This window comes from Gopherus flavomarginatus, chromosome 3, assembly GCF_025201925.1.
Source record: "Gopherus flavomarginatus isolate rGopFla2 chromosome 3, rGopFla2.mat.asm, whole genome shotgun sequence".
Classification (NCBI taxonomy): domain Eukaryota; kingdom Metazoa; phylum Chordata; order Testudines; family Testudinidae; genus Gopherus; species Gopherus flavomarginatus.
The window spans coordinates 80,687,681-80,831,859 of record NC_066619.1 but is presented as its reverse complement, the minus strand read 5'-3'; the positions used below and the strand labels follow the sequence as shown (position 1 = coordinate 80,831,859).

General features: G+C 42.7%; 4 protein-coding genes and 1 pseudogene across 5 annotated transcripts in view; 1 reads left to right on the top strand and 4 right to left on the bottom strand.

The window, feature by feature from the left end:
• Positions 1–31,791, bottom strand: part of LMNB1 (lamin B1) — a 38,252-nt gene extending 6,461 nt beyond the window's left edge. The window contains exons 1-5 of the mRNA XM_050945819.1: positions 30,962–31,791; positions 17,778–17,934; positions 15,785–15,910; positions 14,672–14,842; positions 6,997–7,122 (exon numbers count right to left, since the gene is read on the bottom strand). Coding sequence (XP_050801776.1) covers positions 6,997–7,122; positions 14,672–14,842; positions 15,785–15,910; positions 17,778–17,934; positions 30,962–31,314 — 933 coding nt within the window. The 5' untranslated portion in view covers positions 31,315–31,791. The remainder of the gene's footprint in view (positions 1–6,996; positions 7,123–14,671; positions 14,843–15,784; positions 15,911–17,777; positions 17,935–30,961) is intronic.
• A 21,068-nt stretch (positions 31,792–52,859) lies between these two features.
• LOC127047297 (craniofacial development protein 2-like) lies at positions 52,860–55,011 on the bottom strand (annotated as a pseudogene).
• Positions 55,012–75,252: 20,241 nt separating this feature from the next.
• TEX43 (testis expressed 43) lies at positions 75,253–82,648 on the bottom strand. Its single transcript, XM_050946053.1, has 3 exons — positions 82,565–82,648; positions 81,486–81,594; positions 75,253–77,407 (listed from the first exon to the last, which is right to left on the bottom strand). The coding sequence occupies exons 1-3, from the start codon at positions 82,597–82,599 to the stop codon at positions 77,201–77,203; spliced, it is 351 nt and encodes a 116-aa protein (XP_050802010.1). The 5' UTR covers positions 82,600–82,648; the 3' UTR covers positions 75,253–77,200.
• Positions 82,649–83,722: 1,074 nt separating this feature from the next.
• On the bottom strand, positions 83,723–104,049 carry PHAX (phosphorylated adaptor for RNA export). Its single transcript, XM_050945903.1, has 5 exons — positions 103,904–104,049; positions 101,699–102,315; positions 98,796–98,916; positions 89,886–89,969; positions 83,723–85,819 (listed from the first exon to the last, which is right to left on the bottom strand). The coding sequence occupies exons 1-5, from the start codon at positions 104,006–104,008 to the stop codon at positions 85,550–85,552; spliced, it is 1,197 nt and encodes a 398-aa protein (XP_050801860.1). The 5' UTR covers positions 104,009–104,049; the 3' UTR covers positions 83,723–85,549.
• A 12,133-nt stretch (positions 104,050–116,182) lies between these two features.
• On the top strand, positions 116,183–142,489 carry ALDH7A1 (aldehyde dehydrogenase 7 family member A1). 2 transcript variants are annotated; one of them, XM_050945831.1, is made up of 18 exons: positions 116,183–116,312; positions 117,211–117,264; positions 118,861–118,926; positions 121,495–121,575; positions 124,362–124,485; positions 125,581–125,713; positions 126,347–126,391; positions 127,475–127,552; positions 128,843–128,940; positions 129,940–129,981; positions 132,226–132,320; positions 133,869–133,953; positions 134,216–134,322; positions 135,576–135,692; positions 136,232–136,329; positions 136,506–136,579; positions 140,328–140,403; positions 141,994–142,489. In XM_050945831.1, exons 1-18 carry the CDS (start codon positions 116,259–116,261, stop codon positions 142,046–142,048), a joined length of 1,482 nt encoding a protein of 493 aa, XP_050801788.1. In that variant the 5' UTR covers positions 116,183–116,258; the 3' UTR covers positions 142,049–142,489. The 2 variants fall into 2 exon arrangements, with proteins under 2 accessions (XP_050801788.1, XP_050801787.1); XM_050945830.1 differs by lacking the exon at positions 116,183–116,312 and adding an exon at positions 116,319–116,541.
• Positions 142,490–144,179: the final 1,690 nt, after the last annotated feature.

The window sequence follows — 144,179 nt, the reverse complement described above, 5'->3', positions numbered from 1 at the left end:
GGGTTGGCTACCTTTCAGAAGTGGTGTACCGAGTCTTCATGTACTCACTCTAATTTAAGGTTTTGCGTGCCAGTAACGCATTTTAACATTTTTAGAAGGTCTCTTTCTATGTCTATAGTATATAACTAAACTATTGTTATATGTAAAGTAAATAAGGTTTTTAAACTGTTTAAGAAGCTTAATTTAAAATTAAATTAAAATGCAGAGCCCCCCGGACCGGTGACCAGGACCCAGGCAGTGTGAGTGCCACTGAAAAAAAATCAGCTCGCATGCAGCCTTCAGCACGCATGCCATAGGTTACCTACCCCTGGGTTAGACAGTGTTTTACCCTCACTGAACCCCAACCCATTCCTCTCCAATTTCCTGTCCTACAAAAACTTTTGAAGAGTACACATTTGCACCTGCTGTACACATGCAATTGTCTATACAATACTTTGGCATGCAAGTGATGAAAAAATCAAGAGCAGATTTCTAAGAAGTGAAATTAAATTGCAGCTTTTTAAATCATTCAGAGATTAAAGTTGAACTTTGCGAGCTGGAAGACATCTGAACCACACATGTACCCAGCATCAAATGCTCACTTCATTCTTACAAGTTGAGTAATGAAGGTTCAAGAAGATGAAGAGTCACTGTGAAAAAGACTGGGACTTTAAAGTTATGCTTAGGACTCCAGAAGCCATTTTAAATAAGATTTAGAGCCAGTATTGTATTCCTAATATTCTGTACAAGTGTCAAGTTAGTAACATCTGAGGCTACTCTTCAAAGAGTTGCTAAACTAACCTTTATGTTTCATCCCACCCCCAGCTCCTCCTCAACCCCATCCCTCAAAGCCACAAATATCATTTGCAAGCACAAGTTTGAATGTTCAGGGGTCCTAGGAACTGGTAACACAGACTAGACTTTGGCCATAAAAGGAGAACTATTGCTTCTTATTCCACAGAATTTACATTTGAGAGTGAGCAAAGGCCAACGGCATGGGAAGAATGCCTACCACAATTTTCTTTCGTATTACATGTTAAGAACTTCATGCACATATCAAACTTTCCAACATGTTCCCAGAATTCCAACAATATTGCTATAAAAACAACTATGAGCTAGAAAAGCAGTCTGGTTATTGCCACATGAAATATCCAACAGGCTTTATAATGTATCCTTCTGGGATGAAATCTGAAGTGTTTCCTAGAAAAAGATTCTTTCACTAACAGCCTGGCAATAATAAATAGTAAGAGCATTGTTATCCAGCATCTCATCAGTTTGTTTAAATAATCCAAAAAAGGGACAATTCTACTCTGAATAGTGACTAAGTGGTATCATGGAATTTCTTCTATGTACCTTAATATCTTCCAAATTAAGTTTGTTCCATTTACAGGTATTAAAAACCTAGCTGCCATCCCTGACCAGTCACCCTGGAATCAGACACGAAACTGGATTTTTTCCGGCTCACGCATCCCTAGTGATAAAAACTCAAGAATTCTGTTGATGCACAAGCCAGAAAAGAATCCAGATTACTCTCTGAAATCACGTCGACATTAAGCGTTCAATCTCCTGTTGTAATTGCATGGATTCAGCTGCACTAATACTAGCAGTTAAGGGAACAGTAGTGTAGCCCAGCTGCTGGCAATACGCCACTATCAGGTCTAGATCTGCTCTGAGCAGCATTATACAATATAGCAAAAACACACCATTGGGCAGTCCATGAGTAGGCTCATCACTTCTTGAAGCGACTGAACTGCATTGATACCAATGTAATGTTGGGATACTGAAAAAACAAAACACGTAAGCGTAGTCACTATCCCAAAATCTGTATTTGGCTCTGCAGGAAGACAGGGTGGGAAAAAAGTATTAAAGACTTGTTTTAGTGAGTGTAGTCAGCAGATATAATTATACATATTCAATTGATCTGCTCTTTGTTTAAAAAAAAAAAGTCTTATTTCTTTTCAGAGCAGCTTCTCCCTTTAAAGAATGCTGAAATACTTGTGGGTTTTTTGGGGAATTAATTGCATTATTGCACCAATGCAAAGTTAGGCAATGTCACTACACGGTGGGCGGGAGAAGGGAGAGAAAAGGCTCATCCTGTATTGAAGTTTGATTTCAGGTAGTCCTCGTGGCTCATCAGTTCCAGGCAGCTACAACAGCATGCCTGTAGGTTTCCCTATTACATCAGCAGCCTCACACAATATGAAGACACACAACCAAATCTTTAAACATGGAAAGATGGCGTGGTGCTTAAGACACAGGACTAGGAGTTTAAAGTTTTGTGGCAAAGCCTAGAATAAGTTTCCTGTGCCAGTAAATTAACTTCTGTACTTCAATGTCATCCCATCTACTTAACATGAAAAGTTGTAAAGCTATATTCATTAGTGTTTGTAAAGCTCGTTGAGTGCCTCAAAAAGACAAGAGCAAATCAGTTTTATAGACTACACATTTTCTGACTCTGCAGGAATAAATCCAGTGAATCACCAAGGAAGCAATCCCTGTGTCCTACCCCACACTACACACACACACACACACACACCCCACTCAATCCCCCCACCCCCAAGAGGATGGATACTCAGTATCTCTCCCCTCCACACCTGCCAGACTGTCCAAGAGTCACATAAGACCAATGCCACACCAAGAGGATGCCAATACAAAGGAATCTCCGAATAATGCTGAGATACACATGGCCCCAAGAGTCCCAGACTTCTCTAACAAAAAAAAAAAAAAGGAGATCCATAAGATAGAATTAGAATGAAGTGACAGGTGTGGCCAAGCATACACCATGTCCTAAAGATATCTACTTTTTGCTCACCTACCTTGCATGGGCATTCCTTTTGATGGAAATCTGGATGGTTCAGCAGAACTCTAATGCATTTGCCATAGTTTTAAACTACATTAATACAAAGAAGTCTATCCTACCCAAACCACCATTGTTAGGGTGTTCATTACAGATAATTCGCTAAACATCTCAATCAAAAACCTTCAAAGGGATCTTTAAAATGAAGTAGAATTTCCACTGAGTGGTGTAGCTAAAGCCACTGCTAGTAGTCTACTACTGCAAGAAGCGTGCTGCCATGGGTGCTACCTTCCGGAGGACACAAATACTGACCACTTTTGTATATGAAGGAGTTCCATGAAATTTTTAATACAACAGTAAGCACGATCATCAGCTTTATGGTTAAACTGAATTTCCTCAAAATAGAATTTATCTGTTGCAAATTCCCATTCCTCTCCACTTCCATTGTTTATTACAGAAAGTATTTTAACTTGTCCTATCCTATAGTGTGATGCATGTGGGTAACAAGGGTCTCTTGTGAGTTCTATACTCAAACCTTGTCACCAACTCCAGCTGAAGTCTACAGGAGTTTTGCAGATGGAATGGAGCATAGATTACACAAGCAATTACAGTAAGAAGCCACGTGATGTTTGTGAAATGCTGTACAATTCTTCCAAGTAAAAGGCACTGGTGAGATATGGACACTGCTTACTTCCCATACTTTAACAAGGCACACAATTTGGAGGTCTTGACAGATTCTCAATTACTTCTGCATTAAGTCAACAATAGTGATACTGGACATGGATAGAGACCTCTTTAATTAAATAAATACTACTGGGAACTGTTTGATTATGGGAGATTAAACTTTCCAGATACAGATTGGAGGACAAGCGCTACTAATAGTAGGGCCCAAATTTTCCTGGATGTGATAGATGAGAGATTTCTTCACCAAATAGTCACTGAATCAATAAGAAATGATGCCATTTTAGATTTGGTATTGGTGAGTAGTAAGGACCTCATAGAGCCAGTTGCAGGAGACACCCCTGGTTTAAGTGATCATGAGCTAATTCAGTTTAAAACTAAATGGAAGAATAAACAAAAAATAGATCTGCAACGAGGGTCCTTGATTTCAAAAGGGAGAACTTAAAAACAATTAGTGAATTAATTAGGGAAGTGGACTGAACTGAACTCAAGAATGTGAATGTGGGGGCACCAAAGTAATTCTAAGTCAAAGTTGAAGAAATTATCCTAAACCTGAATCCCAAGCAAGGGGAAAAAATTCATAGGGAAGGGTTGCAGACCACGCTGGATGAGCAAACATCTCAAACAGGTGATTAAGAGAAAGCAGAAAGCCTACAAGGAATAGAATGTGGGATGGATAAGCAACGAAAGCTAACTTTTGAAGGTCAGAAAGTCTAGGGATAAAAAAAAGCCAAGCAGAGTTGGACCCTGCAAAGGGCATTTAAAAAAAAAAGAAAAAACAAAAAAACAAACACACACACACACACACACTCCACCAAGATTATATAGCCATATAAAAAAGAAAACAAGAACAGAAGAAGTGTGACCATTAAGCACTGATGATGGGGTGGAGATTAAAGATAAGCTAGCCAGGGATCAACACCTAAACAAATACTTTGCCTCTTGTTTTTAATAAGGCAAATGAAGATCTTATGAGAAGTGGCAAGGTGACTAGCGGGAACAAGGCAGGAGAAATTACCACATTCAAGGTAAAAGTGAAACAAACAACTTCATTGGACTAAATCGTGGGCCTGGATAACCTCCATCCAAGAATATTAAAGCAACTGGCACATTAAATTGCAAGTCCAATAACAAGGATTTTTAATGAATCTGTAAACTCAGGGGTCACACTCTATGATGGGAGTATTGCTAATATGGTTCCTATTTCTAAAAAAGGGTGATCTGGGAAACTACGGGCCTGTTAAATTTGACTTCAATTGTATGCAAGGTCTTGGAACAAATTTTGAAAGACAAAACAGTTCAGGACACAGAGGTAAATGGTCACTGGGATTGCAGATTCTGTGCAATCCCCCTGCAAGAGGTCAGACTATATGATAACCATGATCCCTTCTGGCCTTAAAGTTTATGAATAGCCACAAATGCTTTCTTCCATCTTTGGCAAAGTTAAACTTTCCTTTCAGAAGCAAACTCTGCTTGTTATTAGTGCCCCAATAGTTTCAATCTGGATTACGTAACCAAGTAGATGAGGCTCTCCTGGGAGGACCAGCCCTCAGCTAATGCAAAACGTGTAGTTTCCTCTGTGGTGTCTGTCACATACAACCCCTCTTCTCAGTAGGCTACTCTGATTTCCAATATATTTGATTCAAGATTCTGCACCATTAAACTCATGAATTCTGGTTATTTTAGGGTCTGCTTATAGTCTCACATTTCATCCCAACAGACAAGATTATCAACAGCTTCTAGAATTCTAGATATGCACAGGATGTTCTTGATGGACGGAACTCAAATAATGAACTCTTTCCCTGCTGGTTCAAGAGAAGTTGACAATTTGAAGGCCTGTTACATACTCAAGCTTTTGCTTTAAATGGTACTTCAAGGTATATACTGGTAGGAGAGCCAGGTGAATTTTTCTAGGGAGTTGGCAATTCTTTTTAGTTGAAGATATAATATTTAATGTAGTGTAAATACTACAGATTTACCAAGCAAGACCTGAAATCCTCTATATATAGAATAACTATTTGCTTAATATTATTGTTTGCTTAATACTGTTTCACCTACCCTGAAAACAGAAACTTAATAAATGTTTTTGTTCTGTGTTTGTAGACGGCCTGGCACAAAGGGGTCCTTGTTCATGACCAAGGATCCTAGGCTCTACAGTAATAAAAGCTCTTTTGGTTTCATTGGGGCTTACTTAAGAACCTCACCTCAAATGTTATTTTGTAGTTTCTCACAGTAATACACCATAATATATGCACCTCTCCTGACTATTAAATCGAGTTTGATGTCTCAGTCCTTATCTTCAAAAGATTTAAAGGCCTGGGCCCAAGGTATCTAAAAGTTCCATTAAAGTACTGGAATGAAAACCTGGATCAAACAACTTTGTTTCTCTGGCACAAAAGATCTGCACAACATAAAGGTAAAGCTCATCTATCAGAACACCGAACTTTCTTAGGGGCCAGTCAAAGACGATGAAATGAATTCTGACAGGAACTAAGAAACATCAGAACCATCTTCTGCTCCAAGTCCAAGATGCATTTATTTGACCTTGCTTTTTTCTAACAAGCATATCACAATGTGTGTGGATTTAAAATAAAGTTTACAGAACATACTCTGAATGCACTTGGAAGAGAATGAGAGAACAAATGTGACAAATATCACATTGCTTAATGCCCACCCGCTCAAATACTACAGTGCAGAAGAACCCATACAGCACAGAGAACAAACAGTACAACGCGGTAGAGACATGAGATGAAAATAAAAAACATTGTAATTCTTGAAGCTGAACACTATCTACACCAGGGCCCCGGCCATTTTTAAGTCAATACCACAGAACCTGCATTTATTAAAACCTGTTCAGTTTTTTGCTTGTAATGATCGAAACTGCAGACTGAGCAGAACAGAAGCTACTTCACAAGTCATTAACAGAATGATTTGATGGAGAAATAGATCAACTGAAGTTAGATAGCTACCAGGGGAACAAGAGAAATGGAAAGAGATCAGAACAAAACTAATTCAGTATATTTTTAATATACAATTCACTGGAGAATGAGAAAAGGGGAAAGAGGTGTCTTAAAGATATCAGTGTAAACACTTAATTACTTACAAAAAGATTGAAGGGAGTATTTGAAAAAAATACCCTTTTAAAAAAATATTTCTTTTCCCATTTGATAAACAAAGACTGAATATGCAAGGGAAACAGTGTAAAAGACCTTAAATGGCTGTTAAATATATGAAGTAAACAAATGGGAAAAAAAAGTATTTTGTTCCAATCTTTCAGTTATAATAATCTTTGGTATTACTTGTAACAGTGAAGCATTTTCAGGCAGGAGTTTAAATTTAGGTAATGTTTCTCAAATACATACTGTAGAAAGGATCAACTTTATTTTCAGAAGTTATGGAATTTAGAAAGAGTCATTAAGATGAAAACAGAAAGAGTAACAAAATCCATGTAACATGCAATTAAAAAGAGAGAAAAAGGTATAAACTTTTAATCAAATTCTATTACAGGGATTAAGTCTAAATCCCAAGTGATTTGTTACCTCTTTTTGTAGGCTTGAAAGCTGGGAGGAGAGACTTTCAATCCGCATGCGACTTTCTGTCAGTTCTTCTCTTATTGTGTTCGCTGCAGAACTACTCATCTCCGAGGAGAGTCTGGCGTTCTCAAGCTACAACAAAACAAACTGCACATCAGTCTCAAAAGACTTGCTACTAAATAAGTAAGCAAGCATGGGTCACCTAAAGAAATTTCATTTAGTATTACTAATAAACCACAAAGTTCTTGTCTGTAATACAGGAAAAGCAACATGCTGCCTCTTTTGTAATCATAATTGAGCAAGTGCAGTGCTCAACTACAAGGCTGGATTCACTTTTCTGGAAGTCAAAATCTGGTGCAGTGCTAGGAACAAACAGTAGTACAAGCTTTCCCCACTCACCCCATCAACATGTCCCAAACTGGAACTGTAAAAAAATGTGTTCATCCAGAGGCAAATTCAGTTTTCAAGGCCTTCATTCTTTGGACCTGAGACTGCCAAACAAGGGCTCCTATTGTGGTGCTGCCTGTGCAAGCATTTGACCAAGATCACCAACTGATTTCACACAAGCTATCTAGTGTTACTTTTTCAATCAGCATATTGGGATGTCCCAAACCAGAAGACTTCATACCACATTACCAGTCCCTTGAGCCATCACATTCCTTCTCTTTACAACCACCACCTTCCTTAAGTAATCTGATATTTAAAAAATATATTAGCAACTGTAGAAATTATTTTTTTCAAAAGAGGTGAAACAACAGTGCCGCAGATAGTTTAGGCGGCATCACAAATTCAACTTTAAAAAAAAATTGTCACATCAAATATGGTTAAAGGTACTGACTAAAATAGAACAGCACATACATAGGAGTTTGAGGGAAAAAAACAGTTCATTAAGCCATTTTAGGCTAGTAAAAATAGATCTAGTCCTTAAATTTTGGGCTAGACTTTAAAGGAGGAAACCATTCCAAAATTCAATTGAAGTTTTTCAAGGAAGATTAATCTGAGCATAACTATCAGTAGCAATTTATTATAGCTACACTATACAACTTATTCTTTATTATGAGTTTTATCCACTATGAAATCCATGCACATGAACATGGAAAAGCAAGCTGAAAAGAGTTTAAACTGAGAAGAGTCTGTTTACAAAAATGCTGAATCATCAAGGCAGAGGAAGGAACAAAAAGAACAAAAAGTACCTACCTTTTCGTAACTCTTGTTCTTTGAGATGCATTGCTCGTGTCCATTCCATTCTAGGTGTGTGCGCGCCACCACGTGCAAAGTTGGAGATTTTTGCCTTATCAGCAACTGTCGGGTTGACTGTGCTGCCACCTTGAGTGCGACGCTCATGCGCTGGTATATTAGGCACTACAGGCCCTACGCCCTCAACTCCAGCAGAGGGATAGGAGGGCAGGTAATGGAATGGACATGAGCAACACATCTTGAACACTTAAAAAATCTTAGATAACCGTTTTTTCTTCTTTGAGTGCTTGCTCAGAGTTCACGGTCTAGCAGTTTGCTGGCTTCAGTAGAGCAGTACTGCATTGGCCCAGGCCTGCTGGATAAGTGCATAATGGGACATGAACGTGTGGACAGACAAGCAGGTGGCTGCCCTACAGATGTCCTGGATAGGTATTTGGGCTAGAAAAGCTGTCAAAGAGGCTTGCGCCCTGGTTGAGTGGGTGGTTATAACTGACAAAGGTAAAATTGCCTTTCATTCTGTAGGCCAACGTGGCGAACAATTGCATTGACTTGCGGAATGGCTGGTCCTCTCAATGTAGAAGGCTAGCGCTCTCCTGACGTCTAGGAAATGCAACCTATGCTCCTCCTCCGACTTATGCAGCTTTTGGAAAATAGACAGGCAAGTAAATGTCCTGGCCTGTATGAAACAGAGACCGCCTTGGGCAGGAAAGCAGGATGTGGTCGCAGCTGCACTTTGTAAGAGACCGTATAGGGCAGTTCCAAGGTAAGTGCCCTAATCTCAGAGACCCAGCGGGCAGATGTTATTGCAACCAAGAACCGTGACCTTCCAGGAAATGAGGAGAGAGCAGAAAACCAGAAACTCGAAGTGGGGGAGGGGTCCTGTGAGAAGTGACAACACAAGATTCAGGTCACACAGAGAAACGAGATCCCTGTCATGCGAGTAGAGACGCTCAAGGCCCTTGAGAAACTTAGCAGCCATGCCCTGGGCGAAAAAGAGACCTAGCCTTGAGCGGTGGATGGAAGTCTGAGAAAGCAGCCAAGTGGACCTTGATAGATGAAATGGACAGGCCTTGGAGCTTGAGATGCAGAAGGTAGCCCAGGATTAACTGCAGCGAAGCCCGCTTGGGTTGAATGCTTTTATCTGAGGTCCAACAAGTGAAGTGCTTCCATTTGGCCAGGTAGGTCGCTCTGGTGGAGGGCTTTCTGCTGCTCACTAGGACCTGCTGGACACCAGCCGACCACTCCTGCTCCTCTGCATTTAACCATTTAATCAAGTGCAGTGCCACCAGATTTGGATGCAGAAGATTGCCATGGTTTTGGGACAGCAGGTCCAACCTGAGCGGTAGCTGTAACGGAGCAGCCACCAAGAGGACTAGAAGCGTGCTCAACCAGTGCTGGCGCAGCCAAGTCGGCAGTATGAGGATCACCTTTGCCCTATTCTGCTTGATCTTCATGAGGACCCTGTGAATTAATGACACTAGGGGGGAAGGCACACAACAAAGCCGCCATCTACGGGGGCTGAAAAGGGTCTGAAAGGGAGCCTCTATCGATCTCCAAATTGAGTAGGAAACATGGCAATTCCTGTTCTGCCTATACATGAACAGGTCCACCTGGGGAGGCCCCCACTTCTGGAAGATGATGCTGACCACTTCTGAATGAAGCGACCACTCATGGCAAGACTAGAAGGTCTTGCTGAGGCAATCTGCCAAAGTGTTCCTGTCCCTGGGAGGTGTGCCACTATGAGATGGGTGTCATGCTGTACCCAAGCCCCAGAGCCTGACTGCATCTTGGCAAAAGGCAGACAGACAATCTGGCTCCACCTTGCTTGTTGATATAGAACATAACCGCTGCATCGTCCATCAGGACCTGGACCACCCTGCTTCTTATAGATTCATAGACTCTAGGACTGGAAGGGACCTTGAGAGGTCATTGAGTCCAGTCCCCTGCCCTCATGGCAGGACCAAATACTGTCTAGACCATCTCTGATAGACATTTACCTAACCTACTCTTAAGGTAGGAAGGCTTGTGAGGTAGGAAGGCTTGACAGGCCAAGAAAACCACTCTGAGCTCCCTGACATTGATGTGTAGGGAGCAATTGTGACTTGACCAACAATTGTGTGCTGAGATTGCCCAGGTGGACTCCCCACCCCTGGTTTGAGGTATCTGAGATTAGGGTCACTGATGGGGATGGAGCCGCGATGGGAACTCTCTCCAAGAATTCAGGATTCTGCCACAGGTGAGTGACAACAGTACATGGTCCAGGACCCTGACCACACAGTCCATACTGTGTCTGTTGGGTATGTAGACGCCAGCCATGACTGCAGGGGCCTGAGGTGGAGCCACATGTGCCGAACCACGTACGTGCAGGTCGTCATCTGGCCCAACAATCGCAGGCACGAGTGAGCAGTGGTGAGAGAGTGGACTTGCACGCACAAGACGAGGTCTGCCATGGCTTGGAACCAAGCCTTGGGGAAGGAAGGCAGGCTCTGGCCTGAGTCGAGGACCGCTCCAATAAATCATATGCATCACACTGGAATTAAGATAGACTTTTCCTCGTTTATTAACAGCCTCAGGTCACGACAGGTGGAGCAAATCAGATCGAGATGCTGAACCTAATCCCAGGACCAGCCCTTTATTAGCCAGTCATCAAGGTACGGGTAAATACAGCATCTCAGGTAAATGGCCACTGGTGCTATGCACTTTCTGAATACTCTTGAGGCAGACGAGACACCGAAGGGCAGTGCCATGAATTGGAAATGGCGCTGGACCAGCACAAAACAGAGGAAGCACCTGTGCCCTTGGAAAACGGAAATATGGAAATACACGTCCTTCAAGTCAAGGGTGGCGTACCAGTCTCCCGGATCCAGGGAGGGGATGATGGAGGCTAGGGAGACCATGAGAAACTTCAACTTCTTGACAGACTTGTTAAGGCGACGCAGGCCCATGTTTGCTTTTGGGTTTAGAAAGCAGTGAGAGAACCCTTTTCCCTTCATGTCCCGAGGCACCTCCTCCACCACCCCCAGATGCAGGAGGTTCTCAACCTCTTGGACAAGAAGTTGCTTGTGAGATGGGTCCCTGAAGAGGGGTGGGTGGCAGAGTCGGACACAAACTGCAGAGTGTAACCTAGATATTATATATCGAGCACCCAATGGTCTGACATCAGCCACGACCAGGCTGACTAGAAGGGGCACAGGCAATTGAGGAAGGAGTGGGAGGGTGGATCCTGGGAAGTTACTGGGGCACTATCCTCGAACGCGTTCTCAAAATGCCCTTTTCTGGCTTTCTTGGTTCCTGGAAAGGCCAGGCTGAGCAGATGAACGGAAAGACTACAAGTGTCGCTGCTCAGACCCCTTGTCTCTATCCTTTCTACTGTAGGTACTCCGCCGGGGAATCCCACAAGACCTAGACTGAGAAGGCAGAGGATCGAATAGCTTCCCGGCCTGCTATGGGGCATTAAGGCCCTAGGAACAGAGGGTGGCATGGGAGTCTTTAAGGCTCTAGAGCTTTCCGTGCGCGAGCTCGGAGAAGAGCCCTGCCCCCTCAAACACGAGGTCCTGAATGGCGGCCTGCATCTCCTGGGATAACCCAGAGGACTGCACCAGGAGCTGCGCCTCATGACCACCGCAGAGGCAACAACCATGGCTGTCGAGTCCGTAGTGTCCCAGACTATCTGGAGGGCCCTTGTCAGCCATTGCTGTGCCTTCTTCCACTAAAGTAGCCAACTCCTGGACTCAGTGCTCTGGGACTTCAAGGAGGCCCTCCCTCAGGTTAAAAAAATTGTACCTGTCTAACAGAGCCTGGTGGTTATACACCCAAAACTGCTGGCCATCAAATAAACTTTTCTGCCAAACGAATCCAGTCTCTCTGGGTCTTTTTTTTTTTTGGCATGCCATTGACTTGGCCCTGCCTGTCCCTTACATTAACAGCGGACACAACCAGTGACCCCGCTGGAGGCTCTGTGTGCTAATATTCTAACCCTTTTGCAGGGACATATTACTTCTTTTCTGCCTTCTTAGAAGTAGGCGGAACGTAAGAGGGGGTCTGCCACAGCTATTTGGCAATCCTAAGGCCCTCTGGGTGGACAAACAGCACAAACCAGACCAGGGTGGATGCGGATATAACATTAAAGAGGTTGTCAGACTCCTCCACATACTCAATTTTTAAGTTCAAATTGGTAGCCAACATTTTAAGGAGGGCTTTATGCTCCTTGAAGTCACTGGAGATACTGCCCATTTGGGAAGGACCCGCCACCAGTTCGTCTGGAGACAACGATTGCACTGCCAGGGAAAAGGTAGGATCCCCTTCCCTTTCCGGGATGGCTCCTTTAGATGTTGGAGCCCGATGCATTGCCCCAGCACCTGATTCAGTACCGTGTTCCGACCCCGGTGCCGGATATGCTTTGTCCAATGCAGCAAGGGAGGACTGGTGAGAATATAGGACCAGCATTACGGACATGCCCCACTGGTTCCAGTATGGCCATTACGTGGGCCACTGTCCCTTCTGCCGCTGCAGATGCTGTACTCATAGACTCATTGACTTGTACTGATCTCATGGGTTGGTGGCAAATCAACCCTCCTTGGCAAGGGGCTGAAGTCCCAGTCTGATGGTGGCCATTGCCCTTCCAGAGACCAGGGTGGAGCCATGGAAGCCTGAGTCTGCCAACTGACACTAGTCCGCAACCAGTGAGATGAGGGCAACGATCAGTGCCCACCCGCCGAGCAGTACTGGAGAGGTGGAGACCAGTGCCGTCATAGGGACCGATCCTGCCCCGATGGGGACCAACATCTGGGATACTGTCTATGTGAAGGTGACCTACACCATGGCAATCCTTGGCAGGAAGTTTGCAGGTACCAGAGACTGGTGGCCCGACTCCAGTATCCCATGCCTTGCCAGGGATAGCGCAGCCTCAGGGAGCTGGGGCCTTCTGATCAGAGACCAAGGGTGCGGTGGTTGGGGTCCTAGACCACAGAGATGGGGATCTATGCCTGTGATCCGGGGACCAAAAGGTATTTCACTGCCCTATGGAGTGGGTCCCATCACCAGCTTGCCCTTAGGTGTTAGCGTCTTAGCTAAGTCTGGTGCAGCATCTGTGGTGCTGGCTGTCCTGCTTGTTTTTTAGCCCCCAGGGCTGCTTCGGCAACAAAGGCCCTAAGAGAACCTGGAGTCCCTTTGTAACTCCTGAGAGTCGGATCCCTGGCTGGGCTGCAGGGGGGGGTCAGAGGTAAGCAGTATCCCCATGAAGCCCCGGGGCAGGAACTTGGCCTGACATAGGTCTTTTGCCCAAAGCCCCTTCTCCCCTTTAGTGCTGGGATGCTGCTCTTCTTTTGTCGTTTCTTAGGCACTGGCAAGGGGGAATGGTGCCAGCTGGAGCCAGGTGTCAGCGGTGCACTCTGCATCTGTGCTGAGGTGCTCAGTGTGGCATCCAAGCGGGAGGCCACCAACACAGGATGAAGTGCAACCTCCATGAGGAGGGCCCCCAGGCAGATATCCCGCTCTTTTTGGGTACTAGGGCAAAAGTTCTTACAGATCTTGCACTTGTCTTTTCTAAGGGACTCCCCAAAGCACTTCAAACAGTTGTCATGGGGGTCACTAATAGGCATTGCCCTGTTGCATCACTAGCATGGTTTGAAGCCGGGGGAACAGAGCATGCCCCGCTCCGGGACAAAGTCCCAGCCAGGACTAACTACTAAACTAACCTAATATTTAACTTAATGGCTAACAAAGTACCCACAAACTATATAAAAAGAAGATGGAACTTGTAAAGAACTGCTAACTCTCTTGCAATGCAAGATGAGACGCTCTGACCAATCATCATGAAGGAACTGAGAGGACATAGAGTCAGCAGCACTTAATATACCAGCGCATGAGCATGGAACTCCAGGGGGCAGCACAGCTGACCTACAGATACCACTAAGGCAAAAATCTCTGATGACTGTGCATGTAGGCGTGCACACACCTACAATGAAATGTACCTGAGTAAGCACTTGAACTACATAAAGTGATATATTTCTGTACAAGTAAGTTCCACTCTGTTCCTCCTCTAGAGAAAAGGGTGGGTGTGGTAGAGTTGCTGCTTAACCATGTTTTGTGTGTTGTCACAAGGGACGTTAACCTTTCAGCAAGACCTATTAGAGCTAGTTTTATAAAAAAAATATGGGAAATCCTGCCCACCAATATTCATATAAATCTACATGTAAAACATTTTCTGGAATCCACTGTACTAGTCATATTCCCCATTTTTTACACATCACAAGTGCAGTCCAAGACACTACATTCTGGTACTTCCTGATAATTATTTCCAGTGGAAATCAGATTTTACATGTGTCTAGAAATTTAAATTCACACCCAGAAACATGAAACTTTAAATCCAGCCCAAGGCTCTCGATACACCTTGAAGTTTAAATAGTTTTACAGTTATTTGGAATGACTATAATCCCCCCAGAGAAAATCTGTCAAGCATCAGTATAAACAGAGACGCTCTCACTTTGGCATGATAAGTCTGTTCCAACTCTTCTTTATACAGTTTCACTTGTGCATCATGCTGCTCTCTCATTTCATGAAGTGCTTGAGCCAGTTTGTGTTCATACTCAATTTGGCGCCCAGAATCCACCTCAACCAGGCGAGTTTCATGTTTCCTTCTTGTCTCGTTGATTTCCTAAGAAAAACAGAAATAGCAAAATTTTCAGTAAAACGTGGGAACAACATTAACAATATTCTGGTGATTTCAGCCAAGATGAGCTTTAGACCAACAGCCAAGAGAGTCTAATTTTAAGCTGTTATAATTAGAATGTGAAGTAATATCGTTTTCAGCTAGTGTTCTGAATAAATGTTGGGATATTTCACAAGAATATTTCCAGCAGCATATTCACTGCACATCGTTATAAATTATACTATGGTAAACACCTAAAAATTTCACAGAGATTCCATATCTGACACCATAAACTGAATTTTACATCCTATGAGAATAACTAGTCACAAGAGTGTTAGAGGGGCACCTTCAACTTGAAATATCACATTTCGGAGGACTGTATACTTTTGTTACAAGTAAGCTTTGGGATTTAAAGTTTAGAGGGGAAAATGTATGCATCTCTCACCATTTATTTTGTGCATTTGACATCACTTGACAAATTTTCACTAATCACTGTTTGGGAGGAGAGGCAGCACACTTGCACACTCTTCCTTAAACTCTGCAAAAGGGTGTTCACTAGTAACAGTAGCAAAGCTGAAAACGAAACTGGAAAGGAAATAGATGCATACACAGAGAAAGGGATGCTGTGCTCAAGCATATTTTTTGTTGCTCTCATGCTCCTCCTGAACACTCATACATAACCGGGAATTGAAAAGTCCTTACCTTAAGGAGAATACGTAAACAAGTTTCAGATTATACTATTTAAAATGGTACAGTGTAAAAATAATTAAGCTATTCCACATATTAAAAACAGCTATTTCAGTCATGTCACATTCCAGGTTAAGTTCTTATGGTTCCATAATATACAAATAAAAACATACCAGGATTCGCAATAAGCAAGCTGAATTGGTTCAGAATGTTTAAAATTTGCTTCCTCTAGAACTAAAACTTAGTATTAAAGAGAATTACCTCTTCATACATATTTTTACGGAACTCCAAGTCTTCAGTCAGGCTCTGACAACGATTTTCGAGATCCACCTTCATTAAAGTTTCATCTACCAGCTGTTTCTTGGCAGCAGCTAAGGAGGCTTCCAACTAAAAAATATCAGTACAGTTAGGCTTAAGTAGATCTCTCACACATCACTTATTGACATTTTTAAGCAGCAGTTGAGAATGAACTATGCATTGAAATAAAAATCGTATTAAATTTACCATTTACATCAAGAAAGTCTGTTTTACCCATCATCTGATACAATTCTTGTAGTTCATTACAGATACAGTCTGGGTACTTCAGCTTAATAAGGACTATCATTTACAAATATAGCAATTAATTTCCTTTAATCCACTCAGAAGTTAGAAAATCTTGACTGCAGTCTCTCAACTATTTGGTAAAGACTAATTGGGGTAGCTTCAGCAACCAATATCACTACAGCTCTAGGAAAACATATATTAACTGCTGTTGCAGAGCCTATAGTTCGTTTGTAAGGTCTGCAACTAGTGCACAGCTTTTCTTCCGCCTTTGTCAGACAGTGGGCAAACAACTAAGGTAGGTCAATTAAGAGTTTGAGCCATTAGATGTCAACACAGTAAAACTGTTTGTGGTCTAAATAAACTTACTGTGTTCTAAACTAAGCTTGCAAGAGTCTACTCACCTCCAGAATTTTGTCAATCAATATTTATCATGGGAAAGTAGATTTGGGGCTTGAGAATAAGAATAATTTGTGGTAAATGGGAAAGTGGGAAAAGAAAAAAAAAAAAAAGATGCAAGTGAACAGCCTGACTGTGGTTCTTAAATATTTGTAGAGAAGGTCACATACACATCATGCTGGGAGTCTTGATTTTCACCTCTTTAGAGCAATCTTAAGGGAGCACAGATGCATCTCAAGAGCACCTGGAAAGAAGTTTGTTTGGCACTACTGCTGGTTGTCTAGATTTCGACCCCGTGAAGTGTTGTTTTTGTTTATGGTTTGTTTGGGGTTCTTTTGAAGGAGGCAGGGAGAAGGAAGTAGATAAGATGTGATTTAACTGGACAAGAGCATCAATAAATTTAAAGGGAGGACAAGAAAAGTCACAAGATATTCTGTGACTGGCATCTCCTCTGGTCATTTAACGGATGTGGATCATCTATCAGTGTGATGTACTATTGTTATTAGAACTTCATGCTATACCAACGACTGCTTTGCCGTGACTTCAGAAAAGGACAAGCACTATTACATGCATTTGTGGAAAATTACCAGCAGTAAGTGAAAGTGTATAAATATTGGCACAGTTTACTAAAAGGATTAGACCACCACAATCATCCAAAAATTGAACAGATTTGGTGGTGCTGAGGTGTCAGGACAGGAGGAAAGGTATAGAGGACACCTCTGATGCTGAAGAAATCCCTATCAAATGCTGAACTTAATTCCGAAAAGTAGAATTTCATTAGCAGTTCAAAATATAGAAGAGAGGAGGACGGAGCCAGGAGATGCTAGGGCTTTCTTGGGATATTGGGACCAGGTGGAGCAATCAACTGATGGCCATGGGGGGAGGGGAGGAGAGGGCAGGGAGGATCCACAAGGGGGTGTCAAACTCAACCATTCCCCCCGGCCCCAAACTATGGGGGGATAAACAGGAAACTCATTTCCTTCAAGGAAAATGACCCTTTATTAAAAAAAAAAAAAAAAAAAAAAACCAACAACTCTCTCAGACCAGAATCTACTGTCCCCTCATGGAGGGAAAGACTGGGGAGAACATGGTCAGCTTAGCAAATGTGCCAGAAAGTGTTTTCAGTTTAAAAATAAGAACACTAGAACTTGGCTTTCATTCAGTTGGAGAGGAATAACTGATTTACAACTTCTGTTCGCAGCACTGAGCGTTTCAATTTTGGTTAGGGTAAAATTTAGCTCTTTTACAAGGAGTGGTTTGCTGGCTAAAGAGCCAATCTGTTCAGCAGACTGGATTGTGAATCACTTCATCTCACCTGTGCAATCTGATCTCTCAAATCCTCAAGCTCCCCTTCCAGACTTTTCTTATCACCAAGTGCTGTAGCCAGGGCAGCTTCTTTGGAATTTAGGGCTGCTTCAAACTCCCGAAGCTTGACTTGGGCTGCATTATGATCAGTTTCTTTTTTTGCATAGCTGGAACAAACCAGAGAAGTTGGTGAGACAAATGTCTAGAAACAGCTGACAAATTAAAAAATTAAATAAAAGGCTGTCTTAGTAGCCATTAAAATATGTTGATTTGCAACTAAATACAATTTTTACACTAAATGTGGTCTTTTGAGCTAATTAGGAGAATACACTTTTAATCAATTACATAGCTCAATTTAAGTTTATTCAGAGTCTTAATTTTTACATTAATAGCTTAGAAAATGGTAAATGATTTTTTCTTTGTAGTTTGTGATGAGCTCTATTTGGATGAAAATAGAAATTCAATTTAAAACAAAAAAGTAGCATTTTAGGTTTTTTTACTAACTAAAAAAACCTTAAACATACTGGATACAGAAGAAAAAAAGTTTGATATTACCAAAACATGTTTTGCATATAAAGCTGGTATAGAGAAATGAAGTACTTTCTTTAATTAGTAAATTGAGCTGACTAAAATCTGGAAGAACATGACAACTAGAAACAACTAGTAGATCTCATCCTCTAACCTAGTTTTATTCAGATTGTTTTCCTCTTCCAAGCTTTTCTGCCTTTTCAACTCCCAATTAGTTGCTTAACTTTGAATTAATGAGTCTTTGAACTGAACCAGTCAATTAAAATGAAGTGAAGAAAATATTTTCTGTATCTACAAAAAAGGCTACTAGTGTCAAAAGCTTGTTTAGCACTTTAACTAAACCTAGTTCCAGAAGTTCAGCTCATGACTTCCATCAGGTCATCGTTTCAATTTCCTTAAAATGCTGCAGCAAATAGACCCTGCTTAATTGTTTTTGTATTTAATGTAAATTACAAGTGTCACAAGTTTAGGCTTTAAACATAAGTTTTCAATTTCAAAATTAAAAAAAAAAAAAAACTCTCATCCATAAGACACCTGAGAGAGAGCAGCTTTCTGGAAGGATGGGAGTGAATTAACTCTGCCAGTTTCCCTTGTCGGAAATAGTGACAAGAGAGGCTAGCCCAGGACCATTACCTCAAACCTGCTCAGAAGCAACTTCTCTGCTCCAAAGAAGCCCAAGCCAGCTCCTTACCTGGAGCAGCTTTAGAGAAATAATTGGTCCAGTGGCTCTTTCCCAAACACACTAGCCTCTCCATTTTGCAATGGCAGAATTTGGGGCAGTTCCCTGTCCCACTGTACTGACTTTAACAAACTAGACCCATCCAAATTAAGAGACTGAATTGCTGATGAGATTTCTTTTAATAACTATCCACATCCAAAGTATCCACCAACAGAGGTGGCAGCGGAGACAGAACTAGCTTTGCCACTATGCTGCCTAAACACATCTGAGCAGACAAAATGGGGATAAAGATATCCAGCTCCCATCTATGGTATGATCTTAATGTTACTACCACAAATGGAACTGAACTGGTGAAGAACTATGGGTCTCCCCATTTTCTTAGGACAGACACAGCCAGTCATGCTTTCTGAAACAGTAATGGAGATAGCATCTATTGGACAAAACTGGCATGTAAACAATATTCCAATTCTGCTTCAGGGGAATGACTAAAGAAAAAGAAATCATACAATCTTCTGTCATACACACACAGTAAAAAGATTCTTTCAGTTTATGTTTAATCTTTCAGTTAAAAATATTGCTACAGATTATGTAAGGTACTTAAGTGTTTCAGACAAGTGTGATTTAAATTGACTCTTTTTAAATTTGTCTGCTGCATTCAACAGAAGCTTTTTTAAAAAACAGTTTAGTAGCACATCACCTTTGTCCTATGGGTGCCCAAGAGCAGAGGGAAGCAAGTAACAAACCACTGGCTACAATAGCTGCACACAGAAGGCAGGTTTAAATTGCTATAATAAAAATTGAGTGGTACCATCAGAAAAGATATTCAGACTTCAAAAAAAAAAAAATAGTTGGGGAGGCTTCTGATTTAGTTTTGTTTTACATTAGTCTTTCAGAGTGGACAAGACCTGAATTTCTAAACAGTGAACACAGAACTCATAAAATGACATCAAAAGAGACTGAAAGGTGGACAACAGAGAGGAAATGCCATGTTTCTGTAGTCACGTAGTCCCAAGATATTAGAGACAAAACGAGTGAGATAACTCGAAAGCTTGTCTCGCTCACCAAAAGAAGTTGGTCCAGTAAAACAGGGGTTCTCAATCTTTTTCTCTCTGAGGCCTCCCTTGACATAAAAACCTCCAAGTCCCAGCGGGGGCGTCTCGGAGCAGGGGCCTTGGACATAGGCGTAGTATGGCGGGGGGAGGTGGAGCAACGTTTTCCATGTCCCCAACTCTGCCCATGGACCAGGGAGCCACAGACTCCTAGTTGAGAACTGCTGCAATAAAAAAATATTGCTTCATCCACCTTGTCTCTAAGAGAGAGGAAGGTAATTTTAGTCATCCTTTTTGAAAGCGTAACTAATTATTTTTCATATCTTGAACAAAGGACATCTGTGCTGAAGATTCATAACTCCTACTCCTTTTAATTAAGATGTCTGAGCTCCCAAAAGCACGCAAAAAAAAAAAAAGTTTCCCAGCAAAACCAGAAAAGCACATTTGACATTCCTGAATTACTTTTAAAGTAAAAAAAACCTAGACCTGTTCTTTATATAGTATAAAAAGGCCATATCCAATTAAAAAATCTTTTGAAGATCATAATAAGCAGTATTTGTCAGCAGCAAAAACAAATACAGAAATTAGGTTTATTTAGTAATAAGAACACACATTCTTGCGAGAATAAGAGAAAGATGATCTGGCACCAATGAGAGAGAGCACATTTAGTTGTAGCCCAGTTTGCTGCCATCAAATAGCTAAAAGATTTGTGTCAATCACAGAGCAAGCTCAAAAACACATTTTCACTAAAACCACAAGATGGCAGGCTTTAATTTAAGAGATTTAGCAATCAAAGTCACTATCTGTGCAAGCAGAACTTTGATCTCAGCTATCTTAGGTATACACAGAGTGAACCACTGCAGTTTATTATCAGCCTAATATTAACACTGTAAGAATGTAGCACACCTGCAGAGATTTCAGACTCTCTCTAAACTTAAAAAAGAACACCCCACAGTTGTCCATCACTGCAACCACTACAACACATCCATCAGTAGGGGTAAATATAGTAGTCTGCCACAGCATTTTAATATATATTTAAATACATATATTTAAACATGCTTTAAGCAGAGTTAGGGCCGGTGTACACAGTAACTGGAACCAGAATATTTATTACCAGCTATAACTCAGTTTTAATTATTTCAGTGCAAATCCACATGTGCTGATACACCTTTTGTTGAGAATAAACAAATGATGGTAAGTTACAGGGAGATCATTTAAATTAGAGCTCCCACTGTTGCCATAACAGTGGAAAGAAAAAATGTAATATAGATTCAGCCACAGGACAACAACATGACCAGAACCCAAAGTTCAGTTGCAAAATATCCATATTTATTTTTCAACTGATACTACTGATGGTATCAATCCATGTGTGCACCTCATACACCTCTACTCCAATATACCACGGGTTTGCGTATAGCGTGGTAGACCCGGGGCTCCAGCAGCGGAGCTCGGGTGGCGCTTTAAAGGGCCCGGGACTCCGGCTGCTGCAGGGAGCCCTGCCACTGCTACACCAGGAGTGGTGCTCTGGCCACTGTGGGGAGCACCAGGCTCTGTAAGTCATCACTGGAGCCCTGCCACCGCTACCCTGATATAAAGGGGTTTCACCTATAATGCGGTAGGGTTTTTTGGCTCCCAAGGACCACGTAATATTGGGGTAGAGGTGTATTTCAGAAGAGTGACTTTAAGAATTCACATTTCTAATGAGATTGGTTAAATTTAAAATCAGAAGGAAAAAAGTATAATTAATTTTAAAAAGTCTAATTATATGTCGATTTGTATTTGGATAGCTAATACCTATATTTAAAAAAAAAAAAAGCTGCAGACTTCCTGGTTGCTGTGCTAGAGTGACACCACAACATACTGCAAAAGAGCCATTCCAGTGGAAATCTTTGTAACCATTAAAAATGTGTCATTCACCCCAGCTCTAAATGAACCTGAGAGTTTGTTTCAACAAGATCAGTAAAACTGTTTGAGTTTTGCAGGCACAAGAAAAACTACTATATATAACAAGCCAATACACAGTATGCATATTTATAGTTCTTATTTAACAGCAAAAGCTCTTCTTGTTTGTCAACACTATCTAGCTTTTCCTCCATAAAGAGGGAAAGTACATATTTAAGTAAATACCCATTTGCTAATATGTTCATAGACTAGCTCAAAACTGTGTTCCTTCACGTACTTTGGCTTTCAAGTGTCTAATTCCTTTTCAAATAAGATGATGCTAAACTGCCATGAATGGCATCTATCCATTAATAGGGCTGTAAAACAATTTTAAAAAATAATTAATTGTTCTGTTAAACAATAGGATACCAAAGCCCTATCTGAACTAATTCTCCCAACTTTGCTACATACCGTGGAACTGCACAGAAGGTATATTTTAAGGATGTAACTGGAGTAGACACAGCTGCACGGGTGTACCATCATAAAGTGATGGGATCAGTCCATATTTCACCAGCATTCTCACACTACATTGGCATAATGTCAATAGTAGTAAGTGATCTGAACTGCCACTTTTGACCAATCACTTGGCCATTCACTGCTTTGGTACAGTGATTAACAGAATGTTTTGGCAAACTTTTTCCATTGCAATGATATAAGATCATGGCAATGAAGTAAATGAGTCATCACGTTCACCTAAGTAGAAATATGTAATATCTGTTTTCCAGATTTTGTCTTCTAGAGTAGTAAGACTGTAAAGCCAACTTTTAATAGGGAAACATTTATATCTAACGTAATGATCAGATGAGAGGTTCTCATAAAAAAGCATTAGTGTTTGTAGGAGCAACTTTACTGCTGTTTTGACATGTAAACCAATTCCTTCCTCACCATAAACTTTTCCTGTAGCTTTCATATGGTAATTTGTTTCTGGTTCTCACTCACACAACTTATATTTTTATTAGATCAAACTACCAAATCAAAGCTAACAACTTATATTAGAATTAAGTGATGAGCCCTCATTCAAATCCTAAATTACCAACGGCCCACCAAACATCTCATAGGGCCCGCAGCCTGCTTCAACACAATATACTAACGAATGGCTGATTCATTAGCATTTTGTCATCATATTTACATAATTTTAGTTTACACACGCTACTGTACAGAGGTTGTTTCTATCTAAATAGATGCAAAACAAGCTGAATGTAAAATATAAATCAATACAGGTGACTTTAAATCTTAACATGTAGAATCTGTTTGGCCCACACAAGATTGTGCTTATGTGGAGCTCCTGGGTAATGAGGTTGGGCCCCACTGACCTAGGCTAAGATGGGTCTCATTTGTTAAACTACTCAAAAATAAAAGTGCTTGAATCCATCTTATTCAGAGGCCTATTCAGCACTCCTTACTCAAGCAAAGCTCCTCTGAACCACTAAGTTTGGATTGGGGTTGGCAACCTTTCAGAAGGGGTGTGCCGAGTCTTCATTTATTCACTCTAATTAAAGGTTTTGCGTGCCAGTAATACATTTTAACATTTTTAGACTGTCTCTTTCTATAAGTCTATAATATAAAACTAAACTATTGTTGTATGTAAAGTAAATAAGGTTTTTTAAATGTTTAAGAAGCTTCATTTAAAATTAAATTAAAATGCAGAGCCCCCTGGACCGGTGGCCAGAACCCGGGCAGTGTGAGTGCCACTGAAAATCAGCTTGTGTGCCATAGGTTGCCTACCCCTGTGCTAGCTAGACAAATGTTGGATATACCTGTATCCTATGAGTGTCTATGCAAGCCCAGAACTTGAGAAGTTTATGCACCAAAAGTAGAAAACTTCTGCTAGAGAGTAATGCCAAGCAATATATTTTTGAAGAAACTTTTTCATTAAAAAGAAGTTAAGTTTGAACTGCTTATGGAAGACACTTGTAAAATGCTAGCTGACTGTTATCATCCTGACATCTCAGATAGATCCAGTATCTCTGCTGCTTTTCATAGCTTTACCAAACAGCAACAGTGTGACTTAACAAGATTCAGATCAGTTTCACTGCTGCTATTCAGAACCCCATGAAACCACAGGGAAACTTTTAGCAGCAAATTGGCATGATTATTGGGAACACTATTGCTACAGAGGTAGGCACTCATGTGAGGAAGATGGAAGTCCTAGTTCCCAAACTTAAGATCAAATCAAGGCCTTCCCCTATTTCCCACATACATGCAAAGTAACAGCAGTAGAAATGTCACTGTAATGACTAAATAAAAATTTGATGAGAGCCTGTTCAAAGCACTCATTGCTCCAAATGTCTTTTATCGAGCTGTTTTCTATTTAGTCAGCCACCGTAGGCTGAATAGCTCCTTGCACTGTTACATCTGATTGAGAACAATTAATCTGTTTTGCCTGCAATATGTTTCCAGTTTTTTCAATATTATTTTTAAAGCATATTAAGACAACTTCCCTAACCAGGCCCTCCAATCCATAACATACCACCTGTGCAACTCAAGAAATGCTGGAACAGCTGTTTCAACTTTGCGTGCCTTGAGACAGCAGGGTTCTTCTGAGCAGTTGCCCTGTACACCAGCTGTACTGTGCTTAACACATGCCTAGTCACTCAAGCTCCATCTATCAAACCCATACTGAATCTATTTCATTGTCTAATCCCAGCTCAGAAATTCCTCCCTTTAAAACAAAGAATCTGGATGGAAATCTGGTTTAAGATACGAAGGAAAAAAAAGGTACTGTTATTGCATGGTAAGGTTTAGTAAAAAAAAAAAAACAACAACAACAACAAAAAAAACCACCACTCACAATCAAAGCACAAGACTATAGTAGTTCCTCTGGATAATTACCACTGTTACTAGTATCTTCATTCAGTTATGTCGTTTGCTTAAAAGCTGCTTTCACTATATAAACTCCCATGAGGAGAAAGCAGATGTGACTAGCCACTGGACAACTGCCATAGTGAAATCTCAGCCTGTTATGAAAACAAATGCTAGTCCATTTATGAAATCCCATGTTTATTTTATTCCAGCTCACTCTTCCTAGAGAGAATGCTTAAACTGAGCAATGAATATCTTAAACGTAGACAGGACAGGGCCCTTGCGGATGAGCTCAAGGTGGTCATATCATACATAGAGGACTAAACAAAGGCAATTGGGTGAAAAATCTGATAAACAGGTGGATGAAGTTGTGAGCACTGATGGATGCTAGGAGGCATAAAACTAAGCTTGACAAGGGAGGATATATAGGCAAGAGCTGACCTATACAGTACTTTCAAAGTGACAAAAAGCTTGAATTTGACACAATCCATTGGAAAGCCAAATGGAAGAATTCAAAAAGAGAGTAGTTATACAATGAAATAGGAGGCAAGGAAGAAAAGTTTAGTGGCAGCTCTTTATATGGACTAAAGGAGGAAGTGATGTCTGTGGTAAGAGCAGAGGATGTAATAACATGTAGAAGAGCTCAAAGAAGGTAGGAAACCTGCACCTTATGACCAGTAAGCGCACTCTGGACCAGTGTATAAAATGTAGTACTCGATAACTAGGATACCTCATCTAATGGATACATCGAACTTTCAGTGAGAACCACAATTTGAGATCTTGTGGGACCACCAGTCCTCCCATTCATTACTATTCAGACCATTTTAAGAAAGTATTTTAACCATCTTTTAATATTAGAATTAACAGCCAGAAGGGAACATCAGAACACCCAGCCTGACCGCCTGCACATCACAGGCACTGAACCTCACATTATCCTGTATGATGCCCAATAACCTGGGTTAGACTAAAGCATCACAGCTATAACATAACAGCTGAAAAGAAGCCAGGAACACATGGTCAGCCAACTCTCTAGAGACCACCAGAAAGTGCTCTCCAGACCAGAGCCTCTACTTTAGTTTAAGATTTTGGGAACAGAAACACATCTGAGCTTGAACAGATGCCTGTATTTTAAAATATCTAATGAGGCTCTAGGGAACTATACACTTGCTAGAAGGACTTCAGTCATAAGAAAAAATACACACTTTAGATCAGAAACAACTAAGGGAACCTTTTCTGAGGTATATACAACTCCTAAGTGAATACAGCACATGGGACTTGAAAAGTTCAGTATGCTCCTAACTAGCTGGAGGACTAAGGCCTGAAGAAGATGAGGATGGACAGCTTGAGCACATCTCCCGAAGGTCCAGAAGTATGCTTTGATAAGAAGCCCAGTACCAGTGGCGCCCTCAGCAAATGAGGAAGGAGGTATGGCATTTGCTAAGCAGCTTCTATCCCTGAGCCCTACAACTTTTGTATCAGCCTCTAAAAAAAAAAAAAAGTACTCTTACCCACCAAACTGCAAGTAAAGAAAGCTTCCTTGGCTTGTCTTTGCCCTTCCAGACTGCCAGCAGCAGGGAAACTGTGAAAGTCTTCATTGCTCTACGCTCCATCATCTTTTTTTTTTTTTTTTTGGGGGGGGGGGGGGAAGCCCTCCTATCCAGGAGTTACTTCACTGTAGGGCTCCTTGATTTCCCAGCAAATGAATGCCAATAATCGTGACAGTTTAACTATTTCACAGCTTGTCCATAGGACTAGCAGTTACATTGACTAGCCTTATTAATTACACACTGCTGCTATTTGACAAAGCTGTCAGCAGTGGAGGCTCTGGAGCTGTCTGCAGTCAAAGGAAGACATAAGTATAGCAGTTTACACATGAAAATATTTTCACAAAGACTAAACGTAGTTTTTAAGTGAAATCCCAAATTGAGCAGAAAGACTTCCTTGCAATGAAAGTGAGCTGATGCTAAGATGATGTGATCATGCTATAGCAGAAAGAAATGGAGATATTCACTCAAAAAGTTCATAAACTAACTGTTTCAGGCCAAACCAAATGAAAGGCAACTGACAGCAAAAATGTTTAAAATTAAATTAGATTCTCTCTTTCAGGTAACAGAAGACAGATAAGTAAGTTAGGAGTCAAACACTTAAGTGAAAGATTCGTATTGAAGAGAACAAAAAATATACAGAAGAGAAAGTTGCACAAATCAATTATCTACAAGAGGACATGGCATGATTTGTCCTATGAGATTCATAAGGGAAAAAGGTTGCGTAGGATTTTTAGTCTTTAAGCATCCCCTTAAAACTAGATTTCACCATGGAAATCACCTACCATAATGCCTCATTCTAAAGATTTTTCTATAAGTGGATTTTTCTTTTTCTAATAAGCCATATGTACAAAGTTATTAAAAAAAAAACAAACTATCCATCACTCCTGAGTGAATGATCAGCACCCTGGGGAAAAAAAAACCCATCTTGAACCAAGGGGCTACATGACTTAAGTCCAATTTGACATTTATTTTCCTTGAACCCACTATTAAAAAAATGACAATTGTAATAGAAAAACATACATCCTTCATCACCAAAAATGCACAATTAAAGCTCTAATTTAAGTTTTACAACCAGAAGAGCAAGGAAGAATCCTAGACACTTCTCTCTCCCAAAACTTTAATTTTAACATTAAGTTTACTATTTGAACTATATACCTCCCCCAACTAAAATACAATTGGCAATATACTTTTTTTTTTAAATTCCTGATTTAACACAGAGCCCTCCCCACACTCCACAGGCCTAGCTAATGGCAATCCTCGCTATGTGAATTCTTAAGCCTAGGAACCTTCCTTTTCTCCTCTAAAAAAGTGACTATACTGCTTACTGACACCATGTATTAGGATTGACTCAAATGCTTCATGATACTATGTATTAAGGACATTAAACAACATATACATTGTAAAGCAGACAGTTGTAGTGTAAAGAAAAGTCTGTAGTGCGTTTTTGAGTACCACAAGTAGCTAGGAAGGTTATACAAGCACTGAATGGCTATGTTCAGGGCCGCTCGGGGGCGGGGGGGCAAGTGGGGCACTTTGCCCCATGCTCCGGGCTCCGCAGGGGCCACCAAGAGAACGGGCGAGGCTCCCGCCCTAGCCCGACCCTGCCTCTGCCCCTCACCCGGAGCCTCAACGGATCCAGCAGTGTCCCTGAACAGCAGTGCACTGTGGCTCCGGCAGGACTCCTGAGCTCCCAGCCCTGCCCCCTTACCATGTGGTTCTGAGCGGGGCGGAGCTCAGGAGCCCCGCCGGAGCCATGCCGCACCGCTGTTCAGGGACACTGCTGGATACAACGCGCTAAGGTTCCGGGTTAGCGGGGCGCCAGGAGTAAGGGGCCGGGGCCAGGAAGGGTTAGCTAAGGGGCAGGAAGTCCTGGGGACAGTCAGGGCACAGGGAGGGGGCAGAGATGGGGGGGGGGCAGTCAGGGGACAGGGAATGGGGGGGTTGGATTGTGGGTGTTCCGGGGGTTTGTCAAGACTCAGTGGGGGGGTGGATAGGGGTCGGGGCAGTCAGGGGACAGGGGTGGGGTCCCGGGGTGGTGGTGGTGGGTCTCTTGGGGATGGTGAGGGGGCAAGGAACAGAATAGGTCGGGGATTCTGAGGGGGGTGGGCAGTTGGGGGAGAGGAAGTAGGGGGGTCAGATGGGGGCAGGGCCAGGCTGTTTGGGAGGCACAGCCTTCCCCACTCTAAAGCTCATTCAGCAGTTTGAGGCTTGCAGAAGAGCCAAGCTGTTAGCTTTTCCATTAGGGCTACCATCCATTTTACTTCTCAAATGCCAAATTATAATCTATATTTAATTTCAGTGCCATAGGGAGATTCATGTCAGGGGAGAGTAGCGTCATTTAAAATTAGCCACTGGGGGAGGGATCACATGAGAAAAGCAATATCCTACACCACCTACCTCCTTCCTGACCCTACCAAGGGAGACACCTTCCCCCCCGGGGCATTCCCTGAGGTTTCAGAGGATTTAATTCAATGGTTCTCAAACTTTTTTGTCCTGGTGACCCCATTCACATAGCAAACCTCTGAGTGCGACACCCCCCACCATACATTGAAAATACTTTTTTGTATATTTAACACTATTATAAATGCTGGAGGCAAAGCGAGGTCTGAGGTGGAGGTTGACAGCTCGCGACCCCCCAATAATAACCTTGTGACCCCCTGAAGTCCCGACCCCCAGTTTGAGAACCCCTGGGTTAATTTAATTTAGCACCCTGTGTCCATTCACATGCATTTGCTATTTTGAGCATGTCAGTTTTCACAACATAGGCCCATCCCAGATTCTGGAACAAGCTCAAATGCTCAGTTCGTGGAGTATGTACATAAGCTATACTAAAGACAAACCCACAGTAACCGTCTCCAGTTTGTGAGGGACCCCATGGAGCCAGTCTCTAGGAAACAGATAAATGCATGGAGGCTAAGTCCATTAATGGCTATTAGCCAGGATGGGTAACGAATGGTGTCCCTAGCCTCTGTTTGTCAGAGGGTGGAGATGGATAGCAGGAGAGAGATCACTTGATCATTACCTGTAGGTTCACTCCCTCTGGGGCACTTGGCATTGGCCATTGTCGGTAGACAGGATACTGGGCTGGATGGACCTTTGGTTTGACCCAGTATGGCTGTTCTGGGTTCATTTAGGTTAGAACATAAAAGTTATGGAGACAGATATGAGTCAAGAAAGCCAGCAGAGTATGAGAAACCTGGAAAAATCTCTGACTGGATGGGCTCAGGCGTTTGGTCACAAGCTGAGGTGGTTCAAAAGTTTTGGATCTTTTCAAGCAGAATTTTTTTAGTGTTTCTTTAAATAATCAAACACAGCAAGCAGCAAACATTTGGCTGCACACTTCTGAAACCCCAAACCATATTCAGGTTTTGGTAGACTAATTTCAACTTTTTACTTAAAAAAAACCACAACAAATTTTGAAGGAAAGCAGACATTATCCGTGATTTTTTTTTGCTTTTTAAAAACCCCTAGCTTTCGATCCAAAAAAAGTTTTGACAGAAAATATTTGTCCAGCCCTTTTAATGAGCTTTAGTGCCTTTTAGCACTAGCTGATGCTGAGAACCAGCGATACCTTGTAAAGAAGTTTTCTCAAAGCTGGACTTGTGCCGAGATGCGGAAGGTTTATTTTTCCCAGGGCTGCCTCTGACAGGAAGCAAGTGGGGCAATTTGCCTGGGCCCCGCAGGGGCCCCCACGAAAATATAGTATTGCAATTTTTTTTATGGAAGGGGCCCCCAAAATTGCTTTGCCCCAGGCCCCCTGAATCCTCTGGGCGGCCCTGGCTATGTTTAGCACTGCTGAACCCACTTCCCTCCCTGTTCCAGGAAGGTTCATACTCCATACAATATTCCTCCTCCCCACGAGAGCTAGAGGCTCATCAACAGACGTGAATGCAGGGCTGCCAGAGGAAAGTGCAGGGACCTCTCCATTCATTCATATACAGTCATTAGCTACAACACATGACAGCAGCTGGAGCAGACGGGCTACTGTATTCACAACTAGAGAGAATGAATGGGAAGAAAGAATACAATCCCCTCAAAGCAGGCATATTTTTATGCACTGTTAGTCTGCTGGAGATCAAGCCCCCGAAGTGGGAGAGGAGGCAGAGCTTCCTTATGACGTGGCCAACATCTCCCCACAGTAACGTAGGCCAGAAGTAATGCTAATAGAGGAGTGAAAGATTTAGGAGGGTCTGGCAGCATGGCAATAACAGGACAACTCCCTCGCAAAGCACTACTATGGAGGCATAGCCCAGCAAGAGACCGGTCAGCCCTTCCAGTGGCACAAGAGCCCGGAGTGCTACGGGGAGCGATATCTGCGGGCTCATCCCGAGGCCCCCAGCCAGGACTGAAACAGCCGGGGCAGGCAGTGCTCTCCGGGATGGTGCAAGCCCCTCCACAGAGCTGCGCCCCGCCCCGCCCCGCCTCCCTCTCGCTGTATGGGGGGAGGGGCAGCTTCCCTGCTACACGATGCAGGCAGGACTCAAGGCACAGAGGAAGGCCAGATTCATTCATTTCCGTTCAAACTCTCCCACCTCAGGCTGCGCTACATCTCCCGCCCGAGCTACCGCACGGCAACAGATATGGGGGCTTCCCCTCAACGGAGGCACCAGCCTGGGGCCTCCCTCCCGCCCTCCGTGGGGTCACTCACCTGCCCAGCAGATGCTCGTGCTCCGTGCGGATCTTGCCCAGCTCGATCTGCAGCTTTGCCCGCTCCCGAGCCGTATCGTCCAGCGCCCGGCGAGCATCGGCGAGCTCGGCCTCGTAGAGCCCCTTGAGGCCGGTGAGCTCTCGGCCGCGCACCTCCTCTCGCTCGGTCACCTGCAGCTGCAGCACGCTGTTCTCGGTCTCCAGGCTCCGCACCTTGTCGATGTAGACGGCGAGCCGGTCATTGAGGTGCTGCAGCTCCTCCTTCTCCTGCAGCCGGGAGATGCGTGTCGGGCTGAGCGGGGTGCTGGCCGCGCTGCCCCGGGAGCGCTGCCCCACCGGCGTGGAAGCCGCCATGGCGAAGAGCGGGCGATGCGGCGGGGGCCGAGGTTGCGGAGCTGCGAGGCCGGAGCCTGGCGGGGGGGCGGGAGACGGTGCGAGGGGGCGCGAGAGGAGATGCGGGGGCTGATCTAAGCGCCCCAGAGCCGTTCAGAGGGGTAAGAAGCAGCTGCAGCGCTAGCAGCGGACAGTGCAAAGGCGGCGGGGGGGGGGGCGCAGAGAGGCTGGAACAAGGGAAAAAAGGAGGGAAAATAAAAGGGCCCCGGCCGCTCCCGGGTTAAACGAGCGCAGAGCGGGAACAGGGGAGCAGAAGCCGCCCGAGCAAGGCGCCGAGGGAAAAAACCGGCGCCTGGAGCTGCAAGGACAGATCCCGCCCGCGCGCGCGCCGCTGCCTTCCTCTCGGGTCGGGCTCAGAATGAAACACAAAACCGGCGGGCTTCGCTCCCTTCCAATATGGCCGGCGCCGCTCAGCCGGGCCCTCCCAGCTGCCGCTCACAACTACGGCCCCCACGTGACCCGTCCTTGCCCAATGAGGCAGCGAGACGGGCCGGGCTCTGCTCTTTTTCGCAGAGTGGAAACTAAATTCAAAAGCCGCCAGAGCCTGCAACTGTCAGCAGGCGTGCGAATGGCTGGCGCGCGCCCCGCGCCTCCTGGCTCCGCCTCTGCGCGCGCTAGCTGAGACAGCCTCTCTCTCTTACTGTCCCTCCTCCCCTCGGGGGGCCCTTACCCCGAACGGAGCAGGGGCGGCCTCGGCCGCTGCAGCCTGGCCGTGTCTTTGTTTCCTCTCTTGTCTCCACCCCGAGAGAGGCTGTTGTACAAACTGACGTGCTAGGGGCTGTGACGGGAGGTGGGTGCCCCGGCGTGAGGGGGTCCGGCTGCATCCCTGCACTTCTCACTCCGCTCGAGCTACAAACCCAAGCACGGCCCCCGCCGCACGCCTCCAGGGGGTTTGGGTGGGAGGCGCGTGACGTCAGGGGGTAGTTTCCCCGCTATTTATACCGCCAATCCCGGTTTGAGTCAGCTGCGTTCCGCGCGGGGGAGGAGAGGGGTTTGCTTGAACCTGGAAAAAAAGTGAGCCATGTCCCACAGGCGCCTTGTCAAGCGTCCCACCCTGCCATGCAGACATCGCCCCCGCCTGCACAGCTCCGCAACACTCACACCTGCACGCTCCCTGGCTGCTGCACATTCCCATACCCCGTCGTGCTTTCCTCTGCGCGCCCACCGCTCCACAGGGCCCCATCCTGTCATGCATCCTGCAACCCCCACAATCTTCTGCGTACACACAGACACAACCCATCGCCCCTCCCGCGACCCTCCCCGCACACACAGCCACATCCCATCACTTCACGAGCCACACAATCTGTCCCTTCCACGCACGCCTCCTCCCCCCCACATATATATTCCATGACTAGCCCCGCAGACCTGTCAAGATTCACTCATTCAGAAATTGTCTCTTGTGAAACAAAGGTTTTTGCAATATGTATCTCAGGGAGACACCATTCAATATTTGTTTTTCCAGTTTGTAGGCTGTGCATAAATTTAGAAACACAAAGCTCTGCTCCTGAAAACACTTATCTTTACTCAAGTGAGTACACTCACTGAAATAAACCTTGCTTTTTCAGACAAACAAAAACCAACTCATTCAATCTGTTTTAGCACAAGCTATCTCTTAGCAGTGACATTTGAAAGCTCTCTGTTAAATAGTATAGAATTGTAAGACTGGAAGGGACCTCGAGAGGTCTTCTACTCCAGTTCCCTGCACTCAAGGAAGGACCAAGTATTATCTAGACCAGTGGTCCCCAACGTGGTGCCCGTGGGTGCCATGGCGCCCTCCGGGGCATTTATGTGTGCCCATCTAGTGCCTAGCAGGGGAGAGAAGCCAGGGCCCCGCGCCTGCCAGGGACAGAGAATTCCGGGGCTGCAGGCTGCAGGCACCGGTGTTCTCTGTCCCTGGCAGGCACTGGGCCACAGCTTTTCTCTGGCTTTGAAGCCGGAGAGAAGCCGCAGCCCTACCCCTGCCGGGGACAGAGATCTCCAGGGCTGCAGGTGCCATGTTCTCGGTCCCTGGCAGGTGCGGGGCCATGGCTTAAGCCAGAGAGAAGCTGGGACCCCGTGCCTACCGGGGACAGAGAACTCCGGAGCTGCAGGCTTCATTCTATGTTAAAGTAAGAATAATGAATATATTTGGACAACCAGTTCAACAATGTTTTACTTTTTTAAAATAAATAAGATGAAAACTGTTTATGATATTTATTTTGTAAAAACTCCTGAATTTTTCTTACAGGTAGATAAAAAAGAGCAAATTCACATGGTAAGGTGAAAGAGTAATTGCCGAATAATTTAATTAATACCGTTTACATGTAAAATTACCCTTTTAATCTTATGGATTCATATATTATGTAATATTAAATATTTTTTTTGTATTATTTAATGTACAAATACAAAATAAGCCTTGAAAAAGTGTTGGCACCCGCCACACTCTTCTGAAAACATGAATGTGCTACTGGCCACAGAAAGGTTGGGGACCACTGATCTAGACCATCCCTGGCAGGTGTTTGGAAATTTTAAAGAGCAGGTTAAACAATGACAACAATTCCACAATCTCCCTAGGCAATTTACTCCAGTGCTTAACCACCCTGGTTCCCTAATGTTCAACCTAAACCTCCCTTGCTACATTTAAGACCATTGCTTCTTGTTCTATCCTCAGAAGTTAAAGAGAACAATTTTTATCTCTCCTCCTTGTAATAAGCTTTGATATACATGAAAATTATCATGTCCCCGCTCAGTCTTCTCTTGTCCAGACTAAATAAAGCCATTTTTTCAATCTTCCCATATAAGTCATGTTTTCTAGACCCTTAATAATTTTTGTTGCTCTTCTCTGGACTTTCTCCAGTTTGTCCACATCTTTCCTGAAATGTGTCACCCATAACTGGACACAATACTCCAGCTGAGTCTTAATCAGCACAGAGTAAAATGAAAGAATTACTTCTTGTGTCTTGCTTACAACATTCCCGCTAATACATCCCAGAATGATGTTTGCTTTTCTCCCCAACAGTGTTACACTGTTGACTCATATTTAGCTTGTGATCCACTATGACCTACTGATCCCTTTTCCGCAGTACTCCTTCCTAGGCAGTCATTTCCCATTTTGTGTGTGTGCAACTGATTGTTCCTTCCTAAGTGGAATACTTTGCATTTGTCCTTGTTTAATTTCATCCTGCTTACTTCAGACCATTTCTGCAGTTTGTCCAGATCATTTTGAATGTTAATTAGGGTTGCCAGGTATCCAGTTTTCAACTGAACACCCAGTTGAAAAGGAATCCACCCCAGTCCGGTGAAAATGAGCAAATGAGTGAGAGTGAGAGCAAACAACGGGGGGTGGGGGAAGATAGAGTGAGCGGTAGGGGGCCTTGGAGAAAGGGTGGGGCAAGGGTGTTTGGTTTTATTCAGTCAGAAAGTTGGCAACCTTAATTTTAATCCTACTCTCCAAATATATTTGGACAACCAGTTCAACAATGTTTTACTTTTTTAAAATAAATAAGATGAAAACTCCAAAGCACTTACAACCCCTCCCAGCTTGGTATTATCCACAAACTTTATAAGTGTACTCTATGCCATTATCTAAATAATTGATTAAGATATTGAACAGAACTGGACTCAGAACTGATTCTTATGGGACCCCACTCGATATGCCCTTCCAGCTTGACTGTGAACCACTGATAACTACTTTCTGGGAATGGTTTTCCAACCAGTTTTGCACCCACCTTATTGTAGGTCCATATAGGTTGGTTTTCCCTAGTTTGTTTATGAGAAGGTCATGGAAGACAGTATCAAAAGTCTTTCTAAAGTCAAGATATACCACATCTACCACTTCCCTCCCTTAGCCACAAGGCTTGTTATCCTATCAAAGAAAGCTTTAAGGTTCGTTTGAGATGATTTGTTCTTGACAAATCCATGCTGAATGTTACTTACCACCTTATCTTCCAAGGTGAGTATCCGACGAAGTGGGTATTCACCCAAGAAAGCTCATGCTCCAATACATCTGTTAGTCTATAAGGTGCCACAGGGCTCTTTGCTGCTTTTACTTATCTTCCAAGTGTCTGCAAATTGATTGCTTAATTATTTGCTCCTTTGAAGTGACTAGTTTGTAATTTCCCAGCTTGTCTTTATTCCCTTTTTTTATGTATGAGCACTATATTTTCCCTTTTCCAGTTCTCTGAAATAGCACAGCATCTGGCCACTGAAGGATTATGATGGGTAAAATGTGTACTGTATGGCAAAGGGCATGGATTCCACAGCACTGTGAGTGTATGAGATGAGAAATTCTGTGGCAGCTGAATTCAGCTGTGTTGATTAAAACAAGCTGAGGATTTTCCCCATGATTGAGTTGACACTGTTCCCTCAAGGAAGTTTAAATACACCTCTACCCCAATATAACATGACCTGATATAACATTAATTTGGATATAACGTGGTAAAGCAGTGCTCGGAGGAGGGCGGGGCTGCGCGCTCTGGCGGATCAAAGCAAGTTTGATATAATGCTGTTTCACCTATAATGTAAGATTTTTTGGCTCCTGAGGACAGCGTTATATCGGGGTAGAGGTGTACATATATTATTTAGATCTGTCTATACTAGAAAAAAAGTCACTGATTAATATGCCTGCAGCATTTGTAATACACTCCCTGTCCATGAAAAGAAAAAAAAAAGTACTCCCAACAATGCAGAAGTATTGCCAGCACCATGATAGTACCTCCTCTAGGCAAGTCTTAATTCCTCTACCTAGACTGAATCAAATTACTTCAGTGCAGTGGGAAGTGGGGAAGGATGGGGACTACAGGTGTTGCAGCTAAATCAGTGCAGCCAGCACTCTCATCTCCTTCCCACAGTGTTTTTTTTTGTTTGTTTGTTTTGCCCACATTGTGCTCTGTTCACCTCTATCTTTTTAGCCACCAGGCCTAAGAGTAGCAGCAATTCCAATTCTTACTGTTTTCACCTCCCACCAGCAACAGAACACAAATTCAAGCAATATACTGTATAGACCTAATGAAAAATATTCCTAACAAAGCAATTTGGTATTTTTGTAATAATAAAAGATTTAATTACAAAATGGTTTTAAAAACACTCTTAAAAATATTTTCTCTCTTGACCCCTGTTAAAAAATAGGTGAGGAAGAGAAAGTAAAAGGGAACAACCTTTAAAATCGAAAGGCCTGATTCCAACCCAGATTACCTCTTCGCATGGAAATACCTGTGGGAGGGGTTTGGTGAGAGAAAAACTCCAGTCACTGGAGTTTCCCTAATAATTTCACAGGTTTACCCCACTTTAGTATGAGCCATGGTTCTGCCTGGGAATTCCAGTGATTTTTGCCAGGAGATTGGTCACCCGTATGGAGTCTGGTTGTTACTGTGCCAGTCCCAGGACTCTGGTACCTCATTCCACTTCCATACATCTGCACCAGAAGGCTGTTCCCTACTTTAAGAGAGATTTCCCATTCCCAGGGGGCCTCATTGATTAAAAGGGTAATATAGTTCCCAAGGACAATCACAAACAAGTTCTCCAGTAGTTAGCACCTTCGTTGTTTAATTCCTCTCTCTCAAACTTTATTCTATTTTTTCTATCTTTTCCAGTGTTTTGAGATCAGCAGTGCTGCTGTAAAAAGTGAAAACACCAGAAAAAAACCCAAAACATGGTTGCGTCTCTGCAGCGCACTCTGCAACATAAAATTGACAGCAAAGTAGGATTACAGCATTATGTAGTTTTACACTGCAGTTGACACTATAGTGAAAGGGACAGTGTGCACAGGCAACCTCAGATCCAAATGAAAATTGGGATATTTATAGGAGGACAAGCTGAGGCCCCTGAAGGTGTTTAATGTTGGCTCTGATTCAATGTTTCTAATTTTTTTTTAATCCTTTAGTCTTCATTTAAGAATGGAGGTACTTTTTCCCCACAAAATTTTGTGGTTCTGCTTTGGTCTTGGTATTTCTGGAGCAGAGAATAGCTAGTTTGCCAGGGGAGCTCTGCGTTGGTATGTTTCCTTTTACCTCCTAATTATATAGGTCAGATTTGAGATCTGATATATTTTTCTTCAGGGTATCCTTCTTAACCCTTAAGGAGTCCCAATGATGCTCAATTTGTTTCCAGTTGTAATCTTTAACTTGTCATTGAGACCATCACATTTTAGCTCCCCATCTGTCCACCTGAGGAGAACTATATGGGTACTGTGTGAAATATCAGGTTAGCTGGTTTCAAAAAAACTATTGTGGTGGTAAGTGGGGCTGGTCAGATCAGTTTATATATTGTGAGAACACCACATAGTAAAAGAACAAAGATTTTTCACACCAAATCTACCAGCTTTCATTTCCAAGGTTAAGACTCAGCCTAATAAAAAACAAATAGCACAAAAGGAGGTGATGTTTCCTCCATATGTAGTCAAAGACAATGGACTTTTGCTAAAAGAAACCCTGCAACCACCACCCCCATTGTTTTAAAAGTTGTTCCATGTATGTGGGTTAGAACACCAGGTAGCTCTTCAAATTAGCACATCATCAGTTATATTTTTACATGTTACTTGCATAGGTCTGAGACTTCTTGCTTGTCCCGTTAGTGAAATCTGGTTCACCACCTTCTGTCAGAATGGAGAAACAGGAAACTCATTTACAGACTTTTAAGCTGTGCCTCAGGCTACTAATAGATCATTATTAGACACGTTACATATTTTTCTGCAAAGCTGAACATTGTACTGTACCTCTTTGTTCTGGACATTGTACTGTACCTCTTTGTTCCTGATACGGGGCACATCAATTCTACTATAGACTACTTTTGGAGCCTATCAGTGGCACTCCTAAGTCAACAAGAGTGACTTCACAAGGCATAAAGGGGCTGAGGACACTGACACCTCAGAACTTCTAGACTCCTCTGGTCAAGGGAACCACCAAGTCCCCCCCCCTACCCTTAACTAGTAGAGAAAAGCCAAGGAATACTGTGCTTATCCTGTTGGTTTACAACTTTTTTTTCTATTTCAATCTATTATAAGTAATTGAGTTCTTTGGCATGCTTTACAACTCTTATAATTAATTTGTTATACATTATATACTCAAATAGCATTCTAATTGCATCCATAGTTGAATATATTTATGGTTATCATAAACTGTAGAGACCATTGCATACTTGCCAGATATTTCCTAAACACATTCTTGTGTACTAGTTAAACCATACTATATTAATACTCTTCTATTCTAAACTTACAAAATTTCCTTCTAAACTCTGTGCTGTTTGTTCCGTTTAATCTTTAACTGGAAACCTAAGCTTTGCATTCATGCAGCTGTTTATAACTAAATTATTAGTTTGTAAGCTGCCATAAATAAATTAAATTTCTAGAATCAGGCTAAGTCTGAAAATTTTGTAAGATTAATAGTAGTCATAATCTACAGTAAATAAACAACACTTGTTTTGCCAGTTTTCTCTGTGAGTTATTTAATTAAAATGGGAAAAAATATTTTCCTATCTACCTTTTAAGAAGTTAAAAGAACCAAATAGCTCACTTGATCTGAAAATGGGTTGTGCGTTTGTTAAATATTTAGGAAAGAATGCTCAAAAGAAGATAAGCAGTGTGTTTGTGCAGATGTTTTAAATGCTATGTTATACAATCCAATGTTAGTATCAATTTTATCAGGGAGTATTTTATTAATTTCCATTGGAAAAAACTACAGATGATGCTGGAGGAGAAAGTGCTGCAATCAGTGCTTTAAATGAGCAGAAGATCACAGGAACAGAATGCCAGAACTTTTTTGTAACAACACTAGCTAGTAAATACCGGTCAGGACCAATGCTCCTCCCAATTACATCAGTTTTGAACTAGTGTAATTTCACTGATTTCAACAGAGCTACTCTCAATTTATACTGAGGTCAGTGAGAAGAGAATCAGGCTCTCAGTTCCTACTTTATACTATTGCTTCACAGCAAAAGGGGAAGTATGGGATAAAGAGTACTTTCCAAAAAAACACACCATAACAAAACATTGAACAAAATTCTGAGCACAGGAAAAACTTGTACATGTTCAGCACTGCTCTCATTGACCTTATTATGGGGCTAATCCAAAATCCAATGAAGTCCAAAGTCTGATGCTGAGAAAGGTAATAGGAAAGGTTTCTTGTGCAGAATATAATGGTTTAGCTGCTGCTTCTGATTAATGTAGGAAATGTTTATTTTGCACATTTGTATCCAGGCTCTATAAAGGTGTTAAATTATGAGATGCAGACTGACCTTCCTCTGTTTGTCAAATCTCTGTGACTCTGCACAATTTCTTGGTCAATTACTTTTAAATTGGTATTGCTCTTTTCCAACAGATATGATGTTCCTGTTGTACTGATGGGTGGTTTTATAACACAGTGATGCATAAACTTTTCTAGTCGCACCCTCTCTTTACCATTCATGGAATTTGCCATCACCCTCCCGCAAATCTGAAACTGTTTTTTTTCATTACTTGTAATCTGAAACTGTTTTTGACAACGGAAGGTGGAGGGGAAACACAGAGATGAGACTATTCATTTGGTTTAGCGTTAGTTAGAGCATCTGACTCACTCAAGAGGTTCCGGGCTCTCAACTATTATTATATATGTTACCAGTTTATGTCTTTCAATATCAATTATTAATCATTACATGACTTTTAAAAATGAGAATCAAAATTAATTTTAAAGGCATAGTAGGCCTTCTGTAGTTATGAAACTTACCAAATTGTTGACAATCAGCCAGCCTGTGCTTTTATTTGTATGTTTGTTTTGTAAAAGGGAAAAAGGTTGAAGTTTCTTTGTGCCCTCTAGAACAAGGGTTCTCAAACTGGGGGTCAGGACCCCTTGGGGGTCATGAGGTTATTACATGGGGGGGGTCGCAAGCTGTCAACCTCCACCCCAAACCCCACTTTGTCTCCAGCATGTATAATGGTGTTAAATATATAAAAAGTTATTTTCATTTATAAGGGGGGGGGATCGCACTCAGAGGCTTCCTGTGTGAAAGGGGTCACCAGTACAAAAGTTTGAGAGCCACTGCTCTAGAGAAACTTTTGTGCCCCCCCCAGTGGAGGGTGCACCCCCAGTTTGTGAACCACTGCTATAAAATGTTCACTCAGTAGTTAATATATATGTTGTCAAGGTTTTTTCCCCACTTTGAACTTTAGAGTTCAAGAAGTGAGGACCTGCATGATCACTTTTAAGCTTAATTACTAGCTTAAATTTGGTATGCTGCCACCAGCCAGAAGTCTCTGTCTGGCACACTTTCTGTTCCCCCCAAACCTTCCCTGGGGAACCCAAGACCCAAACCCCTTGGGTCTTAAAAACAAGGAGAAATTAACCATCCCCCTCCTTTTCCCCCCAGACTCTCCCCTTCCTGGGTTGCCTTGAGAGGCTTACACAGATCCAAACTCCTTGGATCTTAAAGAGGAATTAACCATCCCCCTCCTTTTCCCCCTCAATCCCTTGGATTCTAAAACAAGGAAAAATCAATCAGGTTCTTAAAAAGAAAAGCTTTTAATTAAAGAAAGAAAAGGTAAAAATTCTCTCTGTAAAATCAGGATGGAAAATGCTTTACAGGGTACTCAGATTCATATAGACTAGAGGGACCACCTCACCTAGCCTGAGATTCAAAGTTACAGCAAACAGAGGTAAAAATCCTTCCAGCAAAAAGACACATTTACAAGTTAAGAAAACAATTACTTAACTAGTCTGAAACATGAAAGACTTATTCACTAAGATTGGGAAAGCCTGGGTGTACATCTCATCCCTCTCAGTCCCGAGAGCGAACAACGAACCAAACAAAAAGCACAAACAAAGACTTCCCTCCACCAAGATTTGAAAATATCTTGTCCCCTATTGGTCCTCTGGTCAGGTGTCAGCCAGGTTTACTGAGCTTCTTAACCCTTTACACGTAAAAGAGACATTAACCCTTAACCATCTGTTTATGACATATGTGTTAATATCTCTTTTCTTGCTCTAGATGATGCAAGTCTTGTGAGTAGTGTCTGCATAGTACGTGCCTAAAAAGCACTAATGGAGCAGAGTTGCTATGAAGTAGAACCATGTTTTTTGGGTTTTTTTTTTTCTGGGATAGGAAGCAAGGAAAAGAATGTCTGAAGTTGTTTGCAAAAAATAGAGTGGTTTGAAGAATCTTCACTTCAGCACATGGTACAGTGACCATGTTCTTCTCTGTTATTTGAACTCAATCAAGCAGAAATGTATCTGTTAGATAACTGACTGTGTAAATGCTGCACTGTCTCTCTGTTTCTAATTTCTGCTCTCTATATTTGATAATTCCTGTGTACAAGGTCACTGTCAACACACAGCTAATTACTACTTCTCAGACACAAGAACTAGGGGTCACCAAATGAAATTAATAGGCAGCAGGTTTAAAAACAAATAAAAGGAAGCATTTCTGCACACAGTCAACCTGTGGAACTCCTTGCCAAAGGATGTTGTGAAGGCCAAGACCATAACAGGGTTCAAAAAACTAGATAAATTCATGGAGGATAAGTCCATCAATAGCTATTAGCCAGGATGGGCAGAATAATGACCCTAGCCTCTGTTTGTCAGAAGCTGGGAATGGGTGACAGGCAGGGCCGGCTTTAGGCTGATTCGCCCGATTCCTGGGAATCGGGCCCCGTGCTTTAGGCGCCTTTAAAATTTTTTTTACTTACCTCGGCTGCTGCGGTCTGCTTCGGGGTCTTCCATGGCCCTGCTCCCCTAACCAAAGCGCCGGCGGGAGCACGGCTGCCCCACAGCCCCGCTCTCTCGGAGCTCTGACCAGAGCGCCGCAAGCCCCGTGGCCCTGCTCTCCTGGCTGGAGCTCTGGTCGGAGCACGACAAGCCCCACGGCCCCGGCTGGAGCTTCGGCTGGAGCTCGACAAGCCCCGCGGCCCCGTCTGGTGCTCTGGCTGGAGCGCGACAAGCCCCGCGGCCCCAGCTGGAGCTCTGGCCCGAGCGCGACTAGCCCCGTGGCCCTGGCTGGAGCTCTGGCCGGAGCGCGACAAGCCCCGTGGCCCCGGCTGGAGCTCCGGCTGGAGCGCCACAAGCCCCATGCCCCTGGCTGGAGCTCCGGGCTCTTTAAATAGCCCCTAGAGCCCTGGGGTAGCAGGGGGCTTTGGGGCCTATTTAAAGGGCCGGGGCTCCAGCTGCCTCTGCCACCCAGTCCTTTAAATAGCCGCCAGAGCCCCGGCGCCCCTATCCATTCCCCAGGGCTCCCATGGCGATTTAAAAGGTCCGGGGTGGGATAGAAGCAGGGGAGTCCCAGGCCCTTTAAATAGCCCCCAGAACCCTGGGATAGCAGGGGGCTTGGGGCTATTTAAAGGGCCAGGGCTCCAGCTGCCTCTGCTGCACCCCCTTCCCTGCCTGCACCAGCCCCGCCCCCGCTGCCTGCAGCCAGCTCTGCACCCCCTGCCCACAGCCAGGCCCTACCAAACCCCCTGCCCTGTCTCCAGCCAACCCCTGCTGCACCCCCCTGCCTGAAGCCAGCCAATCCCATACTCCTGTCTCCAGCCCTGCCAACCCCTGCTGCACCCCCCTGTGGCCCTGCCTGAAGCCAGCCCGCACCACACTCCCCTGTCTCCAGCCAGCCCCGCACCCCTTGCCCTGCCATGCCCACTGCTACCCTGCAGTTCCCAGGCCAGTAACCTGCACACCTGCTTCAATGAGGGGGGCAGGAAGCAGTGGGGACCCACACATGTGCATACCCCCAGGGAGTGGCGTGGACCTACACATGTGAAACGGCAGTCATTAATAACCAATTAACAGCATATATGATGCAATGTACATAATATACAATTTTATTATTTATATAGTAATGGAAAGTAAATAATACATGGACGAAATGGAAGGCTTTTTTTACACTTTTTTCTTTTTTAAGTCATCCCTGCCAGGGCCCCGCTGAAAGTGTTCGAATTGGGCCCCGCACTTCCTAAAGCTGGCCCTGGTGACAGGGGATAGATCACTTGATGATTCCTGTTCTGTTCATTCTCTTTGGGGCACCTGGCACTGGCCACTGTCGGAAGACAGTATACTGGGATAGAAGGACCTTTGGTCTGACCCAGTAGGGCCATTCTTATGTTCTTATTGCTTGTGCATGTGTATACTTGGTTCCTTGTGTCAGCACTGTGCATGCTCAACAGGAATGCTTGTATCATTGTGCAGTGCAATGCACTGTGGGTAGGTATCCCAGTGTGCAACTCACCATTGTCCTGCACACTGTTTTGGGGAAGTTTTAGCATGATCTAAACTGAGGATTTTTCTTGGTTACAAATGCAGTAACTCCTCGCTTAACGTTGTAGATGTTCCTGAAAAATGTGACTTTAAGTGAAATGATGTTAAATGAACTTCCCCATAATAATTAATCTAAATGGGGAAGGGGTTAGGCTCCAGGGAATTTTTTTTTCACCAGACAGAACCCACTATATATACACACACATACACATATATACAGACACAGTATACGTTTTAAACAAACAATTTAATACTGTACACAGCAATGATGATTGTGAGGCTTGGTTGTGGAAGTGAAGTCAGAGGGTGGAAGCGGGTGGGATATTTCCTGGGGAATGCCCTGTTGCCAAATAATGAACTAGCACTCAGCTGAGCCCTCAAGGGTTAACCCATTGTTATTAATGTAGCCTCACACTCTACAAGGTAGCACGAATACAGGGAGGAGAAACAGCATGTCAGAGACACACACCCTGCGTGCAGGGGCGGCTCTAGGCATTTTGCCGCCCCAAGCACGGCAGGCAGGCTGCCTTCTGCGGCTTGCCTGCGAAGGGTCCGCTGGTCCCGCAGCTTCAGTGAACCTTCCACAGGCGTGCCTGCAGGAGGTCCGCCGAAGCCGCGGGACCAGCGGACCCTCCGCAGTCATGCCTGCAGGAGGTCCGCCAAAGCCACGGGACCAGTGGACCCTCCGCAGGCATGCCTGTGGGAGGTCCGCCAAAGCCGCGGGACCAGAAGGCAGCCTGCCTGCAGCCCTCGTGGCACCGGCAGAGCGCCACCTGCAGCTTGCTGCCCCAAGCACGCGCTTGATATGCTGGGGCCTGGAGCCGCCCCTGACTGTAAGAAAGAGAGATTGCCCCTTTAAGTATGCTGATTCCAGTCTAAGTATACTGCCTTGTTAAGTAGAACTGCAAGCTGAGACAGCAGCTGCTCCCAGGAAGCTCCCTCTGTCCTGAGCATTGCTGTGTCGTCGTCCCCCCACCCCACCATGGAGTTGGGGTAAGTGGGGTGCAGAAGCAGGGGGGAGGGAGACACTCTGACATTACCTCCCCCCCTCCCGTCCCCTGCACAGCATGCAGGAGCATGCTCCTGGGAGCAGCTGGGAGCAGCTCCAGGCAGAGGGCAGGAGCAGCACATGGCAGTGGGGGGAGGGATAGCTGAACTGCTGGCAATTGATAGCCTGCTGGGCGGCTGCTGCACCGGGAACTTAGGGGAGCGGGGAGCTGATAGGCGGGCTGCTGGTAGCAGGTGGCTGCCAAACGACCTTATAAGGGAGCATTGCACAACTGTATACAAGCATGTTCCCTAATTGATCAGCAACATAACAACCAAACAACACTAACCCAGACTACTAAATGGGCAGGTCCAGACTAGAGCTTTAAATCGATTTAAGAGCTCTAAATCGATTTAAAGCTGTAACCGTCCACACTACAGAGTGCATAAAATCGATTTTAAGGGTCCCTAAAATCGATTTTGGAACTCCATCTAAACGAGAGGAGTAACCCCAAAATCGATTTTTTAAAATCGATTTTATGATAGTGTGGACGGATATCAAAGTTAATGGCCTCCGGGACGTATCCCACAGTGCTCTAGTGGCCGCTCTACACAGGTAAAGTAACTTTACTGCTGGCCAGGTAAACAGGAAAAGCCCCGGGAACTTTGAAATTCCATTTCCTGCTTGCACAGCGTGGAGCTCTCAGCAGCAGAGAGTAGAATGCAGTCTCCTGAAAATAGGAAAAGAGCTCCAGCATGGAGCACACAGGAGTTACTCGATCTGATAGCTGTATGGGGAGAAGAGTCAGTGCTTTCAGAACTGCGCTCGAGCAGACGAAATGAGAAAACCTTTGAAAAAATTTCTAATGCCATGCGGGAGAGGGGACATACCAGGGACTCGTTACAGTGCCGAGTGAAAGTGAAAGAGCTCAGACAGGCGTATCAGAAGACCAAAGCAGCAAAGGGCAGGTCAGGCTCTGCCCCCAAAACATGCCGGTTCTACAACGAGCTTAACGCAATATTGGGGAACAGCGCAACGACGAACCCCCCCTTGTCTGTGGATTCAGAGGTGGGCGTCGTGATTCCTGCCACTACGGAAGATTTATTTGACGGCGATGATCAGTATGATGAGGACCAAGAGGAGGATGCTCCAGCAGAGAGCACAGAGCATTTTATCCCCCCAAACAGCCAGGATCTTTTCCTCACCCTTACTGAGGTTCCCTGCCAGCCATCTCAAGGCAGTACTCCAGAAAATGAAGCTGAGGGGACCGTCCCTCTGGTGAGTGTAATTTTCTTTTAATAAAAGCTTCGGTTTAATGTAAGCCTTTTTTACTGGGTGCTTCAAATCACTACCTGTACTTAGAGTCACTGGAACAGCCTGTTACATTCTGGGGATGGAGCGAAAATCCTCCAGGGACATCTCTATGAAGCACTCCTGGAGGTATCCAAAAAGCCTTTGCAGAAGGTTTCTGGGTAGGGCGGCCTTGTTCCGTCCGCCATAAAAGGAAACTTTACCACGCCATGCCTGCAGCACATACTTAGGAATCATCGCATGACAAATTCTAGCTGCGAATTGCCCTGGTGACTGCTGACATTCAAGAAGCATGATTTCTCTTTCTCTGTCTGTTATCATCAGGAGAGTGATATCCTCCAGGGTCACCTGTTAGACATTAACGTACTTTTAGTAAAAGGGAGCAGAGATGTGCATACAGTCGGTCCTTCTGTGCTGACCAAGTAGATTAAAAACCTTTCCTAAAACAGTGACCCATGAGGTGGTTTTTAGAGAAGTCTCCATCGTAACAGGGTGGATTCCTCCTGCACTTGGCCATCATGACTCACGGCAATTTGTTGCCATGGTAGAGGGGGGATGGGGTGAGGTACATGGATTTCATGCGTGCTGTGAAGTGCAGCACAAGTGGGAGGGAAGTGGTAGCATGTCCCTGTCCATGGCTTAAGAAAAGAAAGCAATGTTGTTCCTTAAGGCACTTTGCTCCGTTCATGCTACCTGACAGTACAATCGACTACAGGGATTACTAGCCATTAACTTACCATTTTCTCCGGACACGGTCTGTGTGCTCCCCTGACCTGCGTCTGAGCAGAAATCTCTGTCGTCAGCCACAAGCAATAAGTATTAAAGGAATCCTAAGGCGACCTTGTGGTAAAGTAACATGTTCAAGGTTCGGTAACAGGCACAGGTCAGTGAGGAGAAAGACTGTATGCATTGTTGTGTGAAATGTGTCTCTTATGATTCTTTTATCACTCTTTCCTATCCCCACCCCCCCACACACAGCTGCACATTTCTCCAGCCTCCCTCTCCCTTCTCCTCTGCGTGGGGGGGGTATCATAAGAAGACTGAGGAAAAGGAGGACGCGTGAGGACATGTTCACCGAAATTATGGCAGTAACCCGTACAGAGAGAGCTCAGCAGGGGGACTGGAAACAATAGGTCGCAAAGTACAGGGAGGCTGCCAGTCAACGCGAAGACAGGAGGGACCAACGCGAAGACAGGAGGGACACCAAAAATGATGTCAGGTGGCAGGAAGATCAGCGCTGGCGAGCAGCAACGGTGGATCTTCTTCGTGATCAGACTGACATCCTCCGCGATATGCTGCAAGAGCTCCGTGGTTTCAGAATGCCCCTACAGCCTGTGTATAACCTCCCTCAGTACTCACCCTGTCCCACACCCTCCAGAACCAGGCGTGTAAGAACGCGTGGGGGAAGGCTCTCTGCACCAGCCCCCTCCACCGCTGCGGACACTCCAACCAGAAGGCTTTCATTAAATTGAAAAGCCCTTTGTGTCCTGTTTTTTTCCCTCCTCTAATGATCCAAACTTCTCCCATGGCACCTTTGCCTATTTTTACTCTCAGGTCATGCTATTAATGCAGTGTGACTGTAGTTTGGTAATGAAGTAAAGCAAGCAGCTTTGGAAAGCTGCACGGAAGCTAGTTATCAGCATCAGGATTTGACAATTGGGGATATGGGTAATAAAGGGAAAACAAAGAAAGCAGCCATACCGTACCCTGGTCCATGAGAATTCTTGTTCTGTCTTCTCTGATGCACTTTCTTCTTTCCAACCTCCCTCCCCCTTCCTCCAAACCTCCCTCGCTCCGTCCCCCATAGAACGCTGAGTTATGAAATTTCATGCACAGTATTGTAACAACAAGCATGATGCTTGATTGCTGAAAGGGTCTGATTTTAAATAAAGAACACAATTCTTTTAACAAATAATAGTAACTTTATTTTCAATAAAACAGCAGTTAAGGAAGGTTGCAGGTACGGTGCCTTGCAGCAGACGGAAGCAGCTAATGGTGGAGGTAGGTAATAATTGGGAAATACAGAATTATATGTTTTTCAATGGACAGCTCTAGCAAGTAACCTAAGCAAGCAGTTGAGGAATGCTGCAGGGAAAGTATCTTGCAGCAGCAAGACTGCATAGACAGGGAGGGCAGCAATCAATTGAAAGGAAAATCAGCATTCAAAATGTACCCTGGCCCATGAGGAAGCTACTTTTCAGTGCTTCTCTGATGCGCACAGCATCCTGGTGTGATCTTCTAATTGCCCTGGTGTCTGGCTGCGCATAATCAGCGGCCAGGTGGTTTACCTCAGTCTCCCACCCCGCTATAAAGGCCTCCCCCTTGCTCTCACAGAGATTGTGGAGCGCACAGCAAGCAGCAAAGACAAAGGGGATATTGGTTTGGCTAAGATCTGAGCGAGTAAGAAGCGTTCGCCATCTCGCCTTAAGCCTGCCAAATGCACATTCTACCACCATTCTGCACTTGCTCAGCCTGTAATTAAACAACTCCTGAGCACTGTCAAGGCTGCCTGTGTATGGCTTCATTAGCCAGGGCATCAAGGGGTAGGCTGGGTCCCCAAGGATAACTATAGGCATTTGGACATCTCCAACTGTTATTCTCTGGTCAGGGAAGTAGGTCCCTTGCTGCAGCCGTTTAAACAGTGTAGTGCTCCTGAAGACATGTGCGTCGTGAATCTTTCCTGGCCATCCCACGTGGATGTTGGTGAAACGTCCCTTGTGATCCACCAGGGCTTGCAGAACCATCGAAAAGTACCCCTTGCGGTTTATGTACTGGGCACCCTGGTGTTCCGGTGCCAAAATAGGGATATGGGTTCCATCTATGGCCCCCCCACAGTTAGGGAATCCCATTGCAGCAAAGCCATCCACAATGGCCTGCACGTTTCCCAGAGTCACAACCTTTCGAAGCAGCAGCTTAATGATTGCTTTGGATACTTCCAGCACAGCAGCCCCCACAGTAGATTTGCCCACTCCAAATTGATTACCGACTGACCGGTAGCTGTCTGGCGTTGCAAGCTTCCATATGGCTATTGCCACTCGCTTTTCCACTGTGAGGGCTGGTCTCATCCTGGTATTATGCCGCTTCAGGACAGGAGAAAGCGAGTCACAAAGTTCAAAGAAAGTGCTCTTACGCATGCGAAAGTTCCGCAGCCACTGCGAATCGTCCCACACCTGCAGGACTATGCGGTCCCACCAGTCAGTGCTTGTTTCCCGTGCCCAAAAGCGGCGCAGAACGGGTAGAACCTCACCCATAACCGTCAGGAGCTCCAACGTGCAGGGGCCCGGGGTGTCAGAAAACTCGTTCTCCAGTTCGTCATCGCTGTCGTCCCTGCATTCAAGCATTCTCTCTTGCATTTCTGCATCATGGGTCAGCATTGATAGAACGAGAATGCGTGAAGTATTTACAGCATTCGCGATCAAGGACAAGAGAAGACCTGGATCCATGCTTGCTGCAAAATGGCGTTTCCCTCACTGCAGCCAGTACAAACAGCGCGAACTGACTGTGTGCCGTTTACAGGAAGGGGGGGGGTGAAGCTGTACCCAGAACCACCCACGATGGGGACTTTGATCCCATCATGCACTGGGCTAGTAACCCATAATTCCTAAGGGCAGGGACCCGTGCAGGAACTGTGGGATAGGTACCCAGAGTGCAACGCTCAAGCAAAAGATGGACGCCAGGGAAAATGGACGCTCAACATCGATGTAAGTACCTCTAGTGTGGATGTACAAAATCGATTTTATAAAACCTGCTTTATAAAATCGATTTTAAGCACATCGATTTTAGGCTGTAGTCTGGATGTGGGCTAAGTGAGGCATTACTGTATTGGTGGTCAGCCATCAGTTTAACTATACTAATGTGAATACCTAATATAGACATACAAAGCACCTATAACACCTGATTTTCATCAGTACAATTTACCTCAGGCTTGGTCTATACTTAAAATTTAGATTGATTTTCTTAAGCACCATATTTAAGCTGATCTCATCCCTGGTATAGATGCAGCTAGGTTGGGAAGATGCATTACCTACATAAATGGAAAAACCCCTCATTTTCAGGCTGGGGTGAGCTGAACTGGTACAAACACCCTAGGGATTTGCATGGATTGAGCTATACCATTTGCTGGCTACCAATGGCTGAAACCTCCATATAGGCAAGATATTATATTGTATATCACCTCTCTCGTGTACTTGGGTAGATAAGGAATGTCAGTGTTTGTTCTCACGGTGTGACAACTTCAAAGCACTGTAAGCATTTGCAAGCTGAAAATTATGTTAAAGAAATTTAAAATTGGCTTTTTACTGAGTCATTTTATACAAGATGAAAACTTGATTTTAGTTGAAAAGAAGATCAGGAGGATCATGCCCCAGTCACTTCCTTCTCTCTTAGGTCCCAATTCTGCTCCATTTGAAGCCAAGGAGATTTTTGCAACTGACTTCTAGGAGCAAGATCAGGCCAATCAACATAATAATAAAGAGCAATTTGTTCCACCCTAATCTTATTATTGACACATTTATTGAGAAGCATTTATGTCATTGCAGTCTCAATCTGAACAATTAAATGGACAATAATATTTAAATTTGGGTCATAAAAATGAGGCTGCTTAATGATATTGTGGTCATAGTTAATCTTTTTAGTGTCTTCATTATATCAATTAATCTGGAAAATGTGGTTTCCTAAGCATTATATACTCTTTAATTTAGCAGCACATAAATATAATACAGCTTCTCAATATTCCTTGTGCATAAACAGGCAATTCTAACAAAAGCAATAAAATCCATCTGTAATCAATAGCGTCTTGCATTTTTGGTGCCACGGTAGCTGGCAGGATTCAGAACAAATCTCACTTTGCAAGGATATGGCTTCCTAAAGTAGTATATTCCCTTTGGTGGAAATGTGCTATGGGCTGATTGCTGCTTTTTCTCTGCCATTCGGTTTAACGTTAAGAAGAACTAAAGTAAATGGAGGTTTGCTTGAGACAAAAGTCTTCAGACATATCCAGTTCAGACTATAAATCTGTTCCAGTACTTTACATAGCCTCAGCTACATCTGTGGAATCAACTGTTTCCACCTGTTCTTCAGTCTAGAGCACTCTACCATGTCAGAAAATGTAGTAATCTTTTCTCACAGTTCAGTTACTATGGTAGTGAATTATGAGACAGAAAGGATTATGGATGTTTCTGGCAAGTGATATCACCACTCATGCAAGCATTTTTAAAATACTTTGAGAGCAAAAAAAGATCCTCAAATGTAATTGTCTATTAAACATTACATGAGAACTTCTCTCTATCAACTACACTTCTAATCCTTGGATTAGTGTATATAAATACCACAATGTAACTAAAACAAGCTACTATGGTCAATTTTACAGTTTTGAAAACAAAATGCAAAAGATACATTTGGCATGTTGCTGTATAGTCCCCATACTGCCTTTATTTTCTCTTAGCTATAACAGTAAAATTATATCTCGCTCTTGTACACCTCTGCCCCAAGATATCTGAATTCACTTCAGATTAAAAACACTAGAACTTCCTTCATCTGACTTCTGTAAAATAAAGAATAAAGAATAAAATCATCTTAATAGTTTTATCTACGGAGTGCACTGTGCCAGGTGCCTGGAGTACAGTTTAATTTAATAATGAAATCAATGTAAAAAGCAGTCTAATAAAAAGCTCAGAAGCTGTATGCAGGATGTTAACTCTTAGAGTGTGGGACAACAGAAGAGCTGTGCATCTATATGCAGTGTCATATGTCTTGCAACACTGCTATAGTCTCTCAGCCAGTCAGAGTGTAGAGATCTGGACATTGAATGGCTATGATATATAAGCAGAGAGTTATTATGTAAATCAGTTGGAAAGCAGAAACCTATATAAATGGGAAATTAGGGCCTAATTTTTAGATATGCGGAGAACCTCCAGTTCCATTTGATTTTGGCTAAAATTGTGGGTGCTCAGCATCTCTGAAAACAGAGAACGTTAATGAGGTAGTGATGTTCATCCATCGTTGTTGATGAAGACCTCAACAACTCATTCGTTCGATGACCGGGCTCTGTGCATCCAAAGATGACTGATCAGTCCGATTCAGATGTGGAATGTCCTGTCACACGTCTAGCAGACATGTGATGGCACTGTCGATGATGTGCAGGCAGCCCTGGACTTGCGTAACTCACGGTTTCTTTCAGCCTCAGCAGTACGCCTCGCCTGAGAAATATTACTGCCTGCGTGAATGAGGCTGCACCATGCTGGACAGTTCAGTGCGAGGGTCTTCCATGTGGCGGTGTTGATCTCGAGGGACTTCAGAGAGGTCTTCAGCATGTCCTTGAACCGCTTCTTTTGTCCTTCATGGGAGCGCTTTCCCTGGGTGAGTTCTCCGTAGAAGAGCTGTTTTGGAATGTGCTCGTCTGACATTCTCACGACATGTCCGGCCCATCTGGTCTGGGCTCCCATCAGCAGTGTGTGAACTGACGGCAGACTGGCTCTGGTAAGGACTTCAGTATCGGGCACTTTGTCCTGCCATCTGATTTTTAGAAACTTTCGCAGACAGGAAATGTGGAAGTGATTGAGCCTTCGTGCATGACTCCGATAGACAGTCCACGTCTCGCAGGCGTACAGCAGAGTTGGAAGCATTGCTGCTCGGTAGACCTTCAGCTTTGTTGGTAGGCTGATCCCTTGACATTCCCAGACGTTGGAGTGCAATCGGCCAAATGCAGAGCTGGCTTTAGCAATTCGGCAGTTTACTTCATCATCGAATGACACTGCTTGGGAAAGGGTACTGCCCAGGTACGTGAAGTGGTCCACTGCCTGAAGTCTCTGTCCATTTACAGTGATGGACAGTTCTGAGTACGGAGCATGGGGAGCTGGCTGGTGCATGACCTCAGTCTTCTTGATGTAAATGGTGAGACAGAAGTTGTTGCATGCAGATGAAAACTTGTCCATACTGGCTCGCATTTCTGACTCTGTACTAGCATTCAGAGCACAATCATTGGCAAAGAGAAAGTCTCGAAGTACAGTTTCCTTCACCTTGGTGATGGCACGCAGTTGCCTCAGATTGAATAGTTTCCTGTCAGTTCTGCACTTCAGGCCTACTCCTTCAGTGCAGTGTTGAAAGGCATCGGTCAGAGTGGCAGAGAATATCATGCTGAACAAAGTGGGTGCTAAAACACACCCTTGCTTGACACCGTTGGTGACTGGGAAGGCCTCAGATGTTTTACCGTCATCCAGGACATGAGCCATCATACCGTGATGAAATTGACATACCATTTGTATGAATCTGTCTGGAGAGCCGAATTTCAACATGATCCTCCACAGGCCCTGGCAACTGACAGAGTCAAACGCTTTCGTCAAGTCCACAAAAGTTATGTAGAGTTCACGATTTTGTTCTTGACACTTCTCCTGTAGCTGAGGCGCAGCGAAGATCATGTCAATAGTCCCACATCCCTTGCGAAAGCCGTACTGTGATTCTGGCAGTAAGCCCTGCTCCAGGTGAGTGATCAGTCGGTTCAACAGAACCTGTGCAAGAACTTTCCCCGCTGTAGAGAGCAGCGAGATTCCACGGTGATTGTCGCATACCTGGCGATTGCCCTTCCTCTTATAGAGGTGCACAATGGACGTGTCTCTAAATTCCCATGGAATGGATCCCTGCTTCCAGAAGGACTGAAACAGCTCAGTGAGTTTCCATAGCAGCACGGGTCCACCGACTTTGTACACCTCTGCTGGTATGGCATCTGACCCTGGGGTTTTGCCACTTGACAGCTGGTTGATGGCTTTCTTCACTTCGTTCTCTTCTGGTGAAGCACCCATGGAGTCATTGACTGCAACCTGAGGCATCTTGTCAATGGCCTCATCATTGATGACTGAGGGGCAGTTGAGAACTGCTTCAAAATGTTCAGCCCATCTCTGGAGAATCTGCGTCTTCTCTGTAAGAAGCACAGTGCCATCAGAGTTCAGGAGCGGAAAGCTCCCAGAAGACTGGGAGTGTGTTGAGCGCTTTCATAGAACTGCTTATAGTCGTTCCTGTCCGCATACGTCTGTATTTCATCTGCTTTGGCGCTCAGCCACAAGTCCCGCATTTTGCACAGTTGGTTCTGTACCATTCTGCGAGCGTTGATAAAGGCGGTCTTCTTTGCCGCTGAGGATGGATCGTTTTGATACGCACGATGCAGGCAGTGCTTCTCAGCAAGTAAGGCCTGGATTTCTGCATCATTTTCGTCAAACTAGTCTTGCCGCCTGTGTGTGGAGGGCCCTAATACCTTCGATGCAGCTATATGGACAGTGTTGCGGAATCGCTCCCAGTCTTTCTCAGCGTCATCCTAATATGAAGATCAGCAAGCTCATTCTCTAGGTCTTCCGCTAGATTTTCAGCGATGCGGCTGTTCTTCAGCTTCGACACGTTGATCCTTTTGAGAGTCTTACAGCCTTGTGGTCGTCTCTTCGGCATGATACGGAGCTTCATTTTGGATACTATGAGCCTGTGATCTGTCCAACAGTCAGCGCCGCACATAGCTTTTGTAACCCTGACATCTTGTCTGTCCCTTTTATTGATAATGACATAGTCGATCAGATGCCAGTGCTTGGAATGGGGATGCATCCACGAAGTCCTGTTACGGGTAGGGAGGCGGAAGACGGGTATTGGTGATCAGAAGGTCATGTGCTGCACAAGTTTTCAGCAGTAACAGGCCATTGCTGTTACTTTCCCACTCCATTTTTCCCGATGACTCCTTCCCAGGCTGCGGCATCGCATCCTACTCTTGCGTTAAAATCGCCAAGCAAAATCAGCTTGTCTGTGCGGTGCACTGATGATAGCAGAGCATCTAGTTCTTCATAGAATTTATCCTTCACATCCTCTCGGTTGGTCATTGTGGGAGCGTATGCGCTGATCAAAGTAGCTTGTTTTCCTTTTTGAAGCGGAAGCTGCATTGTCATGAGTCGGTCATTCACACCCTTGGGGGGGACTGGCAAGTTTCCGAACAAGATGATTCTTGATGGCGAAGCCAACTCCAGATTCGCGACGCTCATCACTGCTGCGGCCACTCCAAAAGAATATATAGCCTCCGCCTGACTCGGACAGCCGTCCTTCATTAGCAAGGCGAGTTTTGCTAAGAGCTGCAATGTCAATGTTGTAGTGTGCGAGCTGTCTGGCGACAAGTGCTGTTCTTCTCTCCGGTCTGTCTGCCATGATGTTGTCCAGTAGCGTGTGTACATTCCATGTGCCAATGGTGATTGGTGTCACTCTTTGTTTTTGTTTGACTGCTTTTGTGGGATCCCCGCCAGCCACGGTATGCTGGCCAGGGTAAGGTGAAGCAGGCAATGTTTAGGGCACCTTTTCTAGCCCCCTCCTCATTCTACGGAGGGGAGCAGTGTAATCCTGAATAGGGCTGCTCAGTCGCTCAGGAAGATGCTGAGCTCCACTGCTGCTTCAGTCAGTGAGGAACGACCATTATACCTGAGCTGCCTGTGTGCAGGTCCGCAGCTACAGCTCCCAGTGTATCCACACCTGCTGCTTCGTTGCTCGCCTATCGTCGCAGGACTTGATATAATATGATATGATGTCGAGACTTGTGCGTGAATTGGATTAAAGTGAGGGAGAGTTGCGCGATATCAACCTCACTCTCTCTTCCCGGTTCCTATCTGTATCCAGTGGCAGGACAAGAGTCGAGACGGCTGGAGATAGGGCAGGGGTAGTACCTCTGATGGGGGAGCAGTCGTACTCCTAGGAGTAGCTCATCCACTTTGGTCCCCACTTGACACCCAGCTCTCACCTGCGGCTCCAAGTAGCTGTCAGCATGCGACAGCGGCCACACCCCGGAAACCGTCTCGACTGGCGGGCTAAACCAGGTGAGGGTAGCCGATGAGTCTGAGACCCTTGGTGAGTTAGGGCCTGTCTACCCATTGCATGCGAAGGCTGGATCCGGCTGACTGAGGAAACCCGTTCAACGGTCAGGAAGGCAGTGACAGCAACCGTTGTGGAACGCTTAAAAGCACGACAAGACACGTAGGCGTCCTGGTCATCCACTGCGCCCTGCCCTAATGAGGTAGTAATTGTGCTCTGACTGACAACTTTAAGTACAGTGAATAAAATATAACATGATCTCCACTGTGGGTCATCAGCAGGCACTGAACCCACGACCTCTTGTGCTAAAAGTATAAGCTTACTAAACAATTCTTAAATCTGCTATTGGAATCCACAGCAGACTTTTATGCAGACAACCACTTTATGGCAAAATGGGTTATAATAATAAGGATTTATTAAATTTTTGTAGTAAAGAATGTCTAGTTTTATTGATTCAGGAGGTGAATATGTGCAGAGCTTAATATTTAACTCAAGGGATCCTAGATCTTGTTATTCACCAAAACAAGAAATCATTATGCAATAAACATTGTTATAAGCATTATATGCATGTGAGAATCTAGACTTAGAATTTGATCTAATTGAATAAACTCTCATCAGATTTTATCCTTTTAAATGAATATTACAAAAACAAAATCCTTCTCTGTTTTATGATGCTACTTTGGACACCAGGCACAGGTAGCCTCTGATGCACCCTAGCTTCCCAACAGCCTCAAAGAAGCCAGGCCGTATTTTTTCCTGTTACTGTTATGCATTTAGCAAAGTATTCAGTAGAAATGACTTCCACACCCCCAGGTTGCAAGAACTCTTCCGCAGATTCTTTGAGGTGCTATAAAAATGACCTGACCCTTGCCATTTTTAGTAATTGCTGCCTTTCATAGAGTGACAGAAAAGGGTAATAATGCTCACAGCAAATAATGAATGCCACGTTCATTGCATTAGAACACATACAAAATTAAGTTGGAGTTTGTACCATTAACTGAAAGTAAAGGAAGAATTGTTCTCTCTTCGACTATTTGCAAAACGTACTTGGCACCACTGATTGCAGTCATGTGTATGTTCTAACCTCTAGTATCCAGTGAGTAAGTTTTCTCAAAACAGACAGCACATTACGTCAGCTTGAATGGGCAATTAATAAGCCATACCAACAGCAGCAACCCAAATGTGATCTCTGTGCGACTAGTTGGATTCTTTTCACAGTGTCTATGTATAAAAATCTCTGCATTAAGCATCTTCACATAACTTTCATATTACTTTGTATTATGCCTCTATTTTCATACAATTTTATATCAGATCCTTATATAAAAAACTTTGTATTAACCTTGGTTTGTTAAAAAAAATAAAGTATTTTTGCTAGTAGAATAAAATCTCCACACACACCCCTTTTTAATCAATTGCCCTCTTGAATGAACGAGGTGTGAATGAGCAAGGCGTGGAAAGCAAGCACCTCCAGACAGAGAGGGGATGAAAGCCAGATCCAAAAACAATAAAATTAGTCAGGTGGGCTCACTAAAGAAGAGCAGACCTATTGACAACCTTGGGGTTTAGAAGCAAGCACCTTCTTTTGAAAACATCTTCTTTGAACAGCATTGGGACAACACCCAGAAAAAAGAAGTACAAAGGACCAATGGACACAGATATAGATTTTGAATCTGATACAGATTTGCAGGGGGGAAAGCTGCTATAAATATGAGGTGTCTTGCAAACGATCCCGGGTCTCGTCTTGTCAACACGGGAGCATTGATCCAGATCGGCAGAAGCCCAGCTCCACCCCTCCCCCATCTAACTCATCTGGCCAGTGAAGTTAAGAGGATCAACTAATTGGTAACTACAAGACGGAGTGTGTATGTTTGCATGAGTGTAATATAGATCATATGCATATGACACAGTGTTGATTGATGCATTTATTACCAATAAATGTGGCCCTTGCCTTATTCCCCCTGAAAAGATCCTGTGCAGTACTTTAAGTACAACATCTACATCAGGAGTTGGCACCTTTCAGAAGTGCCGAGTCTTCATTTATTCACTCTGATTTAAGGTTTTGCGTGCCAGTAATACATTTTAACATTTTTAGAAGGTCTCTTTCTATAAGTCTATAATGTATAACTAAACTATTGTTGTATGTAAAGTAAATAAGGTTTTTAAAATGTTTAAGAAGCTTCATTTAAAATTAAATGAAAATGCAGAGCCCCCTGGACTGGTGGCAGGACCCGAGCATGTGAGTGCCACTGAAAATCAGCTCTCGTGCCGCCTTTGGCACATGTGCCATAGGTTGCCTACCCTGATCTACATCCTGCAGAGTCTGATGCTTGCCCATATGCGTAGCAATTTCCCTACAATGAAAAAAGGTTAAGTGCTCTGTGTTTCTGATTGCAATTTCTTTGCATTACTGAAATTGCATTCAAGTTATGTCTGTTTTCTCCTGGGAAATAGCATTACCTGTCTACTTATTAAATTTTACACTCACCAATTTACCAGCTAGCACAAGAAGAATTTTTGGAATCCTGAAGATTAGCTCCTCATAGTTTAATGGATCTGGGTATTAATTTCAAATGGTATCTAACAAAGGGCCAAATTCCGTCTTGGGAGGCATGAAGCTTGGTTCTTACTGGCTTCCATAAGATCTTCACTTGTTCAGCAGAGGGCAGAATTTGCCTTTAATGTTTCTTATAAAAGGCTCTTGGTGCATATACATGCATTTGCAAAAGCAAACACTGTGTATTCCTCTTGAGGGTATTGTAACAGCAAGTAATGTCAAGAATCACAACGAACGAAGAAAGTAAAGCATAACAACTTGGGTTAACAATTTCTCTGCTTGCAAAAGCATTTTATATTTAGTAAGCAGAAACTTCATCTTATGACCAAATGAGATGTGCTTTTTTATAGTCCACATATGAAAAAATGGAAACAGTTTCCACTCACAAATTATTTATTTAAATAATTCTCTTCTGCAGAGGATGGTATAAAGAAGCTGTGTAGTAAATGAGGTAACTGTTAAGGTGATGGTAGGATGTTGCAAGAGGAATCTCTTGTTACACTATATAAATACATTTAAATGCTTTTGAAGGATCTAATTCCAGCTTCCTTTAAAACTGTTAAATAGTTGCACAACTGATTCACCAAATGAATTCAAAGACATCTGTAATAATTATTTTGCCTTTGGGTCATCGTTTCCTTAACATTTTACACTAATGAATCAACATTTTGAAAATACACAATATAATAGTGCAATAATTGACCTGAAAGATGTCTATTCCATAGATCTACATCCCAAAAAATCCAGAACAAGAGCTGTTGCTCACTCTCATCCATTCTTCCTTTCTCTTCATTTAGCTTAGTTTTCCTGTCCAAACATGGTAAGGTTTCTTACTGCTCTTGCTGTGCCAAAGCACCTCCAATCCCTCTGTAATTACTAATTGCTAGCAACACAGAGCAGTGGAGATACTGTGTGATATTCATTCTCCTTTCTTCCTGTCAGAGAGAAATTCAGCCTTGTGTAGAGGACCAGTTCAAGTCTTATGCCCTACCTAACCAGCATTGCCAGGTCAAGCATTCAAAAATCATGGGTCAGGCCCCTGAAAACAAGAGATTTAAAAAATATAATACATTGTACGTGTTTTTAAATTTGTCTTCTGTTTTTTGAGCCTTGTGGAGTCTCATCTTCAAAACTTCCTCTGCAATAATGAGAGCTAGACACTTTTAAAAAAAAAATCAGAATTTCTCACATAATCACTTCACTGCAGAACCTAGCACTTTAAGAAAAAACACAAAACATCACAAGAGTCATGGTAAAATCATGAATGCTAGCAACACTGCTTAAGTCCCGCTTATAACCTCAAAATAGAGGTTAAGTGGGACTCAGATGGGACAGTGGCCTAATTCTGGTCTTTGCAAATGCAAGAATTTCATCCTCAGTGAGTAATAGCTTGGTAAGAAAGTGTTGCATATTGGCACAACTTAATCAAAATAAATTTAGGAACACATTCAGAGCAGCAGCACAAACATTACATTTATTTTTTTAAAAATAGCATGAAAAACATTTTATTTGCAACACAGCATTCCTCCTGAGTCAAAGATGAGAGGAAGAAAGAAGCTTAGAATGTCAGGATCTCCAATACGTAATTAGAGATCAGGGAGCAAGAGAAATGAGCCAGTCACTTTCATCCTAATTTTTAAGTATGCTTACATTTTTGTTAGGACCTGAGTTGCTCATACAGTTTGCAATAACTTGCACACACAACCCTGATTTGAGTAATGTAATTCACAATGTATATGTTCAGAAGTACACTGCATACAGGTACACACACACACACACACACACACACACACAAATGGAAACATTAAGTGATAACATAAGGTAATAATCCTGTTCCCAACACAGATTGTGGTCAGGGTTTCCACCTATCTTAGTGGAATCTTTCAGGGCCTCTCACAGTCCTCTGCTACTATGACAAGCCTGTTCTCCCAGCCCTCTCCTGGTCCCTGGATCCTGCATCTATATACTATAGCTGGTAATCATCAGACCTAATCACCTGATGCTGCTCAGATGGCCAAATGATTCCTAGTACCTGCCAGCCAGGCTCCTCTCCATAACAGAACTGGCTACTACCCAGCTTCTCTGACCTTTGAGGAGGCAGACCACCTTGTTACAGGTTTCTTCCACCTCTTTTTGAGGGAGGAGCATCATACTTGTTATTATACCAAGAAAAAACTGTTTAGACTAGTTAGAATCTGTGGATCAGATGCTACTCTTAGTATATGCCACTGTAAAGATGGAGTAACCCATGGACTTCAGTAGAGTTATGTTTTCTGCATGCAGACTTTTTTCTGTGTCCCTCATTATGGATCTTTGTCACACATTGTATCGCACACTTGGGCCTTGGCAGGAGTTTGAGTTGTTATTCTCAGCTGATATTAACAGAAATAAAATTAAATGCAGTCTCTTTTTATCAAAAGAAGGAAATGAAATGGGGGAAATCAACACAGCACTCATATTGCTAAACACAGCTTCAAGTGCCATCTATGGATTTACTATGGAAATTCATGCTCAAACTGCATAAGAAAAACAAATTAGTTTCTCACTAAGAAATCCACATTACCTCTCACTCATGTAAGTCAATCATCAATTGATCAGTTTTTAAAACCAAAGCCATCTGAGTGTGACCTTTTAGTTGGTGAATGGCACATCCAGCTTAATTCAGTAAGAAAACATTGCTTTAAATGGAAGAGAAAATAATTTTATAATAATGATTGCAATGACTGGGTCTGCTAGAAGGTACCCTCTAAAACACATCCAACGGAGAGCCATAACCTAAGAAGATTCATAATCTAGCAGTAATCTTGTTTGAGGCACGTTCCTCTTTTCCTCCAGATCTGATGGAAATGCCTTCATCCAACTTCTGTGGGTTTGGGCTCTGGGGAATGGGAAAGGACAGGAGCAAGACTAGAAAAGACAGCTTGTGACAGCCAAGGAGTGGGCAGTCAGGTTAGTGGGCAGAACCAGAGCCCAGAATCAGAAGCCGGGAGCCAAAGCAAGACCTGAGGATCTACCTAGCTGCACAGACAACTTCCTAGTGTCCTCTCTCCAGGCTTAAGTACTGCACCTGGACAAATCAGGGACCCTGGGAGCACTGGCAGTTGGGCCCACTGTAGGTGGCAATTGGGCACTGCCTGTGGTGTGTTGGCCCACAAGACCCACAGCCCGCCCACTCAGTGCTCTGCTAGAGATGGCAGTGTGGAAAAGGCAGTTGTCTATAGACCAGCTGACCTATCTTCTACCCCCCTGGATCCTCTTGCAGCCATTGTCTATATCCTCCTCAAACTGCAGGGAATCGCAGCATAAATTAATATATTAATTTATGCAAGTACGCCAAACACAAAGTGACGTTTCCCAATTACTGCAGTTCTGAGGTGGGAAAGATTCTTGTGGAAGCTATGCTGCCATGGGGCTGGGTTGGGAGTGGTGTAGAAGCAGAGACCCTCTGAGGGATGACTCTTGTAATGCTGAAGAGAATCAAACTGTAGTTCTGGGGATCCTACGATTGACTGTGTGAGCTGCAATTTGCTCCGAGGCTACTCAGCAAATGTTCTCTCATTTCCATTTACTATAATGGCTTCCACTAAACTTCAGGTACTGGGTCTCCCTGAAATCTAATGCCACAGTAATTATGTGTGCGACTCAGACAGTAAGGAGTGCTTCTTAAGTAATGTAGCATTGCTTTCCACATCTTGCTGCACTGAAGTCACCACCCAGCACCCACACACTAATGCCAACAACTGAACTTTTTAGACAAGCATCTTACAGCCCTCAGGAGACTAAATTACAATGTGCCACTGGCAGAGAACAGAAAGGACTGAAGTGCACTAAAGCCAGAGGCCCCTGTAATGGCAAGGAACTGATTAAGCGAGATGTAGCAAGGTGATCCACACTCCATGCTAGAGAGGAAGGCAAGACCCCACCAAGGTCACTGACAGTCCGACCTGCGAGGAAAATTCCTTCCTGATCAGTTAGACCCTGCTCATGATCAAGAACCAGCCAGCTAAGCACCAAGAGAGAGAATGTTCAGTGCCACCTAGGAGCACCAGACCACCCCATCCAAGGTCCCTTCTCCAGTAGTGGCTCTCTGACACTTCAGAGGAACGAGACAAAAAAAAACAGAATACATTGAGGGGGAATCCTTTCCTAATCCCTACAGTTGACCAGCAAAAGCCCTGAAGCATGAGATTTTAGGAACATCTGACCTGAACCAGAAGGGACCCTCAGGGCCGATCCTTGCTCCTCACCATCACAAGCAACCCCGTCATACAGTCCTAAACACAAATTTGTCCAGCTCCCTCTTAAAACTAATTAAGTTTTAAGTATTCCCCCGCAACTCTTATTGGGGGGACGTTCCAGAACCTTATTCCTCCGATTAGTAGAAACCTTCTTCTGATTTCTAGTCTGAATTTGTTCATGGCCAATTTATATCCATTTGTGATTGTGCCAACATTATCCTTTAATTTAAAAGCTCTTCACTCTTCCTAGTGTTTATCCCCTGATGTACTGACAGAGAGCAATCATATCCCCTTATTTTTACTAGGCTAAACAAGCCAAACTCTTATTAGACCCCCTTTTTTAAGATAGGTTCTCCATTTCCTTGATCATCCTAGTAGCTCTTCTCTGCAGCTGCTGCAGTTTGAATTCACATTTCTTGAACGTGTGATCTGAACTACATACAGTATTCCAGATGAGATCTTTCCAGTGCCTTGTATAATGGCATTAATACTTCTCTATCATGACTGGAAATGCCTGGCCTAATACATCCTAGTATTGCATTTGCCTTTTTCACAGCCACATCACATTAGTGTGATCAACCAACACATATAGATCACACATAACCTCCATATTGGTGCACATAACAAAATTCATTCCATACACGAGTGGGAAAAATGAAAGGGAACGCTACCCACCACTACATCCAAATGCAGTGTGGACACCTACCAGGAATCTGAGTCCCAGGCCACTTCAGGCAACAATGAGCAGGACATTCTGAACAAGGAGGAGGAGGAGGAGCAGAATGGGAGACAAGTGAGCATGGAATCCATTTTCCGTGAGAGCCAAGAGCTATTTTTAATCCCAGAGCAGGACAGCATGGTGGCCGAGTGTGATGCTGGGGAATGCTCGTATATTTTATATTTAATATCAAGAAAAAAAAGTGAGGTGCAGTAGGTATCTGCTTCCCAGTGGCCGTTCCAGTTAAGCAGAAGGTGGCCCCCGGAAAAAACTGTTTATGTGTACAGAGATGGCCTGGGAATCCTCCATGGATATCTCTAGGAAACTTTCATGGAGGTACTCTGCAATCCTTTGCAAAAAGTTTTGGGGGAGAGCTGCTTTATTTCTTCCACCACAGTAGGACACTTTCCCACACCACTCCAGTATTAACTCTGATGGCATCATTGTGGTGCACAGGAGAGCAGTATAAGAACCAGATCTGTACCCAGACCCTTGCAGCATCTGCTCCCTTGCTGCCATTGTCACCCTCAGGAGACTGATATCACTTAGGGTCACCTATGGTAGACAGTGGAAGTTTTCATTACAAGAACTCATACCGCAAATAATAGAGCATGTGATCCCCCACCCACTGCAATTTCTGGGTTCCTCAACTATGGCTTACCTAACATGCCAGTGTTCTGGATGGCCAGGATCGGTGTTGAACTCAGAATCTGTGAGAGCCCAGGGCGACCACTACCAACAGCGTTAAGATAAGGGTTGGGATTTTCTGTGTTCTCTCATGGCCGCAAACTCTCTCCACCCCCTCGCCTGTCTCCTGTGTCATCAACATGGAAGCATATCCTCTGGAATGGCAGTAATAGCATGAAAGGGTATACAAATGTTCATCATGTCTCACAACACTAGCTACAACAGTGCCATGCAAACGCCTATTATCACTTTCAGGTGACATTGTAAATAAGAAGTGCCGTAACAAGGGCGAGGCAAGTGAGGCACTTGCCTCGGGCGCGCAAAACGGAGGGGAGCAGCTCTACCACAATTGGTGGCGCTTCGGTGGCAGCTCTACCACCACCGCTTCTTCAGCGGCAATTTGGCGGCGTGTTCCTGAGTCCCTCTCAGAGGGAAGGACCTGCCACCGAATTGCCACCGCCGCTTCATTCAATCTTTGGCAGCAATTTGGCAGCGGGTCCTTCTCTCCGAGAGGGACTCAGGGATTCGTGCCGAATTGTCGCTGAAGAATGAACGAAGTGACGGTGGCAGTTCGGTGGCAGGTCCTTTCCTCCGACGGACTCAGGGACCCGCTGCCAAATTGCCGCGGAAGAGCCTGGAGCTGGCCCTTGCGTTGGGTGCAAAAATTCCTTGTTACGGCTCTGGCAGACAGTATTATCGCCTATAAATGTAAACAAACTTGTCTGTCTGTTTTGGCTGTTTTGTTTTTGAGTGAAGTTACCTAAAAACCTTCTACATTTGTAATTTGCATTTTCATGATAAGAGACTGCACTATAGTATTTCTATGAGGTGAACTGAAAAATAATTTTTCTTTTGTTTATCTTTTTACTGTGCAAATATTTGTAATAAAAATAATATATAGAATGAGCACTGTACACTTAGTATTCTGTGTTGTAATTGACATCAGTATACTTGAAAATGTAGAAAAACATCAAAAATATTTAGAATGCATTTAAATTGGTATTCTATTATTGTTTAACAGTGCAATTAAAACTGATTAATAGTGATTTTTAAAATCTGGTTAATTTGTTTTATGTTAATCACTTGAGTTAACTGCCGATTAATTGACAGCCCTAGTAAATATTTAACAAAATCTTTGACCAGCAAGTCCCGCTCCTTTTCAAGAAGCTGTTTGCATGCTTCATCAGAACGCTGCTTAGCTAAGAAAAGCTTGGAGTAAGAGTGACACTTAGTGGAGGGAGAGGAGAAATAGTGTTTCTCAACATTATTCTATTCTCCTATGTCTTGCTATTCTTCATTTTCCTGTAGATGTGACAAGTTAAAAATACAGATAAGTCCCAATACACCTAATAAGCTGGGGTGGCTCCAGGCCCCAGCACGCCAAGCGAGTTCTTGGGGCCGTGCTGCGGGGGGCGCTCTGCCGGTCACCAGGAGGGCGGCAGGCAGCCATCCTTTGGCGGCATGCCTGCGGAGGGTCAGTTGGTCCTGTGGCTGTGGTGGAGCCGCGGGACCAGCGGACCCTCCGCAGGCACACCTGCGGGAGGTCCACTGGAGCAGCAGAGTGCCCCCCGCAGCATGCCGTCGTGCTTGGGGCGGTGAAATGTCTAGACTCGCCCCTGCACCTAAGGCACCATATAACGGGTTACCTACTCTGGCTTTGGTCCCTGTGCTGTCTTATTACAGGGAATCAAACTTCAGAAAGCAGATGTTTCTCAGTACAGCTCCCCTTTTGGGAGTCTGGTGTATTAAAATAAAGTTCAAAACAACAGAGACCATCTTCCACCCAATCTTCCCAGATGGCTCACACCCTTGATCCATGGATAGGCCTGTCTCTAGTGAAGTCTTCCTTTTAGCTGGCTCCTGCTCCCTGCAGGTCCCTTGCCAAACATTTCTACCTAGGAGCTCTTGAAAGTTAGCCACCCTAAACCTCATCACTGGCTCCTTCCTGGCTATTCCGCTACTCTTTAATGGAGTATTTTCTCCTGAATGAACTCAGGTTACCTTCATATGCCCCAGCAAAACTGATTTTTAGTCAGATGTCCCCCATCATATGACTCCTATTCTTTCCCTCCACTCAGGGAGTGAGGGAGGCTAGGCATGGCACAGGGTACACCTCAAAGGGACATACCTCTGAAATACATGGAACCAAACCCCTGCTCCAAGCACTCAGACTTTGAGGTATTTGAAATCAGGATTTGGATCTAAATTTTGCAGCTCAGACTTATCTTTAGTTAAAGTGATCAAGCTCATCCTTCTGTAGGAAATGAGGACACTGACGGACAAATGCAATGGTGCATGGGTTGCAAGATTCTGGAGACATACTTACATGTCAAGGAACACAAATGCACATACAAACAAAAAGAACATTTTCTTTCTTAGAAGTAGCAACGTTTGTAAAACAAAATTACTTTTTCAACACAAATATGAAAAGAATTGTATAAGTGACCTTAATGGCCTTGTCTACACCTTCCACTATTGCTGAAATACCACTGCAGCTCCATTGGTGCTAATAATCATGGGAGCAAGGGAGCAGATCAGCCACAGACATTTTAACACTATGCTTTCTTAGCAGAGTTATTGAACAATTCTGTGTTTGTCCAGCACCTAAAACACTGGAGTACTGGGCCATCACTGGAGCCCTTGGTGTTATGATAATACAAATAAATACAATAATAATATGTAATATTATTGTAATAATAATTATTGTAATACTAATGTAATAGTATATAAAGTGAGTTTGTACTAGTGCTCATGGCACTGCTAGTACCAATGGTGCTGCAGCAGTACGGCAGCAAATGTGGGATATCTGGAGAAAGGGGCAGCCACAGCTCCCTGTGTAATTCACCTTATTTGCTTCCTTTAAATCCTTCCTCAAAATTTAATTGTTGAATTAATTTTTCATCATACTTTCATCTCTTGGGCTATCTATCCAACTTTGCTGCCCAACTGCAAAGTTAATACACAAATAAATTAAAAAACAGTGAAAACCCAAGAAAAATGTGAAAAATACAAACAAAATGATTTGTACCTGGGAAAATAATGCTCCCTAGAGAAGCTTTCCCTTTCTCCTTATTCTGTTCTTGCCATCTTCCCCTGATGGCAGTCATCATTTTCCTTTGAGTTATGTCTATTTTATTTTATTTGTGTTTCTATAGCAACCATCATCGTATCTAAGCATTTTACAATATTAAAGATGCAGAGTTCTCTCCCTTCTCCTTATAAGCCAATTTCTTTTAGTGATAATAATATAAAACTTATTTATTTATAGATCTCAATGCTCTTTAAAAATGTGGGTAAGCAGCATTATTAGCTCCATTTTACAAGCAGGAAGCTTAAATTTCAGAGTTCAAGATGGCAGCCTCAGATATTCCCAAAGTATCATCTTCATACATACACCATGGTCCAATCCATTAATCTCTGTCTCAGAGATTGTAAATCTTTCAGGACATAGATCTTGTGTACAGGAAAGATGGTTAAATGGATCACGGTTCCTCCCTGCTTGTGAGATCACCTCTGCAAATGATCCACATGTCCCTGGGGTGCATGAGAAAGTGCACAGAACTAGAGGAGAAGGAAGGGAGGTGGAGGAAGAAACTGTCGTGGAGGCAAACTGATTGGCAAGCCCCCACTGAAAACTCTGAGCCTGTCTGCAGGAAAACTCATGGTGAAGTAATGCTGCCAGTGACAGCTGCAGAGCTCAGAGCTGTGCTGCCATGGCTGGGGATTGGGGGAAAGTCCTTCCATATAGTTAGCTGGATATGTTGGTTGGGGAGACTTCAGCCCCTTCTGCTTGTTTGGGCCCCACCCTCCTCCCAAGGATCAACCCATAGTCTAGGCAGGAGAATGTACAGCTTTCATTGCAGCTGCAGAACTTAGGCATTAATTTGCTCCACTTCCGTTTGGCTAAGTTGAGAGAATAGACGTTTCTGACTACCTCATAAATCTAGGGAAGGAAAGAATGCAGCCAATTTGTAATATTGAGGCACAGAGGAAAGAGAAAGAGATGTTAAATTAAAAAGAATCGTGTAGATGTTTGAGACAACTTCATCTGTGAGAGATTCCTCACCTATACTCCAGATGTTGCTCTTACTCCAGTTAGAAGTTTTTTGACAATAAGAGCAATTTTTAAAATGTTTTGTTTACTAGTACAGAAATATGACATTGAGCTTTTTTCTGTGGCTGAGCACATTCTGATCTGTCCAGAATTGACCACCCAACCAAACCCACTACAATACAGAGCTGAGGTATGAATAACTCATCACAAAAATGACACCTTGATCATACGAGAGGTTAAAGCCACCTCTGAAGTTCATGCTGAAGATAATGAATGACTTCACTAAAGAAGCAGAGATTCTTATGCAACTAAGGATGTTCTCTCAAGCAAACTAATCCCGAGTCCTTCTTATAGGGGAAAAAACTGTAAACATGAGAAATTAAGCAGTTAGCAGACAGACAGCTCAGAATAGCAAAATCAAATAAAAAATAATACAAGAAATACTAAGCAATTTACAAACAGGAAAAAAAGCATGCAGATTTAAAATGACAGTGTGATGATTGTATAAGAAAAGCAGAGCTTGCTTCTTGCCAGCTTAAGAAAAAAGAAAATGAAATATAATTTCTACCATCTAATATTAATTTGGCAAAACTGGAGCACTCATTAAGTGCTTTACCAGCCTTAACTATTTAACCCTGCTATTATTCCAGGGAGGTAGTTATTACATACCCTTTTTAACGGATTGCGAAATGGATGCATAAGAGGATACGAGACTTGTCCCATAGCAACACAGTCCACCAGCACAATCACTAGTATGGGGATCCTATCTGTTGCCCTTAACTTAATGGGCAGTTTTTTATGGTTCGGCTGAGCTGTGCTCACTGTAAAACCAGAGAGGAGGTGAAGGGAAAAGGTGACTTTGCAAAACTCTCGGTCTGGGCCTCATTGTAAAATTGAGTTGCTACAGGGCTCTATTTTACATCTAGCTACTCACAGCTTCAAATTAGACATGTGTAGAAGAGCTCTAGTCACATTTTCTTTTTCTGAGCCATGTCCCATATTGTAGGAGCTGGTGCTAGAGGTATCAGAGGCACTCTGGTGTCTTTGTGGCAACTGACAATTCTCCTAGGCAGAGGAAATCCTCCTCAGCTGGTTAATGGTAGGTTAATGGCCATGCATTAGGCCCAGTGACTCAAGAAGGAGCAGAAGGATGTAGGTGAACATCTAATAACCCATTTAGCAGGTACATGTGAATGCCTCCCTGGAACTCCTGGGTAGAGATTGCACACCTGTTACTACATATCATTGTAGGATGTATCTTTTGGGGCCAGCTCCACAGGCTGGTGCATAAGGGGAACAAAGTCATGGCTTCACCTCCTCTCAAGCCCTTTTGGGGTGTCATGTGCCCTCAGCAGAGTAAAGATGGAGCAGCCCCTGTGCTGCTGTGAATGCAGGGGCTACAGTTTTGCCTGCCCTTAGGTAGGTTATGCAAGGAGTGGGAAAAATTTGTTATACACTCATCCTTCAACCCCAATATAAGGCCAGGGACAATATGGTCCAAAGAGAGCATAGGATAGGGAAGGACTTTCTTCTGAAGTCAACTTTTTCCTCCAAGACCCTGATGTTACTAAGACAGGTTTGTTCGTCACTATGGATGCAGTCTTGCAATGAGCTGTATGTCTACTGACCCCTGACCCCTCACAGGATTCAGGCCTAAACTTTATATAGCATTATTTTTTTCTTCATTGTTTCTTCACTGTTATATTAAAGAGCTTCAGGACTAAAATTAAAATATGAGAGAAGCATTTTGTTATTACTCTGTCTTCAACTATAGTCCCCAGACAAGAAAGCCCATCCCCGTGGCTCAGCAGTAGTACTCTACTAGCTGGGACATGTTGGGTCAATTCACTGTCTTAACCGCTTTCTCTCTGGGTCCCCTTCACTTGCAGAATATACTGGCTTATTGTAATTTGGTGTGATCACATCTAATAGTAACATTTTATTTTCCCTTCATTGCATTTCTTAGTGACCAATGAGTGAATTAAAAATAAAAAGTCATTTAGACCACGAAGAATACGGTACAACAGATATATGATAGGTGACACTTTTGGGAGCCCTGAAGATGACGGCTTCTCTTCAAAAGCTTGACTTCAAATGGAAAGAAATCAGACTACAAAACCAATTAGATTGTGTATCTAATAACCACGTCTTAAAATAAATTACACACAGAAACTTATGTTAAAAAAGCACTAAGGTTGCAAAGTCAAGCACTCAACAGTTCAGAAATGCCAGAATTAAGCTTACCTATGCAATGTTAATTCTACCCCTCATTTGATTCTGGGCTGCTTCAGGGGCTGAAATGCTACTGAAATAGCCTTTGGAGTAACTTAGGCAGCCCTGGAGGTGCTCTAAATTACAGCAGCCTCTCCTGGACTGCCTATGGGCAGCCATGCTACCAAGAATGCCCATAATGTTATGCCCTGCTGTTGTGCAGGTGCCTGTACTCTAAGTTGTTCAAGGTAACAAAGGTCCCGCTCAGCCTGTTATATTAAATTCTTTATACAGGTCAGTAAAAGTTAAAGACAGACTGAATGAGTTCAAATTAAAAAGTCTACTGATGCAACCCAAGAACTGTGTTGAGATCATGACTGGTAAACAAGAGGAGACTGAAGCTGGAAATTAATGGCCTAATACTGGTGCACTGGAAACTAGGTCTAATTGGTGGAGCAAATAACGAGGGGATAGACTAAAAAAAAAGACCTTGGGTGGGTGTGTGAAAAACACTGGGGATAGTTGGACTGAAGGGCAAGGTTCACCATGTCAGCCGCTCCCACTATCTCTTGGGGATCTGGGATCCACCCTGACATTCTGGGGCTTCATCATTGTGATCCTGAAAGATGTTCAGACTAGACTGGGCTAGAGACAGGGGACTGATGAAATCACCGCTTCCTAGGGTGACCAGATTGCAAGAGTGAAATATCAGGACACATTGGGCAAGCGGGAGGTGGAGGGAGCTGGAACGACAGACAGACACAGTGCACAGCCCCGACCAGAGCCAGAGGCACATGTGTCCACTTGTACCTGTGCTACCAGCGTGCCCCTTCCTGTTGGGGATGGGCCCATGCTGCGCCACACAGCTCCCCTGCCCAGTGCCGCCTGGATCCACTATGCCCAGAGCCCCCCTACAGCCCTTCCACCACAAATGCACAGTGCTGTGCACACACACCCTGCCCAGTGCCCCCCTGCTCACAGCCCCACCACAGCTGCCCAGAACCCCACACAGAACCCCCCACTCACTAGTTTCCCAGTGCATATAGATTTTCCCTCCCCTTCCTTCCCCCGCTCCCAATGCCCTTCCCCACAGCCCCACCACAACTACACAATGCCCCACACAGACCCCCCACTGCCCAGTGCCCTGACACACACAGATCTCCCCCACTGCCCAGCACCCCCAACAGGCCGCCACTGTCTAGCACCTCAAAACACACAAACCCCCTCCACTGCCCAGTGCCCTCCACACCCTCACAGCCCAGCACCCCACACACACCTTCCAGGCACTCACTCCATCACACCCTGACCCCTTCCCTGGCCGCACTCACCAGCCCTGCTGGGAGGTCTCTGGCTCCTAGGATGAGAGTGGCGAGGGGAGTCTCCAGACTCTCCATGTGCTGCGCCCCCCCACAAGCATGAGTTCCGTGGCTTCCATTGGCCGGGAAAACCGCCAATGGGAGCTGCTGGAGCCGTGGAGCGGGGCTTGCAGGTGCCGGCAGCACGCAGAGCCCCCTCACACTAACAGCCAGAGAGACCTGCCAGGGACGAGGTGGGGACGCTCTGCAGTGCTCACCTGGGGCAACTCCTGTTCTGGGAAGCATCCGGCAAGCTGGTCCCTCTGGCTCCTAGGGTTGCGGGTCGGGTTGGGTTCGGTGGGTGGGGACAGAGGGCTCTCTGCTTGCTCCCGGCGCCTGCAAGGCCCGCCCCCTGCAGCATGCGGGCACTGGGAACTGCCCCAGAAAGTGGTGAGTGGCGGCACCGCAGCTGTGGTGCCACAGCTGCAGTCCGGACGGTCCCCAATTTCGGGACAGAGCGTCCTGACCGATGTAAGGTCGGGATGCAGGACAAGTTCCCTAAAATCGGGACTGTCCTGATATTATCAGGATGTCTGGTCACCCTACCACTTCCAGTGGATTCCACTAAATCCTGAATACCAGCTGGGATGTGACACTTGAGTTCCTGTTGTTACTTACCCACTACCCTCATCCCTTCCACATCATTTTCCTTCCCCACCTTATTTCTCTTCTTTCCTCTCTCTCTTTTTGCCTTCTGTTTAAAGGAAGTCTAGTTTAGCTGGCTAAGACTGTCTCTATTGCAACACTGCTGTGAGCCTGTGACCCAAGAGGTAGCTAAAAGCAATGTCAGGATATGTCTACACTGCCCGCTGGATCGGCGGGCAGCGATCGATCCGGGGGGGGGTCAATATACCATGTCTAGCCTAAACGCGATAAATCGATCCCCAAGCACTCTCCCGTTGACTCCTGTACTCCACTGCCACGAGAGGCACAGGCGGAGTTGACGGGGGAGTGGCAGCAGTCAACTCACCACGGTGAAGACACCACAGTAAGTTGATCTAAGTACGTTGACTTCAGCTATGTTATTCACGTAGCTAAAGTTTCAGAGGGGTAGCCGTGTTAGTCTGGATCTGTAAAAGCAGCAAAGAATCCTGTGGCACCTTATAGACTAACAGACGTTTTGGAGCATGAGCTTTCGTGGATGAATACCCACTTCCTCAGATGCATGTAATGGAAATTTCCAGGGGCAAGTATATATATGCTAGCAAGCAAGCTAGAGATAACGAGGTCAGTTCAATCAGGGAGGATGAGGCCCTGTTCTAGCAGTTGAGGTGTGAAAACCAAGAGAGGAGAAACTGGTTCTGTAGTTGGCAAGCCATTCACAGTCTTTGTTCAATCCTGAGCTGATGGTGTCAAATTTGCAGATGAACTGAAGCTCAGCAGTTTCTCTTTGAAGTCTGGTCCTGAAGTTTTTTTTGCTGCAGGATGGCCACCTTAAGGTCTGCTATAGTGTGGCCAGGGAGGTTGAAGTGCTCTCCTACAGTTTTTTGTATATTGCCATTCCTAATGTCTGATTTGTGTCCATTTATCCTTTTCCGTAGAGAATGCCCAGTTTGGCCGATGTACATAGCAGAGGGGCATTGCTGGCATATGATGGCGTATATTACATTGGTGGACGTGCAGGTGAATGAACCAGTGATGGTGTGGCTGATCTGGTTAGGTTCCTGTGATGGTGTCGCTGGTGTAGATATGTGGGCAGAGTTGGCATCGAGGTTTGTTGCATGGATTGGTTCCTGAGCTAGAGTTATTATGGTGCGGTATGCAGTTACTGGTGAGAATATGTTTCAGGTTGGCAGGTTGTCTGTGGGCAAGGACTAGCCTGCCACCCAAGGCCTGTGAAAGTGTGGGATCATTGTCCAGGATGGGCTGTAGATCCTTGATGATGCGTTGGAGGGGTTTTAGCTGGGGGCTGTATGTGATGGCCAGTGGAGTCCTGTTGGTTTCTTTCTTGGGTTTGTCTTGCAGTAGGAGGCTTCTGGGTACGTCTGGCTCTGTTGATCTGTTTCCTTATTTCCTCATGCGGGTATTGTAGTTTTGAGAATGCTTAGTGGAGATTTTGTAGGTGTTGGTCTCTGTCTGAGGGGTTAGAGCAGATGCGGTTGTACCTCAGTGCTTGGCTGTAGACAATGGATTGTGTGATGTGTCCGGGATGGAAGCTGGAGGCATGAAGGTAGGCATAGCGGTCAGTAGGTTTTCGATATAGGGTGGTGCTAATGTGACCATCACTTATTTGCACCGTGGTGTCAAGAAAGTGGACCTCCCGTGTAGATTGGTCCAGGCTGAGGTTGATGGTGGGGTGGAAGCTGTTGAAATCGTGGTGGAATTTTTCCAGAGTCTCCTTCCCATGGGTCCAGATGATGAAGATGTCATCATGTAGCGTAGGTAGAGAAGGGGCGTGAGTGGACGAGAGCTGAGGAAGCGTTGTTCCAGGTCGGCCATAAAGATATTGGCATATTGTGGGGCCATGCGGGTGCCCATTGCAGTGCCACTGATCTGGAGATATATATTGTCATCAAATTTGAAATAGTTGCGTGCAAGTATAAAGGCACAGAGCTCAGCAGCCAGTTGTGCTGTGGCATCATCAGGGATAGTGTTCCTGACAGCTTGTATTCCATCTGTGTGTGGGATGTTTGTGTAGAGAGCCTCTACATCCATGGTGGCTAGGATGGTGTTTTCTGGGAGGTGACCAATGCATTGTAGTTTCCTCAGGAAATCAGTGGTGTCACGGAGATAGCTGGGAGTGCTGGTGGCCTAGGGTCTGAGTAGAGAGTCCATATATCCAGACAGCCCTTCAGTGAGAGTGCCAATGCCCGAGATGATGGGGCGTCCAGGATTTCCGAGTTTGTGGCTCTTGGGTAGTAGATAGAATAACCCTGGTCGGGGCTCTAGGGGTATGTTGATTTCTTCTGGTGTTAGTGTAGGGAGTGTCCTGAGTAGATGCTGTAGTTTCTTAGTGTATTCCTCAGTGGGATCTGAGGGAAGTGGCCTGTAGAATTTGGTATTGGAGAGTTGTCTGGTGGCCTCCTTTTGATAGTCAGACCTGTTCATGATGACAACAGCACCTCCTTTATCAGCCTCTTTGATGATAATGTCAGGGTGGTTTCTGAGGCTGTGGATGGCATTGCGTTCTGCACGACTTAGGTTGTGAGGCAAGCGATGTTGTTGTTCCACGATTTCTGCCTGTGCACGCCGGCGGAAGCATTCAATGTATAGGTCCAGACTGTCATTTCGACCCTCAGGAGGAGTCCATGTGGAGTTCTAAAGTTGTGTAACTTAGATCGATCCCCCCTCACCCTCCCCAGTATAGACCAGGGCTTATACAGCTCAATGCTGGTACAAGTTTGATAGGTCTTGGTTGGCTAATAAGATGGGGTGCCTTGTCTATTTTTTTAGCCGTGAAATTGCAAGTAAGACTCAGCACCAAAGACAGGAGCTGCATATCACTGTTCTTTTCTGTCCCTTTCTGTGTACATTTGGGTTATTTTGTTTGTTTGTTTGTTTTAAAGGAAGCAGATTGCAACAGCACCAGATCATCTCAGCTAATTTTCTATTTTCCCCCAAAGAAGGATAGTTGTTATAATCTATAATACCATCTAAAAAAACTGTCTAACAGGCAGTTTCCCCTATAGAAACACTCTACAGTTAGAGAGAAGGGGAATAAGGAATATTGTTAAAACGAAAACCTTACTTAATACTTCACATTTCAAATTCTTTATTTTTCTTTTTCTGTATCTTTAATAAAGATATATAATGGTGGTAGTTGCCATGGAATTAAGCAGGCCAAAGTCTCTGTATTCAACCCCCCAAAAAACATTTAATTGTTTAGCGTTGTACAGTCATAGGGCTATGTTAACACCTTTGACTCTCTAGGCCTATTTATTCCAGCAAAATTAACACAGCACTACATGCCGCCATCTCTGACACACATCCTGTACCAGTGCACAAGGGGGTGGGGAGTTGAGTAGAGCTGCTTATGGCAGCCCAGCACAATGCTCATTATCGGGGACATTCTCCTTCCAACCAGCTGCAAGCCTTTTACAGTCCTGGCGTGCTGATGTTGCAGGGGCGTCAGTTTGACTCACAGTTTTTGGGAGAGATGCTTTAGGTCATATTTTTATTTCCTTACCTATAAAAGAAAATTATATCAGCTGCAGATTTTGTCCACAACTACAGTAGCTCTGAAGGGAAAAGCCGTAAGCAATACAAATGTAATGTTATATTTTTTCTAAAAAAAAATTATAAATGAAAGTATTTCAGATTTGGAATCACTTAGGGTGAAAAACACTATTTTGTGATTAATATTTCTAGACATAAAATATTGAGCACATTTTAACTATGTATAAAAATGTTCTTGAACCCCTACTGCTCATTTGCTCATGATGACTTTATATTTTAATTTATAAGTACTTAGGCTTTGAAGACAGCTTCTTTCTTTGCAGCTTTTGATCTAGTTGGGGGGATCCTCTTCAACCCAGAGCAGAAAGTGTTATAGTGTTAGATTTAATCACAATTTGAAATAAAATGTATTTGTGAAGAGAGCAATATTTTAAAATTACACTCCAATGTATTTTTTTAAAATGTTATTAGCGTATAAAAACGGCAAGCTCAAAATTTCTTAATTGTCTTCCTTTCAGCAGATGTGAAATATAAACAAAACTGGTTATACGGAAAGTATGTTTTTTATCCCAGAACATTTATAAATACATAGCAGCTTTTAAATTTAAAAGGTTTTTCATTTTCTTTTTTCCCCATTTCTCACTCTCTAAAGTTTGAACCTATGGCATTTTTAGAATAAGCAATTGTAAATAGCCATTATAATACAAAATTCAATTAAATCATTTTAATGGCATCTGTTTTTGATTGACAAGTGGAATTGATTCCGTACAGAGAGATCCTGTATGACTGGAACCAACTGTTCTCATTTATGTATTTTATTTATTTATTTCCATTTATATTTGTTCAGCCTTTCAGCACCTTTTTAATTGATGGCCCTTTAGTATCTCTCCAAATTTTGTCTCCTTTACTTCCCCATGATTTCAGTGGCTTTGTAAACCCATAATTCCTCCTTCTGCCAATAATGGGAATTTCTTTTTACTATAATATACTTGGAAGCAATTCAGACCCAGAACTAAGTACAACAGCTGCAACAATATCAGTTGGAGAATTTCCAGATCCTGATGTTGCTACCTGCCTAGCATCTGAGGTAGGGAGAGGAATGCAACTATCACCTAAACAAAAGGAAGAGGGAACTGAACCAGCCAGCTGCCCCTGAAGAGCCAGGAGAGGAAGCTAGCTAGTCACCCTTAGAAGATGTAAGGAGGGCTGGTAGACAGCCAGTGGGACTCTCTCCGAGAAAACAATAGAGGATAAGGAATGGGGTTGAAGCCAGTCTCTTGGAGATGGTGGTGGAAAGCTGAGTAGAGTCCAAAGGTTTGTATAAACTTCAGAAAAGCATCCAAATGTCTGTATGCTGCTTATCTAAATCAAACTGGGAAGTCTGAAACTTTTGAGATTCTCCCTTGCCTAATCAAAAATATGCAGGTCAAATTGCAGACAAAATTTTTTTTTCATTTCAAATATAACATCTAATCAGCTTTAAAAACATGTTAATTCTATTTTAAAGAGGAAAAAAAACCACCACACTGTTTTTTCTTGCAGCAGATTTAAACTTCATAGCCTATACAGTTCAAACATGACTGTATTGAGGGAAAAAGCAGGTCAGAGTTTCATCCTCCATGCGTGAGCAATCACAGACTTTTGGTATCTGGAGAGATGAGAATATATGGGAATATCTACAATCATTATTTCCCGAGGAATCTTCTCCTGTATGTGTTTTCTTTCTTCTCCATGGCAAAGTCTTTCTCTGTGCTCCAAAAACAGACTATCTTCGGTGGCACCAGTATATATCCCAACAACGTCTGCATGCTGTGTAAAGAAATTCCAATGGTTGCCTATGAAACATTCATTTTTGTCTGAACTCATTTAATAATTATACTATTAACTGAAAACCCTAATTGATATAACAACCTATTAACAGATGGCTCAGTAAATAGAGGAAAGCAAAAAACCAAAAACTTTTGGCCAGGGTGGCTAAACTTACTGACTTTCTGAGCTGCATACAACAATCTTCAGAAGTTTGAGAGCTGGGGCACGCCTGCCAGGGCTTGGGGCTTAAACCCCACTCCTGCTGAAGCCTCAAGCCCCGGCAGCTGTGCCCCGTGAGGCTGATGCCCCAAGATCCCCCTCCCCACTGGGCAAAAGCCAGAGGCGATGCATATGCCCCCAGATTTTTGCCAGGGGGTTTGCTGGCCCCAGTCAATCCCACGGTGCTGCTGGGTCCCCTCCCTGTACGGCAGCTGGAGCTGGGAAGAGGCAGCAGCAAACAGCTGGGATCAGCAGGGAGAGCAGCGGCCCCTTCCTGCAGCTCCCAGCTGTTTGCCACTGTTTCTCCACTGCGAGCTAACATGTGGGAGCTGCAGGGACGGACAGCTGAGGGTAAGAGAAGAAGTGTGCCTGGTGGGGAGTGACTCAAGCTGTTGGACGGGGGGTGCGAACATTTAAATTGTGCCCCGTGTCTCAGCAGGCACCAGTTATCTCTGTCAGAAGCCCCTAGTCCCACTCTCCCAGTGCAGGGCAGAAGCTCTGAGCTTCCCACCACCCCAGTCTGGTAGGCAGAAAATGGGGAGCATGGGGGGCTCCGGGAGGCCACAGTTTGGCCACCCCTGTTCTAGGCCAAATTTTCAAAGGGCCTCTCATTCGCATGCACGTAAGCCAGGCAGTAGTGAATTGACACTATGCATCCAGCCTCCTCATTTCTGTAGACAAATCCACACCAGAATTGAGCGTTAGACATGTGGTACATATTCCCATACGTGCATATCTAATAGGCTTTCATAGGTACATTTTTTTAAATATCAGGGGGAAGCCGTGTTAGTCTGTATCCACAAAAACAACAAGGAGTCTGGTAGCACCTTAAAGACTAACAGATATATTTGGGCATAAGCTTTCATGGGTAAAAGACCTCACTTTGTCAGATGCATGGAGTGAAAGTTACAGATGCAGGCATTATATAATGACACATGAAGAGAAGGGAGTTACCTCACAAGTGGAGAACCAGTGCTGACAGGGCCAATTCAATCAGGGTGGATGTAGTCCACTTCCAATAATAGATGAGGAGGTGTCAATTCCAGGAGAGGCAACGCTGCTTTTGTAATGAGCCAGCCACTCCCAGTCCTATTCAAGCCCAAATTAATGGTGTTAAATTTGCAAATTAATTTTAGTTCTGCTGTTTCTCTTTGAAGTCTGTTTCTAAAGTTTTTTTGTTCAAGTATGGTTACTTTTAAATCTGTTATAGAATGTCCTGCGAGACTGAAGTGTTCTCCTACTGGCTTTTGTATGTTACTATTCCTGATGTCCGATTTGTGTCCATTTATACTTTTAAGTAGGGACTGTCTGGTTTGGCCAATGTACACGGCAGAGGGACATAGCTGGAACATGATGGCATATATCACATTAGTAGATGTGCAGGTGAATGAGCCCTTGATGGTGTAGCTGATATGGTTGGGCCCTCTGATGGTGTCCTCAAATATTTCTGTTAGTCTTTAAGGTGCCACTGGACTCCTTGTTGTTTTTATTTCTTTAAATGTTCATATATGTACATAATCATTCACTTGAGTGTATGTGAATATATATATACACATCTATTTATTTCTGTATATTATGCCTCTCTGGAAGATCAGACTTTGTAGTTGTTAGGCTCCTATCATGCAAACACTTATGACCTAGAGTAACTTTACTGATGGGAGCAGCCAATGAGTTCAATAAGTGATTACACTCATAGGTAAAGTATACTCACCTGTCTGCAGGATTGGGACTTAGCTAGGGAATATGAATGTAACTCATTATATGTGAATTTTAATTACTTCTAACTTTGCAAATTGATTAGCAAAGCATGCCTTTCTCAGGAAGGACTTACACATGTGTGAAGTTTAAAACAATTAATAATGTTTGAATTATCCAAGCATGTAAAAAAAGTATAAGAAAGTTTTTAAAAGAAGTAAATCTTTTTTCTTGTTTTAATAGTTCTAGAAAGTCTCAACAGTTTTTTTTTTAATTTTACCATAAGGCTGAAACAAAGAATGACAAATCTGAGCCTAAAAGGAAATATTTTGAGAAAGCTATTAGTGACTGAAAATAAACATCTTAGCCTTAGCTAGTGTCCCTTCTGTGACATTATAGTGACAAGCCGGAATATATTAGTCAATATTTTAGGGGTCTAAATGTTCTGAATTTGAGAATGGTTTAAAATGTATCCCATGTCTGGTGCTTTACAGACAAAAATATATAGTTCGGTTCATTTTTTGCCACTTTTATGCTGATCATGCTCTGTTGTATATTTCTTTTCATTCCTTTAATAACATAGACGGTCTTGAGCGAATAAACTTAAAGCTTCTCAGTTTTCTTCAACAAAAATGTGTGAGAGAATGGCTTTTCTTGGGAAAGTGAAAAATTCTCAAGAACACATCTCAACCTCTTCTACTTAGGGCTGGTCTACACTACACAGTTCAGTTGAGATAAGGCAGCTTACATCGACCTAATTATGTCAGTGTCTACACTACAGCCTTCCTCCCACCGATGTAAGTGCCCTACTGCACTGACATAATAACTCCACCTCCACAAGAGGCGTAAGGCTTATGTAGATGTAGTTAGGGCAATGGAGTGTCTGTGGCAGGAACTGTAAATTGACAAGAAAGCCAGGTAGCTAGAACCCAGCTGCCCCCACATCCTCTGGAGAGCTGGGTGGCTGGGAGCTGGGGCAAGAATGAACCCTGCTCTTGGCTAGGAACTGGGGTGAGAAGCCCAGAGGGCTTCCCCTTGCTTCCAGAGGGTAACAGGGAGTGGGGCAAAGCCTGCCGGGAGCCTGTGAGCCTGTAGGGTAGCCAGGCTCTTGGCAGGGAGCTGCCAACAGAGCTGAGAGACTGGGTTCTCAGCTCCACATACTGCTCCTCTTAGGTTGGTGGAAGTGTTCCTGGTGAGGACACACATCACAGACCCCAAGGAAGGTAGTGTGGACGTGCACCACCATAGCAATTACTACTATCACCGGGTAGCGTTTGATGTATCGGGGATGGATTTATCTGGACGCAATAAATCGACCCGCTAATCAACGCCTGTACTCCACCTCAGCAGGAGGAGTAAGCGGAGTCAACGGGGGAGCCACAGCAGTTGACGCCGCCGTGAGGACGGCCAGGTCACTCAATAACAGACTTAAAAGTGGCAATTCTTCAACAAAAAAACTTCAAGAACAGACTCCAATGTGAAACTGCAGAACTGGAATTAATTTGCAAACTGGACATCATCTAGATGACCTCCTGAGGTCCTTTCCAACCCTGATATTCTGTGATTCTATGATTCTAAATTAGGCCTGAATAAAGACTGGGAGTGGATGAGTCATTACAAAACCTAATATTACCATACTAATTTTCCCCTACTGTTACTCACACCATCTTGTCAACTGTTTGAAATGGGCCATCCTTATTACCACTACAAAAGTGATTTTTTTCTCCCTTAATATTCTACTGTTAATTGAATTGTCTCGTTAGACTGACCCCCAGTTGGTAAGGCAACTCCCATCTTTTCATGTAGTATGCACATATATATACCTGCTACTATATTTTCTACTCCATGCATCTGATGAAGTGGGTTTTAGCCCACAAAAGCTTATGCCCAAATAATTTGTTAGTCTCTAAAGTGCCACAAGGACTCCTTGTTGTTTCTGCTGATACAGACTAACACGGCTACCACTCTGAAACCTGTCACAAGCTACAGAGTAAAATCTACTTCCACCAACAGCAGCAAGATGGTGCAGAGACAACAGCAAATACAGTTGCCTGGCCAGATTTTCAGAAGCAAAGACAATGGGAACTGTGTGTGCCCAGCACCTTTGGAAATTAGGCCATTATTACATTGTTAACAGGAGGAACTATCTTTTGGGTTCCACTACCTTTAAAGTGAATTTCCTGTTCTTCATGTCTTCTTTCCAGGGCATCACATAATGCGTCGGAATCATCCCATGTTTGCGTGATAACTTTGGCAAATGGCAGTGAACAAACCTGTGGGACAAAATATTTTAAAAAAGACAGTGTGACAGTGTTAGGACAGAAGACTGGGTTGGGTTATTAACTGAAACAAACAAGTCCATATAATTCATAGAGGGAGAAAGTCTTTAATATAATTATAATTAATAAAAATATTGTTTCTTCCCTTACGCCAGACAAGCTTATCATCTAACTGAAATTTCATGTTTTCCTAGGACACTATGCTGAACTAACAAATGTTTTTTCTTCCATATTTAGCATAAGAATAAAGAAATTAATTTGATCTCATAAATTGAAGAGCATGATTTCTTATGCTTCCAATCACTGCATGCCCTCCTCACCCCCACGCAGACACAAGATAGGAGCAGAGCTGGCTTTGTACACACACACAGCTGGGGGCTAGCAGGGGCACGGTTTGTGAGCTAGTTCTCCATTTGTGCTGGGACGTTGGGGTCTGCATCTGGCTGAGTGTGGTCCTGGTGCTCTACTCTATGTGTAGGGTGCCCATGATGGGGGCACTTCTTGGGGCAGAGGAGAACGGTTGTATTTCTGTCTGTAAGCCCAGGGATACAAGAGGCCTGCCTGAGACTTCCCAGGCAAAGATGCTTCCTGCCCTGAGGATGGCAACAGCCTAGTTTAAAAATAAACCACAGAAGGAGGGGTGTCTGCTAACACCAGGCAGACTGAGGCAGGGCCAGCCTAGGTGCTGCAAGGTACCTGCTCTGGGGAAAGCCCTGGCAGCTGCAGTGCCAATCTGAAATCTCTGCCGCCGGCTCCCTCAGACACATGGGAGGGAGTAGGCAGAGAAGGGGCCAGCGGGACAGAGAGGTGCCTGATGGCACTTCGGGGAGGGTTGAGAGATTAGCAGGGTGACCCCCGTTAGCCTCTTTAAAGCTGGCTCTGTCCAAATGCGGACACAGGAGTGCCGGGGGGATGTGGGAGCTGCTGGGCGCGCCAGCCGCAGCTCCGTCTTCCTCCTCCTCACCCTTTGAGGTCCGTGTTGGTCCCGACGGAGACCATGGCGGCTGCAGCCCACTCCCGACTCCCCGCGGCCTCTCCAGCGCCGGGACCGCTCGCAGCCCGGGGTCGCTCCGGCGTGGGCGCCTTTGTGATGCAGCCGCCGCCATCGCCCACGTTCCAGAAGGCGACCAGGCTGCAGCTGGCGGCGTGGCGCTGCGCACAGGTGGGCGGGCGGTAGGTGTTAACGCCTCTGCAGTGCACCTGGAAACAAGCCAGGGGATGGGCTTGCTCCGGAGATGGAATTGCCCCCGGCTTCAAGGAGATGGGGCATGATACCCCTCCCCCCTCAGCGTCACCAGAGGGGCACCCCAGACCCTTCATGCTGCAGACGTGATTGTGGCAAAGGCAGAGGCGGAAAGGGGGCACTGAGCTAGGGTGACCAGACAACAAGTGTGAAAAATCAGGATGGGGATGGGGGGTAATAGGATCCTATATAAGAAAAAGACCCAAAAATCAGGACTGTCGCTATAAAATCAGGACATCTGGTCACCCTCTGCTGAGCTCAAGTAAGGGAGAATGTGCTCAAACACCAGCGCTGCGGAAAGGTTGACTCTCTCCCCTAAAATTCATTCCCAGACTCGCTACCTAATGGGATACCTAAGTATTCCCTTAACTAGTACATTTCCCAGAACACTGGGCAGGCAGAAGGACCACTTGTTCATGTGCATGGAAAGGGTTAAATTATTAACCCCATTTTTGGTTCATTGCTATGCAGGAACTTGTGCTCAGTGTCATTGCTATAGAGCCAAAGATACTGGTTCTCTGAAGTGGCCTGGGCACAGTACTTGATATGTGCCAGCTCTGAGCCTCGCACATCTAGGCTTGGCCATTAATAGCCCGTCTGAGCTTGCGTCCTCACTTCTGAGCATAAAAAAATTGCTTGAGTCCCTGCACCTCTTTCTTAACAATTTGTGCTCAGGCAGTGCTTAATTTGTAAGGTAATAAATACCAGCTTAAAGCCACAGTAGGGAAGATAGCTCATCCCCATATTAATACCCAGTCCCAGTGTTTTTTTCAGTAGTAAAAAAGATTGCTCTCTGATCTGTTTTTACATGTGCTCATATTGCTTTGTGCACACTTAATACCTGGAAAAACGTAAGAAACCTCACCAGAAGCACAAAAACAATTTTCAAGCAGTAATCTTTATTTTTTGCACTCTACAGCTGTAAACTGAGCCAAATATGGGAAATTTCACCACTCTTCTAGATAGATCTCACAAATGCAGTGTCTTTATGCTATTTGCTATAGGTCAGGCTAATGTGTTTCTAAGTGATTTTAAACTACTCATCTTTTTCCTACTTCACTAAAAAGTTCATATAACTTTGGGTATGGTATACAGCCACTAAACTCACTTTTTGATAACATAGGCTCTATAAATCTCAACAGAAAAGTGTGGCAACAGAGGACAGAAGCCCTGAGGATGCTAAATTTCTCATTCTTTTAAAAATTAAATAATTGAGAACAGCCACACCTTTTCAGTAGATACAAAATACTCTTCCACAAGTCACTATTGTTGGAGAATGATCAAATGTATGGATACTCTTCCTATAGATTTTTTTTGTAAGCTTCAGATATTTTGGAATGTGTTGAATTTCACCATATTAAAATAGAATTGCACATGGATGCTACTGTATATTGTTTTTCTATTGCTCTTGTATTGTCTTGAAATTAATGGAAGTTTTGGATCAGCAAAAGTTACAGGATTAGGCTTTTTGTTTTGGAAACATTTTAGACTGAAAACTAATGTGTTCCATTCATAAAACTCAACTCTAAGTAACATTAAGATGTCAGATGTTCGTGCTGCATGAACAATCTAGCACATGCAAGTTATTCTGCTATATCCCAAATAAAAAGAATGCTCAGCACTTATATCAAGTACCATCTTCAATGTGCTTTACCAACATTAACTAAGTAACCCTCATATTCCTCTGTGAGCTTGGTAGGTATTATGCCCATTTTACAGATGGGGGAAAAAAATGAAACAGAAGGCAAGGTGACATAGGATTAGAACTCAAATTCTTGACACACTCCTGTGCTCAAATCTCTGTACACATTCTCTGAATACTGTAAAGGTAGAAATCATGCAAAAAACTCAACTTACCACTTTTGTTTCTGCATGCATACAGAATATGGAGCAGACAAATCCTTGAAGGGACTCTCAAATTAGCATCTGACTCATTCAGCAAAAAGATCAGTCATGATCAACAGAAGTTCAGAGCAACGGTTTGAATGACTTATGTCCCAAATATTGCAAAATTTTACACAAAGAAGGTAGCTAGCTCAGTTCATTGTGATAAGAAATGGGAGGGACCAGAGCCTTTTATAAAGTTATGCCTAATGTACTATCCACCATTGATTACTTTGAGAAAATAGGTTCTTACCCAAGCAACTGAAGACCACAGTAACTTAGTTGCTTTTGAATAACCCACCAGAGGTTTTGCAGGACTTTTAATCCTATAAAAAGTAATATTTCTCAGTACTTTGCCATATTAAAAATATAAGATCTTTAATACCAATATGTATTTTATATTAGCAAAATGCTTTTTTCCCCACTCATTAGATTTAGGAGCAGCATCTGCTTGAGTATGACTTTTTAGCTTTGACAGATGAAAAGTGTTTTTTTGTTTAAACACTAGTCCTGAGTTTATTCCCAAAATTTGCCAACTAAGCAAAATTCATCAGCAACAGATTTTGTAAGACAGAGAATTATCTAAAACATTTTAACATCTTCTGAAGGACACAATGACCAGACTGATAAAATAGGACAGGTAACATCGCTACCAAGCACTTACATTTAGCTAATTATATCAAGTTCTCTCCAAAATACAAGTGTTTCCAATCATATTTACTTGTGCAATTTATGAAAGCAAGTACACAGAGAAGTATAATATAAAAGGCTGATTTAATATGTCAGAGATTTAGTTCTTCTATGTATCCAGTCCATTAATGACTAAAAGATCTCCAGATCATGAGCATTATCAATTTCAATGGCATCCTCCGGATCCAGCTTTGTTTCACCATGTCCTTCCTGTAAATCATCCAATGAAGCCAGGGCCTCATTTGTGTCACTAGCAAAAGTTTCTCGAGATGCATCATCATACTCTTGAAGGTTGAGCCCTTTAATAGCTTGTTTCATCTTCTTTCCTAGAACCTGTATTCTTCTCTTCTTTGCAGCTTTTTTGTTTTCATACTCCTTCTGGTTTTCAACATAGAAGATTTCCTTGAAGAGGAAAATATTTATTTAATATGCTGATTATGCAAGTGCTTGCTTTATAATTATTAAGGGAAAAAAACAAATGAAAGCCCTACACATACCTAGCCATTAATATTGCCTTTACTAATCTTTAAAATAATAAGACTGTCACTAATCCAGAAAGGGGTTAAGCAACTAGCAGGCTAAGTGACCCAAATTCAATCTTTAAAGACATATTAGCAAAGTACAGAAATGGTAATTGGGGCTAATCCTGATAAATAGCTAACAAATCCATGTTAAATAGACTAGATATTTGAAACGTAGACTTACCGCATACTATTAGAAAATCTGAAGAGAGCGACTGTAGCAGTCAATGGTTACCTATATCTTGTTATAGATAACAATGTAACCAAACAGTTCCTGTCTGTTACTATATTCTATTAAGAGATCAAAACGGGGATATTAACATTTAGATGGAACTTGGGTGTAATAATATAATTGTCTATATTTCTCTTTGAAGTTTGTAGTAAACCTCTCTATAAGCTTACTTAATGGATAATTACCTTATGCTAATGAATGCAACTAGTTACCTGTATATACATAGGAAATAGGAGGTTTTACTTCAAAGCTACAATGCTTCATACAAAAAATACCTACTGCAAAGAGGCTACCAGAGAACTATAAAAAGAACTCATAGGCCCTGACCCTGTGACCTCAGATCTGCTTAAGTTTTGTCAGGGGAAGTTTGAGTCGCAAGACTAAGGTCTCCAGCTCCAGTCTGAATCCCTTTGATGTTGGACTATAACCTATGGAACTAATGGTGAGCTTTAGAGTTGCAAAGAATTCTTTCAGCATCTCTCCTATGAAACTGAACTAAGAACTCTATTCATATCTGCATGCATAATGATCTTTTAACCAATACTCTCTTCTTTTTTAATAAATTTTAGTTTAGTTAATAAAAATTGGTTGTGAGCATGTCTTTGGGTAACATCTGAAATATTTATTGACCTGGTTGGTAATGTGTCCAATCCTTTGGGATTAGTAGAACTTTTTATATGATGAACAATATTTTCAGTAATCATCATCATATTTGACTTGGCTGTCTGGGTGGGAGCCCAAGGCTGGGCTGCTTTAAGGGAGCCATATTTCTGGCTTCTGTGTAACCAGTAAGGTGTTGTAGAAGCTGTTTTGTTGCTAGCTTTGTGAATCTAAGTATTAGAATAACCATCAGTTTTGGGGATCATCTGTCCTGCTCTTCGTAGTTTGCCCTGATTAAGTGACCTCAGTGATCCCCTTCTTAAGACTTCGGTCACAAAGACAAAAATAGAGAGAATAAATAGATTCCATTTTTTGAAAAATATTTGACAGCTGCCCATCTTTTTCAAATTGCCATATAATTGTGCGCCAGAATATATGTTTTTTTAAAAGCCACTAATTCATATGGGTTGAAAAGTAACCTTGAAAATATGAACCAAATGTTAGCTACTGCAAGACTGACTGTGTGAATCTGCAGAAAGGGTGAAACAGTAGCTTTAAGGAGAAATGAACTGCTCCCGTTATCTCAAATGGAGTGTTAACACAGAAGCCTAAATATGAAAGTTTAAAACTTCAAGATTATTAATTATTTCACTGCTGATCAAACTTTATAGAAAACGAGTTTGGGAGTGGGAGCCAGCAGAGCTTAGTGCTCAGCTGTAGTGCCTAGAGTGGTAGGCTGGGACTAGCATGAGAAGACTGGAGGGGGAGAAGGGTATAAAATGAGACCAGTTACACGTAAAGACTGATATTAGATCTGGCATGAGAGATAGTGGGATGGGGTGAGGGAATATGATCCAAGACTGGCATAAAGACAGGCTGGAGAAGACAGGAGCAGAAGGGGTCAGGTTTTGTGGCAGAGGAGGAAGAGTTGAAGGTTTGTGACCACTAGAGAACACTTCCCTACAGAATCTGGAATAGAACCCAAGATTCTAGTCTCACTATTGTTCTGCTGTCAATAAATATTTGTGAAGCTTAATGGCAAAAATATATGTTTTGTCCTTTTCTTATGCTGGTCCAGATAGGATGACAATCTACTACTGTTACCATTTACTCTGTTAGCTCATATGGCAAAGGTCTGTGCCTTGGATTTAAAAGTTCTGGTCCAGATAGGATGACAATCTACTACTGTTACCATTTACTCTGTTAGATCATATGGCAAAGGTCTATGCCTTGGATTTAAAAGTTCTGACGCTGCTGATGAGTTGGTGTCAATATACTGCACGATGAATTTGAGGGCTTTTTAGTTTGCCTTTTTTTTTTTTAAACCTAGGATATTGCACACAAAATTACATAAGAACATAATTAAGTTTGCAAAGTCATGCACTCAAAAGATAGCTACTAAGGTCACTTGTATGACTACTTCTGGGGCCCTTCTACGTATGCATCATAATAGTTTTTAATTACATGATTATATACTATTTTTATCACAATCCCCCAGCCTCATTGAGTGCATTGGATGCAGCATGCTCTGGGGATGAATCAGGATTGTGTAGTGAAGGAAGCTGTTGTCTGTAGTATATCTGCTGCATTTGTTGCGGAAGTTAGAAGGGGTGTAGAGAAAGAGGCAGGGAACTGCAGGACGACAAAGGATGGTCTCAAGGTTAAGGCAGTTGACTGCTGCTCTGGAGAACTGGATTCTATCCCTGCCTCTACCACAGAGTTCCTATGTAATCACTTAAACCAAAGCTTTCAGAGGTGCTCACTTATGTGTTCCTCATTTTCTGGGCTCCTTATCTGAGACCCTGGGTCTGATTTGCAGATATGCTGAGGACTCACATATGCAACTGAAGTCTACGGGAGCTGTGTTTTGAACATGTGAAGTGCTATACAATGCTAAGAACTCCAAAAAATCAAGTCCTAGGTGTCTCAAAATTGGACACCCAAAATTAGTGGCTTTTGTTGACTTTACTCTTTCTGCCTCAGCTCTTCATCTGTTAAACGGGACTAATATCCCCCCTCATCTGAGGTGGTGTTTGAAAATAAATATTAATATTTGAAAAGCACTCACAATACTACAGTGATGAGGCAATAAAAAAATCCATAAGGAAATTAACAATTCTGTCTTAAGTAGGATTTGAATAGTGTGTCATGTGGCCACACACTGAACAATGAGAAAACTAAATACTGAACAGTGGTTCATTAAATGAGTACTGTCCATTCTAGTGCACTAAGTGAGGCAGGAGTTCTGTGGAAAAAATAGTATGTGATTATACAATTAAAGACTGTTTTAAGTAGGCCCACATCAAATTCTTGGCCATGAGAAACACATCATGGACTGTGAAAACTGGTCTCCCCATGAAATTTGGTCCTGTGTACTTTTATCTTATACTATACAGATTTCATGGGAGAGACCAGCATTTTTCAAACTCGAGGCCTAACCCAAATGAGGGGTGCATGTGTGGGTTGAGGGGGGTTCACAAGGCTATTGTAGGTGGGGGGTCATGGCATTGCCACCTTCTGTGCTGCTGCTGGATGGCTGGAGAGCAGTGGCTGCTGACCAGGTGCCCAGCTCTGAGTGTCGCTGACAGCATCAATGCACAAGTAAGTGTGATATGGTATGGGGCATAGGGGTCACTTTTTTGGAAGGGGGACAGATTGTCACAGCCTGTAATATTTTCAGAAGGGGTCCCAGCAAAAAAAGCTTCGAGAACCTCTGGGCCACTTACAAATGTAATAGTACAGTACAGTACAGTAGTTTGGTATATATACTGTATGAATACATCTGCAAAACTTGCTATTTATGCCATGACCAACCTGCAAAAAACGTGTGATTTCTCTGCAATTTAAAGAGACCCCTAGTCATTACACATACACACAGTAAGCAGATGCATCAAGGAGACTGGCATTCCCTAAGTCTTGAGGCCTTGACTTTGCATCCTTAATAATGTCTTTTTAACAGTTTTTGTGTGTGCGCAGTTACAGATTGTCACATTGAAGATTTTCATATTAGTTTAACCCTCCTCCCTTTAAAAAAAGCACTCTAAAAATTATTAGTTCTTCAAAGAAGGATTTTAATTTACTTTAGTCATAATAATTTACAATCGAACACATTTACCTTGATTTGCTCTCCAGTAATGCTGGGTGTATTCTTCAGCAGATTTAAATAAACTCCTCCTGGCGTTCTTCTTCTACTACCATTCTGCGTAAGGGAAAAATAAATTATTCATAATAGCAAGTCTAAAACAGATTCAAAATAACTGTCATTTAAGAAATCTAAAATTTCCCTTAATTTTTATTTGAGCAACTTGTTTCTTTACAAAATATAAATAATAAAAATACTGTTGTGGTAGTGCCTAAGAGCCCCAGTTAAGTACTATGACCCTACATGCTAGTTGCTGTACTGAGGTAGCATCCAAGACACAGGCCCAACTGCGCTAGGTGCTGCACAAGCGTATTACAAAAACAGTTCCAACCCTGAAGAGGGTTTTGGGTTTTTTTGAGCTTCATCTACCAAAAGTGGCCAATGGACCTATAGGACACTTGTACAATTGGATGAGTGAGTTACGAAATTTTTTTTAAAAAACTTCATTTAAAGCTTTAAGCACCAGTCAAGAGGCAAGAATTGGCATATCAGCTCACATCAGCTATCAATTCACCTATGCAGGTATTATGATTATTATTAATTTGTATTACCGTAGCACTTAGTCACAATCATGAACCAGACCCCAATGTGCTTGGTGCTGTACAAACACAGGAGAGAAAAAATTCCTTCCCCATAGTGCTTGCAATCTAAATATAAGATACAAGACAACTGATAAAAACGAGGAGTCCTCGTGGCACCTTAGAGACTAACAAATTTATCTGGGCATAAGCTTTCATGAGCTAGAACCCACTTCATCAGATGCATGGAGTGGAAAATACAGGAGCAGGTATAAAAGCATGAAAGGATGGGAGTTGCCTTACCAAGTGTGAGGTCAGTCTAACAAAACAATTCAATTAACAGCAGGATACCAAGGGAGGAAAAATAACTTTTGAAGTAGTAATGAGAGTGGCCCATTTCAGACAGTTGACAAGAAGGTGAGAGTAACACTAGGGGAAAATTAAGTTTAGGTTTTGTAATGAGGTAACCACTCCCAGTCTGATGCATACAGACAGGGGAGTACAGGGAAACAATGAAACAATATTTGGAAGCATGATAAGCAGTTATCTCAGTACACCAGCAACTTAACCATTGCTGAGTTTTTTGCACACCTCAGAGCAAAGGAGAGTTTTAAGGTGGATAATGACTTAGTTTTGCAGATGTTTAAAGGGAGCTTCTTCAAGTGTGAGGGGCAGCATGGGAGAAAGCATGAAAATGCTTGTTTGAAAATTTAACAAGTGGGTGATGGAGGATAGCATCATGGGCCTATTAGAGGTGGGAGTTGACTTTTTGATAATGAATGAAAGATGGTCCATAGTGTAGTAATATTTCATGGATGAGTGTTAAATGTCAAACTATTCATATAAGTCTGCGAGGTGGAGAGAAGGGTGCAGCAGGCAGTTCTTACATGATAATTTAACTCATAGGATTCTAAGTTCTGCCGTAACTACTTATATTTTTCAAAGACCATAACAGTCTAAGAAATTAGATGTTCAGATCCTTTCAATGGTTTTCTGTAATGTGAATGTGAGCAGTTACTTCAGCACATTACTAATCTAAAATCTCACTTATTAGGTTCTGTAGTGTCCTTTTATTTAACAACTCAAATGCTTAATTTTAGCTAAGTTAACATTTTTGTCTCAAGAGGTATGACATTAAAAACACTTCTGAAACCTCCCTCCCTGCACAGTAGTTCTGTGCTCCAGTTGAGTTCAGTGCAGGGCCATCCCTAGCCATTTGGGTGCCCTACGCAGCCACCTCCCCCACACCCCCATGGGTCTGGGAGGCAGGAGCTGTGGGGAGCCACTTTTGGGGGCCCCACAGGCCCAGAGTGGCCCAGGAGATTAGCGGTGGCCGCGAGCAGCCCGCTCCGCTTCCCTTGCTCCAGCCCCAGCCGTGTCGCTGGGAGGAGGGGGCTTGGGGGAAGCAGAGCAGCCCGGCCCCAGCCCCGCTCTGCTCTGCCAGCTCCCAGCTGCGGTGCTCCGCTTCCCATCACCAGTGAGAGTCAGGGGCGGTCCTTTCCCCAACCCAAGCGACATGACTGGGGCTCAGGAAAGGGAAGCGGAGTGAGCTAGGGCCCTGGACAACTCCCTCCACCCTGCCTCTTACCCTTCCCCCCCTGCTCCGCCCCCATTCCACCTCTTCCCCCAGTGACCCCGCACTCACTGGCGGCAGGAAGGAGAGCACCACAGCTTGGGGCTGGAGGAGTAGAGTGGGTTGGGGTCATGTTGCTCCACTTCTCACAGTTGATGGTGAGTGCGGGGTCACTGAGGGAAGAAGTGGAATGGGGGCGGGGGCAGAGCAGGGGGGAAGGGTAAGAGGCAGGGCAGAGGGAGTTGTCCGAGGCCCCACACCCCCCTAGGGATGGCCGAGGGATAGGGCTGGTTGCTGGGGCTGGTGCTGCCGCGTATGCGGCACGCAGTTGCCTAAGGCACCATGAAATTTGGGGCAATTTGGTGTCCCAAATTTCATGGTGCCCTACACAGCTGCGTATGCTGCGTATGCCTAAGGACAGCCCTGGCTCAGTGGCTGATGTAACATCAACAGCGGCATGTGGCAATGGGGTCATATTAAAGCATGAATGGAGCCAAACATTAAGAGACCTGAACATTATGGACATTTAATATATTGCTAACAATAACAGAATTTAACTCTTTCCTTTATACTGTTTAAACACCTAAACACTAGATCATTAAAGAGGCTAATTATTTCAAAACAATCAACAGGAACAACCCAAATGTCAATACTAATACTGAAATTCGGTTTTAGCGCATTTACCTTTAATCATTTTAAGAAAAATAACTACAGAGACAATACACACTTATCACTCTGCATAAAACCCTAACATAGAAACTAACAGCAACTATGAGATGATCTTTAGGTGTTGTCAAAAATACTTCTGTGGCACATGCACAAAAGAATTCATTGTCTGAAGAGTATGAGGGATAAGCATTGTTAGGAGTTACATCCTCTCTTTTCATTTGAGCTGGCAAAAGCATTACTCCTTTAAGGTAGCATCTCTTCCTAAGAGAAGTCTAGTTCATTAGCTGGAATTTTAGATACAAATGGGTTATGTCTCATTATCAAGAATGATTGCTGGAAATATATGATTAAAGTAACTTATGTATATTTTATGCTCTTTCCAAAGCTCAGTTGTTTTACAAACTTTGATAGCCCCAGCCAATAAGAAAGCCTATACGGTACTATCCAACACCCAACCTGCTTAATGTATTTATATGGCCCATGCAGTAGACTCATATACTGCAGAATCTAATACTCCTGGGGGAATTCTGCACCACTGCACAGGCACAGATTTCATGTCCAGTGCAGAATCCCCTCCCTCCCGCTCCACTGCAGAAAATACATTCTGCCCAAGAAATGCTGCAGTTCTGCCTTTTGCCCACCAGAGACTGCTATGGTGCCAGAACAGGGGGCTGACTAGCAATAACAGCTAGCAGCCAGCTGCTTTCATCACAGCAGCCTGCCTGTGGAGTCAGGTTAGGAGGCAGAGTGGGGCACATGGGACTGCTGCGGGGGTCACAGACTGGAGTTCAGAAAGGCTAATGGGAAGGGACAGAATGGGGTGCAGGCTCAGGAGCTAGTGGGGTGACGTCATTGAGCCAGAGGCTGAATGGGGAGAAGTAAAGGGGGGGCTCCAGAGCCACACAAGGTGCAGAGACACATGGGGACAGGGGCAAATATACCTGGCTGAATACGAGAGGCTTGGTGTCATCTAGGTTCTAACATGGGAGAGGCTCCCCAACTCCCTAATAATTCCTCCTAGCCCGAAAAAGAAACTGTTCCATACTACTATCACTCACGTTCAACAATCTTCCAGGCTCACACTCAGACTCCTTCCTCTCCCTCTGCTCCTTCGTTAGCCCTGACTCGCCCAAGCTTTTCCACTTAGAGGTGCGAGAAAACACGTTTCTGTATTGTAGTTTAAATGAATTACTCAAAGTTCTGTTTTAACATGCCTACAAGGAATCTATTTGTCAGAAACACATTTCCTCATTTTTTTTGGTCTGTATTGTTACAGAAATACTTGCTGAACGGTATTTTGAAATAAATTACCAAAATAATGGAAACTGGCATGATTATATTGTGTTATTTTGAAAAATAAAATATGCAGATTTTTGCAGAATTTTAATATATTGTGTGCAGAATTATTAATTTTTTGGCACAGAATTCCCCCCCAGGAGTAATCTAAAGCTTTCATTCTAAAAATAAAAAGTTATTAGCCCTCATGTTTGTGAAGACAACATGCCAGTAGTGTCTTCCTGAAACAACAGCTGGGAGATCTGAACTCTCTCACCTCCAGGGTGGATAAAAATCAATGTTAAAACAAAATATTAGATTGCATTCTTTTGATAAAATGCTTTTTGAGGAAAAAAACCTATCTAAAAATAGTTTTAAGATACATTAGCGCTCAAAAATATCTCATCATGGAAGAGGGATTATAAATTCTATTTCCATAGTGTGAGACAGTATATTCACATAATGTTTAAGGAAAGTTTTGCAAACAAGTTCATGGATAAGGGATCCAATCTTATGAGGCTCCAGGGGCTTCTGTATAGATTATTTAGGTTAATCTTTTTATTTACCCAGTGGGACTCTGTGCTCAGTCTAGACAAAAGACACCATCATGATGCTTAGTTTTGCAGTTCTCAAACTGTGAATTTGTGTCTCCAGAGATAACATGCTTGCTAACAGAAAAAATGTTTAAAAATAAATAAATAATAGATAGAGGTGAGAAATAATAGATCTCAACCCATTGTTCCTCTGCAAATGTGTACACACAGGGTAAATACCTCACCTCTCTCTAAAAGTGCAAAGTTTCAAAAAGTTCAACGAAAAGATTGTTGGGGGTGGAATAGATCTGGACAAGGAGAAATCTGGAGATAAACATGGTAAGGGAGAGACAGGCAGTAGAAACAAAAGTGAAACTGTTTGAGCAGCATATTCCAGAAGTCTTGAGGTCTGAGTGTAGCCTTCATTGATTTGAGACCATTCTCTCATTAGAAGGGAAAATCTATAATGGCAGCAGGCGTAAGAGAGACCCAGTTTGGAAATATTTTAATGAAGTTCCTCTACCTGTGAGCAAGACAGGCATGCATACAAAATGCAAACAGTGTAACAAAGAAATGTAAGGCCTGGTTGCCTCAATGAAACAACATCATGAGAAGTAAAAAGCAGCAGAGAATCCTGTGGCACCTTATAGACTAACAGACGTTATGGAGCATGAGCTTTCGTGGGTGAATACCCACTTCGTCAGATGCATGTAGTGGAAATTTCCAGGGGCAGGTATATATATATGCAGGCAAGCTAGAGATAATGAGGTAGTTTAATCAGGGAGGATGAGGCCCTGTTCTAGCAGTTGAGGTGTGATTAAACAAAGACTGTGAATGGCTTGCCAGTTACAAAACCAGCTTCTCCTCCCTTGGTTTTCACACCTCAACTGCTAGAACAGGGCCTCATCCTCCCTGATTAAACTACCTCATTATCTCTAGCTTGCCTGCATATATATATACACCTGCCCCTGGAAATTTCCACTACATGCATCTGACGAAGTGGGTATTCACCCACGAAAGCTCATGCTCCAAAACGTCTGTTAGTCTATAAGGTGTCACAGGATTCTTTGCTGCTTTTACAGATCCAGACTAACACGGCTACCACTCTGATACTTGACATCATGAGAAGTATTCCTTCTCAGGAGGAAGCTGCGTTGAAGATGATGAAAGGAACATGCCTGAACATACAGGATCTTCAGGTTGGTAAACTTTTTATTTCATACTTCTTTCTTTAGGACTGCCCATCTTCCTTCTGGACTATTCTTGAATTCTCATGTTTGAGCAAAAAATATAGTTTTTGCTCTATGGTACTATCATTTTAGATGCAATTGTGATAAAAAATAAATAGTTGAAATAGGCAGATCTTCCTTTTACAATTTCACCTTTAAAGTAGTACTGAGGGTCAGTGAGTACGAGTAATACTAAATGAGCAGTATGGTAATAATTATTAAATAACTGCATTGACTTATTTTGTTTAGGATAATCCATCCTCAACACACAGGATTCTGAAGACTATGTACCTTCAAGATCACCATCATTTTCTACAGTTTCAAAGTTATCTGCCAATGATAGTGTTTCAGTCACATCATACATGTCACATAGCCACAGTATATTATCTGTAGCAAAAAGAAAAAAAATCTCCATCATCCAGAAACAACCACAGATAAGTTTGTGATAAGAACAAGCAGATTACAAAAAAAGGTAATTGATGAAAAAATTGCCCAGTTTATGCAACAAACTCTCCTTTCTGTATGATTGAGAACCCACACTTCATTAACATGGTTCAGTCATTAGACCAGAACACGGTCCACCCAACAGAGCAGATGTCGCAGACAAATTTCTGAATAAAGTGTATGAAAGAGAAATTGAGCAGTGTGCAAAAGGTCTAGACGGTGAAATTGTTAACCCGAGTCTTGGTGGGTGGAGCAATGTCAACAATGACTCAGTTGTATGTGCTTGTTTGACAACAGAAGAAGGGAATGTCTTCCTTACAGAAACAACTGATACATCAGGAAATTCACACACAGCAGAATATTTACAAGTAGTATCAGTAAAAGCTATAACTGTGAAAAAAAACTCAGATGCCTAGTAAGCAGCTTGGTCACAGACAGCGTGGCAAATGTTTCCAAGATGAGAATAAATTATTTAGAAGAGAGTTCCAAGCTAATAACATACAGTTGCAGTGCTCATCTGATGCACTTCCTAGCCAAAGACTTCAGTGTTCCAGAAATAAAGGCTAATGTTGTTGAAACTGCAAAATACTTCCGTAACAACCACTTTGTAGCAGCTGCTCTGAAAAAAGTGGGAGGAACCAAGCTAACTCTCCCACAAGACGTGTGATAGAACTCAGAAGTGGACTGTTTTGAGCACTATATCAAGAACTGGCCTAATTTGATCACAGTGTGTGAACAAAACTGTGAAAAAATAGATAGCACTGTCAAAGCCAAAGCTCTCAACATTGGTCTTAAGAGAAATGCTGAACATATGCTGAGTACCCTGAAGCCTATTTCTGTAGCCTTGAACAAAATGCAGGGAAACAGCTGTTTTATTGCTGATGCTGTTGAAATTTGGAAGGAACTGAGTGAGATCTTAAAAAGAGAAATATGCAATGACAGAGTTAAATTACAAGCATTAAAAAAACCCAAATGGGACAAGCACTAGCTCCAGCTCATTTTCTTGAAAATGTTCTCAACACTCAGTACCAGAGTCAAATCTTAACTGCTGAAGAAGAGTTGGCTATTACATGGACATCCAGCAATCATCTCTCCATAATGCCTACTATAACACACTTCAGCGCTAAGGGTGAACCATTCAAGAAATATGTGTTTGCTGATGATGTTTTAAAGAAAGTCACACAAGTGAACTGGAGTAAGTTACTTGGATTCCGAGACTGTTGAACTGATAATCTCACTTTTAACAGCAATAGCTTCTTCTGCCAGCATAGAAAGAATATTTTCTTCCTTTGGATTAATTCATTCCAAAATGAGAAATTGTTTAGGACCTGAAAAAGCAGGAAAGCTTGTTTTCCTTGTCCGGATTATGAACGAACAGGAAACTGAAGGTGAAAACGACTGAGTTAGATGCAGAAGCCAATATTTTAAGTTTCTCGTGTTGACCTGTCTGACACAGCCGATTTAATTTTTGGTTTAAAAAAAAAAACAACACAATTTTAACAAAAAAACAAATCTGATTTTAAAAAACTTGAATGTTTAAATTCAAAAATTCATATGCTTGTTTTATTAAAATATTATATGTTTGCTGTTGAAGAAAAAAAAAATCCAGAATACAAAACGTTGTTTTAGTTAAATAAAACAATTTAAATGTCTGTCTGGTAACGTTCTTCTAACACAGCATGGCAAGAAAATCCTACAAATATTAACGATAGTTCACCTCCCAATGATTTCCTAAATATCTGCTTCAATTACCTTTGGTAAATGAAATAAGCAAACAATCATTCATTTTCTGATATAGCTGTAAAACTAATCTGAAAAGTTTTCAAAATAAATCATTTAAAAAATGTATAGTGTGTACCTTCTAAAAACGAAACCTACATCTATCTATAAGTTGTGAAGAATATGTATTAAGGTTATAACCACCACCAAGAATGCATTTTTATGTAGAAATCCATGATTAAATCAAGTATTCCTGACTAGTGACTGAAATCAATTCCACCCTTCTCACTTCCATTTATTTCAATGCAGTGTAGTCTAAAGCCTGATTACACTTCATATGTAGGTTTTGAAGGATTAGATTTTTATCTGTAAATGATGGAAATGTCTTTCATTTTACATGCACAAACCCATGAAAAAAAAATATTTCCACTGACGATAACTGAAATTTACAGATAGGCAAAGAAAGAAAAATGTTTGAGAACTTAGTAATTTGATTTAAGGATATTTATTTTGTACATCTTGACATGTGATGTTGACAATTTGTGTTCTGTTATAATGCTAATCTTTAATTTAACTCAGTGTCTAAATAATTATTGTCTGACATCTCCCCCACCTCCAACCACGTGGTCAAACGCCCCCATAATTTCCCACAACTGCAAAAATGAAAGACAACTAAAAAAAAATGCCTAAAAATGAAGTCAAAATTATAAAAATACAAACTGAATTTGCCAAGTCTATTTATACGTAAGCATGATCTATCTAAATGTTTAGTAGTTGTTTTCATGGATCAAATGGAAAAGGGATGGGAATAAAGGCCATGGTGAGGACTGAGTTAATGCAAGGAATTTGAGAAATTTATTGGGCATGAAAGCGCTGCAACAGTATTTAGTATGAAGATCGATTGCAAAAAAAGGTTTTTTTACCATTATGAAGAGTCCGCCATTTTGTTCCACTTCGGCTGTTTCCATAAGCAGTTCAATAGCTTTCTTATTTCCAATTATTTTCACTATTCGGGCTATCAAATCTTTCTTTGGTTCTCGAAGCCTAAAAAAACAACCATCCACCCTAAGTCAATGGGATTTCTCACATGAGTAAAATTAAACACATGACTTCAATGGGATTACTCAAATGAGTAATGTTATAAATGCTACTGTTCATAGGAGACAAGCTTCAGTTACCCAAAACTAAAGATACACGTAGATTTTCTCCTTAGAATCTGTACTGTCAACTCAGTTTTTTAAACTGATTTCAAAATATTCTACTTCTGACAGCTCACACTTTAAATAACATGCCTGGTTTTGTTTTTAAATATATCTTTAAATATTTTTGTAAGGCTTTATTTCCTCCCTACTGACGTTTGTAAAGTCTTTTCAGCAAGCATTTGCCCATGCATATGTAGCTGCAGCATCACAGCTTACTATCTATGCATGAGAAACCATGAAACTGACAGTACATGAACTGCTGTCACACGAACAGAGTTCACATACAGTAATCTTAAATTCTTTGTAACTAAATAGATGCAAAGTTTGTAGACAAATATGATCAAGATGATGGTATCCTTTCAAATCCAGTTTTCTTTTTAAGGGACACAATGAAGTAGTTCAGGCCTATAGTTTATATTTTATTTTTTTAATTAAGGGTTTGCATCGGTCATGGTGGCGCGCCGGTAATCCCAGCTACTTGGGAGGCTGAGGCTGGCGGATAACATAACTAGCATTTCTACACTGATCTGATTCAGAATGACAATTCCTACAAAGACAGGTATTAAACATGTAAATGAAAGAAAACAGACTTTCAGCATATTTTAGTGTAACTTCACAAAATGTAATGACACAAATTGATGTTACTCGTAAAGCCATAAAATGCCAAACTGGGGACTCTACACATCTATAGTTAACTATAAGTCATTTTACTGTACTATAATTTTTCAAAATTCAAAAGAACATAAGATATTCAGTAACAACAGGCAATGGCAATAATTAATGTACATTTTTGGATACAAATATTGTCTATATCAGTTTTGGTTTTTGTTAGTTTGCATAAACTTACCATTGTGGAAAGTATCTACTATTACACACTAAAACCTTAAAAGAATGTTGTTAAGTTTGCAAAGTCAAACACTCACAAGTTAGGAAATGCCAGAATTAAGACTGACTGTGCAATTCTCTATGCATAATGCCATCTTTAATTACATAATCACATACTATTTCCTCCCCACAGGACACCAGTCTCATTCAGTGCACAGGATGGACAGTGCTCACTAAGGGAAAAATAGTATACTGTTATGTAATTAAAGACTGTCTTATGATGCATACATAGAATGGGGCCTGAAATAAAGTTGCACAAGTAACCTTGGTATTGGCATTGACACTATTTTCTGAGTGCATGAATTAACAAATTTAATATTCTTATAACAGTTTGTGTAATTGCCTAAGTTTTAAAAAAGGCAAACTGGAAAAACCCAGAAATTCCACCATATAGCATTATATTGACACCCACAATGCTCATCAGCAGTGTCAACCTTTAGATCCACAGCACAGACCTCTGCCACTTGAGTTAAGGAAGTAACAGAGCAGTAGCAGGCTGTCCCCTATGCTTGACCCCTTCCACTCTGTCCCTTTTGACCAGTCCTTTCCCCATACCTTGCGCCTCATCACAGTTCCATTTTCTTCATCTATCCAGTTCCAGTCTTTACTCATCAGGTTTCTCATCCCAGTCGGAGTTCCCTCCTCTTGGCCTCATTCTAATTTTCTCTTTTGCCACCCTGACCTCCAGTTGCCCTCACACTGCCACCCACCAAGGCTCCTCACCAGAGTTATCCCCCTCCATCCCCCCACAACAGGTTATCAGTCCCAGTCTCTCCATCCCATTATCAGTCCCAGTCTCCCCATCCCATTATCTCTGGCTCCCAATCTCATTGCCAAGCCAGTCCTCACTAGCCTCCAGCCTCAATTGCATTCAAATCAAGTGGCTTCCTCCTCCATGCTGTCTGGGACCAGCAGGGATTAATTCTTCAGAGCACAGGAGAGACAGGTTCCCAGCTCTCAGATCAGATGTTGGACTTGGCATAGGCACAGCCCACAAAAGCCCAGCGTGGCAACTGCAGGAAAAGTCCTGATCAATCCTGGGCTGGAGCATGCCCAGTGCAGACAGAATCTTTGAAGGCAATTAGCTACTAAAATTTAAGTCTCTACTGAGCATTTGTGAACTGCAATTTTTCAAAAAGAGTTGTAACTTAGCCAAATTTGCGCAGGTTTTTCTAAGGATGGCAAAAGGCATGTGTCAAACAAATGCCACTCCCCATGGCAAACGTCAAATACCTGCTCTGAAGCATATGTGGGTGGAGGGACTAGAGCTTTTTAATTAAAAGATTTCCACAATTTTTCAACATGGGCAAAACACATTTTTTTTCCCTAGCCATATTCTCAGAAATGGCTGAACATTTTTGGCTGAAGTTTTCAAAATAAAATAAAATAAAATAAAATAAAATAAAATAAAATAAAAAAAGTTTAGCCTCAGGTTGACACCTTGCTTGGAAAATTCAAGCGGAAACGTTTATGACTTTGACAAATTTTAATCAACTGAAAACAGGATCTTATAATGGAAAGTGTTGGGCAACCTTAATAAAAACTGGTGCTACCAGCCCCATCAATAATACTACATTTAGGCTTCAGGATTCTGGGAACCTGAACAAGCCATTCAAACCCTTATCTCATAATTTAACATCGTCACCTAAAACAGTCAACCACTCAACAAGAACACAGTCTTATTCTTCGCTTCAGTAACTTTTACATAACCTATTGGATTAAGGAACATAAGATCTCACCGATAAGAAATTTCATCTGCCACTTTCTCCTCAGAATCTTCCTCAGTAATCTCGTACATCCCTTTATAATTCATTTCTAATCTTTCACCCAGTCTGTCCTTGACAGGCCGTTTCCGTTTGAGAAGACCTTGTCCATTTTCTTCCTTCTTTGGCGCTGTTTTTTTGTCATCCTGCATGTATTCATCTAGCTCTTTATTTAATATTTCCACATCTTGGTCAGTTTCTTTCATCAGCTTTTTAGCCAGTAAGTAATTGTAAGTCTCAGACTGCCTACTCTTGTCAATAGTACCCTCCATTCCTAAAATTCCAAGTTCAGTGGCCACTGCATCCTGATTTTGTTCCTGAAGCACTGCACCCCAAATATTGTTGATCTTCTTACCCCCTAGGACAGCTTGCTTCTGGTGACTCTGGCCAAACTGAAAAAGCTCTGGTTTAGCAGGAGGGAGGTTAAAACATTTTTGTCGTTTCCGTTTCCACACAGAAGCGTCATCATCTGAATCAGAGAAGCTCTCATCACTTGAGTCCACACCATTGGTTGTTCGATAAGGAACACTTGGTGCACAGGGTGAAATGGTGCTCTGGAAAGGTTTGGTTGAACTGTTGCCATCATGTGGTTTCTGAAATGGCAAAGTCATTTTGTATTCATTCAATTAGTATTTCTAAAAAGGAAAGCTACCTTGATGATTTGATTACAATTAGTCTCACTAATAGACTAATTTACTCTGATACATATGTGAGAATAATTTTAAAAACAGACTAGACTAGATATACTTTATTTTTCACCAGAACTTTCATCCAAGGACTTCAAAGCACCTTACAGACACCAAGTCTCATTCAGAATACCCACTGATGATTCTCCATTTCAGATAGGTAAACTGAGATGTTCAAGGTTACACAAGGTATCTGTAAAGAATAGATACAACTTTTAGATTATGTTTTCACCTCTTAGTTCACTTCTTGCTCCTAGTTATAGGCAAACCACAAGATATACTACTGCTACCATTGTAAACTTAGCATTCTTTACCCATAATTCCAGTTATTTCAAAAATTATCATAAGAAGAGCTCCTAAAAGCCAAGATAATCTTAAAACTAATCTTTTGTCTCCTCAATTTTAGATGAATACATTCCTCTCTTTAACCCACACACTCTTTCAGTAACTTGATGGCATTCCTGAATTATTTTCTGGCATAAAGCAACAGAAGTAAAGACTCTTCGGCTTTTCTTACCACTATATGAAATACATAACTGCTTTGAATGAAAGGGATAGCTGACAGCACAAGACTTTGGAAAAACATGGTGATCATAGCCCTATGCATTAAAAATGCATCTGTAGTTTACATGCTCCTTTCCTGGTGTACATCTCAAGACTGTATTATCCTATTCAGTATTATCCTATTTTCTACACTCCTACCACCATGTATTTCTCATATGATCTGATAATATAGACATGAAAATCAGTATTTACTAAAAAAAAAAAAAGTCTGAAAGCTAATTAAGTGCTGTCTCTCCAGCAGGTAACGGTTTAAACACAAAAAAGAGACATAGCTTTAAATTCAGAAGGAAATAATTGCTGTCATAGCATGTCCTTTTGAAAGGTTTTCAACAATACAGAACAACTAACCATTAAAAACCAACAACAGGTGCGCTGGCAAACGGGTAGAGGAAAATCATTTAGACAAACGGGTGGGGGTTACTCATGTTTCACGGGACAACAGTACCTACCTATTTGATAAAAAAAAAAACAACACTAACTAGGCTCATGCAATGTCTCTTCCGAAGGGCAACACCCAGCAATTCCTAACAATAAATCCTATTGCTCGTCTCCCAACCGCCTCAGCACAAAGCACAGCAACAACATCTCCCCCCATCCCGAGACACAGGCTCACTATGCAACACACCAGGCTAGCACTGGAGATGTGCCGGGGGGTGGGAGGATGCGGGCAGGCGCTTTGTCAAGGGAGCTGTTCCCAACCCATCTCTCCTGGCCCCTTCCCGGCAGCATCTCAGCGCCGCTCAGGCAGGCCAGGGGCCAGGCACGGGGCACTTCCTCAGGGCGGCACGTTCCCTCGGACTCCCCCAGCACTGCGCGGAGTCTCCCGCCCCGGCCGCCCGGCAGCAGCAGTGGCGGGAAACCGGGGCTGGGTCAGGAGCCGCGGTGGGATCCCTGCTAGGGAGGCGGCCGAGCCCCCGGGGCCTCCCCTCACCTGCGCAGGGCCCCTGGCCGAGACGCTGGCGGGCATGTCGGAGTCCGAGTCCGAGATCTCCCCGTCCTCCGCATCCTGCTCCATCCGCCGCGCCTCCAGCGCCATGTTCCCCCAGACCGCGAGAGCAACACTGAGGCAGGGGGGTGGAGCCCGCCAGCGCTTCCGCTCGCAAGGGAGAGGGGGAAGCAAATGGCACCGCCTACCTCAAACTTCGCCCATGCAAGGAGCATCCGCAGGGCCTACCGGCCCCAATGTGCCTTGCGCTGGGCGGGCGAGCGGGCGCGCCGCAGGGCATCCCGGGACCTGTAGTCTTTGTCGGAAATCCCCATGGAAGGGTAAGTTCGGACTGTTCCAAGGGGAAAAGAAACGCAGGCACGTTGTCCGGACACCATCTTGCCACATCCTACGACATTGGCCACCACCGTCAGGTCTCTGCATGGGCATCGTCACCCTGTCCCCACTGTTACGGGAGCTCGAGAGAAAAGATCCCTGTGGTTCTCTGTGAGCTTACCATGTGGTAGCACATCAGCAAGGCGTCACCGGATTGCCACTGCCTGATGGCATAGTGTTGCCACATTATCTCACCAGATGGCCATACTGTATAATTGTGTTGCTATCTTTTGTCACTCTTCAGGGCCAGTTAGAGTCCCTATTTTTATTTATATAATTATATTGTGCAGATGTATAACACCTTCCTTCCTAGGCCTGTAATGGATTTTACAAATGTTAATGAAACATTAGAAAACTGCTATTAGATAATTATACGTGATTATTCCAATTTTACAGAGTACGTTACTGTGGGCCTCCATGCAAGTATGGCCTGGCCCAGTGTTACATGCAGCCAGGATAAAATGTGACTCATTATATACCCCAGTTTCCAAGGTTAACTCACAGTAAAACAGTGTAAAAAGGTGTCTATACTGTAGCCTGATCTATGGATTGTGTATTAATTATATTGATTACTTAAGAATTCCTAGTTAACATTCTGAAGTTTGACAGGTTCTTGTCCCAAGATCATGCTCAAGTTGTCATAACATTTCTTCCCAGATCTGGACCTTAGCGTCCAAAATATGGGTGTTAGCATGAAAACCTCCAAGCTTAGTTACCAGCTTGGACCTGGTAAAGCTGCCACCAGCCAGGAATTATACGGTGCCTAGCTCACTGTGGTCTCCCCAAAACCTTCCCTGGGGGACTCCCAGACTCAGATGCCTTGAGTCCTAAAACAAAAGGAAATAACGCCCCCCCCTTGTTTCCTGGTTACTTCCTCCCAGGCTCCCCACCCTGGACAACCCTAGGAGATTCCCTGCTTCCAGTCCTGGAAACACAAGTACCGAGAGAGCTAATCTCTCTCCCCCCCTCACCCAGAGGGTATGCAAAGTCAGGCTTAGTAAATTTAACACAAAGAGATTTTCCCCCTGACTTCTTCCTCCCACCAATTCCCTGGTGAGCTGCAGACTCAATTCCCTGGAGTCCCCACTAAAGAAAAACTCCAACAGGTCTTAAAAAGAAAGCTTTATATAAAAAAAGAAAAAGACATTAAAAATAGTCTCTGTAATAAGATGACAATATACAGGGTCAATTGCTTAAGAAAAAAAAGTGAATAAACAGCCTTATCCAAAAGGAATACAATTCAAAACACTCCAGCAACTACACACATGTAAATACAAAAGAAAACAATATAAACCTATTGTCTTACTATCCTTGTACTTACAACTTGGAAACAGAAGATTAGAAAGCCAGGAGATAGAAAAATCACTCTCAGAGCCGAGATGGCACAGACACAAGACAAAGAACTCACACCCCAAAACTTCCCTCCACCCAGATTTGAAAAAGTCTTGTTTCCTGATTGGTCCTCCTGGTCAGGTGTTTCAGGTTACTCCTTTCCAGGTGAAAGAGACATTAACCCTTAGCTATCTGTTTATGACACAAGTGTTATTAAACTTACTGTTCAGTTGGAAATCACAATGTGCACAGTTGCAACACTCACACTTTAGGAACCCTTCTGTATTTGTAATAGTTTATTAATACATTTAGCAAAGTCACAAAACCTCTAATCCAGCAACGTAGAGAGAGATAATAAAGAATGTACATCTGAACAGCCATATACTCACTATGCCTTGCAGAAAAACTTGAAATGTTAACCATTATCTTCCTCATCACTTTCCTCATCATCACCATTGGCCATCATCCTGGCATCTCCCAAGGGCTTCATCTCTCTCTCCTCTTGTACACAGGCTGGGATACAACTTTTATAATATGTTATGCTGACATCACTATGCCTAATCATATTTAGTAGAGGTTTCTTCCCTCTTCTTTATTTTTATTTCCTCACCCTACTAATGTTGAGGTGCCCTTCTATAGGTTAATATTTTAATAATCTCAACTTATCATATCTGTCACTTTGTTGCCATGGTACTCTTGTGGTCAGACATCTGCAGATGTTCCTATCCTAAAATATCCAAAAACTGTTTTTTGTTCATATTCTTGTGGTTGCCTGATGTCATTATGTACAGACTTCTCCCTTAAACATTCTATTCCCAGTTCCCCAAAACTTAGGGATGACAATTAGGCCATTTATGTGTCCCAAAGGTCATAGGTTTCAAGCCATATGCTTACTGTAAAGCTAATGTCTTACAGGATACAGGCCTGTAGGTTCCTTGCGTTACTGCTAAATAAAATAAATACTAAAACTAGCTCTATGGGCTACAATACTTAAGGTCCAAATCCTGAAGTTCTAGTTTAGCTTTTACTTAGGTTCTGGCCCTGCAATAAGGGCAGAACCCTGTGTTCGTGTGGTGCTTGTTGCAGAATAGGGACCTTAGGCTCAGATCCACAAAGGTTCTTAGATACCTAAACCACAGATTTATGTGCCTATGTCTCAGTTTTAGGTTTCACTGCAATTCACAAAACTTCCACTCCCTGTACGTGCCTAAACTCGCTTGGCTCCTAAATTTTCAAGGTAAACATTCCCTTGGTGCCTAAGATTCTGCCTCTGGGTATGCACATTGTTCTATCTCCCTTCTAAACCCAGCACAATCCACAAACTGGGGGAAAATGGGCATTCCTCCCATATCTTCCCTGCAGCGTCCGATCTGGAATGCATGCTCTGAGCACACCTCATGGATTTGGCCCTATTCAGAGTCTAAGCAAGGGACCGAAGGGGGCCAACCTTATAACTTTTAGCTCACTGGTTAGAGCACTTAACAGGGAGACCCATGTTAGTTCCGCTCTCTGCCTAAAGGTGGAGAAAGGATTTGAACAGTGATCTCCCACACCTCTCAGAAGAGTGCTCCCACCACTACAGGAGTATTTTGATGTGTGAGCGTTTCTCAATCTCTCCTGTTTAAACTTTAGGGTGAGAGAGAGAATGTCATAAGAATGGCCATACTGGATCAGACCAATAGTCCATCTAGCCCAGTATCCTGTGTTCTAACAGTGGCTGGTGCCAGATACTTCAGAGAGAAAGAACAGAGCAGGGCAATTATTGTGTAATCCATCCCCTATCGTCCAGTCCCAGCTTCTGGTAGTCAGAGCCTTAGGCATACCCAGAGCATCCTTGACCATCTTGGGTAATAGCCATCAGTGGACCTATCCTCCATGAACTTAACTAATTCTTATACTTCTAGTATAAGAAAATCCTAATTGTCCTCTTATTGGCAATATCAGAACAGTAGCCAAAGGTGGGTGGTAAGCACCTGGTATGTGGTATTAACTATACACTATAGTTCCTCCAAATCAGCAGAGCTGGCCTTACCATGAGACGATCTGAGGCAGCCGCCACTAGGACCCAGAGTGTAGAAAATTGTGTCTGCTGCTGGTGCATATGTATTCTCTCTGCTCTAGATGCACAGAGATGGTGGGGTGCTGTGCTGAAGGAAGGAGGGCACAAGAGACATAACAGGCAGGCAGGCGGAAAGGTGAGAGGGAACAACAGAAAGCAGCAGGAGCTGCAGGGAGAGAGAGGAGGAGGAGGCTCTTATGTACCTCTCTAGCACCCCCAGGTGCCTGCACTGATTTACACCAGCTTCTCAGGGAACTTCCTGTTTCTTGCTGCTTCCCTGAACCCACTTGAGGAGAACAGGCAGTCAACTGAAGTAGTAGGAGCCAGTTAGGCCCTTAAGACACTGATATCTCCCCTCACTCAGGCCCTGCTACCATTCTGCTTATTTGTCCCCTTCAACTGAGTGTTGAGAGCTACTAAAGCTGGCACAGAACAGCTGTCATGAGTGAAAGAAGAAAACGCCCTTCTGGGGCAGCATTCAGAAAAAGAAAGAAAGCAAAGGAAGCTTTTCTATCTAAGCAGGGAGGCACTGGCCTTAGATACATAGACACAAATGTTCATGGTGAGCCTTCTGGCCCCAGTGAGGATGGGAGTGGTGAGGAGATGCCTGATCTCCCAGTTAGTCAGAGTGCAGGTGACCTGGCAGCTACTGCAGCATCTCAAATGGATGTAACCATGCACATTGCTGAAGAAAAGTGTAGATCAGAGAAGAATGTGATGGAGGTGCAAGAAACAGCTGCTGCTGAGTTTCGTTCCTTAAGTCTAGATGATCCAGGACTGTGGACCCACTTGAGCAGTAGCCTGAGGGACTTCCTTGTACTGCATGGGCCACAGCAAGTGAAAAACTTCATGTTCCCCAAAGACAATAAAAATAGAAGTTTCCATCCAACACATTAATCCCCAATGGTGACAAAGTGGAGAGGCCAGGGCTTATGTACTCAAAAACCCAGAATACGGCATACTGTTTTTGATGCAAACTCTTCTAGTTTAATATTCCAGCCACATTGGGTTGTACAGGAACAAAGGACTGGCTAGAAATCTGGCATGCCATGAGAAGGCAGCAAATCACCAGAGAGCATTCCATAGGTGGAAAGAGCTTGAGATGAGACTAAAGTTAAAGGCCACCATAGATGATCAGCATCAAGAGAAGATTGCATCAGAGTCTCTTTACTGACAAAATGTTCTGAAAAGGCTCATGGCCATTGTGAGAATGCTTGCTACCCAAAAACTAGCACTGCGTGGCACTTCAGCTGTATGTGCCAAACAATGGAAACTTCCTTAAAATTGTGGAGCTGATGACTGAGTTTGATGCTGTACTCCAGGAATATCTAAGAAGAGTCATCACCCAAGAAATGGACACACACCACTACTTTGGAAGAACAATTCAAAATGAGATCATACAGTTACTGGCAACAAAAGTCAAACAGAAGATTGTGGTAGATCTGAAGTCAGCAAGATATTACTCTGTTATTCTGGACTGCAAACCTGACATCAGTCATACGGAACAAATTACTTTAATGGTGTGTTTTGTAACAACAAAAGAACCTAGTGAAAATGTCCCTGCAATGGTGACTGTCAGAGAGCATTTTCTAGAATTTATTGACATTGATGATACTACAGGAGCTGGTATGACAAACATGCTTCTTAAAAAACTGGAAGATACGGGAATTGCCATAGCTGACACGCGAAGTCCGGGCTACAATAATGGTGCCAAAATGAGAGTAAAGAACAGAGGAGTTCAGACACGGATCCAAGAGTTATTCCCTCAAGCTTTTTTTGTCCCATGCAATTCTCATTCATTGAACTTGGTGGTCAGTGATGCAGCATCAGCTTATAGTGAGGCTGCTGAATTTTTTAATATAATTCAAAGCATCTATGTATTCTTCTCTGCATCAACTCATCAATGGCAAATTTTGAAGCAACATCTGGGAATATCCTCTCTGACACTGAAACCACTGAGTGCCACACGATAGGAAAGTCGAGTGGAAGTGATAAAGCCTATCAAACACCAAATTGGGAAGATAGATGTTGCCATAGTTGCTCTTATGGAGGATAATGCTATGACAGGAACTGTTTGTGGGAGAACAGTGGCAGAGGGAAATGGAATCACCAGAAACATACATAACTTCAAATTTCTGTGTGGCTTAGTGTTGTGGCATGACATACTGTTTGAAATAAATGTTGTAAGCAAGAGACTCCCACATGTTGACCTTGATATATCTGGAGCAATGGAACAACTGGACAAAGCAAAGTCATATATACAGTCTTACCGGTCAGATGAGGGATTTCAAAACATTCTGAAGAATGCACAGAAATTGGCAGAGGAACTTCACACTGAAGCTATTTTCCCACTCATTCAAGAATACAAGAGTCACCGAAGAAGAAGACATTTTGATTATGAGGCACAGAATAATCCCATAAGAGACCCCAAACAACAATTCAAAGTTGAATTCTTTAACCAGGTGCTAGATTGTGCAATACAGTCAGTTGAAGAACGTTTCATGCAGCTCAAGGAACACAGCAGTATATTTGGGATGTTGTATGATATTCCAAAACTCCTCACTACACCTGAAGAAGACCTACACCAGCAATGCAGGGCACTAGAGACAGTGTTGACAGATGATGACATGCGCGATATTGATGTGAGTGATTTAGGTGATGAACTGAAAGCCCTTTCAAGATACATTTCAGCAGAATCAACTCTAAAGATGGTTCTGGAATATATGTGCACAAATAAGATGACCACTCTCTTTCCAAATGCTTTTGTTGCTCTGCGCATACATGTAACACGACCTGTAACAGTTGCTAGTGGAGAACGCAGCTTCTCCAAGCTGAAGTTAATAAAAACACATCTATGCTCCACAATGACACAGGAGAGGCTGGTTGGTCTTGCAGCCATCTCAATAGCGCATAAGCTGGCCCAGACTGTTGATCTTCAGGAAGCAGTTCAAATCTTTGCCACCAAGAAGGCACGGAAAGCACCACTTTGATTATTCAAAGAGATAAAAATGCCAGTGTTTACTATTCAGACAAGAAAAATTACATTTGCTGTTCAGGCGTTTGAAAGTTAAATGTTACATAAAATTTTTGAACAAGGCATTTTAAGTTGTTAGTTCTCCTTTATTGGGGTAGGTAGCAGAGCAGTACCATGAGAGGTGTAGAACAGGAAGAAGGCAGAACTGAGACCTTTCAAAGTTTTGGCCCAAGCGTCATTTGAGCTCCCCACCTCAGGTGCCAAAATGTTGTGGGTCAGCCACGCAAATCAGGATTGATACAGATTGGCAGGCTAGTGTGGACAAGTTGTGTGCTGCATGTGCTGTATTTGTTCCATGGGTTGATGATTTCAAGCCCCAAGTCTGGAAATCTAACACATTTCACACTTAAATTCACTTCAAGATATAAAGAACTCTAACAGTAAACATAGTTTTAAGGAGCAGATGGAAAAATAAGGAAGATGGAAAAGGAAGACATTCAGAGGGTGGAGTCTTTCAGTTCTCAAATGTGGGACACAATAAGACTGTCTTATGTACTTAAGTGTGTCCCCCCCATTACCACAGTACCTGAATACTGCACAGTCTTTAATATATTTATCCTCATACCCCTGTGAGATAGGGAAATACTATTATCCTTATATGCAGATGAACTGAAGCACAGAGAGGCTAAGTAACTTGCCTATGGTCACACAGGATATCTGTGCCAGATGAGGGACTTAAACCCAGGTCTTTTAACTCTTAGGCTAGTGTCCAAACCACTGGACAATCCCATCTCTCTCAGAAGCACTCCAAACCAAAATGCAAAAAAACCTTATAGACACTGTGGATTTAAGGTCACTATGAAACATACAAATGAGGGCATATTTCTGAAAAGACAAGCTCTGGGCAAGATTTTCAAAATGCATTAGTAAATATCCCCTTTCAAAATTCTTCATGCTGGATCTGTCACACACCCTTTATGCACTAGGTTTAGAACTTCAGTGTTCAATATTGAGAGAAAGCCGGTGTCTTTCTAGTGACAAACCTACATATAGCAGTATACCTCTCTAGTGTCTTTTTATTGTCCCTTTGAGAGGTGTCAGAGTCAGAACTTCTGAACATGAACTCTCTGAAGTTTCAGAAGGGTCATCCGAGTTCATAATCTCTGTGAGGCTTCTTGTCAATTTCAAACACAGATGCCTGGGATCCTTTTCTTTCTTGGGGTTCATTATGTCAGGGAATGGTAGGCCACAGGAGTTATGGCAACAAAGCCCTCTTAATTAAGTGAATCAGGTACTGTTCTAAAAGCGTGCCTTGCCTGATCCACCTCTGGAGCTGCTGAAGTTCCAACTGCATCAGAAGCTGCATAACTTACAACTAACTGGAACCTGCTTGATCTTAGGTATTAAATTAACCTTAGGAATAAGGTTTATATTAAGAGTTACAACTACAGGGAGACTGAATGACTCAAGAAGTTATGGGATACAGTGCTTTTTACCTCTGGGTCACTAGTTCAAACCCAGCCCAGGTCAATAGTGATTGAAACTTATCTAACAGGTCTTGTAGTGACCTGTGTGAAAGGAATTGATGATATAATTCTAGTACCAGCTGGCATCCTTCTTGGTAGTTTTAGCAGAGTGGACAATGATTGAATAGCCATGGAGACTGAACTACTTTATAATCTATAGAGACCTCCAGGTCAAAGTTGTGAAGGCACTTTGTCAGGAAAGGGTGAGGAAGCTCAAACTGCTTGTTGTGTGGACAGATAAAAAACTTAATCTCCTAGTGAGGAAAATTAGGTACCTTTCAGAACCACTGATTTTACTTTAAAGTGGTATTTATTCGAAATTTTCATTTATATCCCTTCAGAGTTAAATGGATCACTTTCTTTTTAACCCAAGTGCCTACAACATCCAAGAATATTCTTCAGATACACCAAATAGAGCCCATTCCTTCCGCCACTGAAGTCAACAGCACATTTTGCTGTGGAACTGAATATGTAGCATTTTGTTTGTTTTTGGAAGGGTTTTTTCTGGACTCGTCAACAGAATGCACTTTGAATTTGGCTGCCTTTTAATAAAATGGGTGATTACTTTTCCTTTGCAATTCTCTTTTATCACATTCACGCAGAATTTTTCATTGCATATGATCACTGTTATGGAATAATAAATAATAATAATACTGAATTGTACAGCACTTTTCTTTGGTAGATCTCAAAGCATTTACAAAGGTGGTCAGTGTCAGTTAAATTTTACAGATGGGGAAACTGAGGCAAAGAGCGATGTAATAACTTACCCAAGGCCACCCAGCAGGCCAACAGTAGACCCAGAAACAGAATATAAGTTTCCTGAGTCCCAGTCCAGTGCTCTGTCCACTAGAAATAACTTCTCATTTAATTAATATAACACGTATACATTCCACTGGTTATCAAGCTAAGTCTATACATAGTAACATAACAACAAAAAGATGTCCCTTTGTTTTGATTGTAGACTAAAATTCTGTTGTGGCTTTATTTTTTTTTTTACTAGGTCTTTATATCTTTTCCTCTCAGTAAGACTACTTTTAAATGCTTTATTGCAAATATAATTCCAAAATACTCTGCATTTGAGACTGTAACTTTTTCTTGCAGGGGCATAATTAATTAAAATGATCATTATTGTTATTAATACTACGGCTAATAAATATATATAATATGTAGTATATAATATAGTATATATATATACATAAATAAGCAAGTATTTTCCTTAATTCATATTACGATTTTATATATATATATAATACTTGCATACAGCTTTTAGATCCTGATACTGCAAATACCTATGCACATGCTTAACTTTAAGCATGTGAGTAGTCCCATTGAGGTAAATAGGATTTATTCATGTGCTTAAAGTTAAGCATGTGTGTAAGTGCTTGCAGGATTGGTGCTTTAGTGTCCACTTTAAATTATATATCTTTTGGTTATTCAAAACATGTTGCATTCCTGAAAACATATGGTAGTTATCTAGTGGCCATAGTAAGTCATCTAAATTCCCATAAACATTAAAGTGAACTGCTATATAAAGGGAGAAGATACAAGTATCATGAGTGCTATAATTGAAAGCAATTAGACAAACACACACCACCAAAATACTGGGTGTTTTCTTTGACAGACCCTGTTCACTCAAACACTTGTGCATATGCTTTACTTTAAGCATGAGAATAGTCTCAAGTTGAAGAGGGTGAATTCAGGGGGAGTACTCATGCTCAAAATTAAGCATTTATATAAGTGTGCAGAATAGGTACCTTAGTCATTTCCTCCTGTTGTTTGCGCTAGTTTTTACAAAAGGAGGAAGAACATTTTTAAAAATAGGAAAATGCAATTGTAAAACCCAAACTTTGGCATGTGTGGTGCAAAATGGCAGGTGTAGTACCTGAAACCAGTTTTAACTTATTTTGTGAGATTTGAACTAAGTTCAGGATGAATGTATTCTTTTAAGCAAATAATATAAGAATATGTGCTTTTGTTCCCTATCACTCTTTTATATTGTATAAACATGGCTGCAGTTTTAATGCTTTCAAGTCCTGTGTGTTTTGAGTGTTTTTTCTACATTATGAATATCAAGTCCTGACTTCTTTCTTTTTACTGGAGGATTTTGACAACTTTGGTGGAGGACTCTGAGGATGAAAGCTAAATTACAGTTCTTCCACTTGACCTACCATTAGAAGTGGTGGGGATATTGGTCCTGATTCTCTACTGTTTTGTACGTCCTGTAGTCACTTTCACCTGTGCAAAGTCAGTGCAACCTGAGTGTAAAATGAGAAAAGGAATATTTTACACCTGTTTTGCATGGGTGTAAATGACTACACAAAGTGCAAGGTAATGGGAATTAGGACCATAAGGATTCAAGCAATCTGGAATCAACCTGTGCAGTGAGGGTGAGGGCATAACAAGCAGTAATGGAAAGGTATCAGTGAGTTACTTTTACAGACTTGTCCCCTACACATAGGTGCTGGAACTAGGGGTGCCTCTGGCTTGTGGTCATATTAACAACCCAAATACCTGGTTTCTGTCTTCAGCACCCCCGCCCCCACTATAAAAATTGTTCCAGCACCACTGCCCCTACACCTGACATCAAAGGGATCTAAAATGAATTGAGGTCACTCACGCTAGCTCTGGAGCCATAAAATAAACACTATCTGAGGACCGTGAGAGTCTAGTGGTAAGATTGGCAAAAAATGATGTTTACTTGTGAGTGGAGTGGTGCCTAAGGAGGCAGCTCTCAAAAATAGAGACAGCCTAAAGGTGCCACAGAGCTAGAGAAGGTAGCCCCCAAAAGTCTGAGTGAGCAGCGCTGTGGTTGCCTGTAAAGCTGTGAAACTAGAGCAAGAGTGGAGTCAGTTCCCATATTTCCATGGTTGGAGGGGTAAAGGTTCAAGGGAGATGTAGTGAGGCAGAAGCTCAGGGCTTACATGTTTAGTCCAACATTTTTAAAGGTGAATGCTGATTTTGAATCCCTCAGCTGCCACTGACTTCACAGCACAGCTCCTGTGAATATTAACTTCAAGGTGTCTCTAGTCAGACATATTAAAATGGCACCCCAAAACAGTAGTCACTTCTGAACCTTTTTGCCATAGCCCTTCTAAAAAGATCTGTTGGAGAAGAAACAGATGTAAACTTGATGTTTTACTAGAAGTGCTTATAAAGGACTATATACACCTTATCTTCGGACTGTGAAAGACTGATAGTCTGCTAGCACTGCAAAAGGAGAAAGAAGCAATCTGACAAGTGATCAGCAGACAGCAGCCCATTCTCATTTGTATTAACCTGTTTCAAGGACTATATGCAGGGGAAACCAAGTATCAACAGATGGAGGGGAACTGACCAGAGATCTTCTAAATATTACCAGAGAGCATTAATCTTGTGTGCCAACAGAAGCCAGGGGAAACTAGGCCTGGGAGCTTTCAGCATGACAGTACTCCAGGAGTCTGGCACTTTTCAGTTGTGGTTGCCCTGTTCTTTTCTACAATGGCATCTTTTCCTTGTGAAATATTTTGGAGTAGATCTTGATTTGCAGCCTCGGTACTGATAGATTACTGTTGTTTATCTCCTTTGAGCTACAGAATGTAGTGCAGCTCCAGAACTAGATGATTTCCTCCGGTCCCTTCCAACTCTGAGATTCTATGAACTCAGGCCTCAGAGGGTTTTGCTGTCTCAAAGTTCTCAGATGACTTTGTTTAAAATCCCAGCAGCCTGAGTTATTACAAAGCTGTCTGTTAGCCTCACGCTGACGCAAAAAAGGAAGCTACATAGTTTAACATTCTCTACTGCAAAATTAAAAATACATTTCATTGCCCAGTGAAGCAAACACGCCTCCATGCACAGAAGGGGTTCCTTGAATCCCCCAGCTGGGTGCCTGTAGCATTGATTTCTTCATACACTAGATGGCAGTAACTAATTTATTCGCTCCCTCTTTCACTAGTCGGTCTGTAAAAAGGATATGATATTTCCTGTAAGAATAAACTCTTTCATGTATCGATGGTTGGAGGAACAGCTCGTCTTGACGATCCCGTTGAATAACCTCCGCGAACCAAGAATGTGGGCAGACCCTTGAATTCACCAATCATGTCTCCCAGAGTTTGGGGGCGGGTCAGGGCTACGTATTGCCGACTGCTTCCAGTAGGTTTGGCTGCTTGTATTACAGCTTCTGTTCGGTATGCAGCGGCTAAGCTTTGCTCTCTGCAGACACGTTTTACTGAGGAAGAGAATTTTAGCATCTTGTAAGAGGCCTGCTGCATTCATGTCTACTTTGCTGATCAATCAGCCACAGTATGCGTGGCTGAAAGACCTGGGACTGAAAGAAGAAAATGAAGGCGTGTATAATGGGATCTGGGGAGGAAGAGGAGAGGTAGGTTTGTAGCTCAAGGAACCCTGAACCAGTGGCACTGATTAAGAGTGGCTGACTTTCTGGATTAGGACAACCGAGCTGCTGCCAAAAGCTGGAGGCGCCTGAAATCAGTGTGCTGCCGAAAAAAGGAAGAAACTTGTTAACTATGTTGCGGTCGGATAGCTATAAAGTTATTGTTTCTGTGCAAAAATTTCTCAGTGGGAGAGCAAAGTAGAAATGTTTGTTTGCTCCATCCCCCGTTATAGGCTCTCTGAAGTTAATAATCACTACGGTTGAATAGCGAAGTTAATAATCACTAGGGTTGAATAACGACAAGTTGATATGTGGCAATCTCCTTAGGCTCCAGCTTTCCATATGTATTATTTGGCTTGCCTCCTTTGTAAGGCGATGTTATCTTGTTGCATCTAGTCTGGTCTCTCTCCCACCTGGAACATCTCCTTGGTTGGTGTATTTTTTCTAACACGCTTTGTGTTTAGTGTGTGTGTGTATGTGTATGTGTGTGTGTGTATATGTATGTATGTGTTTGCATTATTACTTATTCATTTTTGCATTAAAAAAATCACTGTGCCTTAATACCATAGGTATCATACCCTCTCCATCCAATACACACCAACATTTCCCCCTAGTTGTGCATATTCCTAACCTGACTGTAAAATATTTTCTCTTTAGATTGTGACAACATATTGCCCAGCTAATGCTGAGCCAATAGCAAGTGTGCGACAGGTAAGTTTGTCTTTTATCTTTCTGATGCCTACTTAGAGCAAGGGCTCAAAAAAGGCACATGGTAGCTAAAGGCTAATTTGGAAAATAAAGTCCAACACCCTGGTGAGAAGGCCAGCCCTCCACCCCAGCTGCTAGCAAGGAGAAGGAGATGAAATTCTGATCAAGTTGCTATCTCTAGGTTCTCTACCTGTATTAGTCTGGCAATCAGGTGGCTGGTAAATGTGAAGCTCTTGGGTGGCTGCAATGGTCTCTCCCTCTCCTCCGCCCCCCAACCTCCTGTCTGTCTTTTGGAGGGAATCTAACAATTTTGCTATTTAGTCTCTCTCTAAAGGTGCTGCAGGAAAGGAGGAGATTCTGCTACTCTCCCTTCCCATAATCTTTTTTTTAGGGAGTTACAAGCTTCCCTTCCATCGCCCTTTTTGTGACTAGCTCTAGTGCCTGTTGCTTCTGTTCATAACTTTCTCATCCAAGTATCTGAAACTGACATTTCTCTTCATGGTTTCACTGCATAGCAACGACATAGAACAAGAGTATTCATAAGTTCACTGGTCAACCTATGCATAATATAGTTTAGACAACTTCCGTGCTGTGGCACTTATCTAAACTTCTACCCCCTATATTACAAAAACAACATTCCAAAAATGTATGTCTATATTGGGGGGGAAAGAAAAACAGGGTATTCTTAACATAGGTTAGCCCTGGTTAAAATATCAGTGAAGACAGCAGCTCAGCTAACTCAGGTTCACAGCTCGAGTTCAACCCAAGTTTCCCTTAGACTTTAACTCTTGTTAACCAAGTTAAAAAGCAGAGTTGCTTTGTTTCTGCTACTGTTTTAAACTGGGTTAGCTAACATGGGTTACCTAACCCTACTTAAGATGACCCTCCCCGGTCTTTTTTTTCTTTCAATGTTGACATACCATTAAGCTCAAATGCTGCCCTTCTGGTCCCATAGGTGAGGTGAGCACAAACCAGTACATCCAGATGGAAGATATATAGCATGGGGGAGAGAGGGCTTGTTAGCCGATTCTCTTTATTCTCCCACCCTCCAAGGATTTCAGGCTTCATAGATCCAGTGATGATGGTCTGGGTACAAAGGAGTGAAGCTGGGAGGGTAGATATTCTGCAATACTTTTAATACAAAACAAAAACACTAGTAATAATAAATAGTGGGATTTACAATAATAAAGCAAAATATCACTAAATGGACTATGTGTATTCCCATGATTTTTTCCCAAGGGGAATACAGCTGAAGGAAAACTATTTAAACTGTAAACTTTGGCTAGGATAGTAGATGTGTTCCCCAGACATCTTTGTTTATGATGATGATAATTTTCCAATTTATTTTCATTTCTAGCAACTGTCTTGTCAGCATACTTAGAAACCAGCATGTCACACTATGAACACAATAGCTTAGCATATAACTTTCCTAAAGAATGATTCCTCCCAATTCGGCACCATCCACGGAAAATCCATTTTGCTTGAGTCATGCTCACTGCCTCTTCTGTATTTCAGCTTCAAGCAACCAGTAGCAAAGTGACTTTTGTGTGTTGTGTTTCTCCCCCACCCCACCCCACCCTTAAATCCTTGTTCATTTAGGCCAGCTTGGAGGACTATGAAGAAACAATAAAGAAAGCTAAAGAGGCATGGAAAATATGGGCAGATGTAAGTTGACAAATGGATTATTCATATTTTTGTAAGTGTCTCTACAACAGATAAGGACCCCTGAAACCACTAAATTACCCTTTTATGTTAGAGACTTAATCAAGACCACATGTCCTGTACCAAGGACGGGCAAATTTTTTGGCCTGAGGGCTGCATCAGGCTTCGGAAATTGTATGGAGGTCCAGTTAGGAGAGGGGGTCGTGGCCTGGCCTCTACCCCCTATATGTTCCCCCCCTGCCCCCGGACTCCTGCCCCATCCATCCCTGCCTGCTCCCTGTCCCCTGATGGTCCTTCACTGCCCCATCCAACCCCTCCTTTCATTCCTGATGCCCACCCCCCCCCCCCCGGACCCCTGCCCCATCCAACCAGCCCTTCTCCCTGTCCCCTGACTTCCCTGGGAACCCCTGTCCCTGGCTGCCCCCTGCTGGCCCATCCAAGCCCCCCCTCTCATTTCTGACTGCCGCCAGGGGTCCCAAAGCCCCTTTCAAACCCCTTGTTCCCCGCCCTCTGTCCGCCCTGATCCCTATCCACACCCCTGCCCCCTGACCACTGCCCCAAACTCCCCTGCCTTTTATCCAACCCCACTCCCTGCCCCCTTACCGTGCTGCCTGAAGCACCAGTGGCTGGCGGCGCTACAGCCGCACCACCCGGCTGGAGCCAGCCACGCTGTTGCCACTAAGCAGCACAGAGCACTGGGTCAGGCCGGGCTCTGCAGTTGCGCTGCCCCAGGAACTCGCAGCCCTGCCGCCCAGAGCATTGCGCCAGTGGCGGAACGAGCTGAGGCTATGGAGGAGGGGGAATAGCTAGGAGGGGCCAGGGGTAGCTTCTTGGGCCAGGAGCTTAGAGGCCGGGCAGGCCGGTCCCATGGGCCAGATGTGGGCTTCAGGCTGTAGTTTGCCCACCTCTGTCATATACGATATCTTAAACCTAAATTGCGCGGCAAGGACCTCATAATCATCTAGCACCTTTTCCAAGCCCTCACTGCCCTCCAGGTCCAATGTGTTCATTTGATATAAAATGCAAACCATTTAAATGTGTCTCCAAACCTTCGGTGTGCCACAGACACTTGTATTGTAATGCATTTTTGTACTATAGAAGCTGTTGTAGAGAGTGGAAGGAAGCTAGAAGTATTTAAAACTAAGGGTACATCCAGACTACCCGCCGGATCGGTGGGTAGTGATCGATCTATCGCATTTCACGTAGATGTGATAGATCCGTTCCCAAACGCACTCCCATCGACTCCGGAACTCCACCAGGGCGAGTGGTGGAAGCGGAATCAATGGGGGAGCTGCGGCTGTCGATCCCGCTCTGTGAGGATAGGAGGTAAGTCGAAATAAGATATATTGACTTCAGCTACGCTATTGCTGTAGCTGAAGTTGCGTATCTTACATCTTACACCTTTTGCCGCCCAGTGTAGACCAGGCCTAAGTAAGAAAAAGGTGTGTGTGTCTGTCAGAGAGCTGTTTCTTGTTTAGTTGGTTTGTCCTCTCCCGCCACTCTGAAGCTGCCCATGGAGGAGGTTTTATATCTAGCAGGGCAGTTGATCACTGTGGTAACGGGGAAGGCACTAATCTTCTTTCCCTTTGGATAACTTTTTAATTTTGGGAAAGATGGATATTGCAATTTATTATTTTTCTCAACCCCCGAAACCTTTTAGTGAAAATAGGTGCTCTTATCTCAATAATAATACATCCAACAATGATGAATAAATATATCAGGCCAAATTCTTGGCTAGTGTACATCAGCATATTTATGCTGCTTGAGAATTTGGCTCATCAGCTTTCTTTCTGCTGAAATTATCAGCAGTGAAATATAGTTAACAAGGTTAACATTTAAAATTTTCATAGTAGACTTAAGAATCGATAAGCAGCTGAGTATGAATTGTTTCCATTAATATCAACAGTACTATAGTTTCAGCCTGTCTGCAGACTCTGGTAGATATTACTGGAGTGATTACATAAAGCTCATTTCTTGAAGGTTGTTTTTGCAACCAAAAGGGTTAGATGGCTTTTTTTTTGGACAGTTTAGCTTAAGACATCTCTTAAAATAGGGAATTGTGTTGCTAACTGCTCTGCCGTGTAAGTACATTATACACTGGGCTCTAGCAAGATATTCACAATTCACTATGTGAAATCAGGGCTGGCTGGACTACAAAGGAGGGCAGTAAAAATGCATAGTGAGCGTGGTATGTGAGGAATTTACTTTCTGACAGGTCCCTAAAGCTCATATTTGTTTGAAAATGGTCCACATGTATACTGGACTAGGATAAGGGGAACAGTAATTTGAAGTCTGCATTCAGCCAATGATGATGTCTTAGCATAAGAACCCGCAAACCCTTATTCCCATGAGCAGTTCTGTTTGAGGCCCTGATTCAGCAAGAATTCAGCCTAACATTAAACATGAGTATCCCACTGTCGTTGGTGGGAGGAGAGAGGACAAAGGTACAGTAACTGGCTGGTCTTCTCTTAATGTAAATAGTGGCCTGGCTGCATGTGCCTGTAGCAGAAGGTGCAGTTTAGTCTCTGAATCAGTTTCTTTTTAAAAAAATATATAATTTTTTTTGTCTAGGTTCCTGCCCCTAAACGTGGAGAAATAGTGAGGCAGATTGGCGATGCCTTGAGAAAGAAAATCAAAGATCTGGGAAGCTTGGTAAGTGTCCGGAGAAACGTGTGTACACTTGAAAAAGTCAAAATTATGTTTGACTCTGGTTTTAATGTAGCTCTGTGTAATTAAGTGAGAAATTGTTAGTCTTAATAACTTCTAAATACTTCTTGGTTTCCACTAATGATCTGTGGTAACAAATAAGATTTAGTTAACTTTTTTATTTTAAAAGAGGAAGTCTGCATTTTTGGTGCCCTTTTTTTTTAAAAATAATGCCACTTCACCTTAGAGTTTTAAAGTGATGACATCACAATTCTCAGGCTCAGAATTTAGGGTGACCAGACAGCAAGTGTAAAAAATCGGGACAGGGAGTGGGGGGTAATAAGTGCCTATATACAAAAAAGCCCCCAAAATCAGGACTGTCCCTATAAAATTTGGACATCTGGTCATCCTATCAGATTTTGATCAATATTTTTCTTTTTCGTCCACTGCCCCTTCTTCCTTCCTTCCTTCCTTCCTTGTACCAGTTCACAAAGCTGTATTTGTTGTAACTTGTGTCTTGTGTGGGAAGCACTGCTTCAGTTTTTTAAGACATTTTGTTTACAGGAAGTGGACCACAAATATTTATGAATTAATAAACCTAGGATGAGCTTTTCAAAAGTGTTCAGAATTAGTCTAACTTTGCTGGCTCCCATTGGAGCCAGTCATCAAATTCTCAGTGACTTAAATGGAGTCGGGAGCTAGCACTTGAAAAAAATCATACCTCTAATTCACAAATGGTCTTAAAACTACACTAGGCTCCTGGTCACGCTGTCCTCTCCAGTTTCTCCCCTTCCCCTAAGAGCATTGTCTTCAACACACCTGTCAAAACAGCAAAAAATGTAAGGGATTCTGAAACTGTCCTCTTTCCAAACAAAGACCTTTACCATGCTCAACTGTCACCGTGCTGCTTTCCCACCTTTCTGTGAGACAGGGCATTGATACTAGAATGATCCTGAAAGAAGACTTCTTCTCATACAGAGCTTTTCAACATGGGTTCTTTCTGGTGATCTGAAAAATTGTGAGAACTAAGATATGGAGAACAAGGGATTTAGGAGGTGAGATGGTTTGTGAAAGGATCTCAGTAAGTGCTGGTGCGGGATATAAAAAGTCGGAGGATTGCTGCTGTTGGACCATTAGGCAGTTTCCATTAGGGAATTAGTGTGCTAGGTACCTCTGTGTTTACACAGAGTACTGTTTTCCTGCCTAGTGTGGACAGATAGAGGTCTGAAAAATGTGCTAGAGACAGCATGGGATGCAGCTCTAAATTGCTAAAGCATGAAGTTATTACATGGTTCTCAATCTGATAAGGGGAAAAAAATTACTAGAACCCTGCTTGAAATCTGTGGTTGCTGTTATAAATGTGAGGATCATAATGGTATCTTTGGATCTATGACTCTTTGAAACTACTAGGGAGGGGCGTCCCTACCATATTAGAAACTCCCACTCCTTGCCTCGGGTGAACTTTTAGAATTTAATAATTGGAGATATACCTGTCTCCTAGAACTGGAAGTGACCTTGAAAGGTCATCGAGTCCAGCTGCCTGCCTTTGCTAGCAGGACCAAGTACTGAGTTTTGCACCAGATCCCTAAGTGGCCCCCTCAGGGATTGAACTCACAATCCTGGGTTTAGCAGGCTAATACTCAAACCACTGAGCTATCCTTCCCCCCCAAAGACGGAGGACCCTCCATCAACCTTTTGGGAGGCAGAAATTCACCTAGAAAACACTCCAGCACCTTTACAGATATAGATGAATGTTGATGGATTAAAAAAAAAAGCTCAAGTGCCCCTCCAACATCCATCCCTTAGTCACAGAAGAGGGCGCCTCCTTCCCCTGGTGTGGCTGATCTTGACAGCAGTGTGGTGCAGACTCATAGTGGCCATAAAGACAAGCTGCCCTCTGAACCCAGAACTCAGACTCCTGGCTCGTTGTATCTCTGCAGCAGTAGCAGGTGCCCTGTTCTGCACCCTGCCCTGTCCCATTTGATACAGTTCCACATGGGAAATTATTTGTTACTTTGGAGAAGATGGGGGTTAATATGAGAATTGAAAGGTGAATAGCACTGAATAGTCTTTTTACATGCCCATCGCGTTGGCAGCTCATAGTCATCCTGCCATCAATCAATACATCTGTGTCTCCTCTGTTGCTTCCAACTGGTAAATCCCTAGCTTATAGCAAAAATATATAAACTGGCCATCAACAAGGTTAAGCTTGAAATCAGACGAACATTTCGAACATCAGAGGAGTGAATTTCTGGAACAGCCTTCCAAGGGGAGCAGTGGGGGCAAAAAACATAACTGACTTCAAGATTGAGCTTGATAAATCTATGGCAAGTAGCTGATCTGTGACTGCTACCACCCAGTATCTCCAACAGCTGGTGATGAGACTCTAGATGGAAAGGCTCTGGGTTATTACAGAGAATTCTTTCGCAGATGTCTGGCTGGAGAATCTTGCCCACATGCCCAGGGTCTAACCGATCGCCACATTCGGGGTCGGGAAGAAATTTTCCTCCAGGTCAGATTGGAGAGACCCTGGGGATTTTTTTTTTTTGCCTTCCTCTCTGGCATGGGTCACTTGCAGATTAAAACTAGGGTAAATGGGGTGGATTCTCCATAACTTTAAGTCTTTAAATCATGGCTTGAAGACTTCAGCCAGAGGTTATGGGTCTGTTACAGGAGTGAAGTTCTGTGGCCTGCAATATGTAGGAAGTCAGACTAAATGATCATGATGGTCCCTTCTGGCCTTAAAGTATGTGAGTCTAAAAAATGATCCTGTGTGTTCTTAATGTGGTCAGGTCTCACTGGAGATGGGAAAGATTTTTATCGAGGGTGTTGGCGAAGTTCAGGAATATATTGACATCTGTGACTATGCTGTTGGCTTGTCCCGAATGATCGGTGGACTTGTCTTGCCTTCAGAAAGTAAGCATGTGTACTAAAATTTGTATTTATAAAGTTCCGGATATAATGGAGTTCGTTCTACATTACTGCTCTGTGGATTATATATTTATGCAAGTTACCAGTACACTGTATCTGCTGTTGTGACTTGTTTGATCTATGTGATGGCCTGTTTTGGTGCTACAGAGTGCATCCATTCTTGTCTCAATTAGAAACTACATACATACAGTAACAAAGAACTGAGTTCCTCTCAATTAACAGAGTCGCTAAGGCAAAGTATAGAATGAGTACAGCAAAATCTAGCTAGTTTGCACTAAGACATGGGAAGCCTGTTGACAATTAAATTTTGCAGATTGATGAGTCAGCAAGAAACATGCTTGTACTTTTATCCTCATTATCCAACTAACATGATTATTCCTTACAACTAGTTTACCAGCATGCTGTAGAGTACAACTGTAACACAGCATATATTGTATGAGTAATTTAATTCCTACAAACAGACTTCACTAAAGCTAATAAAGTTCTGCCGAACAATGAGATGATGCTATTTGATGGAAATATCTGGCTTGTGGATTATTGAAATAAGTTTCAGCAGATCATCTAGCTGGAATGTAAACACTCTTTCAATGTATTAAGATACTGCCATGCACCAAGACAGCTCTAATACAATTTTGCTGAAACTGACCTCTCTTTCTTTTGTTCCCTAGCAGGCTATCTGCATTGACTTTTTTTTGTGTCTGTCCTAACAGTTATTAGAAGAATAATCTGTATTATGCAGCAGAGCTTATGCTATGTTTTTATTCTGATAACTATGCAACTATCGAATGAATTCTGGTGCATTTACCAGCAAGTAACTTATGTTGTGTTTAAAAAATGTCCTACAATTGCCAATACAAAGGTAATAAATTGAGTTCTGCTCACATCACTGCAAATAAGATAAACTATCCACCTACTTCTGATAAACAAAATAGATAGGTCCCAGAAGTCAACAAACTTTGTCTCTGTCTCAGATCCTGAAGATCTGTTGCAGTCCGTGCCTTTTCTCTTTTCATTTATTGAGCAAAACAGTCATGCATGCACACACAATCAAATTGCTCTAATTTGTGTCTTTGTTTTCAGGACCTGGCCATGCCCTTATAGAACAGTGGAATCCTGTGGGATTGGTAGGAATTATCACTGCGTTTAACTTCCCCGTAGCAGTGTATGGTTGGAATAATGCAATTGCAATGATCTGTGGGAATGCTTGCCTCTGGTAAGATACTCAAATACTTTAAACTAAAATGCTGATAGTGGTAGTCTTTGCTCATCACAGCAGAGTTATGTTGTAAGGCCACTCTCAGGCATGTAAGGAATACTGTATTTGAAATGTCAGGTATTTGCTATTCATCTCACATTTACAAACTCTTCACTTCTGATATCTCTGGGTTGGCTTCAAGTCTTGCTTAAAATCTCTATTCTACCTTATATTACTGTTAGCTCTTTGAAGCAGGGGATGTCTTGGAATTCATGTCTATACTGCATCTAGCACAATGACTGTAACAGATAGCCCAATTAGGTATTGAGCCCTCTAGGCTCTACTGTCATACAAATAATAGAGAATAATTTAAGAATTGGGTACATAGAGCTAGGCATTCGAATAAGTCGTTTTATTTTCAAAGGTTCTGGGTACCTGTAGCTCCGCTTCACTTCACTAGAAGTTCTGGATCTGTAACACCTCTAAATATTGAGCCACTTCCACCTAAGTGTCTAGCATTAGACACTCAAATCTGAAAATGTCTGGCTAAGCTTACTGTGCCTTAACTCTAACTCTGATTCCTTGCATATTACAAGAGTTGCATACGGTATTTTTGGGAATGAAAATGATTTTGCATTTTTTTTCTTAAAGGAAAGGTGCTCCTACAACGTCCCTCATTAGCGTAGCTGTTACAAAGTAAGTTTTGGAACATATGCGCATATAATTGCTTTTGCACTTTGTCTCTAAGATCTTGTGGCTGGGATGAGAGTGGCTTCGTCTCCTTCCCCTGCCATACAGATAGTAACGTATATTGAATAAATTTGTTCCCCTGGTTGCCCCTTTTTTGAGTCCTCTGCTGGGCAGTAGCAGATGTTTGGGGTCTTGCAGTTCAGCTTCTCAGTGGAGGGGAAATCGATGGAGAGTCTGCGTGATGTTCTAAGTGTAATATGTTTTGTTTGTGCACGTACCAGTTTTGAGTGAGTGTGAGAAACAGCAGTTGACGCTTCTGTCTTCCAGGAACCTCAGCCCAACACCAATGCCTAGATTTCAGGATGCAACTTCAGGCTCTGATTAGTGTTAGTTCTTGAGGCAAACTCTTCTGCTGCTTGCACAGTTCTCGCGCTCTGTCCTGAAGTTACCTCAAAACAGAACCTGGCCAAATCCAAAACTAACCAGCCAGCATGTCTTCCCAAGAATCAAAACTTGCTCACATACAAAGAAAAAAAACCTTGGACAACTGTAATAGTGCTACTCGATGACACCTGTGATGGCACTATCAATACATTGAGGAGAGGGCGTGTATGCACTTTAACCTGTTTTAAGTAATGAAAGTACTATAGTATTTATAGTACTATTCATTGCTGAGAGTATTCCCCTGGCGCAGCCCCCCCCCCCCCCCCCCGCTACTTCTGAGAATAATTCCATTGAATTTCCAAAGGAAATACTATGAATTATGCTATAATTGGGATTTTATATGCACATTTCTCTTCTCTTTGCCAGTTACATCCTGGAAGATGCACGATATTTTAAATATGTGGATTTTGTTATAAGCCTTACTATTACACTGGACAAAGATCTTTTCAGAGAGGAGAATATATTTATATATAAACAGTGCAGCTGGTACAGATGATAGACTCTTACTTATTTATTTATTTTATTTTATTTTATTTTTTTGTGACAAGGTGAAAATAGTAACTGCTGATTTTTTTCTCACGTGCATCTGACTGAGATTTCTCAAATCCCAGTCTCTCAGGAAATTTCTCTCTTTTTTTTTTCTAGGATAGTAGCCAAAGTTTTGGAGGATAACAAAGTGCCTGGTGCAGTCTGCTCCCTGATATGTGGTGGAGCGGATATCGGGTAGGCAAAACTTCTTGGATTTTGTGGAGAAGGGAATGGCGGAAGGGTGGCTTATGGGAATAGTCTAGTTTGAAAATAGCTTTGCTCTCTCTGAGCCTTGTACTACCACTTAGAAACCAATTGAATCTACCTTGTTTTATTTGCCTCTAACTTGGACATGCCTGTCTATCCATAGACTCTCTTTTTAGCACGGGAAACATCCTATCTTGATTGTCTGGAAGGCATCCAGCACATTGCTGGCACTACTGTAAATATGTAACTGATAATTCCATGGACCATTGCTGGAACAACCATGTTACTACAAACGTAACAAAATGTGAATCTAGCTTCCAGTTTGATGAGGGATTTGTCCCCATTTTTTACTCTTATTCTTTACCTCTCTCCCTACTTTGTAGCCACATCTAACAAACTGTCTGAACAGCCATAAAGAATACAGCCTGGGTATAGTCCCTGCTATATCCCTTCCCCCAACTACCTTTATGGGCATGCTAGTTGGGGATATTCACTCCCATAGAGGTGCATGTGAGCCCACAAAGTGCCTAAAGCCTTTGCAGCCATACACCCCAAGCTGCAGTTGGTAGCATGGGTCTGGTAGCACTGGTCTGGTTGCCATGCCAATGGTGCTGTACAAACAGCAAACAAGTGCTTAAAACTTTGTTCCTGTAGGCAGGGTTAGACTTCAGAGTTAGTGCAGATGGTGCTAGAATCTGACATGGAAATATGGCACTTATTCTGGCACTTATGCTTCTTTGAGTTGCATTCCAGTTAGGCACTGACTTGATTCTTTTAAATTTGTTTTGTATTCCTGGCTTTCAAAGGCGTAAATATAACCTTTTGTTATAATTAAAGCTAAGATTTTGTCATGCATGTTTTTAGTAAAAATCACAAACAGGTCACAAGCTTCTATGAATTTTTCTTTATTGCCCATGACCTATCTTGTGCATGACAAAATGGGGAGCTGCGGGGTCCCCACTCCACCCCTGGGGGCTCTTCTGGAAGCTGTGGGGTCCCTCCACTGCCCATGACTTGAGTCCACAGGGCCTGGGAGCTGCGGGGTCCTCCCACTGCTCACGATGGCTGGGAGCTCTGGGCCCCGCAGTTCCCAGCTACCATGGGTGCTGGGGAGACCCTGCAGCTCCCAGGCGCTGCGGGCTCAAGTCACGGAATCCATGACTTCCAGAGACCTCTGTGACAAAATCATAGCCCTGCTTATAATTAAGAAACACATTTCTCATGTCAACTTGCTCCAATTGTACATAGTTTTGAGGATAGTCGTGTTCTCTTATGTAGCACAGCAATGGCAAGAGATGAGAGAGTGGACCTGCTGTCTTTCACTGGCAGCACTAAGGTGGGCAAACAGGTGGCACTTATGGTTCAAGAGAGATTTGGTAAGTATGTAGATTTTTGCTTTTTCCCCTTTAAGTGTTTCGATTGTTTAGGAAGTGGGGCTGAGGGAACTCTGACAATAGAACTTGTCTCAGTTGCCTTTTTAAAAAAACAAAAACTTTTGTGTTACAAGTGCAGCAGCGAAGCGGCATTTCTACTAATTCTAGCCTAATCCAGGACTTTTTTTAGAGTCTCCTGAAATCTGGCCTCTGCTGTACTCAGTGGGCCTGCAAATTGTTTTTGATGACCTCTCTGAATCTACCCGATTCTTGTCTAGTGTGTGGTAATGCCACTGTGGTCAGCAGTGATTTCTGGAAGGGGTCAACAAAATGATCCTTGGGTAACTGCCTCTCCTGGCCCAAGTGTAGCTGTCCCATCTTTTTTTTTTTTTTTTAAAGAAACGGGGAGAGTGTGTTATCATCAGAACATCAGTCTGCTGCAGAAATGTTGCCGAATGCTGGATCCATGCCCGGTTGTCAACATCTAGATATTTTTCAGTGGACAATTCTGCATATAAACCACAAGCCTTGGGCCACTACCCCTTGATCCCTTTGAGGATTTTGGGTTGCATTTTTCACTCTCTTCAGTCACTCCCTGATTTGAACTATAGAATTCACAGTAGCTTTCACTATTAAGGGCTTATCAAATAATGGAAGGCCATACCTTCCTCCACATTTAGAGATTTAGGACACTTGCCAGGAAAATAAGCACAAGTGCTAATTTTCCTTGCTGATCCCCTTTGATTTCATTATCATCTCTCTCATTGTCTGTCTTTCACACGCTGCACTACTTCAGTGTTTTTTGTTTTGTTCATTTGTTTTAATTTAAAGCAAAAACTCTCACTGTAGGCTGGACTTTGTTACCCTTAGTCCTTGAGTAGCACCATTGGTTTCAGTGGGAGCATTTGTGGAGTAAGGTATTAGTCACTGTACAGGGACAGTCTATGATTGTTACTCAAAGCTAGCTTCTTAACTCACGTTATTATTTACTTATTTTAACAGGACGGAGTCTGTTAGAGCTTGGTGGAAACAACGCCATTGTTGGTAATACACAATATAATAATCTCTTCTCATACAAGTTACTTCTAATGTTAATATTGTGTTCATAGTAGACTAATCTTTTTATCAGAGATTGTCGTCTTCTGTGTATGGAAAGTACCTAGCATACAGTGAACGTTATCACAGCTGAAGGCCCAGATTTAATAAGTTCCTTAGGCAACCGCCTGACTTGAAACATGTGAAATACCCTGCTGAATCAGGACTAGATAATATGTGAATAATGATCCCTCCCCCTCCACACACACCTCCCTTCTCATGAGCAGTCCTCTACCTTCCAGCTCTCAAGGCTCTACATCCTAGTCACCATCTTCCAGTCAAGGACTAGATGGAAATCCCTTTTGAATGTCAGTGCCGCTCCTTAACTGGCCAGAGGGATAGCTGTGGAACAAAACACCCTTAAAAAGCTGAACAGGCAGCCACTGATCTTGGCATTGAGGGCTGGGCATTATAAATTGCTCCCAGGTGTTTCACATGGTTGTGCTGAACATAAACACTGGATCATAAGACTTCTATTTTATAGGGTTTCTCAAGCTAAAAATTGTAAAGCTACTACTGCTGTTCTCTATTAACTGAGAACTGTAATATCTGATTTTATTTTTCCCAGTTGCTGCTTTTCCCAACTTTGGTTTATTTATTTTTGGATTGCACTGTGCTTGGGTGATAAGTCTAGAATGGTCATTTTCCCATCCTGGTTGTTGTGTACTAGCGCACTGCTGTTCTGGGGTTGCAGTATTGTGAGAGACAAACTAATTTAGGAAAATACAAGTGAAAGTCAAGAAACATTTGTCTATTTATTGGGCCTTGGGGGTGTGGTTTTTATTTATTTTTCTAGTATGTTCAAATGATGGGATATAAACTATATCACTTGATGACCATGTTTCAGGATGGCTTTAATTGCGGGGTAGCTGTGTTTTTAGTATTCTAGAATATATTTATACTTAAGTGCCAGCCAATAGGCATATAATTCTGGGAAAACATTCTTAAGAAAAATACCTACTTCCCTCTTTGTTGTCCAGTAGTATAGTTCAGATTTAAGTATCTAAAAGCCTGATCTAGTGCCCATTGGAGTTGGTGTGAGTCATTTCCATTGACTTCTAGGGAGTTGGATCAAGGTCTTGGGGAGCAGCTGGGGGCAGCTTGGTAGATATACATGGGCTACCTCTGCTTGAGCTAATGTGCTACAAGATCAGTGTGGCCATGGCAGCATGGGCTGCAGCTCAGGGTAGGTACTCGAGTTTGTACCCAGTAGGTCAAGCAAGATTGTAGCTGAGCAGCTAACCCGAGCTGCAGCTTGTGCCACTGCAGCCACACTGTTGTTAACATACTAGCTCACGCTTGCACATGTAAGACTACCTGAGCTGGCAGTTGTACCTTGCTGCTATGTAGATATAACCTTAATGAGGGCAGGAGAAGTGCACGCTGGTTAACTCTTGATGTCCTGGTACACTTTTCCCCCTTTATTGCACACTTTTAGCCTTCTTAGGTTGTTGAATTTCCAACCTTGCTAATGGATATCCGATCCCTCTGAAACTTGTGTTAAGTTTTATTTCTATGTCGTGTGGCAGGAAGTAGCATAGATTATCTTCCTGTTGTTTTAAACATACTGCCTTTTGTTGTCATGGTCTTGTTTAGGTGACAGGGTAAAAGATGCCTGATCATTTTTGCCTTTTATTTAATAATCTTGTAAACCTAGTTCCTGCTGGCTAGTCTGTCTGAAATCTTTTTGAACAGTCAAACCCCAGTATGACACTAGTTTGAGCTATCTTAATTTTTAAACTTCTTTTTCTGCTTCATGATTTTTTTATTTTCTTTTGCTTCCCTGAGTCCACTGAATTAGTCACTTGTGCCCTTTGGCACTGATCCTCCATGCTATCTGACTGCCCTTTGATCGTGTTTTGCCAGGCCATCTGGGTTCCACTCAAGCAGAATAGAGAGGGGAGGGATGCAGAAAGCTGGTTGCAGTTTCTTGATTCACAATCAAGTTGTGTTGCTTGAGGAACTTTGTTCAAATTGGCCTGGAGAACCAAACCTTTGTGCTTAAAACTAGTTTCCTGTATGTATCTGGAACTAAAGTGCCCTTAACCTACACTATTCATTCACCTCTTTCCTAGTGCTACCTGAAAGGCCTAATATAGTTTACTATGTTGACTAATTTGAGTCCACTGAATTTAGAGGGGCTTGGAACCAGAAGCCAATAACTTACACCTTGATGTTCAATTCCTCTTTAAGTGTTTGAAGATGCAGATCTTAACCTAGTCATCCCTTCTGCTCTATTTGCTGCTGTGGGGACAGCAGGCCAGAGATGCACAACTGCCAGAAGGCTGGTGAGTAAATATGTATTGTACAGTTGAGATAGTTAAATCAGCCAGTATGAAGGAGAACAGGAGTATTCTTAAAACATACTTCTAATGCATCTAAAGCCAGTGGGACAGGAAAAATGATATTAACCTGCGGATCATCCTTTAAGTTCCAGAACTATTTCCTTACATTTGTTTTTTAAAAATACCCAATCACGCTAAAACTGTAAAATATAAACTTTAACATTTCTCATCCTTTATACTCACTGAATTTCATTTTGCTTTCATTGCCAAGGCAGACATCTTCCTTTATTTGAAATATATTGTAGTTTCTGCTAGCAAGTAGTGCAGCAAGTAGTACAGTGTTTGGATTATAGCATATAGGGATTTTTCTTTAGTTTTTAAACAAGTAATTTCCATCGTATTACAATTGTTTTGACTATCTCCATTACTATTTTGTTGTAAAAGATTGTTTTAACAAAATTTAAATATTAGTCTAATTTAACTGATGTCCCTTTTTAGATGAATAGTTCCTGCTCAAATTATGGTTTTGTTCAGTAGAACTTCAACTAAAAACTAATGTGTTCAGCGCTCAAATATTTTGACTAATTATTACACTTCAGACTTCAAAGCCAAATTAAAAATAAAAACTAGTCTGTTTTGCACCAGCATTACAGATCTCAGTTGTTTAGCGACTATAAAAAGTGCAATTTTGGTATGAGGAACTTCTTCTCAAACTCAGTAGAAGCTTTAGAAAGACATTTATAATCCATTGTAAACGAATGTTGTTGTAAATTAACCATAAGCAAACAAAGCAAGAATAATATATCAGCGTGTTTTTTCACCATTTATTTTGACTTGTATTTAGTTTTAAATTGATAGCTTATGTACTGGATCTTTGTGTAAGCGCTTGAATCTTAGCATGAGACTTTACAACAGTAACTTGATATCAAAGTTCACTTGAAATGGAGAGCAGCACTTTTTTTAAAAAAACTGACTGAAATGTGAAGATTAGCAAGGTTCTACTGTAAATTTTCAATACTTTTGTAGTGAGAGGGGCTGCAATTTTCAGTCCAGTGAGCAGGGTAGGATGGGCTGAGAGAAAATATTTCAGAGTTGCTAACTAGATTTTAAATCTATTTATCTTCTCTTAGTATTACTGGGGACTGATTCAACAGGCATTTTGTTGCTAATTCTCTCAATGTTATCATGCGTCTTATGATATTTGGAGGGTTTTTTCCCTAAAAATCCCCAGGTTATAGTATCGTGTGGGTATTCTCAACTTTTCATTTGGAAAAATATGCTTTTTAGACCTTGTTGAGAAAAGCTTTGAAAATGTGACCTGGGTGTCCCCTGAAGACTCTTTCTTTTTTTTTTTTTTTTTTTTTTAAAGAGAGAGAGAATAGTTTTTAAGCCAGTCTCATGACTTTTGAGGCCTTTTTTTGAAAGCTTGAGGTTGATTATACAGCTCCTGTTCTTCATGGATGCCCAAAGCTCAACACATGAAGTTTTGCAAATTTCAACAGCTGTGATATATTACTAACTGTTTCACAAAACTCTTATGACTCTATTTAGTTCTTGCATGAAAGCATCCATGATGAGGTGGTGGAGAAACTTGCTAAGGCCTATGCACAGATTCGCATTGGCGACCCATTGGACTGTAAGTAGGGCTTTATTTTATTTGCTCCTACTTATGGAGGGAAAAGACTATTACAAAATGATTGAGTTAGCTTCAGTTAGAATAGGAGCTGTGAAATAGGGAGGAGGAATCTAATTAATCCTAATTGTTTTGTTTATCTTGGACATATTAAATGGCTGTTTTCCCAGCTATCATGGTGATAGGTATGTTAGAAATGTATACAGTTGTCCTAAAATAATGTCTTTGATTTCTATGCCATATGTAATATGTTTTTACTTTTCAGCCACCACTCTGTATGGGCCTCTCCACACTAAAGAAGCAGTGACGATGTTCCTTGATGCAGTGGACCAAGCTAAACAGCAGGGTGGCTCTGTGGTGTATGGCGGGAAGGTAACTGTTTTTACTATCTGGGCTGTTAGAATAGAGCATCAGAAAAATAATCACAGGTTGGTGGGTCACGGAGAGCCCAGATCATATTCTGACTGGTTGTATGAAGCTGTCAGGAGCTTCAAATATGTAAGTCTATCAAGTCCGACACATGGTGGGTGGGGATGGCTCCACCTGAAGTCTGAGGCAACATGTTTTAGAGAATTGATGTTAGTCTGAGAAAATGAAATCCTGAGTTCAGTGTCAGCTGTGGTCACTAACTCAGTGGTCTGGCCCTGGACAAGTCTCCTGCACTTTCCCCAATCTGTGGAAGGAGAGTCCTGCTTTCCTTATTCCTGTGTTGTTTAATTGCAGTTCACATTTTCACACACAGAAAAGCAGCTCCCCTCTCCTCCAAGCCTCTCATTCTCAATGAAACACTGGAGTTAGGGCTCTGAAGGACAGCCTGAGTCATGTAGGTGTCACCGTAGAGCAGGATAATAAGCTCTTATCCAGGACTTCAATTTGGATTATTGCAATCTCCTCCCTGACACCCATATCTTTCCCAGGTTTCTGGCTGGTGGGTCTTGCCCAAATGCTCAGAGTCTAACTGATCACCATATTTGGGGTAGAGAAGGAATTTTTTCCTAGTTCAAATTGGCAGAAACCCTGGAGTTGGAGGGAATTTGCCTTTCTCTGCAGTGTGGGGCACACGTCACTTGCTGATTTTAACTAGGGTAGATGGTGGATTCTCCATAACTTGAAGTCTTTAAATTGTGATTTGAGGACTTCAGTAAATCAGCCAGAGGTTAGGGTCCCATTACAGAAGTAGGTGTGTGAGGTCCTGTGCAGGAGAGCTGACTAGATGATCGTGATCGTCCTTTCTGGCCTTAAAGTCTTTGAGTCTTTGTCTCTATCTTCAGTGCATTCAGAACATAGCCATTCAAGTGACCTTCCCTGCTTGCCATTCACAACACAGATGGGAAGAGGGAAGTTTACTGTCTGTAGGTCACTTTGCAATTTGATTTTGTGTGTATAATTGTATATGTAATGCTGCATTTTGCTCTTCTATGCTGGATGTGCTACAAAGTAGAACTTGGTACAGTGTGTTCAGTTTAACTACTCATGAAAGGTTTTCTGTTTCTCATTGCAAGATATATTTACTGCATCCAGACTACTGAATGGGATGCACTACGTGTACCTAGTTCCTAAGCCAAACACTGATTTTTTTTTCTGAAGTAATAACTTGGGTATCACTTTTTGTGTGTGTTTTGAAGGTTCTAAATCGCCCTGGTAACTATGTTGAACCAGCAATTGTGACTGGCCTTCCCCATAATGCATCCATCGTGCACACTGAGACATTTGCCCCCATTCTTTATGTGCTGAAATTCAAGGTAAAAAAAACAAGGAGGAGGAGTGAAATGAGCTTTGATCCAGTGTTATTCAAAAGTGCATATGCCCTGTATGTTAAATTGAAGCATGCAAGGGGGAGAGGGAGAATGAAAGAAGTATTCCCAAGTGTGTGTCATGTTCATGAAACTGTTCTAATTAGGTGTATTATTGGCCAGTTATTATGGTTCTTAACTGTAGGGGTATCTGGCATAACTGCATAGCTCAGGACTTGTTTATGTTTATATAACTTTTTTTAAAAAGCACCCAGGCTTAAAGATGATAGTCTACACAGGACTGTAGATGATTATTGCATATATTGGGGGTGGGTTGGGGGGGAGCTCTTTGTCATTGCCTTTCTGTACAATCAGTGTGTGCAGGCATGCTAATATGTGACTAGGTGTACAGATATTTGCCATGTTATTAACATGATGCAACATGGCACTAGTTTAAGTTAGCATTCTGTTTTTCATGGTACCTTTTTGTGGTGGTCACTGCTTATCTTCAGTAGTCCTGGCATAACTACTTATGTAATTCCTTCCAGACAGAAGAAGAGGGCTTTGCTTGGAATAATGAAGTAAAACAAGGTCTCTCTAGCAGCATCTTCACCAAGGATTTGGGCAGGATTTTCCGCTGGCTTGGGTATAACTCTTATATTTTTCCTCTTTCTAAAACACAGGATTGTCTAATTTGCAAACACTTAGTCAAATATTATTTCTTCAACATTAAAGCCTCTTTTAGAGAAGACACCTGGCTCTTTTCCTTACCATGTGACTACAGAAGTTCACATTGTTTGTCTACCTTGTCTTTGCTCTTAGGCCCAAGGGATCAGACTGTGGTGTTGTAAATGTCAACATTCCAACCAGTGGGGCTGAAATTGGAGGTGCTTTTGGTATGTTAATTACATTTCCTACCTTGATGTTTTGGAACAAATTGATAAATTTAACAGCAATACATCACCAGGCCCAGATGGTATTCACCCACGGGTTCTGAAGGAACTGAAATATGAAATTGCAGAACTACTAACTCTGATATGTAAACTATCACCTAAATCAGCCTCCGTACCAGATGACTGGAGGACAGCTAATACGACACTGATTTTTTTAAAAAGGCTCCAGAGGCAATTCTGGCAATTACAGGCCAGTAAGCCTGACTTCAGTATCAGGGAAAATTGGTTGAAACTATAGTAAATAAAAGAATTATCAGACACATAGATGAACACGATTTGTTGGGGATGAGTCAATATGGCTTTTGTAAAGAGAAATCATGCCTCACCAATCTGTAAGAATTCTCTGAGGGAGTCAACAAGCGTGTGGAAAAGGGTGATCCAGTTGGTATAGTGTACTTGGACTTTCAGAACGCCTTTGATAAGGTCCCTCACCAAAGGCTCTTAAGCAAAGTAAGCAGTCATGGGATAAGAAGGAACATCCGCTCATGGATCAGTAACTGGTTAAAATATAGGAAAAATAGTAGAAATAAATGGTCAGTTCTCACAGGAAAGAGAAGTAAATAGGATCCTCCAAGGACCAGTGCTGTTCAACATATTCATAAATGATTTGAAAGAGGGGTGAACAATGAGGTTGCAAAGTTCACAGTCAATACAAAATTACTCAAAATGGCAGTCAGCTTTGGACTTTACTAATAGTTACAAAGGGATCTGTCAAAGCTGGGTGACTGGGCAACAAAATGGCAGATAAAATTCACTGCTGATAAATGCAAAGTAAAGCACACTGGAAAATACACTATCTCAACTATACATACAAAATGATGGGATTTAAATTTGCTGTTATCACACAAAGATCTTAATGTCATTGTGGATAGTTCTCTGAAAACATCCACTCAATGTACAGCAGCTCTTAAAAAAGTTAACAATGTTAGGAACTATTAGGAAAGGGATCGATAATGAAAGAGAAAATATAATGCCAATCCATGGTATTCTGACACCCTGAATACTGTGTGCTGTTCTGGTCGCTCCATCTCAAAAAAGATATTAGAATTGGAAAAGATACAATGAAGGGCAACAAAAATGATCAGAGTCATGGAACAGCTTCCATATGAGGAGAGATTAAAAAGACTGGGACTGCTCAACTTAGAAGAGAGAGGTTTGGGAGGGGAGGAATGTGATAGAGATCTATAAAATCATGAATAGTGTGGGGAAAGTGAATAAGGAAGTGTTATTTGCTCCTTCTCATAACACAAGAACCAGAGGTCACCCAATGAAATTAATAGGCAGCAGATTTAGAGCAAACATAAGAAGCGCTTCTTCATCCAACACACAGTCAACCTGTGGAACTCATTGCCAGGGGACATTGTGAAGGCCAAAAGTATAACTGAGTTCAAAAAGAATTAGATAAGTTCGTGGAGGATAGGTCCATTAGAGGCTATTACCCTAAATGATCAGGGACACAACTTCATGCTGTGTGTGTCCCTAAACCTCCAACTGCCAGAAGCTGGAACTGGACTATAAAGCATGAATCATTCGATAATTGCCCTGTTCTGTTCATTCCATCTGAAGCATCTGGCACCAGCCACTGTCAGAAGACAAGATTTTGGGCTAGATAGACCTTTGGTCTTGTCCGAGACTGATGCAGGTTCGAGTAAATTTTTGATCAAGTGAGGAAAAATCAAAACGTGACTGGTTGAAAGTTCAAAACTACGTGGCCGTTTGTTGATGGGATAAGGTACAACTTGGGCTGGAAAGGAGCACTTTTGCCTACTAGCAATACTATTAGAACAAGAATATTTACACAACTTGAAACAATCTATTTACAACCAACAACAGGAAACCAAATGATCTGTGATTAACTGCTCACCAGAAATTAGAGCAGATACACCAAACTGAATAAACTATATACATTAACCAAATATTGTAAAGTACAACAATTAACCACAATAGCAATCAATACAACAATTTAACTTTCATATACTATATACATAACTTAGTATCAAGTAAAAGAGGGGAAAAGGGAAGAAGCTAAGCACACAGTGTATTTACAGCAATTAGAATACAAATACCACACTTCAGGCGCAGCTGACCAGCATTACAGATGCCAAGGGCATGGCGAATTGGCGGGACACAACAAAACACGAGCCAGCAGGATACACAGGAAACCCTTCTAGCTGGAAGGAGGATCCAAGTCTTTCAGCTAACATGTGGATACTCCTGCGGATCCTGGTGTGAGACCTGGTTTTATTCGAAAGCTGTCTTACTCGTGTCAGCATCTGATTGGTCCCTAGCTCCTTCACCAACCAGGTTCCAAACTGGTGCCCTCTATGTCAATGGGAGCTGCACCCGGCACACTACTTTTTCACACAGCCCTATGCTTCTGCACACAGCACCAACTTGACCTTTTGACTGACAGAAGGTTCAAGAACAGGCACGCTACCCTTATGCACACGGCACGCTGGTATTTTTGCACAAGGCACTAGCCTAACCCCTAGGTGACCAGGCAGAAAGAGCGGGAGAATGCACACGGCACTATAATGTTGCACACCGCACTACGGTGTTGCACACGGTACCAGTGTGACCTTTTGACCGACAATTGGCCATACAGATGCCATGTTTGATCATAGGCTTTAGGGCTGCGACAGGTCTGAACCAATGTGGCTGTTCTTATGATGCTTTCAGATGATCATATCCTACAGCAATGGGGCCTATGGTATAAACCTGAGGTTCCATTATTTTTTTATTTTTATTTTTTTTAAAAACATGGTTTTTGTTTTTTCCCTTATGAATACTATTTCCTTCTTGCATAGATTCTGGTAAAGACTAGTCACAACATTGCCACTTTAAGAATAGCTTATCTCAGGTCTTCTGACCACTTGATTTTTAAGGCCAAAATCTGCCCAATTTCCTCACTGTAAATCTACAGAAATCAATGTTATTGCTCTGCATTTATGCTAGTGTAGCAGAGACTAGAATTTGGCCAGTGGCAAATTTTCTGTTCCATTTAGAAAAATATTTATTAAATAAAAGGATAGCATATGGAACACTTATTGCTGTGAAAGAAAGGTAACCCAAAATACCTTGATGATAGGTATATTAGAAAAGATCTCATAGCTTAGGGTAACAACCTCTCACTGGGCCGAAAGTACAGACTATAAAAACAAAATTCCAATTGCTGCATGCATAAGGAAAATGGCTTTTAGAGAACTGCTATGCATTTTGTTATTGAAACTTGATTCCAAATCGTGCCAGCTACTGAACTTCTTCCTAAGGGGATCTGTAAAACATATATTCACCTTTGGCACTTCTCTCTCCTAAACCTCCCCATCCTGTAACAAAACAAAATAAAACTGCCATAGCATTGCTCTCACACTACATAGTTATTTTCTCCAGTGAAAACCAGCCATTTGCATAATACAGTTGTCAACAGGAAGGCAGTGAGACAAAGTGGGTGAAGGTCAGCATTTTCAGCCTGAATATGTGGAGATGGGTCTCTGTTTTTCTTGTGAAGTGGGGGAAGGAGAAGCGCTTTTTTACCTCTCCGAGTTTTAATTGAATTTATTAAAAAAAAACCCCCTCTAATCTTCCCCACAGTACAAATATAACTTTGGTTGAAGTGTGGGAGCATAAAATAACCACAAAGGAGCTTCTAGCCCTCAGCAGTGTAAATAATTTTTTTTTTTTTTTTTATAAGGTGGTGAAAAGCACACTGGTGGTGGAAGAGAATCTGGCAGTGATTCGTGGAAACTGTACATGAGAAGGTCCACTTGGTAAGAGCTAGGCTTACATAATTTATATACAAATCAATGTAAAAATGCACAGGTAAACTTGCTAAAGTTGATCTCTTGCAGTGGAAGATTTACAGGCTAACTTCCCACGGCAGCAGGAATAGTCCCTTAGCAGTCGTGTGAACACTACTGGAACTTCCTAGCTAGTAGCAGTCTCAGAGATTGTTCAGTGGTCTGTTGGCTAGACTGCCCAAAGAGTTACAGAGACCAACAGATTTTTGTAACAAATAGTTCATTATTACAGAGCAAGAGATAACCAATTACAGGTATAATCTGCCCTTTTTTTAAGAACAAGAAGGAGATATATTCATCCAAGAAGGAAGTAGGGTATTAAAAACATGCAATACAAGGCCAAACATCTAGATACCTATCCTTTTTGGAAAAGAGGGGAAAGTCCTGACATCTATAAAAATAATTATATTTTTAAATATATTCGTTTCAATTTTCCTGATCTTGAACTTGATTGAGTAAAATATAATTGCTCTGATTTGTAAGGAAATCTGTGAGGTTGCCTCTACAGAGGGTAAGGCCACTACTGACAGTGGCAAGTATTTAGGTAAATACTTAATTTCTATGAATGTCCATTTTTACTGGGTGACTATTGATACACAGCAGCAGATACCTGTGCTGAACCATATGTATGCCAATAGACTCATAGACTTTAGGGTCAGAAGGGACCAATATGATCATCTAGTCTGACCTCCTGAACAAAGCAGGCCACAGAATCCTACCCATCCACTTCTATAACAAACCCCTAACCTATGTCTGAGTTATTGAAGTCTTCAAATTGTGGCTTGAAGACCTCAAGCTGCAGAGAATCCACCAGCAAGTGACCCATGCCCCACACTGCAGAGGAAGGCGAAAAACCTCCAGGGTCTCTGCCAATCTGCCCCGGAGGACAATTCCCTCCTGACCCCAAATATGGCGATCAGCTAAACCCTGAGCATGTGGGCAAGACTCACCAGCCAGCACTCAGGAAAGAATTCTCTGCAGTAACTCAGATCCCATCCCATCCAACATCCCATCACAGACTACTGGGCATACTTATCTGCTGATAATCAAAGATCAATTGCCAAAATTAAGCTATCCCATCATACCATCCCTTCCATAAACTTCTGTGTGCAGAGGGCCATATAGTTAGGGTGACCAGATGTCCCATTTTCAAAGGGACAGTCCCATTTTTAGGAACTTTCTTATATAGGCGCCTACTACCCCGCACCCCTGTCCTGTTTTTCACAGTTGCTACCTGGTTACCCTACACGTAGTATAGACTAGGAAGTAGAAGTAATTTGAAAGACATCAGTCTGCCTCAACACTCTTGGTTGGAGACAAATGGAGGATTATATCTTCCCTTCAGTCTGGTGAAGAGGAGGTAGTTAGGAAGGGGATGCAATCCTCCTGTGCTGCCCAATTTTTACACTATAGAGATTGGTAAAAATGACTTTGCCATTCTTTTTAATTTTAAAACAAACTGGCGAATGCGTTAAGGAAGGCTTGTATACATGAAACAGTTATTGTAATTGATTTCGGTGATCAAGTCTGTTTCCTAAATTCTTCTTGTTTCTCTTTCAGTACAATCAACTACACCAAGGATTTGCCTTTGGCTCAAGGAATCAAGTTTCAATAACAACCTTGTGAGAGGGGGTATCCTGAAAACTCCTGACATTTCAGAGCCAGGCACTTTCTAATCTTTGTCTGAGATAATTCTCTGAAACTATACTGCACCAAAATAAACACAGCAGCTACAGTACTTCTATGTCAGAAAGCCAATTGTTATATTTTGCATCAAATGCTTATTTCAGTTCTGAAAAGTAAATTTTGGGGGAGGGGTTTTGCATTGCATTAAAGTGGCCTGCAGAATTTTACAATGCCTTTTCTATGTGCTGCAATGTCAGCAGAATTTCTGTGCCCTTGTCCAACACTGACCTTGCTGTGGGTGCGGTGGTTAGATCCACGCTTCAGAAATGCATGTTCAGTGTTTAACCAGTAACTTGTCCCATATCAGGGACTCTAGTACAGTGGCTGCTGATCACCTCTTAAATGTATAAATAAAAGCACATTTCAGAGAGTCATGATGCTTCTGCCTTTTTTTTTTCCATGACTGACTTTGGGCTAGGACACTTCGACTTACTGGCCCCATTTTCTCCGTGCTGATAGTTCAGTATCAGAAGTGCCCTTGGGCTGGATGGACCATTTGATATTCCTTGGCTATCAGTCAGCAAGGAGGACCCCATCCCTTGTACTGGGACATAGAAGATAAGATCGTGGGAAATGGTTCCTGCTCCTGTACTCTGGGCTGCTCCAGTTGGCAACTGGGGATTGAGTCATGGGGCCAGATTGTCCTTTGTGTTATGTTCATTTTGTGCCACTCAACCAGCATAAAGAAGCCATAGACCTGTTGCTGGGGAATATCCTTAGGGAAGGAGGAGTCCCCAGGGGAGAGGGGTTTGTTGGGGAAAAACAGGGTGGCCAAAGTGCTATTGCATTCCAGATACGCTCAACAGCCATAATGGCCCCTGGTAAATTACAGCAACCCTGAGTGGGTCAGATGGGAGCTAAACCTAGAATCAAAGAGGTGCAAAGGTGGCTGTAAGTGGTCCCCTTTTCCCAATCCTGTGCTGAGCAGATTGTGGGCCAAACAGGCACTGGGTTGGCGGTAATCTGGTCAGTGTTATAATATACACAGCTGTGCTGAAGGCTAGTTTTCTCCCCAAACCTCCATGCAGAGGATTCCATAATTGCAGAACATGCTGATGTGTTCAGTTTGGGCTTTAGTCCAGGGCCACAACATAGATCTATAAATCATGCGCTATCACATGAGTGGCTACAAATGTCTCAATCCTGCTTCTTGCAGCACTAGCTGAGTCTCTTCATAGCATGTAATAATTTTTTACGTAAAACAAAGGATAGATTATTAACTTAAAATACTTGATAATTCCATAGCATGGGAAGTCTTTTGGATAGCACTTTCTAAACAGCTGGAAGCTGACCTGAATCGGCTACAAGAGAAGCCAAGGGGAATTTTAGCAGACCTAGGCCAATGCTGAACATTTTTGAATGTCCAGACTTTGATTGTAAACTGACTCGTATTTAAAATAGGATATAGTCTTTGTAGAGACATAGAAGTGCATTGCTTGAGACATTCAAAACTAGAACACCCAGTCCCTCAGCAGCAGATGGATCACTAGTCCTTACATGATTAAACTGTTTCCCCTTCTTGATGCTCCTTAGATTTTGCCGAGACTTCAGGGCAATTCTTAGTTTCAAGCACCTCTGCAGCTACCCTTGTTTACTGCTGACTATTGCCACCATTTATCTACTTTATAGATAATAAGTAACAAGCACCTGCACATTATTGGGACTATGATTCCATCTAGACATTTGCTGATCTTACAAATCATGAGATCAAAGCTCATGTTGTTAGTGTAGTTGCTAGAATTTGACCTGGAATTACAGTTCAATCCTTCAGTGTGTGACTGGTTGTATTTTAACACACTTTCATCAGATCCTTAGACTACTCCTGCTACCCTTGGGTGATTCTAGCAGCTCTGTAAAAATGGGTAACTAGACATCTCTGATTTGGTCACCAGAGTGGTTTTCATTGAAGCTGGTCTGGGGAGGGTGTAAATGATGGTGGGATAGTTTTTGGCATGGATACTTGTGCCATAGATTAGATGCCTATAGCAGCAGTATATATGGTGAATTAATAAAAGTCAGATAAGTTCAGACTAAACTGCATTAACTGTTATTTGATTGTT

Coding starts and splice junctions, on each gene's coding strand:
- TEX43 (XM_050946053.1), bottom strand. CDS start 82,599: ATGGTCTCCGTCGGGACCAACACGGACCTCAAAGG. Junction 81,595..82,564: donor ACCAACACGGACCTCAAAGG/GTGAGGAGGAGG, acceptor TTTGTCCCACAG/GTTTGTTCACTGCCATTTGC. Junction 77,408..81,485: donor ACAGGAAATTCACTTTAAAG/GTAGTGGAACCC, acceptor TTCTTTACACAG/CATGCAGACGTTGTTGGGAT.
- PHAX (XM_050945903.1), bottom strand. CDS start 104,008: ATGGCGCTGGAGGCGCGGCGGATGGAGCAGGATGCGGAGGACGGGGAG. Junction 102,316..103,903: donor CGGCCAGGGGCCCTGCGCAG/GTGAGGGGAGGC, acceptor TTGCCATTTCAG/AAACCACATGATGGCAACAG. Junction 89,970..98,795: donor ATGGCGGACTCTTCATAATG/GTAAAAAAACCT, acceptor TCCCTTACGCAG/AATGGTAGTAGAAGAAGAAC.
- ALDH7A1 (XM_050945830.1), top strand. CDS start 116,350: ATGCAGCGGCTAAGCTTTGCTCTCTGCAGACACGTTTTACTGAGGAAG. Junction 132,321..133,868: donor GCACAACTGCCAGAAGGCTG/GTGAGTAAATAT, acceptor GACTCTATTTAG/TTCTTGCATGAAAGCATCCA. Junction 135,693..136,231: donor TTTATGTGCTGAAATTCAAG/GTAAAAAAAACA, acceptor AATTCCTTCCAG/ACAGAAGAAGAGGGCTTTGC.